Below are 141,177 nucleotides of genomic sequence, written 5' to 3'. Positions count from 1 at the left end.
AAAGTAGCCATAATTAAATCTAATTAAAAAATGTACTTAGGTACAGTAATAAAGTACTTGTACTACGTTACTTTCCACCACTGAATAACCCGACTGTTAAGGTCCTAAACTTTGCACAAAACACAAATGTTATCGGCCTCATACAAGACTGTGATGAACCTGTGGACAGTCAGAGCTGCAGGACAAATCATTGGTCACTATTTGAGACCTTCAAAGTGTCCCCCACACCAACCCCTAAACAAAAGCACCAGGGAAAGGACGTAGGGACTGACAGTGTCTCTAAAGCTAAACTGTGATTTGACAGATGAACAAGAGCAATTTACCTCTAATCTCAAATAAATGTGTAAAAAGACTGATACTAACTTGCTGATTTTTCATTATCACACATAATAAAAGTTAGTTTCATTTAGTGTTGGGACAGGAACTTTTTGGGAAATTATAATAAAATAACTTGAGAAATCTTATTCCCTGTTGCTTGGTTTTGACATTTTGTTAGTTAGAACTCTTAAAAGCAACTCAAAATTTTATTTTTCAAGTTTTGAACAGAACATCCACTGGATTTCTCTCTGTTCAGACACAGTCACAGCAGCTAATGCTAGTTAGCAGCTAGCTAGAGGCTGACTGCGGCTAACTGTAGCTAACAGCTAAATGATTCATATCGTCCACAATCAGCACACAGACAGTGAGACCAACACTGAGTGTTCTTATAAATTAAACCATAAAAATATTTTTTATGGTTTGTTAAACTGTTGGAATAAATGTATATAAAGTTATCTCATTTTCTGTATTTTCTTAAGTGGCCAGCTTAAGTTTTATATATTCTTTGTTTAATAAACAGTATGTGCATGTGTGTGTCTAACTAACATTTCTGCTTTAGGAGAAAAACAGGAGACACATCCCACGGACCTTTCGGAAACCTCTCTGAGAGGAGTTGCTAGATAAAAAACCACATCCACCTGCAGACACGACGTTGAACTTTGTTTTAATTTCAAAGTGTTATCTTGGTGCAATGCTGTGTGATCCCTCTCCCTTTAGAAAGGAATGTATCAGGAAACCTCCCTAAACTGAATAAAAAGAGGCAGCAACATAGGTGCATTTCAGAGCGAGTAGGAGATGTTACTGTCTTGCATCTATGCTTGTTCTCCTCATGAGTAAAACTGAATAACGCCTTTGTCTTTCTTTCCTTGCATGTTATTTTTAAATGTTCTAGGTGCTTAGACCTGACATAAACACAGACTAACTTGCACCGTAGCCACAGGACGTGTTAGCATCTGTTAGCTGCATCTTGTTACCATGGAAATGTCAGAGGTTAAATGTCACTGCTCTGTGATTGGCTGGAGGAGCAGCGATGATTGACAGATACACACAGATTATTCCTCCACACATGGGAGGACAGTGCAAGAAAACTCTGAGGATGGGAGGATTTGTACCAACAGTATTGGATCCACAAATGAGTATTTTAAGATTTGTACTAGTAAAACAAGTTTTGTACTTGAGAGATTGACTTTGTGTTCATTTATTAATACTGCACAAAACTATATTTACATTTGTGAATCATAAAATAAATGTAAAAATAATTAATGCACCAAATTACTTCAATAGATTTGTGCTCACATTTGTCGAACGTTCCTGAAAGTTCTCTGAATCTGCATTTCTTTGGAAATCAGCCTGCACGAGATTCACAGTAAAGTTACAGTAACTGACATCAGCCAACATCCAGTGGAGCCGTGTGTCTGGCTCATGTATTTTTTATATTTTTTATTCCACTGACCAACAACAGTCCAACACTGAGATCAGTTCAGAGAAAACATCAATGGCAGGTGTGTAGCTGCAGGTGGTTGTGGACAGAATCAGGAAGTTTTCATAAAACTTTCCACTGTTATAGTTGGGATTTGAAGCTGCTGCTCAGATCATTTGATACTGACCCACCAGCAACACATGGAAGTGAATCTCACAAACATGTAGCGTTAGTTTCTGACACGACTAAAGCTCCAAATCAGTCCAGGTTACACGAGAGCAAGTGAAGGATTCACTGATCATAGAATTATTGACTGGATCATGTTGACGAACTCGGACATATAGTCCAATAAGTTTAAGAGGATGAGGAAGGGAGTTGATGCATTCAAAAGACTCCCAGACTCTGGTGGACTGAGTCCATGTTCCTGTCCTCTCAGTCCTCTGCTAGGTCCCTGATACATACACAGTACAAAGACCCTGTCAGACAGCTAGGACCATGGATCACATGTGTTCAGCTCATCAAGATTTCACATCCAACACAGAGGATAAATGTTATCTGAGGACTGAGCAGACTTTCTGCTGAGAGTGGACAGAGGACAGGGGACTGCTGCCCATCCAACAAAGGGAGAACAGTCCAAATCCAAATCAGTGTCCAATCAGTCCAAATCCAATTCCAGATCCAGTCCAATATTAATGGACACTATCCAGGTCCAAGTCCCAACATTTTTATCCAGTTCACATCTGAAATATGAGGCAGGAGATTTAGGACTGACAAGTGTAGGCAGAGGCTCAGATAGATACAGAAATCCAGGACCAGCAATGTTAAGACAGGAGGCAAAAAGGCAAGAGGACATATTGTGAGACAGGTTATGAGACACTGATGTCCAGTTTGAACAGTTTCACAGATGATTCCTTGTTTGTCAAACAAGAATCCAAAGAGAAATCGACTACAAACAGTTTAATTGTACAACATATGACACACACTATAAATGAAGATGAGGAAAACTAAAAGGGTTAAAGACGTGACGTTGGGTTAATTGATGCATGAAGACAAACAACTGTTAGATTGTTCTGGATGAGTGACACCATCCTCCCAGAGGACACAGTCTGTGTGTATTTGTTGTTGTGGTCAGAAGCAAATTGTCCATCAAAGTCCTAAATCTGCCACAAACATCAAATGTGTTACTTTGTAGTTTCCATCTGCTGCATGTGTCAGTTCCATCCTGATGCTGCTGCTGTTGGAAGAAGATGATCAGCAAAAATGTGTGAGTTTGATGTTTCTCTTCATTCTTTGGGCAAAATACTGTTTAGTTCCTGTCCAGCAAAAAAACCCAAAAACTAAAGTTGGACTTTAACACACAGCCTGATGTGTTAGTCATCTTTAAGAGGGTGTGTTAGCAAAAACTGCACTGACATGAAGTGACTGTTTGAACTGATGGTGAACTCAGTGTTAATGTCAAGAAACCAGTTTGAGATGATCTGAGCTTTGTGACACGGTGCGTGATCCTGCTGGAAGTAGCCATCAGAAGCTGGGTCCACTGAGGTTTAAATGATGCTTGGTAGGTACAAAGGATCAAAGTGAGCCAAGAAAATTTCCCCCCATCATTAAACCACTGGCAGCCTGAACTGTTGATGCAAAGGCAACATAGATCCAAGCTTCATGTTGTTCATGCTAAATTGTGACCAACCATCTGAATGTAACAGCTGACATGTTGTGTCCACCTCAGTCAGAACTAGCAGTTAATTCAGTCACTGTTGCCTTTCTATCATCTTGAAGCAGTCCAGCCATTCAACTCTGACCTCTGACATCAACATGACCTTGTCACCCAGAGAACTGCTGCTCACTGGATACTTTCTCTTTTTCAGATGGTTCTCTGTGAACCCTAGAGATGGTTTTGTGTGAATCAACAGTTTCTGAAATACTGTGTCCAGCATCAACCACCGTGTCACATTCAAAGTCACTTCAATCACATTTCCTCCCATTTTGATGCTCACTGTGAACTTTAGTGTTAATGCAGTGAGTTGCTGGCCTGTGATTGGCTCATTAGACTTTTGCGTTGAGGAGCAGTTCAACAGCATCTAACTGCATGAGGCCTGTAAACAGACAATAAAAACTATACTAACATCAAAAACAAAGTCATATCAAATCATATGTAAAATTACTATGAGTAATACGAGTCTTTATATAATGTTTGTTAAAATGATGCTCAATCAGTTCCCCATAGTTTAAATATCATTTTAATATTAGAATAGTTGTCACGATTAAAGTCTACAACTGTCTCTTTGATTTTTCTGTCCATTTGTCCTTCAGGGTTTCAGACCTGCTTTACTTTCTGTCCACTAGTAAGTTTTACTTCAACCTGTGTTTATGTGTCTTTTCATTGCTTGTTTCTTGCTTTATGTGACACTCAACCTTTAATGTGTGATGCTCAAAGAATGTGGGATCATTTTATTTTACACAATTCTTGCGCACCACAAATTATAGAAAGAGTATTGGTCTGTCCAACCTGTGGGGGGAAGACGCATCAGCATAAATTCTCTGTACACGCTTTTAAATCTGAATTCCACAAAATAAGACAATTTATGTAAATCGACGTATAGACATCTGGATGTCACAGAACCTTTTGCAAATTAACCAGAACAAACCTGAGATTTTAGTTATTGGTTCAAAGGCTCACAAAGAGGAACTGGTACCAAACTTAAATAGTCTTGAACTGTCCTCAAGCCAACAGACCTGAAACCTTGGTGTCATCTTTGATTCAGAACTGAATTTTAAGCCTCATGTGGGTCTGTCACCAAATATGCTTTTCAATCACCTTAAAAAAAGTTCCAGACACACTAACACAGACTTCTTTGTCCAACAAACTGAACTACTGTAATCCATGAACCAGTCCCTGACTCTCACCTACAGAGTGAGAGGACGTGAGGAGGACGTGACTGATAACAGACCAAATTTACACTAAAGGCTGTGTGCAGAAATGTCCACATACTTATGGTAATGTAGTTTATCTGAGTAACAGTAGACCATCTGTGGTTTTTTGATCGGCCCAAATGTTGAGGCTGCAAACAGGAACCAATGGAGTTTCAGAAACACATTTCTCTTTGTTCACATGTTTCTTTATCTGATGTCTCCAGGTGTAAGCTGATGCAGCAGTGACCTCTAGTGGCAGATCACATGTTGGTTATTACTATGATGATCCAGTGTTTCCATGCACTGACAGTGAGGAAGCAGCTTCTTAACCTGCGTGTCCACACAGTCACGGTCCTACTTCAGTTCAACTCAACTTTATGTAGAAATTCAAAACTAAGTCATCTCAATCAGTCCATTCGACCACCTTCCCCGGTCCAGGTGGATAACAGTTTCACTGTTCTTGAGGTCCGACTTCCCCGGCGGCGGTTGACTCCCTTCCCCGTGAGATACCACACGGCTCCACCTCCCGCGGGCTCCCATGCTGCCAGGGCCTCGCCAGACCAGACGTGCCACCACCACCAACACTGTGCCTCCAGAGAGGAATCCACATGCTCCTCCTCGGCGCACCTCTCGACCGCACCGTCCTCCCGGTCCGACCATGCTAATTATTGGCGACTCCATCGTTAGAGAAGTCCGCTTAAAATCAGCTAAAACGTTTTGCTTTCCTGGAGCCACAGTCACTGACATAGTGGAGAAAATTCTAAACCTGATAGAAAAACATCCTACAGCAACAAAAGTAGTGATACACGTTGGCACAAATGACACCAAACGCCAACAGTCTGAGTTGCTGAAACGTGACTTCGTGTCATTTTTCAACTCACTGGAGAATTTCCACGACAGACGGTTCTTCATTTCCGGCCCAATTCCCACGCTGGGTCGCGGTGTTGGCTGGTTCTCCAGACTCCTCAGCCTGCACACATGGCTTCAACCACAAGTCTCCGCACACGGACTGTTTTACGTGGACAATTTCAATCTTTTCTGGGATCGTCCTCAGTACTTCAAACAAGACGGACTGCACCCGAACTTTCTGGGATCACGGATGTTGACTGAGAACATTGTCCACAGCGTCTCAGTCTCCGGAGACTGACTGACCATTGAAAACACCTGTGGCTTCGATGTGCTCACCTGTCCTGCATCCTCCGCTCCAACACCCGACAACATCCACAGGTATAAACAGCCCGAGATATTTATAGAATCTGACGTTACCAACAGACAAAATGCAGCTGTTATGGATTCTAATTTTTCACCCAGGGAATATTATTATTTTGCTGAATGTTATGATCTTAACCACACTGCTATTTGCCCCATAGAGACTATGTAAAAATTCCACTATAGCAGATGCTTAAGTGAAAAAGCTGTAAACAAATTTAAAGAAATTATTCTTTCATCATTTGCTTCACCATATGTCTCCTTAATGTTTCTCCTGCACAAATAGATTATTTACTTGACAATAGTGTTGCCCCTCTGAAAAAGAAGGCAGTAAACCATCAGAGGCGATCTCCATAGTATAGTTCACAAACACGCAACTTAAAACAGGAAACACGAAAGTTAGAAAGGAAGTGACGTTCCAGAAATTTAGAAGAATCTCATTTAGCCTGGAAAAACAGTTTAAAAATATACAAAAAAAGCTCAGTGATGCCACAACAGCATATTATTCATCATTTATAGAAGAAAACAAGAACAACCCCCGGTTTCTGTTCAGCACTGTAGCCAGGCTGACTAAGAGCCATAGTTCTGTTGAGCCTAGTTTTCCCTTGACACCATTGACCACAACATTTTATTACAAAGACTGGAACATGGATTTGGGATTAAAGGAACCACACTGCATTGGTTTAAATCATATCTTCCACAGGGCTCTGTGTTAGGACCAATACTTTTCAATCTGTAAATGTCACCTTCAGGCAAATTTATTAGGAAACATTCCATACACTTCCACTGCTTTGGAGATGATACCCAGCTCTATTTATCTTTGAAACCAGAAGATACTAACCAATTAGTCAAACTCAAAGCATGTCTAAAAGACATAAAGACCTGGATGTCCTACAATTTCCTACTTCTAAATTCAGACAAAACTGAAATTATTCTCTATGGGCCTAAAAAGATGAGAAATATGCTGTTTAACAATATAGTTACTGTAGATGGCATAAGTCTGGCCTCCAGTACTGCGGTGAGGAACCTTGGAGTTATGTTTGACCAGGATTTGTCCTTTACCTCACATATAAAACAAATCTCTAGAACAGCCTTCTTCCACCTACGGAACATTGCCAAAATTAGGAGCATCCTGTCTGAAAATGATGCTGAAAAACTGGTCCATGCATTTGTTACCTCTGGGTTGGACTACTGTAATTCCCTACTTTCAGGATGCCCCAGTAACTAAAGAGCCTGCAATTAATCCAAAATGCTGCAGCAAGAGTGCTGCCTGGAACTAGCAAGAGATCATATTTCACCTTCACTAGCTTCTCTCCATTGGCTTCCCATTAAATTTAGAATAGAATTTAAAACCCTTCTTCTTACATATAAAGCTCTGAATGGTCAGGCTCCATCATATATAGAAGATCTCATAGCACCATATCATCCCAGTAGACCACTTCGATCTCAGAATGCAGGCCTACTTGTGGTTCCCAGAATTTCCAAAGGTAGAATGGGAGGTAGAGCCTTTAGCTATCAAGCTCCTCTCCTGTGGAACCAGCTCCCAGTTCAGATTCGGGAAGCAGACACCCTCTCTACTTTTAAGTCTAGGCTTAAAACCTTCCTCTTTAATAAAGCATATAGTTAGTTATAGTTATGCTGCCATAGGCTTAGACTGCTGGGGGACCCACCCCCCCAATGCACTGAGCTCCTTTCCTCCTCTTGACCATCTCTCCTCTCCTCTCACCCCACAATTGTCACCACTGTACCACATTAACTCTGTGTGTTTTCTCCCGTAGATGTCTTTGTCCTCCTCTGTCCCCATCTCTCTGTCCCTTTCTGCAGGTGTCCCCGGCTTTGAAGCTGTGTGTCTTCTAGTGTTCAGCTACTGGTCCTACCAACCTGCCCGATGTTTTGTTGTTGTTTTTGTTGCTTTTTTCTTTTCTCTCGCCACTTTCCACTCACCCCAACCGGTCAAGGCAGATGGCCGCCCACCCTGAGCCTGGTTCTGCTGGAGGTTTCTTCCGTTAAAGGGAGTTTTTCCTCTCCACTGTTGCCTATGGCTTGCCGGACATTCACTAAAAGGTAGGCCATTGTAATCCCAAGCATGTTTTGTTTACTTGACATCAAAGATACTGGATACCAAATGCAAACTTTGCAATCAGAAAGATTCTATCTATGTGTAGAACCTGCAACTACACAGAGCAACTGGGTAGCAACAAATGGCAGATCTCCTGATGACCCACCATTTACCAGAACAGGAGTTGATTGCTTTGGTCCTTTTATTATTAAATAAGGAAGAACAACTGCATAAAGATATAGTGTTATATTAACATGTCTGGCTACCCGAGCTGTCCATATAGAGGTGGCAGCGTCATTGGTCACGGACTCGTTTATTAATGCTCTTCGATGCTTTATTACAAGAGGTCAGGTTTTGGAAATACATTCAGACAAGGGAACAAACTTTGTTGGTGCTGAGTGAGAGCTCAAAAGGACTCCAGAAGAATGGAACATGTCCAAAATAGAAAATACACTGATCCAGAGTGGCATCTAGTGAAGAATATTAATACTAATAATACACTGTACACGCTGCAGTTTAGTGAGGTGAACAGAAACTGAGAGAAATGTTCCTGTATTGTATTCTATACAACATGGTGAAGATCTGGATGGACCAGAATCACAATGGAAAGATGAAACAGAGCAGAATCATATCAGCTGCTGTTTTTATCAACACAACTGATCTGCAGAATCACTTTGGCTTCAGAAGATATGAAGGAATCAAAAAAGACAAAGTCAAATCCAGGTGGACGGTGGAGGAGTGTAGAAGGACAGAGCAGCAGCAGAGCAGCAGCAGAGCAGATCCACATCCACAGAGCAGTTCAGACTGCAGCACTGAGAGTCATCTCCACTTCTTCTGATTCCTCTGTCAGTCACTGCTGGATGAAGCTCTCCTCTCCACTCCACACAACATGCTGCTGCTGCTGCAACATCTGGATCATCAGGACAAACATGCTACTCTGAACACACAGACATCATGTCATGGCAAAAATGACCATATCTGGTCTTAGACACCTCCAGTGTAATCAGTAAAGAAGCTTCAACATCCAGGACGTCTTTTAGGGTTTTATTATCTTGCAAGAGAGAAGAACATTGACAGAGTTTCAACTATTAGAACTATGCAGTTCTAAACTTCATTCATCACACATTAGTTTTATAACTTTCTGTTACTGAGCAGAACATTCTCCACCCTCAGGCTACTGCTCCCAGCACTTTTCTCCTTTTATGGAGAAAAGGGCGCATGTGATCATGAAGTGACTCTGGGTCACTACAGTGTGGGATGATCTGCTGTTAGACAATAACTGACCTTGGAGCAGTTCTGCAAACACTTTAAGACAAAACATGGATATGAGACAAAGTTTGAACAAAATTTCAAAAGTACAGTGAGTACGAGTTGCCATTATAACTGGGTAAAATGCTCAGAGTAAAATCCAATCATTTAATCCGACTTGATTTTCCATCACAGATCATCACTTCCACCTGTAGAGAGAACGAGAGAGAAGAGAGGAGATCAGTGTTTCTAGGTCTATTTTGGGAAATAAAGAAAGTTACCTCACAGTGCAGCTCACTAGTTAATTTCTGTCTTAAAAAATTAACTAGAGCATGAATAACTGTGTTCTGAAATCATGGGACAACAATTCTTCAAGACACCACTGAGATTAAGGAATAAGAAAATAAACTTGTGGAGCAGCTTCTTCTCTCTGAGTCTAAGCAAGGACAGAGCTCAGCCAAGTGTCCCTGTCTGCAGCAAAGAGGAAGCAGACAGCTCAGGTAAAGTCAATGTTAATCCTTAACTCCATCTGACAACACTCACTCAGAGGAGTTGATTCAGTTGTGGAGGCTGTTTTGTGCTGCTGTTGAACTGTGGTGCAGACAGGAGATGTTGTTATGTAGCCAGTCCTCACTGACATACTTAATGTGGTGGACAAAATAATAGAGCAAACTGTCTCATAACATGCAGTTTTCAGCCAAATAATCAACCCTAATATCAGATTCTACTCTTGCTGCTGTGACCATTTGCTCTGCTCTTGATTTGTCACCTTCCAGCTCTGCAGATGTATCTAATCAAACAGGTTCAAGTTGTGAAAGTGAGCTACTTCTCTTAAGGCAGGAAAATCACAAAGTAGGTATTTCACTGTTATATGCTAAAAAAAAGAGTTGAATTGACTAAAGATTAAAATGTCATTGTGACTATTAAGTGACCTAAAAATCTGCTGATAATATAAAAATGAAGTTAGAAAAAAGCCAAAGTGACATTTTAACTGATATAGTGTTAAATCTACAGCAAACTAAACTATTTACTGTGTTTTCTTATTCTGTCAGTTTACATTTCCATCACAGTCAATCAGAAGGTTTGTTGGCTTGTTATGTCTGGACACTTTTGCACTTGCTAACCTTTATGTGACGTTTTGGTGTTTGTTATCACCTCTAGTTCCGCTGTCTGGTTGGAGCTTTACAGGAAATACTGGATCTTTGCTTTGACACTGACCTCACAGTTGTTAGTCGATAGTCTGGATTATTCACAAGACCAAACAGAGGCTTCACTCCTGAATCGTGCAGCTTGTTTCCTCTCAGGTCCAGGTCTCTCAGATGGGAATGGGTTGGACTTCAGAGCTGAGACCAGAGAATCACAGCTGATCTTTGACAAACTGCAGCCACTCAATCTGAATAAAGAATCAAAGATGTGGATCAAATCATTAGTAACAATCAGATATGTCCTAATCAATGGTGTTAGAGGGACTTTGTCCTTGTGTTATTGTGGATCATCAGAATGTCAGACTTCTACAGACATCATCCAAATGTCAGCACAACATTCATACACCTATTCATGTCAGCACTGATTCAGAGCATGCTGCTCACCTCACTCACCTCTGGAATTATCAGACAAACATCAAATCACATCTGACAGACTAAAAACTTCCTACAATACTTTGACTCATCAGTGAAATGGATCAAACTTTAAAAACCAGAAAAAAATAAAGTCGTTCTCGGGGACATATTAGAGAATCTTCTTATGTTTAAGATGACATGAAATGAGACTTTAATAGTCCCCAAGGGGGAAAGTCATTGATATCAAATTATTAAACATTTTAAATACAAGAATATTCAGAGAATATAAACTACAAATAGTAAAATAATAATTTGCATCTTTTTGTGAAGGTCGACTAAATGAACCAAACTGACTTCTATCACAATCTGAAATGTCAGGACAGAGACCTGGCTGGTCCCCTAAAGAAAAACCACATCACACAGTCACAAGTTGTTCATGAAACACAGAAAATCTCCAACAGTAACAGTCAGTGAACTGACCTCAGAGTCTCCAGTTTACAGTGTGGACTCTCCAGAAAACCACACAGCAGCTTCACTCCTGAATCCTGCAGGTTGTTGTTACTCAGCTCCAGGTCTCTCAGATGGGAGGGGTTGAACTTCAGAGCTAAGACCAGAGAACCACAGCTGATCTTTGACAAACTGCAGTCACTCAATCTGAATAAAGAATCAAGATGAAGGTTTTGAAACAAAGTTCCTGTTTGAAACCATCAATGTTTCATCATCTGATCAGAGCTGAGATCAGGATTTTCTTTCAGGATTCTTCAATAATATATTTCTGTCTTTCTTCTTCTTCATTTGGACAGTCCATGTTGTCTTTGTGAAGACAGAAGCAACAATCTGATCATTAGTGAAATGTTAGTGTCTAAACTCTGCTAAACACAAACTTCAACCTCTTGTCTGCTCTTAATGATCAAACCTTCAAACTAAGGTTTTTCTGTGTCTGTCTTCAAACACTGGACAGAGACAGAGATGAGGAACTTTGTCCTCACACACTGGAATGTTTGGAGGATTTCTTTCCTTTTCTCTGCACCTTCCAATCCCACTCTGCTGCTCCTCTCTACATTTATTCCACTCAAATCAAACAGGATCAACTGTCTCTGCTTCTTGACACAGTTGGCAGTTAGATGCTTCTTCATTAGCTTCAGTCAACTATTTAGTGCTGTGTGTCCTGTTCTTAACCTGCTGATTCTTCTCTCCTCCTTCTATTTGCTCCAAGCTGATTCTCTTTTGCTGCTTTATAAGTGTCTTCAATTCTAAGTCTGACAATCAAATGTCATTTTCACATTTTTACATCGGATTTTTCTACTTTACAATCAGAGTCGACACTTTCAAAACTTACTTTCAACCACTGAATAGTTTGAATGTGATTTGGCCTCAGAAACATGAACCTGTCTGTACTTTAGTGTCACCACAACTTTCACATCATATTAATCTCAGCACACAACTAAAAAATGGTGTCTGACCTCAGAGTCTCCAGTCTACAGTGTGGACTCTCCAGAAAACCACACAGCAGCTTCACTGCTGAATCCTGCAGGTTATTGTTCCAGCTCAGGTCCAGTTCTCTCAGTTGGGAGGGGTTGGACTTCAGAGCTGAGACCAGAGAATCACAGCTGATCTCTGACAATCTGCAGTTCCTCAATCTGAATAAAGAATCAAAGATGTGGATCAAATCATTAGTAACAATCAGATTTGTCCTAATCAATGGTGTTAGAGGGACTTTGTCCTTGTGTTATTGTGGATCATCAGAATGTCAGACTTCTACAGACATCATCCAAATGTCAGCACAACATTCATACACCTATTCATGTCAGCACTGATTCAGAACATGCTGCTCACCTCACTCACCTCTGGAATTATCAGACAAACATCAAATCACATCTGACAGACTAAAAACTTCCTACAATACTTTGACTCATCAGTGAAATGGGTCAAACTTTAAAGAACCAGAACTGATCCAGTAAAGAGGTCTTGCTTGGTCCTGGTCTCCGTCCTGCAAATCAGCAAAACTAAAACTCTTTTCATCCCAAATTACAGATGATTTCATGAAAAATTTGCTAAATGTTCAGCACAAATGTCAAATCATATTAATCAACATGAAAAGAAAAACCCAGAATGAACTTTTGGACTTGGGGCCATTCTGGTTTTTGTTGGACTGTTGATAAAGACTTTAGGATCAGTTTTGGTTCAATATGTGAAGATGATAGTTTGAAAATGTGTCTTTTGTCCTTGTTTGGTTTCAGTGTTTTCTGTTCATTCAGTGCAGCTACAGGCTGAATGTTAAGTCTGATTGTTTAAACCTGTTTCCTTTGTGAAGGTCGACTAAATTAACCAAACTGACTTCTATCACAATCTGAAATATCAGGACAGAGACCTGGCTGGTCCCCCTAAAGAAAAACCACATCACACAGTCACAAGTTGATCATGAAACACAGAAAATCTCCAACAGTAACAGTCAGTGAACTGACCTCAGAGCCTCCAGTCTACAGTGTGGACTCTCCAGAAAACCACACAGCAGCTTCACTGCTGAATCCTGCAGGTTGTTGTCACTCAGGTCCAGTTCTCTCAGATGGGAGGGGTTGGACTTCAGAGCTGAGACCAGAGAATCCCAGCTGATCTTTGACAAACTGCAGTTCATCAATCTGAGTAAAGAATCAAAGATGTGGATCAAATCATTAGTAACAATCAGATATGTCCTAATCAATGGTGTCATGTCAGCACTCTGTGTTTCATGTAAAAGACTTTACTGCTGAAAATGGATTCAACTTCTCAAACTTCTTTTCATTTGCTTTATACACTTTCTAGTGTCACATACAGTCTGTGAAGTTTCAGAACAAACTGTCCCATAATTCAGGTTTAATGCAGTTTCCTCCTTTCATTGTAGAGGTGGAGACATTTGAACTAACAATGCTGAAAAACAGTGGTATAGGTGGTTTGTTCCTACCCTCTCATACGACCAACAGGACGTCTGTCCACACAGAGCTGCCACATATGGAGGCAGGTATCACCTCTATTGGCACCAAGTTTCACTAATCTTTATCCCAAAGTACTAAATAAACATGACCAGGTGTTGTTACACTTTCATGGTTTTAAACGAATTTACTTGCTGACTCAGTCACAGCCTCCTGTTTTCTTGATCCATCCATCCACCTCAACCTGCTCCCAGTAAATGTTTGTGTGTCCAGGTGACTGTTCGGTTCACTACAGCTGCTACATGTCACCTCACTGTAAAACGTATATGTTGGTCATTTCTTATTTTTACAATGAGCTAACCAGTTGAAAAACACAGGAAAACATTGGTGTAGCGAATTGTGGATTCATATGTAAAATAGAAAAACACTGACCTCAGAGTCTTCAGTCTACAATGTGGACTATCCAGTCCAGCAGAGAGCAGCTTCACTCCTGAATGCTGCAGGATATTTCCACTCAGATCCAGTTCTCTCAGATGGGAGGGGTTGGACTTTAAAGCTGAAGCCAAAACTTCACAGTGAGTCTCTGAGAGTCCACAGCCAGAAAGTCTGTGATGAGAAACAATATCAAATTTGAAATGTTTTAACCTGCAACACTTGAACCCTGTCTAATCTGTGAGATTTTAGTCTGTTATTTTTCTGATATGTTGGGATATTTGAACAGATGTTCACTGTTGGGAACCTTTAACTGAATGAGGATGATGAGCTGGATGTTGGATTCATTCTACATGAGGGAGGATGTCGTCCCCTCACATCCTCTCTCAGCTTAAACAATGATTATAGATGTTGTAGAAAAGGTGAAAATGGACCCAACAGTTGTTACTGTGAAACAGCTCAGAAACTGTTGGAAAACAACACAAGAACAGCAAGAATGACATGAAAGTCATTTTCAGTTTGAAGATCTGTTAGTTCCACCAGATCCCAGATGTTAGAATCAAAGTGTGTCTGTATAGAAAAAGATTTTAGAAACATGTTGCAGACACTTTATCCACTGGAAACAAATGACCATCAGCTGTGAAAGATGTTGACTGTCAAAACCTTTTCAGCACAAGTTTTAAAGAGCAAAAGTTCTTCTGTTGGATTTGGATTAAACCTCCATCAAGCAAAGAAAGACTGAAGATGCTGATGTTCACAAAAATCTCCTGACAGAGACTCAGGGTTCACAGTGACGTGACTTGTTGTCTCTGCTCACTCTGAGTCTTCTGTGTGTGTTTGGGAAAACTGTCTCCACTGTCCTTCTTAGTTGAGGACATGTGAGACTAGAATATCTAACTGGTACTGAATTGTCTTTAGCAGGATTTGACATGTCACTGTGTGTTGACATCAGACTCTCTGGACAGAAAATAAAGAATTCAATAAGACATCTTGACATTAAACTTACTGAGCCTTTCTGCAGTTCCTCACAGCTGGGATCAGTCTCAGTCGTCCTTCCCATGATGAGTTGTACTTCTTCAGGTCCAACTCATCCAGAACCTCCTCTGGCATCTGCAGCATGTAGGCCAGAGCTGAGCAGTGGATCTCAGAGAGTTTCTCTGATCTGTTCTCTGACTTCAGGAACTCTTGGATCTCCTGATGTACTGAGTGGTCCTTCATCTCCATCAGACAGTGGAAGATGTTGATGCTTCTGTCAGGAGACATTTTATCACTGTTCTTCTCCTTCAGGTTGTTGATGACTGTCTGGATGATTTCTGGACTGTTCTCTATCTGACCCAGCAGACCTCCTAAGAGTCTCTGGTTGGACTCCAGAGAGAGGCCATGAAGGAAGCGAACAAACAGGTCCAGGTGACCATTTTTACTTTGGAGAGATTTCTCTATGACTCCACTCAGAACGTCATCCAGAGTTAGTTTTTTCTCAAGGAAACACTTCAGTACCTTTCTCTCCCTGTTGGTGTAACAGTGGAAGAAGTAAACTGCAGCCAGAAACTCCTGGATGCTCAGATGAACAAAGCAGTAGACTGTTTTCTGGAAGGTCACACTCTCTCTTTTGAAGATCTCTGTACAAACTCCTGAGTACACCAAGGCCTCTGTGACATCAAGACCACACTGCTCCAGGTCTTCTTGGTAGAACATGATGTTTCCTTTCTCCAGATGTTCAAACGCCAGCCTCCCCAGCTTCACAAGAACTTCCCTGTCAGCCTCCATCAGCTCCTGTGGACTGATCCCATGTCCCTCATCATACTTGTTCTTCTTCCTCTTGGTCTGAACCAGCAGGAAGTGTCAGTACATGTCAGTCAGGGTCTTGGGCAGCTCTCCTCTCTGCTCTGTAGTCAACATGTGCTCCAGAAGTGTAGCAGTGATCCAGCAGAAGACTGGGATTTGACACATGATGTGGAGGCTCCTGGATATCTTGATGTGGGAGATGATTCTTCTGGACAGCTCTTCATCACTGAACCTCCTCCTGAAGTACTCCTCCTTCTGGGCGTCAGTGAAGCCTCGTACTTCTGTTACCCTGTCGACACATGTAGGAGGGATCTGATTGGCTGCTGCAGGTCTGGAAGTTATCCAGACCAGAGCCGAGGGAAGCAGATTCCCCTTGATGAGGTTTGTCAGCAGCACGTCGACTGATGACTTCTGTGTGACATCAGACACAACCTCACTGTTGTTGAAATCCAGTGAACGTCTGCTTTCATCCAGGCTGTCAAAGATGAACAAAAGTTTACAGACAGCCAACTGCTCTGCTGTGACCTTCTGTAATGTTGGATGGAAAACATGGAGCAGCGTGAGAAGACTGTACTGCTCATCTTTGATCAAGTTCAGCTCCCTGAACGAAAGCAGAACCAGCACACTGACATCTTGGTTTTCCAAGCCCTCTGCCCAGTCCAGACTGAACTTCTGCACCGAGAAGGTTTTTCCAACACCAGCGACACCGTTGGTCAGAACCACTCTGATGTGTCTCTGTTGGTCAGGTAAGGCTTTAAAGATGTCGTGGACCTTGATTGGAGTGTCATGGAGGGTCTTCATCTTGGAAGCTGTCTCAAGCTGCCTCACCTCATGTTGGGTATTAACCTCTTCACTCTGTCCCTCTGTGATGTAGAGCTCAGTGTAGATCCTGTTGAGGAGGGTTCCACTTCCTGTTTCATCACTTCCTTCAGTCACACATTCACATCTCCTCCTCAGACTGATCTTATGTTCATCTAAAACCTCCTGCAGACCAACATCTGCTGACAGAAGAAGAACAAACAATGAGAGACCAAATAAAAAGACCCACTGGTTCTTTTTATGTCTCACACAAAAACAATTCAGTGCTGTAGAACATGTGATAATGATGAAAATACACAGAACAACAGTGAGAGTAAAAAAGCGAGTCTTGTTTTCAGAAATGAGGAGATCAGCAGACAGATGTTCAGTCTTACTTTGGACAGAGCTGCTCTGACTGACTGTCTGCAGTCCAGCTCTGGTTCTGGATCTTTCTCCACACTGGGGACAGGAGGAGTCTCCTGATGAACCAGACTGGTTCCAGTATGAGCTGATGCACTGTCTGCAGAACCAGTGTCCACAGCTGGTAGAGACTGGATCCTTCAGGACGTCCTGACACAAAGCACAGCAGGACAGCTGCTCCTCTATAGAAGCATGAGTCCTCTTCTCTCTGTGAAAACATTTGTTTAGAAGTAAAATAATTTGCTGGTTGCTGATGAAAAAGCTCCAGATGTGTCCAACACTGTGTAGAAGCTCAGATGGTCACAGAAACAGTAAAAGTGCAGCTACTTTTCTGTTTGAGTTCAGCATCAGTCTGGAATCCAAAGGATTTTTCTCCTGCTTCAGAAACACTAATGAACTGCTTTTCCTGTCTGACTGTCTTATAAACCTTTAGTGATCTGACTGTAGTTTGTTATTAATACAAACTCAACACTTCCTGCAGCTCCTTCACAGTAAAAGCCTTCAATTAAAGAGAGCTGATTGTGTCCTTTACTGTTTTACAGTCACTGTGAGCAGCTCAGCTTGGGTTAGTTAAGTCTGAACTGAGCTTAGAAGTGGTCTACAAACTGTGGTAGACCAGCAGTCTAAAGCTGGAATTATGCTTCTTCATTGATACAGTTAAACATCGACATGGACCAACGCTCTGATACGTTTGCACATTTGTCTTTTGTACTTGCACGTAGATGTATGTGTCCACAAGGGGACAGTATAGAGACAGTCAGCGTCTGTAAAGGTAAACACAGATTGCAACCTCCCTGCAGGTTAATAGTTCTTTGGCAGGATGCTCTGCTAAGAAAGTATGTGAAGCCTCTGCAGTTACCATGATTTTTGAATTCATTGCTCAGATGAGGATGTGATGTATTTGATAGACAAAGAGAACTACAATGTCCTTTGTTGTTATTGAATAAAACTATAAATATTTTCAGAGACAACAGGAAGTTATTTCAAAGACCAAATGGTAAATTGTTAAACTATTTTAATTTTCAATAACCAAATAGTTTGTGTCTAATGTGAAGTATAGTATAATATCAAACCCAGACTTTTATTTTCCCTTTTTTCATTTTTACGTTTTGGGAACAAAAAGACATAAATTGAAATATATATCTCAAAACACACTAAAAACAAAATGAATTTTAAAGAAATTAACAGAATTTATTAAACAACATATTTAAATCTCATATAAAATTAGTGTGAACATCTAGACATGTATGAATGATACGTTTCCTGTTTCCTGTTGTTTTTCTGGTTCTATTCCTGTTTCAATCCTGACAGTCAGTGTGTTTGACGCCCTGAACAACGTGTTGTTGACATGTGGGAGATGTGCACGTCAGGGCCTCTGTGACCTACAGTTACCCATAAATCACTACGTCGATGTTTATGTGTATCGAGGGAGATGTATAAATCGGACTTTAGACACACAGTAGGTAACAGTAGGTAACATGTTCAAGTCCAGATGGTTCCTGTTCTGTTTTCTGTCTCTGTCTATTGTCAACTATCAAATTATCAAACTATCAAAAGGAATAAATGTAAAACAAAAATTCTGAACAAGAAAATCAGATTAAATCTGTATTTGACCATTTTCTGTCTCTTTTCTGTTCACAGAGAACTTTTCCATGAGAACTGACCACAGATGTCTGTTAGGGGTCAGGCTCTAACTAACTCCTGACATGGAGGTTCTCAGGTGTTTTACTACAGAAACACCATCAGTAGTTTGTGGATATAAAACCCAGACTAAGATCCATCTTAGTCTGAACCAGTATCTGCACTAATAGTTCTGTATCCTGAATATAAATCTTTGAACAGAACATTTTGTCCTCAATGAATCATCTTCATCAGGTCAGTTTACAGTAGAAACTGTCTCTTACTTTGTGTCTGAGGGTCCAGGTTCAGGACTGAAGTCTGGAGGACAATCATTGGACCAGTCACTCTTCATAGACAGACAGCTGGACACTGGAGACTCTGCTCTCTGTCTGTGGTTCTGAGCTCTGCAAACACCAACAAGTTTTTCTTCAGATCACATCAATCACTGATAAATTCTCTGATTAAAGTCATTTCTGTTGCTCTAAACACAAACTGCTGCTGCTGCAGATCATCAGGAGGTTTCACAGTTTGGAGCAGTTCTCTTACTTTGTGTCTGAGGGTCCAGTTTCAGGACTGAGGACTGGATGATCATCTTTGGACAGGTCCCTCTTCACAGACACACATCTGGATCCTGCAGACTCTACTCTGTTCTCCTCTTCCTCCACACAAACACTCATCTTCTAAACCTCAGTCAGACTGAGAGATAAACCAGTGAGACTGAGCTGAGAAAAGGAATCAGGAGAAACACGTCTGTTCACTTCAGTCCCACCCTGAGACAGACTGAGACACCAGGAAGTAACACACACAAACACACATTAGCTCAGTGGAATAAAACCAGCCAGAGTTAGTTCAGCTTTAATCTTATTATTCACACAATCAGGATTTGCTTTTCACACATGAATCAAACTGTTGGCTTCATAAAACTGAGACAACAGGAAGTGACACACACAGTTTGATTCTCCTCCTTTTCTCTCAGTGTCTTTGTTTGGACACAAGTAGACAGTGTGTGATGTGTCCTCTACAGTCCACAGGGACAAAAGTGACTCAGAGACTTTGACAGTAAAATGAGAATAATGTTGGATTAACACTCACCCTGCCTCAGTCTTCACTTCTCCTCCTCCTGCTCTGTCCACTCTAAATGGAGTCTGAACTAACTCAACACTTTCAGTTCCAGTGGCTCCTCCCCCTCCATTAACAGGAAGTCAGGTGACTTTACCTGTTCTAGTTGTGTCCATGTGACAGGTGTGAACCCAGCTTGTGTTTACCAATTTAACAATTAATAATATTTTAGTTTTCTATAAAGTTTGTGTCACATGACCTTTTACCTGAAGTCAGGTCATCATGTGACATGTCCTGACTAATGGAGTCTTGGGGACACAGCAGACAGATGCTCTAATAGCTGGATCTCCTGGGTCTCCAGGTTCTACAGACTGTCTGATATAAGCTTGGTAACGTGGACCAACAGATATGAACCAGAAGTGATTATATGAGGCCAGTTTCAATTGATCAGTATTTGTTGCTCTGCAGTTTAAGTTGGGTTGAAACACTCATCTTCTAAACCTCAGTCAGACTGAGAGATAAACCAGTGACACTGAGCTGAGAAAAGGAATCAGGACAAACACGTCTGTTCACTTCAGTCCCACCCTGAGACAGACTGAGACACCAGGAAGTAACACACACAAACACACATTAGCTCAGTGGAATAAAACCAGCCAGAGTTAGTTCAGCTTTAATCTTATTCTTCGTGCTCCTGCTCAGCTCTCTCGTGTTATTAACGCCTCCACTGCTGCTCAGTTTTCAGTCCTTGTCAGTCAGACCTATGTCACCACCGAGTCCACGGTCAATTATACAGAGGAGCTCAGCACCTGCTTTCACTCTGCCTGCCAGACTCTATTGTATGCAGTGGCTCCACTTAAAACTAGGCAGCCTAAAGTCAAACCTGGACCTTGGCTGAATGCTGAAACTCGTGCTGTGAGGCAGAAGTGCTGCATAGCTGAACGCAAGTGCAAAAATGATAAACTACAAGTGTCCTTTCAAATTTTGAGACTGTTGACGCCTCTACCAGTCCAGAGTAAAAGATAAAACTTTTTGTGTCCAACAGCATCATTTCGAGTCCTCTTCTACTCCTCTGTCCTGTGGGATTCCACAAGGCTCTATTTTAGGCCCCATCCTATTTTCTTTGTATTTGCTGCCTCTGGGGTCCATCCTCAGAAGACATGGCATTTAATTTCACTGCTATGCTGTGTCATTCATATCACATCATCCCGGTAGACGATCTCAAGCTCAGAATGCAGTCCTACTTGTGGTTCCCAGAATTTCCAAAGGTAGTATGGGAGGCAGAGCCTATCAACCTCCTCTCCTGTGGAACCAGCCCCCAGTTCAGATTTGGGAAGCAGACACCCTCTCTACTTTTAAGTCTAGGCTTAAAACCTTCCTCTTTAATAAAGCTTATATTTAGTTATAGTCTTGCTTCTCTGTCCCTTTCTGCAGGTGTCCCCGGCTTTGAAGCTTTGTGCTTTCCAGTGTGCAGCTACTTGTCCTACCAACCTGCCTGATGTCTTGTTGTTGCTTTTTGTTGCTCTTTTCTTTTCTCTCTTCACTTTCTACTCACCTCAGCCGGTCAAGGCAGATGGCTGCTCACCCTGAGCCTGGTATTTTAAACTTATTTATTTTTTAAAGTTTTAATCTTATTATTCACACAATCAGGATTTGGTTTTCACACATGAATCAAACTGTTGGCTTCATAAAACTGAGACAACACGAAGTAACACACACAGTTTGATTCTCCTCCTTTTCTCTCAGTGTCTTTGTTTGGACACAAGTAGACAGTGTGTGATGTGTCCTCTTGTAATGTGTCTTTAAAATATTATTAATTGTTAAATTGTTTTTTCTTTGATACAAATATTTCACTGCTGTCACAGCAGACAGATGCTGGATCTCCTGTGTCTCCAGGTTCTACAGACTGTCTGATATAAGCTTAGTAACATGGATCCACAGATATGAACCATTTTAGTTTTTGTTGCTCTGCAGTGTCGTTGGGTCGACACCTAATAATCCTCAACTACTGTAATTAACACTGTGCATGCAGACAGAAAGGACAGACAAACTCAAACAAAACTCAGGATGTATTCAGGACCAGCCCAGGATCCAGGGCAGAGAGACATGCAGACTACAAACTGTCCGAGTGTAACTAAGTGATATTTCAAAGAATCTAAATACAGGTTTTAAACAGAGACTGGAACTGCTGTAAAATAACTGTTACACAGAAAAACAACTATGATCCGATGGTGTTAAAGGGTCATTTGTATTAGTAAAGTTTGTTTCACTACAGCACATTTTTCATTTTTGCTGAACTTCATGAACACAAGTCCACATGACTGAGTGATTTGGTGGCAGCATCAGAGCTGTAGGAGGAAAACAGAGATCTGCAGCAGAGTTCAGGTGCTGAGGAACAAAGTCCAGAAGACCTTTGGTTCCATGTTCTGGTTGGTCTTTTTTTTAAATTAAGATCATGGAAGGAGACACTGTGTCTGTCTCTCTAATGATTAGTTTTCTTTTTAAAAAATGTAACACAACTTTGATTAGAAATGTAGTGGAGTAAAAGTCAAAGTAGCCATAATTAAATCTACTTAAGTAAAGTACCAATACATGAAAAATGTACTTAAGTACAGTAACAAAGTACTTGTACTACGTTACTTTCCATTACTGAGAAACCCGACTGTCAAAGTCCTAAACTTTGCAAAAGACACAAATGTTATCGGCCTCATACAAGACTGTGATGAACCTGTGGACAGTCAGAGCTGCAGGACAAATCATTGGTCACTATTTGAGACCTTCAAAGTGTCCCCCACACCAACCCCTAAACAAAAGCACCAGGGAAAGGACGTAGGGACTGACAGTGTCTCTAAAGCTAAACTGTGATTTGACAGATGAACAAGAGCAATTTACCTCCAATGTCAAATAAATGTGTAAAAAGACTGATACTAATATATAACTTTGATGAAATGTTAATTTAAAAAGTTTAAAAAGTTTAATTTAGTGTCATGACAAAAAAAGTTTTGGAAATTATAATAAAATAACTTCATAACTGTGAAGTCTTATTATTTTAACATTTTTTCAGTTAGAACATTTAAAAGCAGCTCCAAAGTGTATTTTCCACGTTTTGAACAGAACATCCACTGGATTTCTCTCTGTTCAGACAGAGTCACAGCAGCTAATGCTAGTTAGCAGCTAGCTAGAGGCTGACTGTGGCTAACTGTAGCTAACAGCTAAATGATTCATATCGTCCACAATCAGCACTCAGACAGTGAGACCAACACTGAGTGTCCTCTGTCTATGGACTTGGATGTGAATATGCAGAAAACTCTGATTTCAGTAGCTGGTAGCTACATGCTGTATGCTAACTATCATGTTAATTCTTCACTTACAGCACATAAACATATATTGGCATGAAATAAATTAAACGTTAAAAATATTTTTTATGGTATTTTAAGGACAGTGCAAAAAAGCTGCAGCCGATCACTGCACCAGCACGAGATTTCCAGTAAAGTTACAGTAACTGACATCAGCCAACATCCAGTGGAGCCGTGTGTCTGGCTCATGTATTTTTTATACTTTTTATTCCACTGACCAACAACAACAGTCCAACGCTGAGATCAGTTCAGAGAAAACATCAATGGCAGGTGTGTAGCTGCAGGTGGTTGTGGACAGAATCAGGAAGTTTTCATAAAACTTTCCACTGTTATCGTTGGGATTTCAAGCTGCTGCTCAGATCATTTGATACTGACCCACCAGCAACATGTGGAAGTGAATCTCACAAACAGGTAGTGTTAGTTTTCACTGATCATAGAATTATTGACTGGATCATGTTAAAGAACTCAGAACATGTAGTCCAATAAGTTTGACGTGATTGTGAGAAAATGTCCCCACAGTTATCAGACTGTTATAACAAAGGACAGAATGGATGTGTTGTCAAAACAAAGCTGTTGGAAAGTAGAAGAGTCTGAACAGAGTCCAGAGTTGGACAGGAGCATGGAACCTCCTGGGTTTTATTCTCAAATTCTTTTTCGAGGTTGTTTTTTACAGATTGAGCAGCTTCTTCTTCGTGCTGTAAAAATCCAGGATGATGTGTGACTGGCTCTGGTTTAGCGCTTGTTTGTTCAAAACCAGGAGAAAGAGCTTCAGTGAATTTCTCTCTGTATTTGTGCAGCACAGTCACTTGGTGCCACTGACGCTGAAGAATCTCACAGAGACAATTTTAGACACTTTCTGATGCTCTGCCACATATGGAGGATGAGGAGGGGAGTTGATGCATTCAAATGACTCCCAGACTCTGGTGGACTGAGTCCATGTTCCTGTCCTCTCAGTCCTGTGCTGGGTCCCTGATCCATCCACAGTATAAAGACCCTGTCAGACAGCTAGGACCATGGATCACATGTGTTCAGCTCATCAGGATTTCACATCCAACACAGAGGACAAATGTTATCTGAGGAGTGAGCAGACTTTCTGCTGAGAGTGGACAGAGGACAGGGGACTGCTGCCCTCTGCTGGACAGTCATGGTAGCAGAAAGTGGAGTCCAGGTGAGAGGGAAGTTAAGCTAATACAGGTACTGGACAGATGGCTGGAGAAGTGTCCTGATGACCAGGAGTTCAGGTGAGTAATAAACTTTGCAGGATGCAGAGGAGCCAACACCCAAGATAATAACATCCAGATCCACAGTAAAGACGAGTCCGAACAACAAGGTCAGATATGAAGAGCAGATGAGGACATCCAATAAAGGGAGAACAGTCCAAATCCAAATCAGTGTCCAATCAGTCCAAATCCAATTCCAGATCCAGGTCCAAGTCCCAACATTTTTATCCAGTTCACATCTGAAACATGAGGCAGGAGACTTAGGACTGACAAGTGTAGGTAGAGGCTCAGATAGATACAGGAATCCAGGACCAGAAATGTTAAGACAGGTGGTAAAAAGACAAGAGGACAGATTATGAGAGAGGTTATGAGACACTCATGTCCAGTTTGAACAGTTTCACAGATTATTCCTTGGTTGTCCTTGTGTTACTTTGTAATTACCATCTGCTGCATGTGTCAGTTCCATCCATATGCTGCTGCTGTTGGAAGAAGATGATCAGCACAAATGTGTGAGTTTGATGTTTCTCTTCGTTCAAAATACTGTTTAGTTCCTGTCCAGCAAAAAAACCCCAAAAACTAAAGTTGGACTTTAAGACACAGCCTGATGGGTTAGTCATCTTTAAGAGGGTGTTTTAGCAAAAACTGCACTGACATGAAGTGACTGTTTGAACAGATGGTGACCTCAGTGTTAATGTCAAGAAACCAGTTTGAGATGATCTGAACTTTGTGACACTGTGCATTATCCTGCTGGAAGTAGCCATCAGAAGCTGGGTCCACTGAGGTCATGAAGGGATGTACGTGGTCAGCAACAAACTCAGGTCCTGTAGGCTGTGGCATTTACATGATGCTCAGTAGGTACAAAGGGCCAAAGTAGGCAAGAAAATATCCCCCCACCATTAAACCACTGGCAGCCTGAACTGTTGATGCAAAGGCAACATAGATCCAAGCTTCATGCTGTTCATGCTAAATTGTGACCAACCAACTGAATGTAACAGCTGACATGTTGTGTGTCCTCCTCAGTCAGAACTAGCAGTTAATTCAGTCACTGTTGCCTTTCTATCATCTTGAAGCAGTCCAGCCATTCACCTCTGACCTCTGACATCAACATGACCTTGTCACCCAGAGAACTGCTGCTCACTGGATACTTTCTCTTTTTCAGATGGTTCTCTGTGAACCCTAGAGATGGTTTTGTGTGAGTCAACAGTTTCTGAAATACTGTGTCCAGCATCAACCACCGTGTCACATTCAAAGTCACTTCAGTCACCTTTCCTCCCATTTTGATGCTCACTGTGAACTTTAGTGTTAATGCAGTGAGTTGCTGGTCTGTGATTGGCTCATTAGACTTTTGCGTTGAGGAGCAGTTGAACAGCATCTAACTGCATGAGGCCTGTAAACAGACATTAAAAACTATACTAATAACAAAACTGAAGTCATATCAAATCATGTGAAATTACTATGAGTAATATTTTAATATTAGAATCGTTGTCATGTTTTAAGTCTACAACTATCTCTGACTTTTCTGTCCATTTGTCCATCAAGGTTTCAGACCTGCTTTACTTTCTGTCCACTAGTAAGTTTTACTTCAACCTGTGTTTATGTGTCTTTTCATTGCTTGTTTCTTGCTTTATGTGACACTCAACCTTTAATGTGTGATGCTCAAAGAATGTGGGATCATTTTATTTTACACAATTCTTCTGCACAACAAATTATAAAAAGAGTATTGGTCTGTCCAACCTGTGGGGGGGAAGATGCATTAATATAAATCCTCCGTACACGTGTTTAAATCTGATTTCCACAAAATAAGACAATTTACATACTTAGTTTACATAATTACATAAATTCACCCCTACATTTGTGGAACTGTTGATTAGTTCCAGCACGTAGGAAGTAAGATGACAGACTTTTCACTGTCCACTAATGAGTGAGAGAAAAAAAAAAACAAAAAAAAAAAACAAACTAAAAATAAATAAATATAAAAACTGCAATCATCTGAAGTATGAGTGTATTTGAAGCACAGAAAACAACATGGTGCTAATTGACTTATTTTGCTGTTGAATTGCTAAATGTAGATTGAATTAATTTCCCTTAATTGAATGGAGCTGGTCTGTAAAACACAGATCAGCAGTTCAGACTGGACTGGTTTTGGGAATAAAGTGCTGCAGAGCAGACTGTTATATTTGTTTGAAGAGAAGATGATTAAAGAAAATATTGAAATCTTAATAAAAGAGCTTAATGGGAAAATAACCTGTAGATTAATCGAGAGGAAAAAAAAAAAAAAAAAATCTCTTTAGCTGCAACCTAAATGAGAAGTCAGGTTACAACTAAAGTGGATACAGTTTGTTAGAGTTCAATTTAGTTTATATCTTTTGTTAACAAAAAATTAGTTATTTGATCCTTCAAACTTTAAAAAGCTTTACTTTTTATATTACACATTTCAACCATTACTATTATAGTAGTGATGAGTTGTAGCATTTTAGAAAACAGTAATCTTTTCTGTTCATTTTGAGTCTGTTCACATTAATCACCTGAAAAAAGAAAAGGATCCACCCAGTCTCAAGGTTCTGGTTGTTCACTGACATTTATTGTCACTAGTTTACATAGCATACAAGCAAAGTATAGAAAAAAAAACTATGCACATTAATATTTACATATAGACACAGTTTGGCTTACGAAAGAAGGAATCAGTGGTTCGTTGTTGAAACAAAATCATACTCAACATCTGTAGAACAGACAGTGGGGAAGACTTGAACATCTGCTGGCTGCAGCAAACAGGACTGACTGTGTAAAGTAAAATAAAAATCAGCTCTGAAACTGATTATCTGTCATGTTAGTGCTGAGCAGCAGCAACATTTCCCAACATTTTCCATCTGAATTAACCGTTTTCAGATAGAAGCTGCTGTTTGAAGTTTTCCGCAAACAGATTAAAGCTGCTGTTGGGCAATGACCCAGTTTCTAGTCATGATTCTTAAACATTGTCTGGTAAAAATGTGTGTGGATTTGTGGCCATACACAAACCATCCGGGGTCGTCCAACATCTGCATAGTTTAACCGTCCTAATACATGTTAATGATGCTGCTGCTGTTCAAAAGTAAAATGTGTTATTAGAAAACCGAAAAGCTCAAACCAGGAACAAACTTCCAAACCCTCAGCTTGAGCATCAACACTCTGAAACTGGAGTTTTAAAGTTTGACGGGTTTGTTTTATCTTTACTAAACAGCACATTTTTCCATTTCTCCATCACGTGTAAACAGGAAGTCCATCTTTAAAAAGTCAGATTAAACTAATGTTAGCAGAAACAGCCTACAGACACAGAGGTAGTGTGAAAATGAAAAGGAAAAAGTAAATCTTTAATTTTAAAAGGAGCACGTTTAGCATTTGTTTTAATTTTATTTGCTAATTTTATTTGCTGAACCTGTTAATGGTTTATTTTAGCTACAGTTTTTGTCAGAGCTGCTGGGAAATACACAGCTTTTTATTGCCTGAATGCACAAACCTGCTTTGTGTCAAAGCATCTACTGGAATAAAAATAAAAATTGCCTAGTTCACTGTGATTAGTGGATCACTTGCTTCTCTTTAACATTGATGAAGAGCTGATCAGCACCATCACAGGTTTCGGATATTTGTCTCACGTGACCACAGGAGGTCTGAGAGGAAACGGACCTGCATGTTTTCTCTCCCAGACCCCAAAGACGTTTTGGCACCTCAGTCAGCTCAGCTGGTGCCGTGGCTGCTGTTCTCGAAGACGCCCTTCTTGAAGAACGATGAGAACTCACAGATGGCGTGTTTGGACAGGTGGAGACCTCCATCTGTGTCGGCTCTGAGAGGAGAGCTGGATGACGACAGCATCACCCGGAACAAGCTCCTCAGATAACGCTGTAAAAAACACAGCGGCACAAAGTGAAGTGTACGTCCAGGTTTTACAGCATCTCAGTTTGGTTTGTAAATTAAACTGTATTCAAATGTCCTGCCTCCAGGTGATTCCGGCGCTCAGCGACCATCCGCTCATCCCGGTTTCCAAACAGTTTCTTTGGAGGGAACTCGAGAGCTGCAAGCTGCAATTGCAACAAAAGGGTGTGATTCAAAGATCCAAACGTTTACTTGGAGGATAAGATGTTAGTTCATCCTCAGAAGCAGCAAGTATCAGGACAGTACATCTTGATTACTTTCTAACTCACTGTTAACACACACTTAGATTGACAGGTGTAGACATGTCTGCTGGCAGCTGTCTGAGATCTGAAGACCAGTTTCTGTGCTCCATCTGTCTGGATGTGTTCACTGATCCAGTCTCCACCCCATGTGGACACAACATCTGCAAAATCTGCATCACTCAGCACTGGCTGAAACTGGTAACTAGATAAAAACCATTACTCAGCAAACCTGAACTTTAGGGTCAATAATTCTGTCACTGAGACGGCTGCATTGCTCACTGACATGAGTTTCAATCAACATGATGTTGTACATTTTAGCAATTTAAATCAGGTAAACCTGCACTTCTCTTCATGGCAGCCTCTGGGATGTGTATGCTTGGTGGGGGTCATGTGACAGGTGAGGCAAATGTTCAACTACTGCTTTTCCAAAATCAAACTAAACACAAAAGTGACTGTGGTGCAGGAAGGTAGAGCGGTTGAAGTGTCCTTGAGCAAGACAATAAACCCCAACTCAACCCCAAGTTGCTCCCAGGGAGTGTTGGCCAGCTGCATAGCAGCTCCCCCATCGGTGTATGAATGTGTGTGTGATTGTGAATGGGTGAATAAGAAGCAGTGTAAAGCTCTTTGATTGACAATAGGTAGAAAAGCACTATACAAGTGCAGAACATTTACCATTTATACATTGACTTACTAAAAGGTTCCTACTGAAAATGTTAAATTATGGGTTTTAGATGGAAGCTAAAGTTTTAACCCAAAATAAAAAGGCATACAATAAAAAACAAACAACAACAACAACTGAGCCAATGCCTCCTTGTGACCATGTGAAAAAAAACCATGCGACTCAGTCAAACTACAGCACTAATGAGTGAGCTGAGTTAAGTCAAGGCCCTGGTGAAACTGATGCTAAGTTAAAGAAATAATCCAGTCAAGACACTACAGCTACAGGACTATTATTGAAGTCATCCATCTTTTTCCTTCAGCGTCTCCCCCACAGCAGATGATCTGTTTCCATCTCACTTATCTTCTGTGTCACCTCTGTCACACCAAATCCCATAATTATGAACCCCCTCCTCGACCTTCCTCTTCTCTTCCTGTCCGTCAACGCCATCATCAAGGTTGTTTTCCCCAGTACACCCTGCGTCCCACCTCTGCACATGCCCGGATCATCTAAGTCTCACTTTGTCTACAAGCCATGCTACCTGTCTAATACACTTCTCTTTTTTTTTGTGGGACATATATAGGATAAGAACAACCAATTGGTTGGCGATAAAGTTATAAATGAGCTTCGGCTTCACCCCTCTCCCTTTCAGTCTCATTTGACAGGACAAAAATGATCAAAGATGCAATGATATGCATGAGAAATGTTCATTTAATTATCAAAACTTGAAATAAATGAAATGTAAGAAGCAGCATGAGCCTCTCTGGAAGAAAGCGTTGGGTTATGTGACAGCCACACAAAATCAACCATGTACAAAAAACACTGGTAGCTTCCCTGGTGTATGGACAGAAATATCTTAGTCCCCAAACCAGGACTTTTTACAATCATTTTGGAGGGGACAGGAAATTGGGCTTTGTAAAACTTTAAAAAAATAAAAACGGCTACATTTGACCACAGTATAGTTCATTCTGAGGGGGACCAAGCCTGTCTGCTTTGGACACTGCAGTGTCCTTAATCTGCTGAACACCTCACACAAACATTTTCTGCTGCTGAAAAGCTTTGACATGTTCCTCAAATGAAAAACCTGTGCAAAGACAAATCACAAGGAGAAAATCTCTATACCAAGTAACAACCAGAGTTTCAGATACCAAGAAATTTTCAATGAGCTCTTTGATTTGCTTAGCAAATTGTACCTGCCACATACTGATCACACAAACTCTAGCCAAACTTTAGCCTAGTTACCTTTTCCATTTAAAAGTCAAGAGAGATTATTTTTACATGTATTATTAGGTCTCAAAGGTTTTTATTTGTCCAACAAAACCTGCAGTTCCATTCATAGAACTAGTTCAAAGTATCGTCCTCTCATTAGTCCTGCTGTCTTCTCATCTACTCACATATTATAGCTAGCTCAGTTAGTAAGGCAGTTGTCCACGGACCACAGGGTCAGTGGTTCAATCCCCGGTCAAAGGAAAGCAACATTGTAAAGAGCTTTGGATAAAAGCACTTTACAAGTGGCCATTCATCATCTTAGTTGACTGTTGTGTATTTTGCAGCTTTGAGTGGGTAAATTTCCCAACATTTTATGTGTCCAGACAGCAACACATAATCATGACATACTCTGAACCTCAATAACACACATTCCCCAGAAGAATGGAAGTGCACCAGGATGTTTTTAAACTACTAAAAACAAATGAAGTATTCAGAGTCAAAATTCTACAATCAATCTCAAGGTAAAAGTCTTGTCAGAACAAATAAACATCAGCTGGTTCAGTCCCAACTGGTGACTTATAAAAAAGTGTCTCATTACCAGAGTAACACGCAAAGATTTCACAATGGGTAAAAGCAAAGTGCTCTCAGGACCTTGGCAACCTTCTTGTTGAAAGACATACTGATGGTTGTAAGAAGGATTTTTAAACTTCTGAACGTTCCAGTGAGCACTGTTGGGGGCATAATCTGGAAATGGAAACATCAGTTCACCATAAACTGGCCACAACCAGGTGCTACTCGCAAGATTTCTGACAGAGGACTGAAAAGAATTATCAGAAGGGTTGTTCAAGAACCAGGGTCTAAATGAGGCTGGAGATTTCAGCAAGACACTGTTCCCAAACACACAGCCAAGGAACCTCAATTGGTTTGTAGAAAGAAAATAAAGCTGCTAGAGTGGCCCAGCCAATCACCTGACATGAATCCAACTAAAAATCTATGGAAACTGTTCACAGAACTTAAGATTTGAAGTGTCTTGAAAACGTCATTAGACTTTTAGGCATTTCATTTCAGAATGTCAGTTTTATTACTGCCTAGAGACACAGATGCAAATCTGAGCATTGACCCACTGACTCATGATTCAATATGTATTAGACTTAACTGAAAGTGAGATTCTAAATTCTGGGAAAGGTGACAGAAGTGTCTCACCTCAGGATATTTTAATTTGAGGCTCTTGTGCATCTCCCTGAAGCGACTGTAACGTCTGAACACAGTCCATGTTTCATCCACCACCGTGATCTGATAAAAGAGAGAAAATCATCATGTAAAAACAGGAGGGGAGACGAACAACAGCTACACATTTACTCTAAAGCATTAAGTTTAACAAGTCACTCGATTGTGATGAGTCAAACTCAGTGTAAAACAAAAAGGGGTGTAATTAGTTTGGAGTCCACTATTCTGAATAAAGTCAAACTTTAACCAACCAACAAAACTGCATCTTGATGTTTCAAGCTGCAAGCAACTAAACCTCGGCACTCGAGCACACGGAACAGTTTCAGAGGGGACAAATAAAAAGAGGTCGCTTTGGTTTTGGCAAATGTGACTAAAATTTACTCATTTATGTCTTGCTCAACATTCAATATGCCAAAATGTCAATTGCATATTTAGAATGATGCACTGATGGTACAACCCAGCAACAATTTACCATTTTGTGTTTCCAACCAATCTGACAAGTTATTTTACAAATCACATCCACACAGAAACTGAAAGTATTGAGTACAATAAAGTATATCAAGGCAATAAATGTGGTGAAACAAAGATCAAACAGGTGACAGGGTGAATAAATGTAGATTGGTTGTAAAGCACAGAAAGATGAATGAAACATGCTGAATAAACTCACCTTCACCTCAAACTCAAAGTGCTCGTCCTTCCCTTGTCCCCGGAGAAGGTAACGAGGAATGTTAATTTTAACAGGCTCCTGCAGGACATCAGAGCTGGTCCCAAGATGACGAGACGCCAATCGCTACAGAGGAAGTCAGCAGGAGAAAAAAAAGAAAAAAAAAGTGGAGAGTAAAGGTTGATGAAGGTTAAACTGTAATGTCACTTATTTAGCACTTTTCTACCCATCGGTACTAAAAGACTTTACACTGGTTGATGCCAATGATTCATATAACACAATATGACTCATACAATCTTTATTCTGTTTACACAACTAAAAGGTTTTCAGTGTGGGAAATTATAAAACATCAACATTAGCACATTTAAATAGGTATTCATCTCATTTCCATTGTTATAATTTTATATCATGACAAATCCTGAAGCTTAAACATGTCGTCAGATCCCATTTTTCCTCAAAGTGCAGCTGCAAAATTTCAAACTCTGCCATTAAGTGACGTCTTTCTCCCTTTCATGAAATAACCAATAAGAACAAAAATTAAACCAACATTCGACAGGACTAAAACAGTAAACAGGCAAAACCAAACAATGATCATAAATACATAGACTGTTTATCTGTCAGACTTTTGTCAATTCATCATCACTACATATGAACAACAGAAATGACAAGAGCTTAGTAATACAGAGGTCAACACAGCTCAGAATTACTCTGCTCAGAATCTCTGGGGCCAAATTAGACTGTGGCTTAAAATATTTTAAAATAGTTAAAATTAGTTTTAGAAGTCCATTTTATTAGTTAGTATACATTCATCATCATCTCTGGGATGGTTTAAATAATTTATCCCCGTTTCACAAAGTGAATAAAATGTTATCATTTCTTTTCAGAAGGTAAGTGAAAATGAAATTTCAGACAGAGGTAAATACAGTGCACTCGTACACGTGTCCTTAGGTCTGTGACTTAAGTACACAAATGCTTAATCAACATCACAGCTTCTGAGGTGCAGCCAAACCACAACTTCCAAGAATCGCACTGACGACTGTCGGTAGGACTTGAGGGGTCTTCAGCTGAGCCTCGCCTGAATTCCACCTTCTTCTGAGTTCGTGTTTTTTGATTTGTAAACAGGATCTCTACCAGCAGGCAGTTGCCATATTGTCTCACCAGCAGACATCTGATGTTTGAACGCTTGTGGAGTCTGAGTCCCTGAAACTGGGGCTGGACTGGGACCAGACTTGAGCCCCTTGGCACTGGATGAAAGACTCCATCCTCCAGAAGAAGAGCTATGTGAGTGTCTGTCAGAAGGAACTGGAAGAGTGTGTCCTCGTGCACATTGTTAGAGTTCTTGACCATAACACTGGTGTAGAGCAGAGGACAAACATCAGCCAGGCAAGGTTTTCCCAGACTCTCCATGTTCCCGTGAACAATATAGAGCAGGTCTGCGAGCACCCGTTTGAATCTGCAGGTGACACCAAGCCCGCTGTTGAGGACAATGTCAGGGACAGACAATGTCCAACTGAGAGAAAGGACCATGAGGTCATCAAAGAGTAATGGATGACTAGACCCTGCAGAGAACTGCACAGGATCTACAGCCTTCACTAAAGTCTTGCAGAACTCCTGGGTAAGTTCTTTGCTGTAGGTGAACACAGCCAAGACCGTGTCTTCGGTACAGCCGATTAAGCGGACATGCTGCCCTGCCAAACTAATCTGGACCTCCTTGAGTTCCAGAAGACTAACATGGTGAAAAACAGCTAAGGTGCCCTCAGAATCCATGTCAGTTGAGACTACTATTATGTCCTTTTCTGACAAAAGCAGACACCCAGGTTTTGGGGTGGGCTGCTTACGGTTAGCAGTTTTGACCCAGAAGATACTAAGGACCTTTCCAAGTTGTATATGAGGAGCCAAAGATTCCAACTGGTCAAGAATCTTCTGGGATGAAAGTGACTGTAGTTGAGACAAGGCAGAAGGTAGCTCAACCAGCTTCTGATAAAACACTTCAGAGCCTATATGTTTTATAGAAGACACAGACCCCTTGGGCCACTCTGGGCTATATTGGAGCCCAGCAGACATGCCACAATTCTGAGGAAGACCCAGGGTGCGATTCTTCGTCAGATCAAACAAAGTGACTTTGTTTTTCACAGCATTGCAGGGTTGTGACACTGGTCTAAGCGGAATTGCACGAATCAGCGGCAGATCTTTGGACATGACCGTCACATACTTTGAGAGTACAACCTTAATCTCATTCACTCGCACATTTAGAATGATGTCCCGTGTGCCCTGTAGCCTTTTACCAGCACCTCTGTACACTTCAGAGAGCTTATCAGCAAAATACCACAGACTGTAGTTTGTATTCAATGACACTTTATCACTTTCTGCTTCTCTCTCTTCTTTTATTTTACTGTTAACCGATTCCTTTGACTTGTGCTTGGAACTGCTTTGACCAGTGACACATTCCTGTGACTTTTGTGATTGATCACTGGATTGTTCTGCAACCTCTAGATGACATGTTTGAGGTTTGAGTTTTTCTATTGAGTAGGAAGTGTGTTTATTTATCACCAACTCTTTCATTCTGCCTTCAGCCTTTGTATCGTTATCATGCAGAGAGCACACAGAACTGTTTCTTCTTTCATCTGTGACATTCTCATTTTCATCATATCTGTAGGTCTTCAGGTTTGTTGAGGGAACACAAAACTCGTCTTGACTCAGGCTACAACGATCAAGTTCTCGAACAATTTGTGCCACTTTTCCACGAGGGATATTCACGTCTTCCTGCCACCCTCTGTTTGGGTCACCATGTTTGTTAGGCATTTCCTCGTTTTCTTTCACTAGTTTTTCTTCAGGTCCATCCTCTGCTTCTTCCAATATGTTGTCCTGGATTTTACCTGTAGAGTTTGCCTTGTGCTCCAGAACAGGCAGGCTAGACCACAACTCGCAGGGGCTCTGTGTGCACAAGGGGGAAGCCCATGACTACAAAACACGATGTGAAGGCTCTGAAATTACACTCCATAAGTCCATAATCCACCCAATGACAATTACATTTCCTTGATCACCAGGTGCACAGGCAATTGATTGAAAAAAGTGTGAAGAGGATTGACATGCAAATTACGATGACAGCTGTAAAACAAAATACTCAATTTGCTTTTCATAATTAAGAGACTGAGTTTCTTTCCCAAGAAAATATTTGGTTTTGTCGACACATAAATGACTAAATCTAAATTACTGAAGCAAGTAAAACTATGAATGAATCAAATTAGTGACTGGAATTACAAAATAAGTGGTCTTTAAGTGGAAACCCTGAAGATTTAAAAACAAGAAACCCATTCTCCATTTAATGTTAACAGAAGTAGATTCTGAAAATTCTATTAAAATTACACAATGAATTATTAACCATGCAATTAGCAGTAAGGGTATTTTTTTAAGAGTGAAAAGTATAGATTCACTGTCGAACTTTAAAATAACTTGTTTTTTTTTTTTTTATTTAACAGGACTGAAGATTGTTATTGATTACCAAATTACAATTCTGCCAAAATCTAATAGGATTTTGGTCTTACCTCATACTTAAGCCTTCTTGGATTTAAGTATTGTGGCTTGTCATCATCCTGAAAACAATAAAACTAAAACTTAACTGGTGACCTCAGCATCTTTAATTAAATTCTAAATTGCAATATAAACAATATTCTTTATGTGCAATTTAACAAGCAGGAACTTTCATTATCTGAAGTTAAAAACTACATTATGAAAAACCAGAAGCAATGCAAATAAATGAAAGAGGTGTAAAAGACCCCAAGTGAGCAAACTTATTGAAAGAATATGTGAAGGATTCATGCAGATTTGCAGAGCAAGGAAAGTCTCAATGATTGACAGCAGGGGGATCCTGGTCTTACCTCATCTGTTAATCTAACAGAGCTACAGTCGCTAACTTCCTCTTCCTCCTGCAGGGTTCAAAAGCTAAATATCAGTTCTACACAAAGGACGACATGTTTGTGCACAGTCTGCCACTAAATCTGGTTGAGTCCTTTATTTCTAGTTTATTTTTTGGAGAAAAATGTATAAAGTTGAAATAAAAACGCAGACTCAGATCAGCACTTTTAAACTGAACTACTGAAAGTCCAGAAGATTCATTAACCACAGCTCAGAGGAATTTGTTCTTTCACATATGACAAAGAAAAAGACCAAATGTCACAAACCTGCAGGATGGGAATCTTTATTTTCTGCAAATTAAACAATTGACTAATTAAAAACAGTTAATTCTACACAATTATTGTTTGAGTCAGTCAGCTGACAATGAGCATCACCTTAGAAATGAGTCAACACTTACCCCATGTGGTTCACAGGACACAGACTGATCCATGTTGTTGCTGCCATTCAGAAGATTCAACTTGCGCAACCTGCGCTGGACCTCCTCCTCAATGTAGGCGTTTATCCTGTTACACATGAAGAGCCAACATTAGAAACAACACATCTGATGATGATCCCTATGTTAACAGTGACTGCATTAATTAGTAAATTCAAGTGAGAGAATAAATGTGTTCAAATCATGCAACAGCAGAGAAAGTTATTTTACAAATTCTATTCAACCAATTTCCTAAAAATTTTCCTTAGTTTCCTGAAAATAGCTTTGTTGTTAATAACTTAAAAATAAAAAACAACAACCTATTCAGAAAGTGTTATTTGCCACAGTTATGAAATATCTGGTTATAATATTCCTATAATATTGGTAAATTATCAGCACTTATATAGTGCTTTTCTACCTATTGGCACTCAAAGCACTTTACACTGCTAATTCTTCTGAGACCCCCCCACACACACACACACAGATGGGGGAGCTGCTATGTATCCATTGGGTGTGTGTCATCGGGGAAGAGGTGGGCTTCACCATGGACAGGACTACGGTCACCAGTCTCTCTTAGGGCCACACAGAGACACAACCATTGGCACATTCACATCTACAGGCAATTTTAGATGCAACAGTGAACCCAACACATGTTTTGGACTGTGGGAAGAAACCCATGCTAGTAAGGAGAGAACATGCAAACTCCACACAGAAAGGCCACGGCCGACTGAGACATGGCAGCACAACCACTCCATCACAGTTTATTAATGACCATCAACTTCCTTAATTTTGAGGAAAGTTAAGAGGAAAGCTCAACTTTAGCTGCTGATGATATTTCTGCAGAAAACGGACTGTGTTCTGTCATTTTAAAAATAAATAAATAATAATAAAAAGAAAAATCCATCTCCAGGTTTCTGCAAGTTAAACTGAAGCCTCTTTCACACACACGCACTGGAATCCTTACATTCTCCAGACTTTATCTGGAGAAGGTGCATTTTAAAATGGAAAAGTACGAGTGAGATGCTCCTGACATCCTGCGAGCCTCCTAATACAAAGTCTGGATTATGCACGTGAGACATACGCTGGTCATGCTGCTCTGTCCTGAAATGTTAGGAGAATTCAAAATGAATCAATGTTGACGATTATCAGCCAATTGCCACTGCATTTTTTTTTGGGGGGGGGGGGGGGGGGCGGCACATTTCTAACACAGACTTTTCTATCCTGTTGTGCCTCTTGTTCACACCAACCCCTCTCTGAACGGAGTGTTGCTTCTCCCTAGACACACAGTTACATGTTTGAAACATAACTCTGGATTTCAAATGTGAAGGAAGCTCGACTAAAAGCCACATTTTTAAAGACAGCAGTGTTCTCTGTAGCAAACCTGTCATCTGAAAGTGGCAGCAGCGTGTTCCGACTCTGGATGTGGCCAACTGGGGAACTCATCTTCTCATCGTTACTGATGAAATGAGTCCTGTTGTTTTCTTCCCCTTCGCTGATTCTCTGCCTCAACTTCTGGATCTCGCGCTCCACTCTGGACAAAGACAACAAGCTCCATTTTCAGAGAAACACTAAGTAATGTCTGATTTCTTTTTGTCTATTAAGAGTTTCCATGCTGAGTGCAGCATCAGTACAGGAGGGAACATAATTTAAAACTGACAGCAGAAGAGACGATGCGTTAAAGACAAAGCAAAGACGTCTAACAAGCACAAACCTGCTCACATCAGGTTTATCTTCACCCAATTAAACAAAGATATCAAATCTTTAAAAAAAGGGAAAAGAATTAGTTTCTGGGTTTTATGTGAAAGTGTTTGTATATGAATTTTACAGAAAAAAGGTTTTATGTTGGTTTTTAAAAATCACATCCATCTTTTTACATCCTGATGTTCATGTACTGAATCTTAAACTAAACACATTTCCATTTCTCACAAGCTGCTTAGACAAATTAAAGTAAAATCAATCTACATCTGTTACAATATATTTTTAGTATTTTATCTCTCTTAACTCTAACCTCTGCTGGTCCAGGTTTGCCCCCGGCCTCAGGTTTCTCTGGATGGAATTCTTGTATCTCAGCTCCTCGGCGTCAGGCTCCAGGGAGGTGCTGCGTCTCAGGGCTGAGTGCCTCCGCTCCAGCCGGGCCACAGCTTGCTCCATTGCCTCCCTCTGCTGCTTTTCCTTCGACTCCAGGATCTCCTTCTCCTTCCGCCTCACCTTCTCCTCCTGCCGGGCCACATTGGCTGTGAACTCGTAGGTCTCCTGGAGCTGCTGGAGCTGCTGTGCGTTGTGCCAGTGAAGGTTTAGTTTCTCTTCTTTTTCTTCCAGCTCTTTCTCCACCTGGTACAGTGTGTTGTCCAGTCCTGGTGGGCTGTCGCAGTTCCCGTTGCTACGCTCTAGCATCTTGGCAGCTCTCTGCTTCTCCTCGGCCAGTGCAGGGAGGAGGCTGTCGGCAAGGCGAGCCAGCTGCCGCTCCTTAAACTGCAGTCGGTGCTCAGCCTGTTTAACCAGTTGCTCCTCCTGACCGACGGCAGTAGCATCTTGAGCTCCTCTCTCCCGCGTCTCCTTCAGCTGCTGTTGCCGTTCCTTGAGACTGCGTGCAAGATGCAGCAGTGTGTTGTGCTCAGCAGCCACCTCCTTCTCTAGGCGCTCCCTCTGCTGCTGGAGCCCCTCCTCGAGCTGACCCAGCTCCTTCACCTGAGTCGCCTTGAAGTCCATGTATCGAGCCTGGGCAGACGTCGCCTCCCCACTGGCATCCTCCACATCTGTCCGCTCTCCAGCCTCTTTGGCACGAAGCAGCGCTTCTCTGATCTCAGCCAGTGCTCGGCGCTCCTCCTCCAGGCGCCGACCATCCTCCCGGGCCAGCAGGGTTGTGGCTGCCTCATGTTTTTCTCTCAGTTGCTCCTCCAGCCTCTCCACCAGACTCAGCTGTTCACGCTCCTGCTCCTCCAGCCGCCGCCGCTCGGCCTCCAGACGAACCTGCTGCTCTTCACGTTCCCTCTTCAGCCTCTCAAGCTCACGATAGATCTCAGTCTGTGCTGTGGCCTCCTGCTGCTGTCGTTGCTCCTCATCCTCCTCTGCTACATGCTCGTGCAGCAGTCTCTGCCGTTGGTGGTCCACCCCCTGGATGTCTGAGCGTCTCTCCTCCTCAAATCGCTCCTTTTCTGCCAGAAAGTCCCGCAGGCGGCTCTCGATATCCTGGCTGCGGCGGCGGAGGCTCTCCTCCTGATGGAGGATTCGTTGCTGCACCTCTTCAGACTCCTTGCGCTGACTCTCCACCTCCTGCTGCAGGCGCTCCAGCTCTGCCTTCTCACTCTGCTGCTTTGCCTCCATCTCTTTGATCAGCCTCCTACAGCAACACCACACAAACATAAAATGCTACAGTTATTATAACTTTCTTTGAGGGATGTGACTGAAAGCGTGATGTTCTTAAATTACAACAAGCTCTTTAATGCTGTCAAGTCGTGATTACTCCCCGTCTGTATTCTGATGCAATAACGCTTCACAAATAAATAGGTTAGTTTTAAACATCATTGCCACCAGGTTGAGAATTAATTCTTATTGAAGTGTGTTTGTACTGCGTTTTAACAGTAGTTTATAACATTTAGAATTTGAAACCCATGTTTATTCAAATTAGGAAAATGCTTTAGCAAACAAAAAAAAAGTAATTAAAATTCTTCTGCTGAAGATTTCAGATTCGTGGATGAGCAGACAAACCATGGGAGGTTCATATTGTGCTGCACGCAAAGCTTAGGTTTCAATAGTTTTCCCCAATAATTGATTACGTTTATTTCTGTCTTGTATGTTTAATTGAGTTAAGAGAGAGACAGTAAATGTAAGGGTTCACAAACTTTTAAACACCATGTACATTTGAGCATCAGTCAGGGTTTAAATTTGTTTTGCTTAGGGAACAGCACCCATGTACTTGGGGTTGCTCACTGGTTATTTAGAGCAGTTTCCTGCTTTCTAATATTTTACATTAAACCTATTGATGCTGCATTTCAATCAACTACATCAACTCATGCAGTTGATTGAACTTCAAGTTTCAATCAATTACACCTGGACAAACAGGTGTTTGACTACATGATGCTACAAGGTGAATCCTACAGAATTCTTTGGTACCTTTTCATCTCCAGTTTTTCCAGCTCTTCTCGCTGCTGTCTCTCAAACTCCAACCTGATAAAATAGAAACGTCGATCAGTTTCGTTTTATCTCAGTAGAGGAACGCGCGCACAACACACACACACACACACACACGACTTAAATGAGAAGCTTTAGATGAAACACAAAGCAGTGTGTGGATGAGTGGGGGACACTGACACATCTACTGTCAGATGTTGGCTAGACATGGAAGCAGCCAGGTGACGTGCAAAATGCTTTAAAAAACAAAAAACACCAAGGGTTCAGACTAAACCAGTCATGACATGTATGTGTGTCAAGAATGGGACAGTTAGACAAGAAATGGACAGCCGAGTCTACCTGAGGAAAACGGGGCCTTTCTCAGTGAAGATACTGTCAACAGGACAGGGTGGATACAGTTAATTTCAGCAAATGTTAATCACAGTGTGTTCACTATACAGGAAACTGTTTATCACATTACAGAGAGGAGACAGGTTCGGTTCTGGGTAGAAAGGATAACTTTGGTTATTTTCAATCCGTTGCGATGATTTAATTCAATTACACTGCACAATTGAATTCAAACTTTCTTTAAATAAATTGATTTCACAGCAATTATATCTTAGAATGATGATAGTTGTCTTGAGGGTGAAGCTCAGCTTAGTTCTTAGTTCTCTGGAAAGAGGAGATTTGCTTTCAATATAATCAGTGATTAAGCATTTTGGTCTGAGCAGAACCAAGATCACAGGATTGTTTGATCATTATCAGCTGTACATCAGCTCCAGAATATGTGGATGCGGGTCGGTGGGGGGGGGGGGGGGAGATGCACTGCAGGGTCTGAGCTGATCATCACATGCAACGAGTGTTCCTGTAGTCACTCACCCAGGGTTGTAGAGCATCACAGTGGAGAGGTTTTCACAAGACTTGGACAGATCCGTCATAGACAGGCTGAAGGTAGAGAGCAGCCCACTCTGAGGAGAAAAAGATGTTTCTAATTTAACCATTCTTAACCTTCAGGTTCTCTACAAAACACACCTTGTGAGAACTAACTCCTGCAGGCTCACCTTTCGTTTCTCCCTCAGCTTGGCCGCCTCCTTTGGATGGTTAAAGCGAAACATGTTGGTCCTGCCGAGCAGAATAACGGCACCTGGACCACAGCATGAACAGAAATACATTTAAAATAATTAGAGAATGACTTTTTTTAGCTTCTGCAGATCAGAAAACTCTCGTATGCAAGGACAACGCTGATTATTATAAGTCATTAGTTTTCAGTCATCTTCAAAATGTACCTGTGCAAAAGGGGGATACAAAGTCTGATGGATTGACAACCAGCAATAAAGTGTTAACGTGAATTAACCCTTCTGTATTTTATTTATTTGTTTCAAGAAGGTGATATTCAGGCCAACAATGACAAGTTGGTTGTTTCCAATTTCCATTCCTCACCTTGGTTGAGCTGTGACGGTTCCATCACCTGGACTCCATTCACTGAACACTGAGCCCCACCAAGCGGCACCAGAGTCACCGTCCCATTCTGGTTCTCAAACATACAGTGTTCACTCTCCAGGTCCAAACCGTGCAGGACTGCAGGAGGAGAAAGAACACGAGAGATATATGACAAAAACATTTAAAAAGTTATTTATAGATCTACTGTCTGAAACAAGATCTGAGAAAGTGAAGTGATTGGATATAATGACATCTAGTTTAATTATTATCTTGAGAGGCTCCGTAGGTAACAGGCAAAGTTACAGTCCAGAGTAGAATAATGCTAAGTTGCCGTGGTTTGGCAGTATTAAGAGTGAAGGTGTAAAAATACAATAACTGTGTATAAGGATTCTCAAAACTAAAATAGTAACACTATCAAAAATAAAAATACAGGAACATATTTTTGGACAGTTACAAGCTCTATGATCCCCGGATAACTAGTGTTCACTTTTAACCTGAACTTCAACATTCCAGCTTCCTGTAATGCAATAAAATATCAGTGTTTCCCCTACATTGGTACAAGCATGGCAGCACCCCCCAATTACATTGATGGGATGTTTAAGTTTGAATCTGATATATCAGAATACACAGGGTCAGTTCCAGTTTGTTGGCCTCATAAATTGAAAAAGTTTTAAGTAGACAAGAGTTGAATTATTTTTAAGCAAAATCTATGAAAATAATACAGGTAAACGTTGTTTTTCATAGCTGGCAGCAATATTCTCAGCATAAACAGCTGTTAGAAGAGGACGCAGAACCTCCATTACCCTGCTGCCATCATGTCTGAAACATTTCTAGGGGAAACACTGAAAAATCAACTTTACACCAGACATTACAACTGGGATGTTTTTTTTTGTATGAAGTTTACAATCAGGGAACTATCATCCACTCTGATGTGCCATGAATGCACAGCAGCAACAAACTTTGACTCCACTTCCTGCAAAATAAAACACTGGGTTGCTCTTGCTGGTTAGTACTGATCGAGTGACTCACTGATGTCTTGCTCTGTAGATGCGTCCTCTCTCCCCACATATGTCCGTCCTTCCTGAGGGGAGGAAAATCAGAGACATTAAGAGAGAAACCTCAAAACAGGACACTTCACTTAACACATATTGAACTAGATGCATCTCTGGCTCCGTTTTTTTCTGCCCTCTGGGCTGTTACAGGGAAGTGTTTCATGGATTCTATGTGATGCAAGTCATTTTGCATGATGCATTCTTCCAATTTCCTTTTGTAAAATTCTGATGTCACACACACACACAAAAGGAAATGAAAATTAGAGAAACACTATTACTCACAGTGAAAAGTTCTACATCATAAAGTGCTGCAGGTAATTTCTGACCTTCAGGTGATAAAGGATAATGCCGGTGCTGAGGAGGTCGTCATCAATGCCAATGAGGTGGGGCAGCTCAGAGTCTAACACCACACCGATCCCCTCTTTCCTCAGAGCCAGAGTCTCCTCCTAAAAACACATTACATTTCACAAACTATCAAATTTGTGCAAAAATAATCAGCAACATCTTTTAAGGTGGCACAGTAGTGATGCAACTAACAATCTGACTAACTCGCCAACAGTCAAGGATGCATGCATTGGAAATAGGGAAGAAAACCTTTCCATAATCTCAAAGAATAAATATGGACACTGTCCCCATTTACAAATAAAGCAGCAGCTGGAAATGTGTCGGCTCGTATGTGTATAGTATCTGTGTGCAACAAATGTAAGCTGTTACCTTGAGGATGTTTTGTGTCTCATTCCACTTGTTGGTCCATTCTTTGGTCAATTCTAGGACCTTCAGAGACAAAACATCAGAATCAGAGTAAACATGATCAACATATATTAAATATAGAATTTATTTTTGAAGGATCTCCACATAAGAAGTCACCAATTTTGCCACCTTCTTACAGAGTTTCAGAAACAATGGCTAATGGAGAGTTTGTCATAAACCTACAGAATAAATTGAATGATGTTAAAACTTAAGGATTTGTTCCAACCTAATGGAAAGAAAGATTGTTATGGTGTAAAACATTGATACCATCTTCAGTGAGCAAGCTGAAATACTGGAGCCATGAATGAAACATCAAACTCACTCTGGCTTCGTTCTGATGCAGCTTCTCCTCCATACTCAGAGCAGTGGGTGAATCCAGGAGAGCGATCTGACAAACACGAGTCAGAAACATGACGTCAGAAATATAATACACTTACATAAAAAAAAGGTAAATGAAATGGGAGGCAGCAGATCAGTATTTCAATCCTCTTTATAAGCTCTGCTCATTTTATCGTTGTTTTCTTTAGATCTGCTTTATTTTGTTGACCTCATCCAGTCAAACTCTTTGTACGGTCACTGTGTACCTGGTTGCCCTGAACCAGCAGAGCCTTCAGTCGAGCGATTTCAGCGCGCAGTTCTCTGATCAGCCTGACGTTGGAGTCCTCGTTGATGGTGGGCTTATTGATGATGTTTTTGGCTCGGTTGGCGTATCGCAGAGTGCTGAGGGTCTCACCGTAGTTTACATCAGCAGGGGAAATGGCTGCATCAAGAAATGATTTTTTTTTAGAATTAAATTAAATGTATTTTATAGCTGCATCTGTGTAACTCAAGGTTTGTTTCTCTTCTCACTGGCAATCATGATGGTCTTGGAGTTGCCTCCCAGACTGTCCTTCAGTAGCCACGTTAGCACTGAGTCTCTGTAGGGAACAAACACTGACTTCTTCTTCAGGTTGGTGTTCACGCCGTCCTGGGTCATGTCCGCTGGATAAAAACAGGAAACACATCCTTCAGTCAGCACCAGAAATAGGATTGAAAGAATTCAGCTTCTCAATCACACACCTGCTAACCCACTTACATACGTCAAAGCGAGGTCCCAACACACATTCTGTGTTTCAGTTAAAGTTTGTACAATAAGTCTTTAGAAGAAGAGTGTATCTGTGTCTGACCTAGAGAAGAGATGACGTTGCCCAGGGTAACCAGTGACTTGTTGATGTTTCCTCCTTCTTTCAGCCGCACACCGGTGGCGCCAGTGGCATCGGCTCGCTCACTGCCGGCCAGATCAACCAGATGGATCTTACTGACAGTTTCACTGGGCATCTCTGCATCGAATTTGGCCTGAGAAAGAGATTTTGTGTTGTTTTTGTGGTGGTGCACAGATCAGAATGGTTTAAGAGAAATAAAGAAAAACACATTTCTATGGTGTCAATTATAAAATGTTACCCATTGTAGAGTTGTTCATTCAGGGAAACAGTAACCGGATGAAAGGACCTTGGTCACGGTGATGACAGAACATAGTCACTGACCTGTGTGAAGTTGATGGTGAAGATGGCGTGTGAGCGGCTGCTGACGTCATTCATGCCAGTGCTGGCAGTGGTGCGGTTGATATTTCCGGCCTCCATCAGCTCCTCTACGTCGCTGTAATTCTGCACCAGGTGTTTGGACAGATCTAAAGTCAGGAGGGAGAGAGTTACAGGAGGTTGACAGTTGAAGAAACCACTGAGAAAAGGTGTTTAAAAAACAAAAACAAAAAAAAAAAAAACCCATAAATTTTCAGCTTAATGAAAGTTGTGAAGAACTAGAGACTATATTGTAAAACTCATTACAGGAGAATAAAAGGGAAAACTTGAGCAGCCCCACCTTCCACGTAAGGGCCGTCCTTCGGGTGCTCTCTGACTCTCAGGTTGTAGGTCTGAGTGGACTTCCTCCTCAGCAGGTCCCTCACCCTCTCATTGTAGATCTCCAGGTAGCTGCAAAAACATGGCACTGCTCAGTATTTGAGGGTCACTAACTGTTTCTTAGTGAATTCTAACCACAAAGCCTGTAATTATCAAAGCCTTCAGGTAAAGGTGAAGCCGTCTTTCTGGCAGCGGATGTTGGAAACTTGATTCACCTGACTTCTGTTCGAAATGAAGCTTCATCCCATCGTGTGGCGTCAGAGATCCGGCTGAACAGACCTTCACAGATCCTCGGGATCAGACCTGCGTCGCCCTGAAACCACAAACTTAAAACTTTACTGGGAGCCACAAATGAAACAAACTGCATCACTGCAGTAATGTTACAGAGAGAGGGAGGAGGGGGGGGGGGGTGAAGTACACAAGAGCAAATGCTTAGTGTCTTTCAGATGTGTAGACCTCAGTTCCAGCTGCTTAAATGTGAAGATTACTGCTCCTCTGTCACATTTCAAAGCAAACTACACAAAGAATTTAAAGATTTATGACGTATTTGGACGTGTAATCTGCCACAATGCATCAATAAGCATAAAATAACCAGCTGTCACATCTTTGCAGTGAATAAACTGCTTCTGGGTTTCATCAGGGTGTGAAAGCCATGAGGCTGAATGAAGTCAGATAAAACCCTCATCCTCCAGTGAAAAGTGTTTCTCTTAAGTAAGTTTAGATTTTGTGGTTTGTGTTGAGGTTTTTATGGATCATCTCCATCTTCTCTCTCTCATATTGCATCAGCACTGCTCAGTGTGTAAAGTGCATTTACCCTCCTCTCTGCAGGTTTATTCATGTTGCAGCTGATATTCCTGCCCACTACATTAATATTGCTCCTGTGGGGCTGTCTGCCTTTCCAGATTGAACACAGAACTCAAAATTAAATTCAGAAAGATAGTTAGCTTTGAAAGTTTCAGCTCCAACTCATGTATTGTGATCTCATGATTTTTTTATTTTTATTTTGTTTTTTTAAATTGGAAATGTGGAAAGGTTGGGGTTAGAGTTATCATTTAAGGACTCGGACATGATCTCTACCATTAGACATGAAGTCTACCATTTAAAACAGAAAATATTTAAGTGAACCAATTTCCTGCAAGCACAATAACACTCCAGAACAAAGTGGTGAGGAACCCAAAAATTTGCAGTAAACAGTGCAAAAATGTATTTAGAATCCAAGGACATGGCGACTTTATGCTGGACAAAGACTTTCATTTTCAAACAACAAAGTGTATGAGTTGTGTTGGGACATGTCAAATCCAACCTAAATCCAGAGTTTAATTGACCATTTAGTTTGAATCTGTCTGGGCCTTAAGTTTACTGCTCAACTTAGGAATTAATAATAAAAAACTACATAGCATAAACTCAAACTTTTATTCTGAAAGGAAAATTTAAGACAAATGTGCTGAAAACACAATGATGAGACAATGCAAATGTTATATTAATTTAATAAAAGCTTCAGCTGACTTTTAAACATGACCTGCTTCCCTCTCTGAGAGTAAAGTCTGAATATCGTTTAAAAGTATTTTCCCTTTTATTTCGGTTCACATATGGCTGCAAGTTAGATACTTAGTTTCTTGCACTTCCCAAAATAGAAATGGACCCATGTTTGTATTTAAGTTTTATGATTTATATTCTTTATAGACTGGATAAATAAGTTTCGTTTGAAAAGTTACCTGTTGTGAGCAAAATTGACTTACAGGATTTGGAAACTAAGATATACTTAAATAAAAAGCTCAGTTTTTCAAACAGAACAGAGTCTGAATTCTTTCTGGACTTTTGAAATTAGGGCTATGAATCGTCAAAACAACCTCTTGAGGAAGGTTAAATTAATTCCTAACAAACGTTAAGTGTTTCTTGTTGTGGTCTGGTCCAGGTTTTCAGAGGTTTTGTGCATCACGGAGCTTAAACCCTGCTGTCCACACTTGAGATGGACAAACTCCATTTTCAGGGATGAATTCTCTGCTGCTGCGGAGTAAACAGGAAGATACCAACACCTGCAATGTGAGTGTTAAATACATCTGGGGGTTTGTCTCACCGGAGAGCCCATCATGGTGTAGGACTTCCCTGAGCCAGTCTGACCATAGGCGAAGACACAGGCATTGTAGCCTTCAAATGCTGCTTTCAGGACATCAGAGCCCAAATCTTTAAAAACCTGAAAAAAAAACAAACAAAAAAAACACAACAACAAAAAAAACATTAAAGTACTTTATTTTTCCACTTTGCACCAAGTTAAATTTAATCCAGGTTTCACAATCACATTTTATCCACTAGAGAAGATGAGCTATAAATCAATAGTCATTTCCCATTTTTAAAGAGAATTTTAATAAGAAATAAAGAAACCTGGATGTGACCAAGTAGCATCATTGAGGGATAAATTATATCCACAATAAGTAGATTGATTTAGTTACAAATCAAATATTTCACTGTTCGACAGATGAATAGACCAAACAGAATCAAATAAATAAAGAGAGAGACAGAGACACAGAGAGAGACAAAGAAAGAGAGACAGAGAGAATGTGAAAGACTTTTGTAAATTCACAACTTAAAACAGTTTCCTGTACTTGACATGTGCCTGAGCTCTGACGAGGAACAGGAATTTCATTATCCTCTTTTTGTTGATCCAAAACGGTTTTAACATTTAAAATAAAGAGTTACTCAACTGAAGAAATGCAGCATTAACCAGATTAAAAACCGCCGGAATTCCTAAATTTATTCACTTACACAATTAACAGCCTATAGTAAAGTCACGTGATGCCACATATGACAGATAGCATGTCATCAGTATTCTACATGTTGAAAAAAAAGGAAACATCTTTATGATAAAAGAAAATTATACATTTTGATTCTTGCATTTTTCTCCATTTGGTTTGTTCACATTGCTCCACAGTCCATCTGTTTTAAAGCTGCTGGAAGCAGCTCAGAAACTGCTTGGATACTTTTCTCCTGTATTCTGCATAACACTAAAAACCTTTAATTTAACTGTAGAAATATGCTAATCCCAACCTTCTGAGGCAACAAGGTTCTTTTAGCCTCTTTGAAACTACATTTGTTTGTGCAGCCACAAAATTAAGAACAGTGTTCCCTGTACAGCCCCCATTGTCAGTGGTTTTACGAGGAGTAACTATGACCCCCAGCTACACTGGGGGGGTCTACATCTGCACTGGAAAACTAAGACGAACCAAAAGGGAGTAGAGTGGATTAAAGTTGAGTCAGTACCATGCGGTGGATTTAAAATCAGTTACATATGTGGTGATGTCAGAGATGCTGAAAGCATTTGTTCAGTGTTCAGTTTATTATAAACTGGCTATTATTGACCATGTTACTATGTTAAATTGCCAAAAGCAGCTGTTTACCATTCTCTGACACGTCTGTCCGGCCATCAGGGGACAACTGTTGGTCCCTACGTTTGGTGGGAACAGTCCAGGCAGAAACCTACTGTGTGGACAACTTTTCCAAAATATCTGACTGCTGTGTCACAGCTTCTTTTTGAGCTGTTAAATCAAGTATTTAGCCAATGTTGCTGAGGTTTGTTGGCTTGTTCGTGAGCTCAGCCACTGCAGTTGGGAAATTTCACCTTCTTTGACTCTGTAAACTAAAGTGGTAACAGTTTGCCTTTGTTTTTTTTACAGCAGGTGTCACTCTCCTTGTTTTTAGCTTTAGAAATCACCTGTGATTTGTGACTTTCCTTTGTTTGTGCTCAACCTTTGCCAACAAGAAAAGGTTTGGCTGGATGATTGGACTCAGTTTTAGGTTGTTTCATTGCTCAGCCCTAGTTATAAGAAGTAATCTTTTTGATCAAAGTAAACTTATCACTTTAGAAAACACTTTCTAATCAAACATCAAAACAGAAAGTTATGGCAGCAGTAAGTGTGGACAAATACAACATTAATGCTCATTTTTAGAAATTGTTATTTGTCAGACATTTACTGTCGGCTACTCTCCTGAGGATACGAGTCAGATCAGCATCACTTACCACTTCCACTCTTTATTCCTGCTAAAGGTGAAGAGAACCAGTTTGTGTCATTTACCTTTTCCTGAGAGGCAAACATGGAGCTCTTACAGTCCATGGAGTCATACGAGAAGTCATACGTGAAGGTTTTGGTTCGTTCCCTCGTCGAATCGCCAACGACTCCATCAGGGACCTTAACAAAGCCAAAGAAGGTGTAAATACGAAGTTGTTCACTTTTAAAGCTTGTGTGAACAGGAACATTGTCATCTTCGAAAAAGGTACCTTCAAGTTGAGGATTGAGGTTTTTGTTCCTTCCATCCTGATGATGCATTTTGCAGTCAAGTCCTTCTCCCTGTAATTTTAGTTAAAAAAAATAAATAAAAAATAAAAAATAAAAATAAAAGGGAAAGCAAGAGACAACAGTTATGAGGCTGCAGATTATAACAACCAGCATAAGCAGCGCATCAACTATTGAGACACTGCACGGATAGACCAGGAATGAAACAGGTGGAGATTTAAGTCTTGAACTACATCTGTTTCTGTACCACGGTTAAAGATTTGGCAGTTTTATTAACAGCAGATTCATAGGAATGAATCTTAAGGCTTAAATAATTATGAGTAATTTCAAATCCACCCCCCAAAAAAAGATGCATTTGGAATCAGCAATAAGAAATAACAATTATGGATGACGGTGAACACCGAAACTGAAAACTACCCCAGGAATGAATAGAACTGTAGATGGACTGAGGCTGCCAATCACCGTGGGATCTACCTGGTTAAATAATGTGGAAATAAAAACTAATTTCTAGCAAGCTTTTTCCTTCTATTTACACAGGTGAGTCCTGCAACATGTTCCAGGTAAAGAGTAACTTTCAGAAAAAAAGTTTTTTTAAGAGACCAACAAGCAGCTAATCGTGAAACTGGCATCCAGTTTTTCAAACCTGGGTTCAAAAAGCTGAAAAACAGATGGGAAACCCACGAGTAAAGAACTATTTACATAAAAAAATTACAGAATCATTGATGGGTTTGTCTGCTTACTGAGGTTATGTACATTTTGAATGGTCTGTATCTAACAGACACACCTGGTCATTAGTAAAACTCACATGAAGGAACCCGACTTTAATCAGCAGGACATGTTTGCGTAATCTTTAATAAACATCTGTCTCCAAACCAGTTTGTTCGGTGGCTCCACATCCCATAATGTTTGAGTCAACTAACAGAAGATGCTCATGAATTGTCAGCCTCACTTTTGTTTGTAATGGGAGATGAAGGTGGGTGTTACCTTAGATCAACACAACGTTATGCAATGCTGTGTGCTTTCTGTTTATGAGCCTGTCATATGATCCGGGTAGAGAAGCTGAAGCGGGTGAAATGTTGGCACTTCATCACAAGTGATTATTAAATTAACACATTTCTGCTCCAATTTACTAGTTGAGCCATTAAAAAAAGTGACAAACACTGATCAATGGTGCACTGATAGGTGATAACTTACCAAGGTGGTCACATTGTAAGTAGACAGAATTTATGAGCAGCCTTATTGTCTGAATAGCAACCAAAATGTGTGTATATTATTAAAAATTGCTTAAAAGTTAGAGTTTATTATAACACCAGTATCAAATAATTTGTAGCAACACTCCGTACTGCGTGTGATAAGGACTGGATCAAATGATAAGTACAGCAACTATCAACCATGTTCTCTTCTGACATATTGTTTAATCTGATCAACAGGCCAAATTCCAAAGCTACCGAGTTTACTGTCATTTATGACAGAGGAAGGCAGCAAGTCTGCACTTTAGAAAATGTAGAGATGCTGAAAATCTCTCCACCCTCCCAAAAAACAAAGCAGTCAAAACAGTATGAACATAGTCCAGTACTTTGGACCGAGTATGCTTTACAGTTCTTTCCCTACATTTCACTTGTGTTCACGATAATCTTGCACAGGCTGTCTCTCTCTCTCTGTCCGTCTCTGTCTATCTGCCTGCCTCTCCCTCTCTCCCTGTGTCTCTCTGTCTGCATCTCCCTCTCTCTGTCTGCCTGCCTCTCCCTGTGTCTCTCTGTCTGCGTCTCCCTCTCTCTGTCTGCCTGCCTCTCCCTCTCTCCCTGTGTCTCTCTGTCTGCGTCTCCCTCTCTCTGTCTCCCTCCCTCTCCCTCTCTCCCTGTGTCTCTCTGTCTGCGTCTCCCTCTCTCTGTCTGCCTGCCTCTCCCTCTCTCCCTGTGTCTCTCTGTCTGCGTCTCCCTCTCTCTGTCTGCCTGCCTCTCCCTCTCTCCCTGTGTCTCTGTCTGCGTCTCCCTCTCTCTGTCTGCCTGCCTCTCCCTCTCTCCCTGTGTCTCTCTGTCTGCGTCTCCCTCTCTCTGTCTCCCTCCCTCTCCCTCTCTCAAACAGGTGACAGAATGACGTCTGTCGTTCCACACAAATCACATAGGCCGTGGGTACATTACCAAACATGCCTAAGAAGAACAGAGCTCCTGTGTATAGTCAGCGTTAATATTTCAACAAAACAAACAAAAATAAATAGACTTAAAATAAAACTGGAGACCAAATATGTGGCACGATTTTAAGCCAAATTAAAAACCAAAAGAAAAATGACTAAGACACAATTTGTAGAGGACTCATTTTTAACCCCAACACCAGATGGACACAAATAACCACATTTAAATTCAAATATCACCAAAGACACTGTTTCAAAAGCCCCAAAAAAACATCACAAATACCAACACGGGACAGCCAAAGAGACAATATGAAGCAAAATATGACCCCCCGTCCTCCTCCTCTTCCTCCCTCTTCTTCCCCAAAAATGGCCTAATAAATAAACCGCATTAAGTAATTAAACCAAAGACACAGAATGAGGCGAACAGTGGAGCCGAATGGAGACGAAGTGACTTCACAGGAAATCACTGCTTCATTTGTGGCCACAGAACCACCTGCATTCACACAATAGCGTGACCGAACCGAAGCGTCGGAACCACAGACAAACACAACGTCACGTCACTGTTGTTCCAACACTTAAAGAGTTGAAGCCATAAAAATAATGGGAATATTGTTAAGTGCGACCTTAAGTACCGGCGGCTAACGTGTGCACGAGCCAGCACGGTTCCATTACTTAGCCTCGCAGAATAATCCTACTCTGACATTAAACCTGCACCAACTCGACTGCAACTGTGAAAGAAGACTTTCGCTGTCCGTCACTCACCTTCTGTTCATGGGCCTGACACGAACAGCCACCCGAACCGATGCCATCGCACATCCCGCTGTTGTCCCTCCGCTCAGTGAGTTCGTTAGCCTCCGAGTGAGCGGAGCTGCTTTATAACCGCTAATTGGCTAAAGGGCTAACAGCTGCTAGCATGAGCCACAGCGGGACGAGGAGGGCAAAAGTCGCTAAGATAACCGTCTGACTGCAGGCCGATACGGTCAATTAAAACAAACACTGACGCAGAGACAAAGTGGACCGCTGTGGACAGATTGTTATCGTGCTCCGCGCCGCCGCCCCGGGGTGAACCGGCTCACATTCACGGTCACTGTTTAGTAGCCGTTAGCCTGTTAGCTTCACATGACAACAGAGGAGCATCAGCTGATAACGCATCACACCTGTGGGGAAACAAGCGGGAGACAAAAGTAATCAAGTACATTTACTCAAGTACTGGAGCTACTCAGCTACAATTCTGAGCTACTTTACTGTTTTCTACAGTGTTTTCTTCTCTGTTTCCCTTCTGTTTTGGTCCTTTACATTTACAGCTTCACTCTCTTTGTAGATGCACAAAACTAATAAGTGATAGAAAAGTTATTATGAATGAAGGTTTTCCTGAGATCATTTACTGATGTTAAATAAGTAACAAAAATGTGTTTGTATAGCAGCTTTCATAGAGAACAGCTCACAAAGTGCTTCACATGAAAACCATAAAATAGAACACATCAAATATTGACAACAGACAAAGATAAATTTACCACATCAGTCAAAGTAACTGATTTTCTACACGTCTGACATTCTTGTTCAATTTATGGTCAGACTTGGGAAAAGCCTGTCTATACAGGTACTGTATGTTTTAGAAGTTTTCTATAAATATCCTTGACTCTTGACTTGGAAGAGCATTAGAGGAGCCGGTCACCCTTGGTTTTAAGCCTGGTGTGAGACACAGGTTAGCAGATCTGAGTTCTCTCCAAGGAGCATGAAGCCAGTCAGACAGGTACTTTGGTGCCTGACCCTGACGGACTCTATATGTAATAACCAGAATCTTAAAGTCCGTTCTAAAACTAACAGGGAGCCAATGTATGGAAGCTAAAATGTGCGTCATGTGACAATGTTTGTGTGACTTAGTCAACAGCCTGGCAGCAGTGTTCTGCACCAGCTGGAGACGCTCTATTGATGTTTTGCTGAGACATGTGAAAAGAGAATTAATCAAGATGTGATACAAAAGCATAAATAATCATTTCAAGTTCAGAGTACAACTTTCAACTTCACCTTTTAACTTTTCTAGTTTTTAGCCAGAGACATCCCTTATCATTGAATACGCAGGCAGGTTCTACATAAAATAATGAAATAATGTACCACAGCAACATATGAGATAATATAAGAACAGAAAAACAATTCAGTCAGTGTCTCCCCAGTCAATTGTCTAGTAACAAGATCACATGAGGACAAAAGTGGTCCACAGCTGAGTCATCAACCTGAGAAGTTCACAGTTTGATAAACACAAGAGATATAAAAGAAGCTGGACTTTGTTTTCATCAGTCTCATGTCCAGAGGGGATGAGGTTAAATTCTACATGTGAAGGACAAACAGGGCTGTCCACAATGTTTAAAACCAGTAATATGTAACAAAAGTAATTTAAACTTGTAAACTTGATTTCAGCTATTACATTCAGATGATAGGGTCACAGTTCATCAACAACAAGAAATCAAGGATCTATAATACAATATTTACCTATGAAATGTAGTAAAGTCAACGTATGAAGCCGTGGAAAAAAGAAATTCTCAAAAAACATAAGACATTTTCAAAAACCCCAAAAATATTTAGTTAGTTTCCACTGCTTCCAAAATGGGTTAAACCTTTGAAATAAATAAAGAGATTTTGATCCTTGTGCTGGAACTTAAGGCCAAAATATTATTAATACTGTTTTCACTTACACTGAAGAATAGAAATCTATGTCAAGCAGCCTTATGGACCGGCAGCAGTGCAGAGCCTGTAGTTCTCCTCCTGAACTCCAGGGGGCGGTGAAGGATAAAACAGCAGGTGTCACCGGCGCCAGCAGCAGAAAGTGTTTCCTGTTTTACATGAGCGGTGTGTTTGGAGAGGGGGTGAGTTTTAGATCCATGTAATGTTTCCTTTGATAATCATCTAGATGTAGATTTACTGAATAGACAGACAATTGAATATTAAACATAAAATATGTTGCTTTAAGTTGCAGACCACCGCTGTAGGAGGCTAACTGCCGCTAAGCTAACGTAATGAATGAACGTAGCTGACGTTGAGACAACGCATGCTAACGTTAGCTTGAGCTGAGCAACTCGCCTAAAATGTGCGAGTTTAAAATCTACACAGCCGTCAGGTTTGAGTTATTTCTCCAACTAGCAGCTCGTTGATTAGTGGCGTTTATGTAGAAGTTGTGGCATTCAGCATACAGCGAGAGAACGTGAAATATATCTCATCATATTACGAGTATAAAAATAAAATGGAAACAATTCCCGAGATCACACTGGGAACATTAAAGTTAAATCCGGGAGAACTTGGGAATAAAGTCAGGATGTTGTGAGACTTGTTGTAGAGTTGCTTCATCACAACCAAAAAGGCTTAAAATCATCAACTCCGTGACTAATCCACAAATCGAGACAAAATGGAGCGGTTGAAATGATCAAAGCCATATATCCAAAAAACAAAGAAACTGAATAAATGCAGAGAAGATGTTTGAAAACCAGTAACAGCAGTGTTGATGTGCAGCATTATTGTGTGCACAAATTGTAATAACAAATTTAAACAGATGAATAAAGTGAACTTGATCTTTTATTGTTTCTTCAGACTCCACCATGGATATCCGACCAAACCACACAATTTACATCAACAACATAAATGATAAAATAAAGAAAGAAGGTGAGTATATTTATCTGCTCTCCATAGATTGGGTTATGGCTGTAAGAATTAATTGATTAGTAATCCAGTAATGGATAAAAATAGTTCTCATGTGCATCACATACTTATCCCAGTAGTGAACAGGTGGTTTTGCAGTTGGGTGTTGTGTTGATCTGTCTGCTTCTCGTCTTCATCCTGCAGAGGTGAAGCGCTCGCTGTATGCGCTCTTCTCTCAGTTTGGTCAGGTCATCGACATTGTAGCCATGAAGACCATGAAGATGAGGGGACAGGCCTTCGTCGTCTTCAAAGAGCTCGCTGCCGCCACCAACGCCCTCAGGCAACTGCAGGGCTTCCCCTTCTACAACAAGCCCATGGTAGGCTGAGAATAATGACCTCCCTCTGGTCTTTGTCAGCTGGAATTTGCCACATTTTTAATGTTTTGGCTGCTTTGTAGGAAGCTTCGCGTTTACTGACCTGTTTTTTTGCAGAGGATACAATACGCAAAGACAGACTCCGAGGTCATCACCAAGATGAAGGGCATTCATGGTGACAAGGAGAAGAAGAAGGACAAGAAAAAGAAACCTCAGGAGCTGGCAGCTAACCTTGCAAAGAAACCAGCAGCGGTGAGTTAAAGTCTTTCTGCAGCATTAACTTAGGTTGAAAACCTGAACATAAAAGAGAGGGTGACTAGTCTTTTGGTATTTTGAAACCTTCTAAAGAGAGAGAGTTCTAGTAAAATTATAAAAATTACATCGGTGCAAAAGTTTGCAGCCCTCTTGATAAGCACGACTCCACCACCCCCTTTACCTCATTAAAGTTTCTGAGAAATTTTAGCCTTGTAAAAGTAGAATTCATGGCAGAGCTGCTGTGTTGCATTGCATTAGACTGCACAGGTCATCATAATATTATGCCTGAGTGCTGTATTTACTGTAAGCCTGAAAGCTTATGTGTATCTGTGGTGAAAGCTTCTATTGAAGTAGCCTATAATATTGAGGTAGGACTGTTTGTACTTTTTAGTTATTTGTCTCACTAAATTTATCTGACAGCTTTGTTCACTTTTTAATATAAGAAATTTAAGCCACTTTAGGCCACCACTTTAAAATAATAATAATAATAATAATTCAGCTGCAGAAACTGGCTTTTAAGCCTTGTGTATTTTACACTGGCTAAATGTAGGAAGTTTCAAGTACTGCATCTAGACATTTCTTCAAATTATTGTTATACATGTAAATGAATAACACAAATAAGAAATATAGAAAAAATAAATAAATAAGAAATATACACAAATAAGAAATACAAATAAGAACTAAACACATTGTTTGACCACTTTATGGTGCAAAAAAAGAACATGCTTTGTTCTCAGTGTAATTATGTTTGTACCTTTCGCAATAACCTTTCCATATTTGAAATGAATGTAATTCATAACTTGTTTCTTACGTCTTCGAGTTGCTTCTTAATCCCTGTTGTTTTTATCTTCACTCGAGTGTGTCTTGTCTGCAGCTGCTCAAACGTTACCGTCATGCCCCACAGATCAAACCTGCAACGTGTCCCACTTCGTGTCTTATCAAAGTGCTGTTCTGGGCTTGACCTCCGCTTCTGCCATTTATGAAACACTTTGATGCGTATCTGTGACATACTCACCCAGTGCTGTCTGGAACCTAACAAGACTGAATCTGCTTTAAGATACTTCAGTTCGGTTTTAATAGTTGTTGCAATTATCTTACTGCTTAAACTAAATGTGTAACTGCAATTCTTGGTCCTCCAAACTCCCCAGCTATACACACACATATGTGTGTGTGTGTGTGTGTATATATGTGTGTATATATATATATATATATATATATATATATATATATATATATATATGTATATATATATATATATATGTATATATATATATATATATATATATATGTGTGTATATATATATATATATATATATATATATGTGTGTATATATATATATATATATGTGTGTATATATATATATATATATGTGTGTATATATATATATATGTGTGTATATATATATATATGTGTGTATATATATATATATGTGTGTATATATATATATATGTGTGTATATATATATATATGTGTGTATATATATATATATGTGTGTATATATATATATATATATATATATATATATATATATATATATATATATATATATATATATTTTTAATATATGACTGAGTTTCCTTCCCTGCACCTGTATCCGTTAACCTTGAGTCAGTGCTGTAAAGCTGCTCAGAGGTTTCCTTTATAAATCCTGATCAGATATTTTGCTCAACAGCAAAGCAGTCGTCTTTTGCCGTTCTTCTTCTCAAAGATGGTGTATGTTTCCAAAAAAAATATCTCAGTCTAACCAGTGTGAACCTGGCCGCATTTAAAATAATAGTTTCCACTTTAGGATTAAAAAACACATAATTTATGGAGCGAGTTTCCTTTTTGGAGAAGACCTACATGCTATATTCAGAGGGAGAAAAAAACTTTTGTATTAATGGGAAAAGCCTGAAACCTTACAGTCACACTACACACAGTCATTGTGTAGCATCTGTGTCATTAAAGTCAGATTTATAAAACTCCACAAGTTTGGATCACTGAACTTTACACTGTAATTTACCTGCGAGATCGATGGCTGCAATAAAAAGTAGGAAATACAAGAAGTAAATAAACCCACTTTATTTCTTATTTGTGTTGGTCTATAAGCGAGATGTTTCAGAGGAGGGAGGCAGTGAGCCACAGCTGCAATCAGCTCGCCTCACAGTGGAAACTCAACATCTCCCTCATCAGCACATACACCCACTGTGCACCTCTAACACAGTTTCCTGCAGGAAATTGGTTGTTGTGAGATGCAGAGCTGTGGCCTGAAACTTTCACGTGAGCGGAGCCATCAACAAGCACTTATTTGTGTTAAATTAAAGTTACCTATATAAACAAAGTTAATTACATCAGCCCAGTTACTGATGACACTCTGGAAGCTTCGGCTTCGTTTACATGAAGCCTGTGATCATTGTTGATCGTTACCAATAAAACGTAATTACTCAGTTATCAATTGGTTTCTAAAACAGTGACAGGTCAGAGACATAAAATGTTACCTTTTATTATGTCATCAATCCAAAACAGCAGCATATTCTTGCGTTTGAAATGGTTGTAGAATGGCTTGAGCCATTGTTATCAGAATGCTCACTGATCAAATCAGTCTCAGATTTCTCTAATATGCTTTTATCTAAAATGAAGGAGGGATGTGCTTTAATTAAATGAGTGTGCAGAACCACAGGACTGGTGTTATTCTGTGGGTTAGTGTTATTCTGGGGGTTAGTCTTGTTCCCTGTTGTTAACCCTCTGTTCTGGGACAGCGTGTTGTTCTAAAAGCATATTGTTCCGTTAGAATATAAGCCAACGCTGTTGGTGTTGTTGATGTGTTTCTCGTTAGAGATGATGAGGTGCGTGGCCTGATGAATGTCTTGCTTTGAAGCATCATGTTCAAACACTTATAAAGAGCTAATACGGAAGTTCGGATTTTATTTCAGGAATAAGTCTTATATTTCTTTGGAAGCAGGAAGAGACCAGCTGCTGCCACATTCTTACCTGTTCTCCATTACATTGACTTGTTCTACGTGACTGCACTGGCACAATGTTCTCCAATGTTCTGCTCCTGTCTGTCGCTGTCCATCAAGATTTGTTACCAACTTAAGACCATGAACTCATCATTGTACTTTGTGCTCAGAATTTACCATCCTCATTCTTTCTGCACAGTCTTTGCTTTAATTTTGTTACCTCAATTTCAAAACCGTTGGGACGCTGTGTAAAATGTAACCAGGTTAAAAAATACTAGTGCAAATAGTTCAACAACAAAAACATAATTTGCTATGTCCAGAAATTAAAGTTAATATTCTACTAAAAACAAGATCCAGAAACACTGCTGCTTTTTTTTTTTTTTTTTTTTTTTTTAGCTTGAGCTGAAATGTACTAAAATGAAAAACTGTTGTGGTCTGATGAGCCAAAATCTGAAATTCTCTTTGACAATCATGTTATCGGTGCACAGGTTTAAAACCAGATCTGAATGGTTTGACCAGATTTTGAACAACATAAACTCACTGGTTACTTCATAAGTTACACCTGTACCATCCAAATTAATCCATTACAGCACCTCTTTCTCACTTTTTACTTTGAGACTGTCAGTGATCATTTTATTATGTGTTAATGAGCTCGTAGTGGCCGGTGGAGTCGTACTGAGGTGTATTATAAGAAGAGGTGGTTCTAATGTTTTGGCTCTGTCATTCATTCTAAATAGGGTGTGTTTTAAATTGGGGTTTCATGTTGAATGTTGAACTGTCTGAAGTCTTTGCAGAAAATGTATTTTTTTCCCCACATGTTCACTATTATCTGTGTTTGTTGTTTCAGGGATCAGCGCTACCTGTGCACACACCTGTCGTACAGGTAAGGCAGCAGAGACCTGTATTTGTCTGGGGAGGAGATGTTTTTAATGATCTGCTGTATGAAGCTTTTGCTTCCACTGCTGGTTTCACATTCAGTGGATCCTGCCATTAGGAGTAGTACTGACCAGTCTCTATTGTTTTGTCAGGTTCCAGACAACCCACCCAACCACATCCTGTTCCTCAGTAACCTTCCTGAAGAGACCAATGAGATGATGCTGTCCATGCTGTTCAACCAGTGAGTGCAGAGCATCAGTCCTGTCTGATCCATGTTCATACTGACAGATGCTGTGTAAATGTGACTGTGTGTCTGTCCTGTGCAGGTTTCCCGGGTTCAAAGAGGTGCGGCTGGTCCCGGGGAAACACGATATTGCCTTTGTGGAGTTTGAAAACGAAACACAGGCCGGCGTTGCTAAAGATGCCCTGCAGGGATTCAGAATTACAGCCACCTGTGCCATGAAGGTCACCTTCGCCAAGAAGTAGGTCCCTGGGCTGATACTGACAGGACACAGAGACTCTTGAGTGGGATGTTTCTGGATTTCCATCGTGTGCCCAGAGTCTTGAGATTTTGTGAATCCTTTTTGTTTTTTTTGTTGTTTTTGTTTTTTTCTCTCTACAATTTGTTGGGTTGTTTCATTTGTTTTGTTTTTTAATACTGTGTTGCCATTTATGAGGTTTGAGAGAAAACTCTTATCTTTGGCCTAAATCTTATTTTGTAAAATAAAGGCTTTTTAAATATGGGCTGCCTGAGGTATTAGTTTGTCTCTGGAATTTTCAGGAACATGTGGGGTCAATGTATTTTTCCTCAAAAACCTTTACAGGTGAAAATCTCTGCACTGCTGCCTGTGTTGTTGTGTGATTCTGTGAGTTCACAGGAGGCTTTAACAGCACTGTGGCTTTTGGTGAAATGTACCTACAATCATAAAGTAACTTGAGTAAAATCAAAGTGTGTGAAAAAGAATCATTGCTTTTGAGCAAACAGTCTAAAATCATATTACAAACAACAAATTGTCACATTTTAGAAGTGTTTTTTTTTGTCCTCTTGCAGCTGTGTCTGAGCCAACCAGTGAATCAGTTCATTCAGAGCCGTGATTATTTGTGCCAGATGTAGTAAAATTCCTTCCATCCAGACTCGTTAACAAAGTCGGTCTCATCGACCCTTTGACCACAGCTCATCCTTGAGACCACATGCAAGTCAAGTTTAAGAAAGCTCCCACAGGGGAATTGGAGAGCGAATGAGACAGATGGACAACCCGAACACGTCCCTCTGTCCACAGCTGTCACCAGCACAAAGTTTTGAAGATTTAAATGATGAAAAAATGACAAAGTTCAAACTGCATTTTCAGATCACTTTCAGCTATTTTCAGGCACTGATTAGTGTAATTTTATCAGTTTGCTGTGATTTGCTCTGCAGGAAGTCGTCGCCCTGTTTCATCGCATCAACTGAGCACCACCAGACGAGCCGGCAGACAGATATTGATCACAACAAGTCTAGACATTATTGCCTCAGCTTTTTAGGAGCTGTTAATTATCCAGCCCATGATAGAAGAGAACGAGAAATTGTCCAAGTGATTGAAGAAGTGCTGTACTTTGATATGAAGTGATGGTATCGACTGGCATTGATGAATAAATGATCTTATTAGACTGCAGATGTCCTGTTCCCTGCACGATCCAGGCAGACGGCCTGTACCACAGACCTCCATATGCAGGTAATCATCTTTCACAATGACCGAAAAACAATCTCGAGATGTTGTCTCCAGCTGAGGAGACATGAGACAGGCTGCTGACATATATGAAGGGACAAGAAGGACAATTCGATTAAACATTACAGGTACATAGAACAATAGTAAAAACTTAAAATCGAAGAACAGATGCTAAAATCTAAATTGAAACATCCAAAAACAAACTAACCTAAGACTGATTAAACAAACTGTACATAAACCAGCTGATGTAACTCATCCAGCTTGTTTTTGTCTTTATGTCTTCACCAATCTTAATCTTCTGTCTTTACATCTGCAGATTGATGTGGTCTCAGCTTCAGGAGCCGTTTTTAGTTTAACACTCTGCCTGTAGCGAGTAAACGCTGAGACCTTCTCATGTCATCTCTCCTCATGTGTCCCGTCTGCTTTACACTTTGACCAATTCAATAAAGGTAAAAATGACCCGGAATAATTAAGATTTAGTTCCTGGATGCTGTGTCCATTTTACCCAGCGGTATCGAAAATAGTTTGTGGTTGTTTTGTGTCTGTTCATGGGCACTTTGTCTTTGTTTACAGTCCTACCCTTGGCATTTCCTCCCCCCCCTGCCTGTCCTGGACCCCATCAGTACTTTCAGCCTGAGTACAACCTCCCAGATGTAAAAGTCTCCAAAGTCTCACAAATGGGGGAACAAAGTTTGTCACTTGAGTCTGACTTTATCAGTTAAAGTTGTCCCAAACTGTATGATAGAGGCGAAAGCACACAGACTCTTCTCTGATTGTCGTCTTCCGTCTGACTCCAGCCACAGATTAAGGCAGACGTTGTCCCCAAGACCTCGTCCCGTCTGATGTGTGTCGTCGTCTGCTCTGTATCACTGCAGACCTGTAAATGATTGATGTGGTCTCAGTGTTTTTGTGCTGACAAGTCCATCACAGCACAGACCCAGAGAAGAAATAATGGGTTGTACATTTGTCTGATATCAACAGTTTTTGTGATCTTTGACCTCTCTTGGCTCTGAATCAGCTGTTCTTTGTGCAGTGGCTGTTTTGGCTTGTGACCCTTTGTGTCACATACAGGAAGCAGCGGCTGTGTATCATTCAGTGTTTAGTGTCTGAGGAGGTTAAACTGTCATAAGAACGCTTTTTATTTTTTAACAAACAACTGAAGAGACACTGGAAGCAAAGTGTTATTAGAGATTTGGCAGATTATTGCGACATTAGTGCCAGAAAGGGAAGAAAGTCTTTTTTAGTGCACAGGAAGAGTCAGAGTTCTGACTACAGCAGTTTTTAAACTTTGACAGTGAAGCTGCTGAGTGTGCAGTCTGTCCAACATCATGGGACCACTGGGCTGAAGGGCCTTGCTTGGCCTGTGTAGGTGGTACGAGTGGTAATGGGACCACCAGACGGGGACTGTGCTGGGTGGGCGACCCCTCAGCAGAGTGTTTCAGTAGTCGAGACCAGATATGACCAGTTCCGTCACTGATGAGCTCCATGCTGATGCTGTGTTGTACTGAAGACTGTCTTGTAGTTGTCTCTCTCTGATGCAAGGGGAGATGTCAGAAAGACAAATCATGAGACAGTGGAGACATCCAGTGGAAAAGACACTGGTTTACAGTGCTGAAGTATTTGCCAGCAGCAAGGATTCTGCAGTCATTGGTTCTGTGGTTTTCTGTCTGGTATTTTTTAGTTTTCCCTATTTCTCCCCGTTCTTCAGGCTCCTCTTGGACATCTGTGGTGGTCTTGAGGTGCAGAAAAAAAAACCCATCAAACCCCTATTGTTTGTGCAGTGAACCAGGTGAGTTTGAATCTGTCAGAGTCTGAGGTTTCAGGTAGTTGCTTCACAACCTGAAACCATCAGTGTCCAGTTTTAAAAAAGCAGAGCCAAGCCCAGAGTCCGGTCCTGATCTTCATGGTGCAGATTTTAATCAGTACATCCTGTCTCATTAGAGGTGATAACGTTCAATTTGTGTCCATCTGCCTGAGACGTGTGGGATCATTTCAGAGAATGGAGCTGGGTTGTGGCAGACTGGCAGCTCCAACGCAGACTCCCCTCACAGACCCCCCTCTGACCACCATCTGACCACAGGACAGTCATTATCACACAGGCTCTGTAGAACTACGTCCTGCAGGACTGGGACCACAGTAAGAAGAGCTGCCACGGAAAGGTTTTAGACAAAACCCCACACAAGCTAATGACCCGGAGACAGATGGAGACAGTGGGACGAGGTGGTGAGTCCACTAGTAAACATAACACCTGTAACATGTTACAGTACCATCACGTAGAAATACTCTGTACCAATCAGACCAAGTCCAAGTCCTTTACCTGAGTAAAAGTATAAAAACAAATATTTACTCAGTACAAGGTGAATGTAAAGTAGCGATACAGTACTTTTTGACGTACTTGTACTTTCAGTTGACTGTTGAGTTTGTGTACATCTTCCACCTGTGGTAAAGAACCAGAAGGTTCGTTATGTCAGAGTGTGTGTGAGTGTTGAATGGGGTGAACGCGCGGCGCGCCCTCGTCGCTCCGTGGCGCACAGCGCGGGAACACGCAGCTTCAGCTCCGTCGCTCTTCTCTTCAGTTTGCTGCTTCGTCCCTGAGCTGAGAGACTTCAATGACGTCCTGCAGCAGCTTTAATCAGCAGGAGCTTCACGGACCGACCTGCAGGTGGGATTTCGGCTTTTAGTCCTTAAACTTAGTGACGGGATGTTCGAACGGCAGTTTTACTGTCGTTTGCTTAGATCCGCTTAAATCCGCACAGTCTCAGCGTGTCAGCATAAAACACACATTCAGAGCACATACTTTTACTTCAAGTACTTCCTTTTGGAGTTTTACTGCAGAGGTTTTGTGTCACAGAGGTGCACTGAGCAGTTTCCACAAACACACACACACACAGTGATGAGTAGGAAAAACTTCTTTAGTGGAACAATCAGTCAGTTATGATGAAAAGTGCTCAGACAGACACGGTGCGTGTTTTCTAAAGCTGCGGACACAGTTTTGCTCTGTGACATGAGACCACATCAGACATTTGGACCTCGGTGCTGTTCAGTATTTACAGAAATACTCAGTTTCATTTTTGTTAAGGCTTCGTTAGTAGAGAAGTTTGAAAAAGAAAAAAGGAAAACGAGTAAAAAGCGGAACGTGGCTGCGCAGAGCTTCAGTTTGACCGTGAAGTGTTGGAGATTCATCCCGCTGGAACTGAGAGGGACACTGGACACAGACCTAAACGAAGACCCTGAGACATGCTTCCTCCATCTGCCGCAGCCAAACACGATGAAGAAAACAGTCTAATGTGACGCAGTGTCAGAAAAGAGGATTTTTCCTTTTTAAATGAAGTCAGGTTACAGGACTTTCCAACTTTGAACAAAGTCGGTCTGTCTGTTCAGGTCTCGTGTTACAGGTCTGGACCAGTCACCACAGACTCTGAGACTGAGTCTGTTTACTGGTTCTAAAGACCAGGTCCACTGCAGTATTCTGATTCTTATTGTTCTGTTTGCTCCACATGGTAACGTTCTCTCTGACCCTGCAGGAGCCACAGTCCGACTATGCCGACCTGATCCAACATGAGTGACCCGACCAACAGCAGCTCGGTTCTAACAGACCACATCCTGGACTATGATGACGAGATCCCGAACACCACGCAGGACCAGGCCTTCTTCGTGGCCACCATCGTCATCGGCGTGGTCCTGGTGGTCATCATGCTGGTGTGTGGAGTGGGAAACTGCCTGTTTATCGCCAGCCTGGCTCGATGCAAGCAGCTCAGGAACCTGACCAACCTGCTGATCGCCAACCTGGCCGTGTCCGACGTGCTGGTGGCGGTGGTGTGCTGCCCCTTCCTGCTGGACTACTACGTGGTGAAGCGGCTGTCGTGGGACCACGGCCTGGTGCTCTGCGCCTCCACCAACTACCTACGAACCGTGTCCCTCTACGTGTCCACCAACGCTCTGCTGGCCATTGCTGTGGACAGGTGGGTTCACCTGCACACTCATCATGGTATAGTCTCTGGGTATAGCTCTTCCACCAAGGGAGGTTTTGGTTTCCTGATGGCTGCCTGATGCCAAAGCCCATTTAAAAAAAACTAAAACAAATCCACCTGTTTGTACAAAGTTAATACATTTTCCATTAGCGTCCTCGTCTCTTACTTCAGGCAAGAACCTGTGGTCACTAATAAGATTTAGGGGCTTTTCAAAGCTTTGCTGATTGACGGATGTTTGCCTGCAGCAGCGTTTTTGTTGTTTCTGGTCACAATCCCGTTATTCTGGTTCATTCTGCCTCTGCCCAGAGTCGCGCTCTCTGAAAGTTTCCATGAAAGACATTTTGTGCATGAAACTGCCCCAAAACTAACAAATGCTTCCATTTAACAGTCGGTGTTCAAGCCGCGCTTAGATGTGGTGACTGTTCACTGAACCCCTGCGTCCTCCTGCTTTACACTGTGCATGCAGCTCACGAGCACAGGCCAAAGTTTTGGTTTGTTCTGCACAGTTAAACCCTCGACTTGTTGGATCAAATGTGCAGACACGGGTGGAAACTCGGAGCAGTGCACTCTGCAGACCTGCCTCTGAGGAAGGACTGTGTGGAACCTAATCAGTGGGTGATTGTTATGTGCTGGATGATCTTTTAAACCACACATGGAGCCGCTTGTTAAAAAACCTTAAAGTCAAACTGGGTTCTTTCTTTTAATGCTCTCTGATACATTTCTGTCGGTTTCAGGTATCAGCAACAGACCTGCTGCCTGATTAAAAAGGAGAACTCAAAAAAATATGCTCTTCACTTACAAAAGGAGCTAAAATTACACTCACTGGTTTTGTTGGGCAGATTTAAAGCTTTTAATCTCCGTGCATCATCTGTCAGTGTCAGGACTTTGCTAGGTTCTTAACATAAATGGGTCTTTGGTTGAATTATAGTCGACTTTAAGGTTGAACAGTTCCTTCTGTAGTTCTGTAGTTTACTCACACTTTATTACTGTATTTTACCTGCTTGGCCAGGAGGTAAAATAAAGGTTTTCACCTCTTCAGTGAAATCTGACCCACATTTTTACCTTACTAACCTCAACCTTTTCACAGAACTGGTCCAGGTAACATGTAGTCACATACGCTGCAGTCTGGGATTGTGGTGAACAGAAGCTTTGCAGTCTAGCTGCTGTGGTTGGATCTTCTCCGTTCGTTTCTCCCTTCTGACAAGCAGCATAGGCATCAAATTACTGTGGTTCGAGGCTGCACTTTGATATGAATCCTGCCGTGACCCTATGTGCCAAGCGGCTAATATTTAACATATTAACATGCTGATATGCTGACAATGAGCATGTTAACGTGCTGAGAACAGCTCAGAACAGGGTGATTTACACTGTCCTGCTCTAAAAGCTGCTTCTGGGCTTCCTGAATCACATCCATCACCGGCTGCACTTTGCGTTTTTGGAGCACTTTCATTTATCATGACTGTTCTCGGCCTTGTAGAAACACACAAAGACTGATGATCTCTGTAAATATGAGGATGGGAGTGTTGACAGCCAAATGTCTGTGCTGTGTCTCGGATCGTGTCCTGCTCAGCTCTGCATCGAGACTCTTGTGGACCTGTTAAGAAGAAAATCCATCAAATGTGACGAACACGACTTATTACGGTTGTTAGGATTGTTTCCAAGAGCAGGAACATTTATTCTGACTCCTCTGTAATGAAAAACGCCTCTAAATGAAATCCATCTCCTGCGCTGTTGTTTACCTCTGAAAGGGATCTGCCACATGAATTATAGCCCCTGAGCAGAGGTAGAAGAAATACTTAAAAGTAAATAAAGCAAAAGTAGCCGTATGATTCAAAATATTGCTTTTAAATCCTATTTATACTTTTTTTTTTTTTTTTTTTAAACTCAAGTAAAGAACACGAACCTCGAAATAGTACTTAGTGTCAAGGATGTGGACTGGTCTGGACCCCTAATGCAGGGGCAGAGGGCGGGTTGGAACTCGGGTCAAGCAGCAGAACAGTTGGACAGTTGCAGGCAGGACTGGCAGGACTGGAAGCAAAGAACCCAAAACTATGTCTCGACCAAAGTGGGAGTTAAGAACCAAATTAAGCTCAGGCAAAGGATCAAAGGAAAAGGGAAGTAAAGAGTCAGAAAACTCATTAAACATGAAGCCAGGATCAGGATCAGGACGTCCTCTCTTCCTGGCTAAAGAGGTGAGAGCTAGATACTTCAATAGACAACTGGACAGCAGCTAAGTATTTACACTTGCAGGTAACATGGAGACAGCTGACTGACTTCACCTCACCTGTACAGGCTACCAGAAACAGCTGAATGCAGTCCAGGTCCAGGATTGTGACACTTAAACGACCCCCCCATCCAAACGTTTTTGAAAAGTGTTGGTGCCATTAAAATTGACGCACATTAAAATAAAATAATGATCTTGTACAGTTCGTACAGAGCTCCACCTTTTTAAGAATCAATGTTGTAGAAATAATAAATAAGATGAGTAAGATATTTTCTTGACCGCAGGTTTTTATCATTCACTTCCATCGGTTTGTTCCAGAGATTCTTCCTTTTATCGCAGGGACCCTGGGAGACCAACTCAGTAACACATTCGGTTACTAATAGTTTCTGGAGATGCCAGATCTCTAGATGAGATCTGTTTCCTTCCTGGGGGGGATTCTTCATCAGACTGTTTGGATATTTATAGATATATATTATCTTTATGTGAACACCAGTCCCCGTCTTCTTTTAGCCATATTCATGATATAATATTGAATATATTAAGGTTCTTCATGTGTCTGCGTGATTCACGAACATGTTGCTGTTGATCTGATGCTTCTGCCTCACACTCATTATTAATTTCAGCCTGTGGTTACAACCACACACCATCAGTGTGTAGTTGGTCGTACAGGTTATGACATAGTTCACCCTGTGATTATGAAGACTGAGCCTTTGGTTGATGCTCCTTTAATACCCAGTTATGATTCCATTACTGTCACCTGTTACACGTTAGCCTGCTAATTTGTTAAATTGAACATAGCTCAAATTTGCCAGAGGAAATTAGTTTTCTTAAGTTTAGAATCGTTGTCAGTTCCCCAAATCAGCGTAAAATGGCTAAACCGACACGTTTGATCCTAGTGACAAAAGTTTCCCCCTTGATAACCATTGAAAATTCCATTTTGATCCCACATTTATTTGAACATAAACTAATGCATTAATTTATCATAACTGGCCTTTTACTACATGTCCAGCAGATGGTGCTTCTTTTTCCTATTCAAAACATGCAGCAAGATTTCCCACAGTTTTCTGTAAGGGTGCATTGCTAATGAAATGTGTGAAGTGTGTGTCATTATTACGCGTGTGTGTGTCCAAATTCATGTGTTTTCTCTTACAAGGTTAAATGTGTTACAGCATGAAACTCGAGTTTGTTTGCAGTGAAACAATATAAATATTTTCTTTGTAATTTTGTCAGATAAAATTTGTAATTAGTATTAAAAAAATCACATATTTACTGAATCTAAAAAAAGCCCAGGGTTTGTATTTGGCCTGTGCCTGAAAACTGCCCTGTGTTTGAGGTCACTTAACTAATTTCCGCACTTTGTCTGTTCTATTTCTGCCACAACTTGAAATCGCTGATGTTTGAGTCAAACCTGATTTACTGCACAACTGTGAGTTAATTATCTGAAATGTTTGTAGGCACATATGAGATTCTCATGTTGGTGTGAATGAATCACTGTAATACATCCTGGATGGACCATGTTGGAAACCACTGCCTCAGACCTTTACTGCTGCCATGAATGGATGACTGAACTTGTGTGTCTGTGTCTGCAGGTACGTGGTGATCCTCTACCCTCTGAAGCCTCGTATGAAGCACCAGACAGCGTACTGTGTGATTCTGATGGTTTGGATCATTCCCATCTTAATCTCCATCCCATCTGCCTACATGGCCTCTGAGACCACCTACCCACATGTTGAAGGTCACCCCGACAAGACCTTCTGCGCTCAGATCTGGCCCGTGGATCAGCAGGTCTACTACCGCTCCTACTTTCTTCTCATTTTTGCCCTGCAGTTCCTAGGTCCCGTGACCGTCATGGCCTTCTGCTACATCAAGATCTCCATGGAGCTGTGGTTTAAGGATGTTCCTGGTTTTCAGACAGAGCAGATCCAGCAGAGGTTGAAGAAACGTCAGAGGAGTGTGGTGGTGCTGATTCTGGTGCTGGTTGCCTACATCCTGTGTTGGGCACCGTACTACATGTACACCCTACTGCGAGATTTTCACCCCACCCTCATCTCCAGGGGAAGAAACTCCCTAGTGGCTTTCTACATCATCGAGTGCATCGCCATGAGCAACGCGGTCATCAACACGCTCTGCTTCATAAGCGTCCGGAACAGCACCAAATACCTAAAGAAGGTAGGCAAGTTCCCGCTGAGGCTGGTGAGCTTTGTGGCCGTAAAGACGGTGGAGGAGGGCGAGGCACGGACATCGTCTCTGCAAGTGACAGAGGACGTGGTGGGAGCTCGCTCAGGTAGAAGCCAAACATCAGAGGAGTGAGCTGTAGCTTTGTCTCCAACAGCCACATGAGCAGACAGTCACCATCTGAGCCTCAGTGTGTCGAATATGAACGTTCCAAAAGACGTCTCAATCTTTTTCATATTGTTAAACTTTGTATGTATAATATGAAATGCATTTCCATGTTTAATTTTTGAAAGGTTATGTAAACAATGAATAGGCAGCTTCACCCTTAGCTCCAACCTTATTGAATGAAAAAAAAACAAAAGCCTGATCATCCTGACCCTTAGAATGTTATCAGCACCATCACTATGGACCAGTAGGTCCCTGCTCCACATGCTAGCAGGCTCAGTAGGTCCTTATCATGCATAATTATGCTCCACAGAGTTGATACATAAACATTGAGGAACAATTTCAAATAGGGCACAAACGCTCGTTTGTCAACTTGCAGTCATAATAACTGGCTGGTAGGTGACCTACTGAATCATAACTGTGCTCGTGATAACAGCTGATACGTCACAATTCAATAGCTTGATGACACTGGAGCTCTTTTAACTGCTACTGTTGTACAAATGTTATACTTAAAGAAGGTCAGAGAGTGTCTAGTGTGCAGAGTAATTCATGTTAAAACTCTGTTTTTCTGTAAATTATTTCCACCGATCCAAACCTGCACAGCTGGATACCTGGCAGGTTTGGAGAAAAGCGTTGTCACAGAGTATATAACATCTTAATTGAGGCACCAGTGTCCAGAGCTGAAGTCAACTTCAGCTGATGGTTTGGCCAGAAAACCAAGGAACGTCCAGCTGCTGGTTTCTTATTGGAACTGGACACATCCAGGGTTCCCTTGCTGAGATGTAACTGAAGTAGAAGTTTCTCCATTTTTTTTGCAAGAACTTGACCAGAGGACCAACAGCCAACAGAGACCTTCAGGGACTAAACTTGTATTTAAAACAGATGAACTAGGTACCAAGTCCCCAGTCTGGGACAAGTACCTGCTGAACAAACTTGGTGCCACTTACCTCAGTGTCAGTAACAGTTCTCTTCTTCTTTTAATAAGGCTGTATTGATCTCATAGGGAGGTGGAAGTACAGCGACTTGTCCAACAGGTTGTCAGGGGCAGCCAGGGATTAACCCACAAACCCTGCAGTTGGTGGACGTCCCACTCTAACCCCTCGACTCCTCAAAGATTCTGAAACACTTCTGGAGAATGTGGGAAATTGTGTGGATGGAAATTAAATTCTCCTGGTTGAATCATTAACACAAATATGTGGACACTAAGTGGAGGGACAGTAACATTTCCTCCCCAACTATTGTCTTCTTTATAGTTCTTCAGGTTGATTCTGGATGGAATCGACAGAGCCGAGTTTTCTGTGACTGTTCAGATACAACAAACACAAGTTAGTGCAGCTTTCAGCAGAACTAGTTGTCGTTTTAAACACCATTTTGGCATTTTCTCTTTCCTATGGTTCTAGTTTAGAGATGACACCTAAAGGCATCGAACGTCCATCTGTCCTCTGTACATTAAAGTACAGATTCAGAAAGCAGAGAGAGCTACTCTGCTACTATCTCAAAGAAGTTTCTGGTTCACGTCCCCTTGTTACTACTACAAAGGTTGTAGTCTTGGCCAATCAGCTGAGAATTAATACATGATGAAGTCTTAATACCGACGTCATCATCTTGGAGGACTTTTTATATATTTGGAAATGGGAAATTCAGGGTGACCTTTGCTTGTCGGCGACTCAAAAGCCTGATTTATTTATTTTATTGTATTGTATTTTTTTGTGGTGGTTGAAAACCAAAACGTGCTCCTCAGGATTTTCTTTCCAGTTTGTAAGATGCTCTTCAACTACATATTAGAAGATCTGTGATCCCTGGTTCAGTAGGAGAGTGTGGTCAGCTGTGATACAGACCAGTAAAGGCCTGGCTGACGTCCTGGAGAGTTGGAAATTACATGTGAACAAGAAGTATTTAATATATTCATGATGTTTAGTTGTAATCACTCAGCTGTGAATTAGGAAGTGGAAAAAGCTACGGGGGGGTGGGGGGTCACTAAAGGTCAACAGTGAGGATTAAACTGTTTCCCACCTGGTAAGAAAAGAGATTAAAGTTTGTTTTGAGGAGAGAAAGTCCAACCCACATAATGTGGCCAAACGTATGTGGACAGGCAGCATGTCTGGGTTAACCTGCCACAGAAAATTATGAAGTATAAAGTACTTCACTTTTTTTCATGATACTGAGCAACTGATCTCTGGAACTCAGAGTAAGAGGAGGAAGCAGGCGACGATTTCAGACGCTGCTTCTGTTTTTTTTGTTCTCTAACATGTTTTGAGAAGACTGTTAAGACATTTCAGTTAAACTTTTCTAATTCAGACCAGCTGCTGTCATTTAGCAAGGTAGGAATTTACCAGCTCTGGGTAAAGTACTACGTCTTTTTCTTAAGTATCAGTACTAGTGTGAAAATACTGTGTTAATGCTAAAATTCCTGCATTCAAAATGTTACTTTGGTAAAAGTACGAAAGTATTAGTTAAAAAAATACCAAAGGTAAAGGTTTTTTTTCACCACAGGTATTGATCATTTTACTTTTAAAATCAATAAAACAAAACACAGATAATCATCAGACTTTTATTACATTAAGTACTTCACATTGTAAATTAGACTTAAATCCTCAAAACTGTGTATGCAGTAACTGAAAAGAGAGTACTTTTACTTTTTGACTGAATACTTGTCCTACTTTTATTAACGTAACAGTTTGAATACATTCTTGTATCTATATTTCTAAGAAGTGGTATTAGTACTTTTAATGTGTCAGATGTTGGAGAATCACAGGGATTAAATGGTGAATGTGTTAAATATTTAATCCTATTTTCTATTTTATGAGCGTTTTGTGCATTTTGTGGAACATTTTCCATAATCCTGATGATAAAATCTTAACCTGAACAGTAACTTGTGTCTAATTTAAGTTGTCAGAAAAATATAGCGGATGAAAAAAGTGAAATCTGGTTCTTTGAGCTCCAGTGTAAAACAGTGATTCTCAGCAACAGAAAGCGTCAAATGTTTTCAAAGTGTAAAACATGAGATCTTACAGGATATAGTCAGTGTGCAGGTGCAGCTTTTGCAACATCAAATCTATAAAGAAATTACAAAGCAGAATGGAAAGTGAAAGTACCTTAAAGCTGCACCACCTTTGTGTGGGAGCAGATGATTCACCTTTGCTGTGCAGCAGCAGGTGAAGTGAGTGTAGTTGTGCTCGCGTTCAGAAGCGTCAGCAGCTGTTTCCTGCTTGTGGTCCTCAGTGCAAACAAAGCGTCGGCTGCTGAATCACGGCACACCACAAACCCACAGCCCTGCCTGGGGGTGGGGGGTAGTTGTTTATTGTATGATACTTAATACTCAATGATGCCACAAGAATGCAGAATGTTTGTGTATATTTGAAGAGTGAGTAGGTTTTATAACCCTGGGTTTGTCGGCCACAGTGGTTTAAAAACTGAGTGTCAGCTGTAATTTCAGGCTTTGGGCAACAATATTGGATGAACTATGTATGAACTGAAACCATTTTTATGGATACACCACCAATTTGAGTCACTCAAAATAACAACAGCATAAATTTCATTGTCAGCTTAAATATGTGTCTGCAAATTGTTTTGCAGTGAGTGACAAAATGAGGAAGATGATGTCAGGCCTCTAGTCAGTGAAGTGCGGCTCAGCCATTTTAAATCCCCCCAAACCCTTTAATGAAGCTGAGGGTCTACACCTGACGCACATGGTGGCGGACAGAACCGCACAGACCTGACTGTGTATCTTGTGTGTTTTTCTGTTTTATATTGGTGCAACACTGTAACTGTGTTGGGAAACATGCTACATTAAAGTTTATGCTTCACAACATTTTACAGGTTCGTGTGCTTTTTATTTAACTTCAGGCTGCAGGTTTCCTGCTTAGTAGGTGACTAGAACAGATTTTAGGCAAAAAGAAGGCAGCTCATTCAGACAATCATGATTTTTTTATCAGGTATATTTGATCATTGAAAAAAGAAAAAACAGATAAAAGAATCAGCACTAAAAGCTGCTGAACGACAGATTTACAGAGTGAATCCCAAACATACAAACCTGAACAGAAACAGAAAAACATCCTCCCACAGTTCTCACATCTCTGATCCCTGCAACTCTCCACGTCTCCCAGTTTAGAAACGAACACTCAGTGGTTTGTCTCAGTGTCACAAACCACACGTGTTTGTTTGTTCTGCAGAAATGTGAAGCTGCACGAGGCACAAACAAATTTCTCTAAGTCGGTGGTTTGGTTTGTTGACACCTGCAGCTGTTTGCAGCTGGAAACACACGTTTAAAACTAAAGACAAGAAATCATCAGAGATGGTGAACGAATAAGAGACCACACAGCTGACTGCGAGCTGCTGCTTCACTTCCTGTGAGGAGGCCTTTGTAAAATCACGGCAGCTCAGACCAAGTCTGTGCATGAAAACTGGTGTTTATCAAAGTGCCTCGGCTTCACACACAGGAAGTGAGGACAATTCTCAGGATGAACGTCCACCTGCTCTTTCAAAAACTCCAAAGGACCAAATATGGATAAACCCAGGTTTTCCTCAGAGGACAAGCTTAATGTCTGTTCCTAGTTTTCAGCAGTGCCCACTTCTGTGTGTGAAGTGGAAGCTGAGCTTAGGTATCGTGTAGGCGTCACAAAGTGGGCTGTGGTTACAGCTGCACTGAGCTCAGAACACTTTGTTTCTGCCAACAAATCCCATAAAAAGACTGAATGTGTATCATGGGTAAAACCAGGAGCACTCATGTTTAAAAGCTAATTAAAAGTCATGGCTGCACATGGTCCTTCATCATGAAATGTGTCACTAGCATTATTTTAAAAATCAGCTCCAGGAGCTGAGGACCAGCACATTTGGCAGAAATCATCTCACAGACTGTAAGAATGAAGCGACGGCTGTTCTGAGCTCTTATTTTGAAACTATCTCAGTCATTGTTTTCACGTGGAAGGAACGTGACACGGTGGAACAGCGGACGTCTGCGGCTCAGAGGAAAACGCTTAATCAGGTTTGAGCCTTTTCATACAAACCAAGTCAACAAGTGTTTGTCATTAGTGTAGCAGTGAAGCCTGAGTTCGCTTTTCTTCGTGTCCGTGGTTTGAGCTACGTTACGTTCTGATTCTAATCGGCTCCCGTCTTTGAGCACGAGCTCTTTTTAAATGGCTCGTGCTTCCTTCTGCTGTGACGAGATTCGTTTCTAATATTTACTCTGTAAAGAGCTTTGTGAGCTTCAGATGTCACTAATAAGTGCTTCAAACACACCCGTGGCACAAGTGTCCTGATCATCTGGACTCAGGCGTCTGTGAGGCAAAGCTCAGGTACTGATGTGCACTCAGGTCCAAAAACGCTTAGAAACCTGGTCAATCTGATCATCTTCAGGTGATTCTGTCTGAACCAAGAGGAAGCTGCGTCTACTTCTTCCTCTTCAGAAACACCTTTGCTTCCGTCTGCAGTCTCCTGACGTCCTCCTTACCGCTGTCGTCCGAGTCAGGAGGGACGTAGTCTGAGTCGTCGGCCACGTCCTCGCTGTCGTCGTTAATAAAGCTGTCGTCGTATTCCTCTTCATCTTCGTCGTCATCATCAGGCTTTCTGGGGGCGGAGCGTGTGGCGCGAGCTGCAGGGACATTAACAGAGTGAACATGTTAGAGGACAGGGTGATCCAGGACACGGGAGGACATTTCCTGTCATCACACTCATGTTTGCAGTTCAGGTGCAGTGATGCTCTTCAGCCTGTCAACAAATCTCAAGTTTCAGAAACAGGTGCAGTGTTTAGAAAAAACGTGAGTGAATACAAACAGTTAACAAACGAGAGACCGGCTCACATTGAGTAGTGAAGCTGCTGAGACCTGCAGAGTCGCCACTGGCTAAAAACCAGGAGCTGATTCTACCATCAGTGTCTGAACCCAAAGGTCCCCTCTGGTTACAGCTCACTGCAGCTTTATTTGTGCAGAAAGAGACACTAAAAAAAACATCGATCAGCAGCGAAACTGATTCTCTTCTTCTTCAAGAGCCACAGCGAGTCCAGCTACATGTGATTAGCACCTCAGAGGCTAGAAAGTAACTGCAGAAACGAGGGGGGGGGGGGGGCAACAACAACTCACCTGGTTTCTTGGTGTGTCTGAACTCTTTCCTGTGCAGAGGGTTTTTCCTGTGAAGGAAAACAAAGTCACGTTTCTCAGCTGTTTCAGTAAATAAGTCCCTTTGTGATGCAGGAACATCTGTCTGAGGGTCCAGAGGACCAATACTGTGCCCTGCATCAAATCACATTAAAGGGTCAGTGAAGGGCTCGACCTGATTTCTCATGGAAATCTGCCCGTGAGGCTTTAGGCCAGTGCTTGTTTTAAGAGAGAAGGTGAAATGATTGAAACATGATTAAACCAACGTTTCTAACACACATTTTGTGTCGTCATGTGCCTCTTTATTAAGCTCTGCCCACCTGCACATATAAGACTAACTTCACTCTATACAGTTTTTAGTAGATTAAAGTATCCTGAACAGAAAAGCTTCAAATATTGTAATAATTGATTCCACAGTCTGCTTAAAGTGGACTGCAGCTGCAGTGACGTGTGCTGGAGTGTGTTTCTGAGGCAGGATGTGCAGAGATGGCATCAGGAGCTCAGTCTTTTTAAAGAAGCCGTAACGTGTGCACACTGTTCAGGTTTTACTCATCACACCCTCCATTCACCTCCATGATAATGGCTGTGCTGTGATGTCTGACCTGTAGCACTCTGTGCCGTAGGGGCACTCTGGTCGATCTGCCTCCTCCTCCTCCTCCTCCTCCTCGTAGTCGGTATCACTGGGGTGACTGCACTCCTGGAAATGGATCGGGTTCTTCCTGGAAACAGCAGGTTTTAGAGACGATGACAGGTTTTCAGTCTGCTAGAGAGGAAACATGTCAAACACTGTGCACACAATCCGTCTCTGGAGGATGTTTCCCCTGCTGCTGCTGCTGCTTGTGTACATCTAATCTAAAGCAGCGATGGCCACGCACCATTTAATCCACAGGGCCTGGCTCACCTCTGAGAGCTATTTTAGTCCTGGAACCAAGACTGCAATTTTCAGCAGCAGTGCGGCAAAAGGCCAGTCAGACAGGTTTATCTAAAAACCCAATGATTGATGATCCACAGGGACTGAGTTTAGACTGAAACAAACTGTGGTGTTGTTGTTGCTGCTACACGTAAGAGGACAAAATCCAGCTGTCCAAACCAGCAGATTTGACCCTGAGTCAAGTTTTTTTCTGATGAGCTGCTTGTGTCCAGCGCTTCAAGTGTCTGGATCAAACATTTGTTTGTATGCAGATGATTTTAACACCTGCCTAGTCCAAATTAGATCGTACACACAACAGACACAATCAAGAACCCAGAGAGGAAAATGAAGGAGTGCGGCACAGCAGCTGTGACATCATGAATTATTCAGATCTTGTGATGTGGTGCTTGGACTTCACAGCTGCCTCATTAACATAAATGGTTTCCTGCGCAGTAAACAGGTGAGCTGGTATACACAGATTTACACTTACTACAGTGGCATCATCGTGAGCCACATGGGTCCAGAGCTGTGCTGGGATCTTTTAAGACCCTGCACCTGTCAAACGTCCAAGTCCAAACACCACGTTTTGAGCATTGAGTTGATTTCAGTTCTGCCTGCTGTTTTAATTGAATGACAGTCAGAACTAGCTGACAGAGTTTAGTGCTACTGCAGAGTTTCAGTACATGTTTAGCTGTATTGTAAAATAATGCTGAATGTAAACCTGAGAAGGATCATCCACAAACTGTCCCAGGTTAACAGATGAAAGTACCTGTAGCAGTCCTTCCCGTAGGGACACGGCGTGCGGAGTCGGGGCTTGGACACAGTGGAAGCAGAGCTGCCGTTTGATCCAACAGACTCTGTAGGTTTAGGTTTAGTCGTTGTCCGTCCATGTTTTGGATTCTTGTTTTCTGTCTCAGGTTCGGTGACGTCAAATATTTGTGTCGGGGTGTTTCCTTTTCCCTCCTCCTCCTCCTCCACGGTGAAGGTGTCAGACTCCTCGCTGACCTCAGATCTGCTGGGTCCGCGCCGATTCCTGACTGCGACCTGCTCCGAAGGGATGTCCTGACAGAGAGGAGACATTGAAAAATTGGAATCTAATTACTTTTGATATTGACTACTTTTTACCGGGATAATGGGGGTAAATTTAAGTCAAAATAGAGCAACCACCAACAACTGTACTCAACTGCTTTAGACTGAGCTGGTTCTTCATCGCTCATCTTCCTCCTCTTCTTCCTTGGCCTCACCTCCTCCTCCTCCTCCTCTTCCTCCTCCCTGAGCTCTGAGCCCTGATTGGCTGCTGCTTGTTTGCTACTGGTTGGTGCAGGTGCTGTAGTTTTCTTCTCAGCTTAAACACAAAAATAACATTTACACAAGATTTACAGAGACTGATACAATGTGGACATGTAAAATTTATAAAACCCAAATCTAAATCAGTTGATCTTTCCGTTTTTAAAGTATGAAAACAGTTTCAGACAGTTTCTCTCATAAACTTTTCTTACCTGGATTCTTTTAAGTGACATTCACCATGTTATTACAACACTGAACAACATTTTCACATATGATCTGCTTGTTTATGAATAAACTAATATTCTTGGTGAATAAGCTGAAATATTAGGATCTATGTATAAAAATAGCCATAACTCCCAGTATTTTTTTAAACCTCTTGTATTACAGCCGACACCCTATGATCAAAACTGCCAACATCAGTCACCATGGAAAGACTGTGCAGTGACTGAAAGCAGACTGATGTTCTCCATTTCTGCTTCCCTCTCTTTCAAATAAACATGAACAGAAAGTGTCACAAGTTCCTCTTAAGGAAACTGGACCTTTTCCATCAGTCCACTCTGCACAGTTCGGCTCGGCGGACACATGGAGCAATGAAGCAGGAGGAGCTGGGGATCGAACCCTCGACTCTAAGGTTGCTAAGTGACCTGTCTAAACACTGTTTTAGAGCTGCATAGCTGACAGCTATGTATTTTGGAAAAAAAAAAGCATTGTTAAATTATTCTATATGCTTTTACACTTCACTGTACAGAGACCTGATGGTAAATCATTATTATTATTATTGTTATTATTGTGTATGTTTAAGGTCAAGTTTTCATCCCCTTACATGCACAGTGTCAGTGTCAGGGGATGCAAACCTGTGCACCCAACTACACATGATAAAAATAAACAACCCAGAGCAATGTTCTAACAGTTACGGTGCCTTAGCAAAGCCAGATTTCACTTTAAGGTTCAGGTTCATTAAATGGGATCAACAGGAAGGAAACACGCCCGTGAATCTCAGAATGGTTAATGGAGGATGTGGTGGAATAATGGGAATGAGTGCAAAGCTCTTGCTGTGTTTCCAATCTTTCACTGAAGCTTCAATCTGAAAAGGTGGTAGTGTTTGTGGATTATGAGGAGGGTCCAGTCTCCTTTTATGATGTAAATGGAACCTACATCTTTCTCTCTGGATTTCTTTCTTCCTCTGGTTTTCACTTCCTCACAACCTTATTGTCTGTGTAGTGGTGTTTTAATGGAGAAACAACCTGAACTGTCTGGAGTGTTTTCACTAATAATTTATTTATGAACTGTACACATGTACTTTTTATGAGGTAAGACTGAACAGTGTACATCTGTTTATTTCAAAACGAAATCATGTTGATTGATTTAACTTGTAAGACTTTATCACATGTGAGGTAAAAACACACTTTAAACACACTCAAAATGTTTTGATTATACACTTTTCAGTTGGGGGCAAGACTCCAACAGCACCAGGAGAAGAATGGGCTCTGGGAGCAGCACCGGGGTCGGGTCTGGCTTAGAGGGGAGGATTGGGACTGTGGCTCCAGCACCAGCTGACGGACTGACTGGGAAAACTGTTTCCACCCCAGCCGGGTTTTAAACCTGAGCTGGTCACGTAAGAGCCAGAGCAGCTTGTAAAAGTCCCAGCTGCCTGCATCCTGATAATGATGACACCTGCTGAAGCCTGAGCCCAAAAATATGATCACTGTTTTCTCTACATGAGGAGGAGCCTCTGTCCTGTGAGGGCGTGAGTGTAGTCAGCTAATTTGAAGGGTTTTTACTCAAAGTGATATTTGCTTCTCCTCATGATGAGGTAAACCTGCAGTCTGCGTAAATCAAAATAAGAGAACTTGTCAGTTGACTCAAAAACAAATTTTCCATATTAGAAGCTAAAGTGCATTTTCAACTACTTGACAGTTTCATAGCAGGAAGCGTCGTAGAGCTAAAGTGAGTTTGTTCATACGTAAAATAATCTGTGTCAGACAAATCCCTTCACATGCACTGTGTTTAATGTAAAGGCTGTGTGACAACATACAACTCTCTGGTTTCTCATGTTTCTCAGAGTCAAAGTCTAAACAATCTTTATCCAGCTTCTGTGTATTCGGTACAGAGGTAGACGCCCAACCACATGGTGGTAACATTACAAAACCTGTGGTTGAGCTACTGCTGGAATTTTCACCACAAAGCAACAAGTAAAATGTCTTGCTGCCAGTCATGTTATTTGGTTTCAAAGCTGGACAATGCTGCACGCAGCATAGTGCACCTCTGCACACCCAGTGTGCACACACACTGTACAAGGTGTTGTTGGTCGGACACTGTAGAGCAGTTGTTAGCAGGACACAGGAGGCGCTGCAGAAGAAGAAAGCAGCGGAAGCTGAACATGAGCTGGGTGCGACAGGGCTTTTATCTTCTTTAGGAACATGTTTAATATCTTTTTACTTTAGCTTAATACAACAATGTTCAACCTGCACTGGGTCCAAAGAGCAGCAGCAGTTCTGTAAACGTGGAGTTCTACAGTTTTCAACAGCAGTGACATTTACAGAGGAATTTGCTCTAAGTGAACACAATCCAGCTCCTATTTTATTATTTTTGGTTTTCAGAGACGGAAGATGGGACTTTACCTTTCAGGGTGGACGAAGGCCTCGTTGGAGCTGTTGCTGCTGCTGCAGCCGCCATCATCCACGCAGGTAAAACTCTCTTTCTGTTTACAGGTGGTGTCACATCACTGTCTCTCTGCATAGAAGGAAAACAAACATCTTTATGATTTGCTGCTATGTGTAGCAACAAAAGTCCTGCTATTTCCTGCATTTGAGGGGAAATGGCTGATTTTTCCCACTTAATGTGTCTGAGGGTTTGTTCAGATTGTCTTAAAATGTAAAATGTTAAAATAACTTTATAATTAGTACATCTCTTTCCCACCACACTGGTCCTTGACAACTTATAACTTATATCAACTTAACTTAATTATTATTATGATGATGATGATGATGATGATGATGAGAGACAAAAGCTAAAACTGCAACCAGTCCAAAAAAATGTTAATTTTGAAAATGAAAAGCTACTATATTAATAAATTCAGTTTAAATTTCCAGCTCACAGGTTTAGAACTGCAGAGCTTCTCTGCTGATGAATACTGAACTGTGAGTAAACAAACCTGATTGACACCTGGATGCTGGGCTTCCTCCTCCATCAGCAGAGACGCTGATGCTAGTGCTTTGTGACATGAAGACGGCTCACGGTTCTGCCTAAAAACAGGAGCAGCTTCCATGGGTGGTTTGGGAGAAACTGGTTTGTCCTCTTCTTCCTCAAACATCTGACAGCTTCTACAGGGTGAATGTAAAACTAATCTAATTAAGAAATAGTAGAAAATGGTAGAGAATATTTTGGGTTGGTCTTTATTGTGTTTAAAATTAAATTCAACTGAAGCTGCTGTTCAGATGCAAATTGGAAGTGAACAATGAACAACATTTGCTCAAGTGTCCTCTTGTGGGTTTGATCTAATTCTTTTGATCTAGCATCAGGTCAGTGGAGGAGATGGAGACTAGGAGAAAAAACATAAGTGGAGCCCAAAGACCTCATAAATCAGCATGTTGGCTTTTAATTGAGTCAACAGATTCCACTCAAACCCCACACAGACCTGTGTGCAGATAAAAGATGGGACTAATTACACAGGCAGAAGGGGAGAGCAGCGTCTTCCACCTGACAGGGGGCAGGCTGAAGTAAATGGGATTCATGTCTTGATCATTACAGACAGTATTAACATTGGAAGGAGCGTGTAAGTACCTGGGAGTGCAGTCATCTCCACCCACGGCCACCACCTTGTAGATGAACTGACCCGGCAGCAGCGAGAACAAGTCACCATCATGAAGCAGGAACCAGGAGTCTTTCTTCAGAGGTCGAGGCTCGTCACTCAGGGACGACTGAATAAAGCACGGGTTCAGGTGGGTCTAAGGAAAGCGCCAAACATGGACGTCGGAAACTACCACCAAAATCTTTACTTTCCTTCCAGCATATTCCTGACAACACTCGGAACGGAGCGAGAAAAGACAGTGAAATGCTTTTACTCCACTCTACAGACTGCACTAATAAAACAGTGTGTGGTGGCCTAAAGGTAATTCTCTCATGACTCCACATGATTTCAAAGAGGTCTTCTCACTGTAGAAGCTCCAAAACCACCTCAGCAACTCCAACCATCCAATATCTATGCAGGATTCACATTCACAGGCCTGCAGCAGATGAGAGGCTCAGGGTATTTCTACATATGTGCTGGCTGCTCTGTAGCTCTGGGTTTTACATAGTGAGATAAAGAGTAAAAATCTGATTCCACCACACAAACCTTCTTTCTTGTTTCTTTATGAAGTCAAAAGTCAAACTTACAGGTTTAAGGTGTAGTTGTCCGTTCAGATTGTCCAGCAGCCCGTGATGGCGGGACACTCTCTTATCACTGACCTGAGAGAATGTAAAGACAAAGAAGACAAAACAAATGAGGTTAAGAAACTAATTTTTTTTTATTTCTCAAATCAAAGGTCAGAGTCTTACTGGCAAGATGTGGACATAATAATGAGCTTTCCTACAGTGACACCATCAGGACAAAATTTTCACTGTCATAACCTTTGATCCACAGAGAAGAAATCCCACTGAGTTTGGTGAAAGAATAGACGACGTTTAATTCACTAGGTTTCCTTCCACTTGGTGCTGCAATATGTATGAATGTAAAAGCTACAGCATTTTCCCATGGTTTGCTGGACCTTCTACCATAATTAACATAAAAATGCAAATAAATAAATTGTTTAATTAATAAAAGCTGAAAAACATCTGCACATGGTGCCAGGCGAAGCAAGTCTTGTTTCTCTCAGGCAAAACATTTATTTAAAAAGATTTGTAATGAAACCAATAAAAAATGTTTTCAATTGGAAACTACAGTTTTTATTTATAAGTAATAGCAACTCGTTCATTTTAAATAGGGTGGCCAAAACATTAGAACCTCTTCTTATCATGCACTCTACCCACTTTGACGTCAGAAACAAACACGTAGCAGAATTATCACCTTTCTGACAGTTTCAATCTAAAAACTGAAAACTTACAACCTTGTAAAAGTAGAATTCATGGCAGAGCTGCTGTATTGGATTGGATTAAATTGGACAGGTGGTTATAATGTTATGCCTGATTGGTGCAGTAAATAACAATAATAAACAAAAACGTGCAGTATTTCGCTCTGAGTTGTAGAGGAGTAAAAGTAACATGGAAAATAAATACTAAAGTAAACTACAGTACTCGCGTAAATCAACTTAGTTCCTTTCCACCTGTGCCTGTGAATACTACCATCAAATTGGATCAAAGTGAAGCCACATCAGGGCAATAAATGAAAGACTCACTCCCAGAAAGGGACCTCTGCCCAGCACCGTCTCCCCCGGCGGCAGGTGGATGGGGTCCCCGCCATCCACCGGGACGAGATCAAAGCCGGACATGTTCCGAGGCGGGACTGGACGCAGCTTCTAGTGCGAAACACACAGCACGAAACTCCGAGAGCCACAAAGGGCGCGATAGGCCATTAACTGTCACATTTAAACAGATTCTGTGCCTCTGTTCGACAACGTACTGCTCGGCGAAAGTCAAAGAGAGACTGGCGGTGGTTAGTTAGTGAACTCTAACCGCCTGCTGTGGAGAAAACCTGGATTATTATCAGGGACTGCGCTAACTGTGCCGAGCACAACTTCTCCTGTTCAGCGAACAATTCAAAACTTCCGGGATGCAATAGAACATGCGCAGTAGATTTGATTCGCATTAAACGAATTCGATCCTCGCTTCACTTCTTTTGTCATTCCTGAATTTGAAGCATAATTTATATTAGTGAAATATTTGTGCTCATACAATATCCATTACGATAGTTTGCGAGTCAATTTGAGTTCTATAGTGCTTGAGGGAGGTTTATCAAAATGTATTTCTGATTTGGTGCACTTCCGCTACTGTCGCTGCTCTCCGAGTCCCCTTGTTATGGATTGTTTACTTAGGTATTGTCATCATTACAGTTTTGTAATAGAGTTTCTAATACAAAGGTGCAATTTGATAAAGCAGCAACGCTTGGCGTCTGTGTGACAGGTGACTTTAAATGTCTCAACGGCTGTTTACACACACGACGTCACCGTGTTTTTGGACGGTGTGCGCATGCGTATGCCGATTCATTTAAACATAACATATATATATACACTACACACTACTATCACACTACACAACAAACTGGATACTTTACTATACTAAAATACTTCAGTAAAAATATGAAAAAGGAAGAATAAAAGAAAAGACCGCAACTGTCCGCGCCTGCGCATAGTGTGATGTATATGTATATATATATATATATTTATATATATGTTATTTGTTTCAATGAATCGGCGTACGCATGCGCACACAAAAAACCCGGTGACGTCGTATGTGTGTAAACAGCCGTTGAGACATTTAAAGTCACCTGTCAGACAGACACCAAGCGACTTCACTGCAGGTAAAAACGGCCTATTTAAATAACTGATTATAATATTCTACATAAACACAACGGCACAGATTTCTTCTCGGTCTTCTCCGTCTACAAAAACATTTTGGGCCTGAAAACTGCGACTGAGAAGGCCGAAGGGATTCTCGTCGCTGTTAGCGAGCTCACCGTGTCCTGTTAGCTGCGGGCTGGAGATCAGATTGGTGTCGCTGAGTGGGAATCGATCTGCGGTTGTAAAATCTGCTTTAGTTATGACAACATTCACACTTTATGCTGAAATCTAAGCTTCGGTTAACTCATAAACACAGGAACACGTTGCCTATGCAAGGACAGAAAATTATGAGCAAATGGTAATAAAATCACCACAAGGAGACACAAAACGTGATCACAATGAAACAAAAAAACCCTACAAACGACAACAAGATGATATTAAATGATGACAGAATTAACCTAAAGAGACAGAAAATGACGACGAGATGATACCTTCTATTAAACCCTGAGCCAGTCTAACTGTGCGCCTGAAAGGCTTCAGATGTTATGACTGATGTCAGCTTTGGGAAAAAAAATGTCCCTAAAAGCCCACGTTTCTGTCTTCTAGAATGAAAACACAGCCATATTCTGCAGTTTGTGTGATATTAGATCTCATATAATGATGTATTTGACCTCCTCTGAGACTCTTTCATACTGTTTTCCAAGGCTGTTTCAAACTGTTGGACTTTGACCTATTATGCTGCATGACCCTACCGGGACCTTGCCTGTGTTTTTGCTTTGTAAAAGAGGACCCCCCTGATGCCCACCAGTGACCCTCCCTGTCAGAACTTTGCTGAAGCTCTGCCAACAGAGATGAGCGTGAAGATCTTTGGTGAGCTGGACACAGAGAGTCTATGCAGCGCCTCGCAGACCTGCAAACTGTGGCATCACATTATTGAGGACAGCGAGCAGCTATGGAGGAGACAGTGTCAGCTCGTCCGAGCTGCGTGTCAGAGGGAGGTGGACAGTGACCGTAGAAATGGGATATCCTGGAAGGTCAGTCAAAGCTTCTGTGAGAAAACCAACGCAAACACTGAAGGAAGAGAAAGCTAATGTTAAAATGTCTCATATTTAAAGAGTTAGTGCTGGTTTGTTTGGACGTGGGGTTTATACAGGTGTTTTTTCCAACAAAATTTGTATTGCATCTAAAAATACAGTATTTCTGAATTAAGGAAATAGTTGATCTTTAACATTTTCAGCTTTACATTAACTGTATATGATGACCAGCAAAAATCCCCAATAGAACGAGTTCATAGTGATATGTTATTTGTTTTCTACTGACAGTAATTATTCCTAACAGATGTTGGTGCTTAAACTTTGTCTTCTTCTCCTGTGGCTCATCAGTTCCCAGGAGAAGCTCACCTGTTATTTCTTTATTAATTCACACTAAGTGTCACAAAAGCATCACACAGTGGGAAAAAGAATAACCTCACACTTGTTTTTCAAAGGATGTGTTACACTGACTTGACAGGACTTGCACCAACGTGTGTTTTTATCAGGGAAAGATGCTTGTGTGACCGTCATATGTCAGACCAGGTTGTACCAACATCTGCTGTTAGGAAATGGAATGTGTTGGTGGGAAGTAACTATATCCCGGCTTCATCATTCAGGGTCGGCTGGTAAAAACGAAACATGGGAAGGAACATGTTTTTTGTGAGGAACTGCAGTTTCTCCAGTCAGGAGCCACTGGCCCCCTTAGGCCTCTTTGTCCCTCTAAGGACACATTCAGTAGTGCACACAACCATGCATGTTTGTTGTCTAGCAAAGAATGTCCTTTCTAAAGTTAGATGTACAAATATGACATTATTACAAGACTTGGGACCTGCTCCTGTTTCCTCTGCTGCAGGTGACATTAGTGAGGAACTACACTCGAAGCTGCCTGAAGAGAGACTGGCTGAGAGGACGATACAGCTATTTGAGATCAGCGGACGAGCTGAGCGGCAGAAAGATGACACCACTGGATGCTGAGACATGGGGAGAGATCCTGCAGGCCGAGCTGGACAGATGATCCGCTAAACTTGGGGTTTTGTTTAAAGGAATTCTGACTGATTTGTAATATATTTTATATTGTTTTATGAGAATAGAACACAAAAACTGTAAATACTTTAAAAATTTTTTTGAAAAAAAGGATCATGGAGACATGGAAATTAAACAGTATTGGCTGAAATGAGTCATTACTTAGTATTAAACTGTTTCAGTGCTGTGATGAAAATATGGCTGAGATTTATTACATTTACATTTAGACATTTAACAAACGCTTTTACCTAAAGAGACTTACAAGTGAGGTAAAAGGCAGCAAAAATCTAAAAAGAAAGAAAGTTGTTTTTTTTTAAGTTAGACTTGATTTGTGCTGAAGAGTTCTGTTTTCAGCAGTTTTTTGAATATTGGGAGTGAGTTTGCTGAGCGTGCAGAGTTTGGTAGCTCGTTCCACCATCGTGGGATCATTGCACTGAAGAGTTTTGCTTGGTGTCTTCTGTGCGGTGCTGGGACCACCAGACGTTGTTCGTTGGCAGACCGCAGTGGACGGGATGGATTGTAGACCTGAATGAAGGAGTTGAGGTAAGCAGGAGCTGCTGAGGTGATCACTCTGTAGACAAGAGACAGAGCTTTGAACCTGATGCAAGCAGCTACAGGAAACCAGTGTAGAGATCTAACGAGTGGTGTGACATGAGTCCTGATTAAAAATGAGGCGTGCTGCCGCATTTCGGAACATCTGCAAGGGTTTGATTGTGGATACCAGTAACAAAGCGTTGCAGTAATCAAGGTGAGATACGACCAGCGCCTGTACAATGAGTTGGGTTGTATATTTCGTGAGGTAGGGTCTGGTCTTCCTGATGTTGTAGAGAGCAAATCTGCTGCCCTAGAGACTGAGGAGATGTTATCCTTAAAGCTCAGCTGGTCGTCGATGATAACACCCAGGTTTCTGGCTGACTTAGTGGGGACAATCACTATAGATCCAATGTTGATGCTGATGTTGTGTTGAAGGTCTGGCTGGGAAGACAAGAACTTCGGTCTTGGAGAAGTTGAGCTGAAGATGTCTCTCTCATCCAGGCAGAGATGTCTGAGAGACAGGCTGTGATGGAAAATCAAGTCTGATTAAATGATTGCATTTTACTAAGTTATAATGGCAACTTGTACTCACTGTACTTTTGAAATGTTGTTCAAACTTTGTCTCATATCCATGTTTTGTCTTGAAGTGTTTGCAGAACTGCTCCAAGGTCAGTTATTGTCTAACAGCAGACTTTTCCCTGTAGTGACCCAGAGTCACTTCGTGCTCACAGCTGCTTATCAAAGTGCTGAAAAGGGAAAAGGTTTCCATAAAAGGAGAAAAGGGCTGGGAGCAGTAGCCTGAGGGTGGAGAATGTTCTGCTAAGCAACAGAAAGTTATAAAACTAATGTGTGATGTATGAAGTTTAGAACTGCATAGGATGGAGAACTGAAACTCTGTCGATATACTTCTCTCTTGCAAGATAATAAAACTTTAAAAGACGTCCTGGATGTTGAAGCTTCTTCACTGATTACACTGGAGGTGTCTAAGACCAGATATTGTAATTTTTGCCATGACGCAGGCAGAAATGAGTGATGAGACAGACTTGAAGACAGACTGGTTGACATTGTGGAAGTTTTTCTTAGAAAGAAAGTTGAAAAGAGAGTTGAGCAATAAATCATCTCTGTGACTTGCATTGTGACATGCAGTTTTTGTTGACAGAATAACTTTAACACGTAGTTAATGTGGAGTTTTAGAAGCTCAGAGTCTCTCAACATCACAAGTTCTACAAACATACACACCAGTAAGGCTGAACATATGTAGAACTAGAGCAGAGAGATGCTTTTGTAGATGCAGATTTGATCCTGCGACAGCTGTGTTTGGAGACATAATGTTTCCATGTTGTCTGTCTGTGCGACTTCTACTTGTAAATTTGATAATCACTAAGGCATATAAATATATCCACTGTTCTGCTGGCATGAAGACAAAAACGTGTGGTTATCTAAGATGAGGAGAACTTCTCACATAAAAAGTGGAACTATCAAATGTTTGTCTAATAAATTACTTAAACCGCATGACTGCAGCAGTACTCTGACAATAATTCTTCTATAGAAACAAATATGTAGCCCAGAAAGAAAGTCAACATAAGGAATAATGACCCACTCACAGGATAAGGGGAAGGACAAAACAAAAAGCTGTTTGGGGCTGCAACTAACAATTCATTTCCCTATTAATTAATCTAATGATCACTTCCTCAATTATTTAATTAGTTTTGTTAATAAGAGGTTATTACTAAAAACAGCCCATGTCTAATATCATTTGGCCCATATCAATAGCTTGCTGTGTTCTGCTATTTGAGCCAATACCTAATGATATTCAGTTTACTGTGAGATCCGTAAATTCAGCGGTAAATCATCATTTTGATGCTTTTAAATAATTAATTAATTATCAAATTGTCACTGCAGTTCAGCAGATTAAATCATGGTAAATTCGTTTTTCTAACGCAAATATCTTATTATAAATGACTGTCTTTGGGTTTGTGACTGCAGGATGAACAGAACTTGGCATTTGAAGTCGTGACCACGTTGCTACAGATCACAACTGTTTGCGGTTAATTCGTTAAGTGAAAACAATGTGGTAATTCAAGATTTTATTTTGAAGGACGTAACCGGAAGCGTCGTTTCGTCCAGCCTGACCCTGGTTCCCTCCTCAGCATCACCGCATCCTCCTCTCTCCCCTTCCCTCATTACGGGACCGAAGACTGACCCTGTGATTATGGACGGCGTCCCCGAGCTCATCAACATCTCCATCTCCCTGCGGATCCAGCCCAACGAAGGACCCGTGTTCTTCAAGGTGGACGGGACCCGGTTCGGGCAGAGCAGGACCATTAAATTGCTCACAGGCTCCAAATACAAGATCGAGGTGGTGGTAAAGCCTGGAAACGTCGAGGCCACGTAAGGAGCGTTGGACCAACAGTCCTGTTTTTCCTTTATTATCGGGTCAAATGTTCGGTTTATGTGCAGCGCACAGCACAAAGGTTCCTTTACTTAATCGGCGAAAAGGCTACGATAAGGTTTCAATAAAGAGAAGAAAACGCGGCCTCCTGCACCATCACCTGATATCCGCCTGAATAAATCATGTGCGGATCATGCGTGATGGTTTTTCTCGTTTGTCTGAAGGTCAACGTGCCAAAATCAGCTGCTGTTGGTGGTCTAAGGGGCTCAGGTGGAGCAGGGCGGCTCCCAAGGGACATCATCAGTCCTTTAGATACAGTATGTTTAGTTTCCGGTGTCAATGCAAAAGTAAAAGGCAAAATACATAAGTTTAGTGTTAATGTAATTGAAATGTGTGAAATAATGATGAAATACCATCAAATAGAGGGTCTAGGATGGTCCTGCTACTTCTCGTTGTCTGGTCCAATGTGTGACCTGTTCTATCCTTATATCACTTGGCTTATTTATACCAGAGCAGGTGGATGAGATTAGTTTTATTAGAAAACAATAGAAATGTCCATCAGAATTTGCCAACAAGCACCAACAAACGTCCTGATTCAAATGAGTTTAAAATAACAGAAGTAACTGTGAAGAAAAGCAGCAAAAGCTCGTATTTGAGAAGCCTGAACTAAGACATATATGGAATTTTTGATCCGAGTACATACTTTGATTATTTACTACTATAATAGTAGAAATACTCTGATAGTAGTAAAAGTACTGCAATCAAAATGTCAAAGTAAAAGTACTTCTTATGCTAAATGTCTCCTTTCACATCAGTTATAATGAATTAGTTGCACTGCAGCGACGCATGTGATCCGAGTCAATGTAATGTCAACGTAGTCTAACAGTGTCCTCATCACTTTGTCTTCCTCACAGCAACATGAACATCGGAGGCATCATCTTCCCTCTGGAGCAGCAGTCCAGGGATGAGGAGTCAGTAGTTTATCACGGCCAGTACGACACGGAGGGAGTCCCACACACCAAGAGCGGAGACCGGCAGCCCGTCCAAGTCAGTATAGAGGTGAGACAGTGGAAACCAATAGAAGTGTGTTAACACATTTGTCCTGTGCTGACAAGGTGATGATGAAGATCCGGTGGATCCAAGTTTTATTAAATGCTCCTTAGCAACAGACAGAAATGTCAATTGGAGACAAAAATCATAGTGATTGCGATAACCAGCTGTCCTCTGTCTCTCTTTCTGTCCAGTTTAACAAGGCAGGGACGTTTGAGACGGTCTGGCAGGCAAAGTACTACAACTACTACAAGAGGGAGCACTGTCAGTTTGGCAACAAATTCAGCAACATCGAGTACGAATGCAAGCCTAACGAGACCCGGACCCTGATGTGGATCAACAAGGAGGTGTTCAACTGAGTCACCCAAACACTGTCCACGCAGCGAAGCAGAGAACACCCGGACTACCAGGACCAACCTTTGAACATCAGCACCACAAAAAAAGGACAGGCTTTTCCAACAGGCGTGGATCAAATCAGTGAGGGTGTGTATCATTAAAACATGGAGAGAACACAGCTGTTTGTTATGCTGGTCTTTTGGGGGGAGGGGGGCTTTAGAGATGCACTCAGCAATGTTGCTCTTTGGCAGCTTCATGAACCATCAACAGGGACTTTTATGAGAAGTGAAACGCCTCAGATGGATAGAACAGGACCCTGTTTCTTTGCCTGATCAAACGTCTTGATTTCAGTGCTTGTCCATGACCTGGTTGCTAAGAGTTTAAGTTTGCAGAGTGCAGCTTTAAAGCAGGGGTGGGGGGCATAGTTAAAGGAACAGTGTATTATTTTGTGGATTGACACAGTTAGATGAGACAGATGTGAATTGTATCTGTGATTTTATCAGAGATTTGTTTAGCTTCTTTAGCACTGAGACTAGAACTGGGGGAAACACAGGCTCTGTACATTACACCAAGAGAGGACACTATACATCATACATATATACATACCAGACCCATTTGAGTTGAACTAAATAACTCCAGGAATTCAGAACAATAACTGTTCCATCATTTGTCTCCACACTGAAACAGAGCTGTAATGGTGGATGACTTGGCTCCTGATGGCTCCTGGTTCCTGGAGTGAAAGGTTCCATTACTAGTAGACACCTGTAAACACCTGTGTTTGATCTTAGATAGAAAGTCCAAAGTACAGCCCTGTGAACATAAACCTTTTGGGGACAAATAACTACATTTCCCAAAGGGCATTCAGCAACATCCTATCACCGAACATACAACCCCACTCCACACAGGTGGTGGAGGAGCATAGTTTTATATAATTTTACATTTGCATTTAGTCATTTGGCTGATGTTTTACTCAAAGTGACTCACAGGTGAGGCAGCAAAAAATCTATGTCAAAGAGAAGAGACCAATGGGAGCAAAGTGGGTTAGAGGGACTGTAGGTCTGATGAGGGAGTTCAGGTAGGAAGGAGCTGTCGAGTTGCCTGCTCTGTAGGTGAGAGTCAAACCTGATGAGCTTCGAACCTGATGAAGCCAGTGCAAAGTTAAGAAGAGCATTTGTCCTTTTTGGCTGATTACAAATGAGTTGTGCTGCTGCATTTTAGATCATCTGAAGGGGTTTGACTGTGCATGTTAGTAGTCCCGACAACAGGACATAGCAGTAATGGAGATATGATATGACCAGCACCTACACAGTAAGTTGGGTCGCATATCAAGAACAGCAGAGTCTAATCCTTCTGATGTTGTAGAGGACAAGTCTGCCTCTGTGAGACAGAGGAGATGTGGTCAGTAAAGCTCACTTGGTCACCAATGATGTCCCCCAGGTTTCTGGCAGACCTACTGGTGACAATCACTGAAGAGCCACGGTTGTGTTCAAGGTCTGTCTGAGAAGAATAGACCTTCAGTCTCAGAGAGGCTGAGTTAAGATGTCTCTCTCTCTTGTCCAAACAGAGATGTCAGAGACAGACAGAAATGTGTCATGAGGCCCTTTGGCTGCAAGATTAGGCAGGAAATCACAGACCTGAGACCAGCAGCTCCCTCTACTGGAAATAATGACCTTCCTCTGTGCTTGTGCACTTTTAGTGCAGCAGACCTGCTACATTGACATTCCTCATGCAAACCTACGTATTTACACGAGGTCTTGTTCATCACCTCTTATCCTGCAGCACTTGAAGCCTTCAAAGTGGTACCTGTCATGTACACTGAGCTGAAACCCGCGTTAAAATCCACTGAGCCTCACACATAAACAATTTATGCACTAATCAGGGCTTTATCAATAGTATAGCAAATTGAGAACACATTTATTAAACAGGCTTATATAGACAATAAATAAAACATACTGATGCATTTAAAAACAGCATCGATGCCCCTAAATCCTCATCAATGTATGTCATAAATTAGTCTTTGTGCTAAGCTAAATACTAGAGCTGATGTTCATATCAGTCTTCTCATCTCCCTCTGGAGAAATCCTCAAGCCAGATGCAACATCCCTCAATAACCACATTAATGGCAGCAGGCAGAGGGACAGAAAGTCCAGGATGGAAGACACCTGTGGATAAAGATGTGGTTAATGTGGTTTTCTTATTTATTGCCTGTGTGGACGTGTGTGTGTGTGAGAGAGAAGTATGAGTGTGTATACATGTACTGTAATAGATTGAATTTATTAATGTGTTAAGTGTTGTGTTATTTAATAGAAATATCCACTAAAACACTGAACGCTGTCTATGAAAAAGACTTCGGCTGCTTTAGTCCTCATGAAATACTTTGTTTTATGTTTTGCTGCTCAGATATTTCCAGCAGCAAAACATTCTGAGTTTAAAGATATAAATCTGGCAAAGGTTGGTTGGGCTCTAAACATGGGATTCAATGACAGTACAATACAGAAGATCATCCGACTTTATTGATTTAAGCCTTTATGCACATCTGTCTCACCTGAAAAGGCGACTTCTTTTTATCCAGACACGGTGCTGATTTGCCCTTTTTTTTCTTTAAATGCATGGCTTTGTTCATTTTGCCAAATATGATCTGTTTTTGAAAGGTATCTCAATGGCTAAACCTTGCTGTTTTGTTACATACTGAAGTGACGAGACTAAAGTGTCCTTGTGAATAAACCAGTACTGAGCCAACAGTGACAACTGCAGTTATTCGGAAATTTGTTACATTTCAGTTACACCGACTGATGTTACATAAGTAAAAATTACAAAATGACAACAGCAACTACGTTTAAAATAAAACAAAGTAAACCTTTGTTCACAACGCAGTGGGGAAATGTCCATGTTACAGCAGCAACATGTCCACTGCTTCCTGTCTCTTCCCAGTGTGGGGACTGTATGTGGGAGGAGCGTGGGGCCTTTGACCTGTCTCATAATAAGTCTGGTTCTCAGGATCCGTCCCTGATCCTACTGAACATATTTGAATGCAGTGTTTACTGTAGTAGTAGTTAGTATTAACTGTGTAGCTGTATAATGGGAAGATGAGCAATAATAAGATAAATGACAAAGATCAGCATTATGTCATAATTATTTTAGCCCTGTTATCATCCACTATAAATGTTTTTTTTTTTCGGGCAGTAACTTCATGGTTTAGGTACATTTTCAGCAAAATGCCAACATTTTACCAGCAGCCTCTCAGCTGAGAAAATGGTCATTTCACCGTTATTATGAAACATGCTGGTTCCTGTTCCTGACAGACCAGCACCGGTTCACACCCCGTCCTCCTTTGTGCCCCTCCGCCGCCGTCAGTCTCTCCTCCGCTCACGGGAACAGGGAAGTCAGGCAACCGGTGCTCGGCGTCTTCTTACCGTTAAAACTCAAAAGCCGTGTCGCCCCGCTAACTGAGCTTTAATTCGCTCCCCCAGCAGCTGTACACTAACCGGTGAAAAATGGTGAGAATTATCTGCTGTTATATGTTTTAAATAAATGTTGGAGCCAGTTTTGTGATCACAGCTCGTGCTGCACTGTTAGCTTCAGAACTAGCACTGCGGCTGCTAGCGTTAGCCAGCGTTAGCGCTGCAATCAAAGCGTTCAGCGTAATCGATGCTAAATCGTTTTATTCATGCTTATTCTAACTGTCGCACTCTCAAGAATCCTCGTGTAACGTAACAAAATAATGGCTACGTGTTAGCTACTGCCGCAGTAGAGAAATACTACGGTTGTGCTAGCAGACTAGCTGCTAGCGGGACGGAAGTGGAGTAACATTTCCACCAAAATAAAAGCTAACGCTTTATTTTTGGCTCAGGCAAAAACATCAACTACAACTTTAATAAGCTTTCGTCATTATTATTATTATTATTATTATTATTATTATTATTAAGTTAACAATTGGTGGATTCCACATTAGAAAGAACAAAAAGGATAGTTTCTCCTGATGTGAGCACAACCTGTTTCTATTATAATTCATTTAATATTTCATTGATTTGTTAATATGATGACTGCACTTTAGCGTATTGTGGTAGGCATTTTTAATACTTTTCCGATTAGTGAGTCAACATGATTCTGTCTGCTGTGGTCTGTTTTCCTGGCTGCACACACACATACTGTACATACTGCGCAGTATAGCAGTGATGATGAGAGCACTCACAGAGTGGCTTCAACAGATCACAAGGATTTTTCAGTTTCAACATTTTATACTTTGTAATATTTAGACTCCAAAATGGGTTTCCAATGATTTGCAGATTGGTGCATTTGGTTTTCAAACCATGCACCTTTTTGGAAACAAGGCTCTATTACAAACATTTCCCGTTTTGTTTTAATCAAATGCTTGAATGTAGAACACTCTATTCTCTGTTCTTTAGGGAAATGAAGCCAGTTACCCCCTGGAAATGTGCTCGCACTGTAAGTATCAATGTTACTTCACATGGTATTAGACGAACAGTTTGTTTGATAGTGAATAGGCTGTGATACCTGCCACACTATACACACACAGAGCACTGAGGTTTACATCCTGCACTACTGGAAGATTGATTTATACTAGGAGAAAGTAGTCATGGAGAGTAGGTGTTGATGCTGCATTCATGTCAAGTTAGGAATAGATTCTGGACTTTTAATTGAAGTCACTGGGTACTGTGGTTTCCTCACATGGTCTAAAGACGAGCAGGTAGGTTAGGTGACTCTAAATGTGAGTCTGGATGGTTGTATGTCTCTGTTATGTCCTTTCTAGCCAAACTCGACATGACTCTAATTGGCTTTTTGGTTTTCCATCAGGCTGAAGTTATGCGTAGTACTTGTGACGCGGTATTCTTTTGGTCTCACCTACTGTATGTTGAGGTCTGAAGCGAGCTAAAGTGAAAAAGCTGCAGCATCTACATCATAAAATAAGAACAGACTTCCTCATAATCTACAAACATCCCCAGCTTCTCAGGTTGAGACCTGAGACAGCACAGCACTCATTTCCGTTAATTGAGTCCGGAACCCTCCTGAGGGCTCTCAACCTTCTGACACCTCCTAAAATCAATTTAGTCCTTCCTTTAACCTAACCCTCAAAGTAAAATATGCCTGAAAGGAAACTCTGCTTTCCTAAGACATCAGCATACTATGTAAATCTGACTGGATTGTCGCTGAGATTATTCCTCACATCACTGTGATGTACTTGTTTTCCATCATCACAGCGGAGAGAGTTTGGGTTTTGCTGGACCTTCTCCAGCTCAGCCTCAAACAGTTTCTACATGTCTTTTACTGAGCGTTTCCTCCAGCTGAGTCATAGCTTTCACCCTGTGAGAGGATGTGTAGGCAGCACGTTTATCGTGCTGCCTACACATCCTGCCTTCCAGGTTCTCCACAGGGTCCATCAACTGATGTCTTTTCAGACCTGAAGCTGGCAGATGAGGCTCCAGGTGAATCTCACAGAAGGAGACCAGACACACCAGGCAGGACTTCAGGGCCTTCAGTTTGGTTCCAGGGCAGACGTCACAGGGAACTTCTCCTGGTTTGACAACTTGTTGCTCTGAGCTGCTGCTTCTTTTCAGTTGAGCTTCATGTCTGAACTGAGAACAGTGACATAGAGGAAAGTGTTGATTTCCTCTTCTCCAGCCAGTAAATTTATTTACCTACCATTAGTGCATTTGCATTTTCTTTATTGTTTTGTAAATTAGGCTACAATCTTTGCTATGTTTGGATGGAAAACAGTTGTTTATAAATCTTCCTACAAAAAGTATTTCAAGAATTCCTTATTTTCCATATTAATTGTGCTTTATTTTCCTTTACACTATACATGCCATCATTTCCTCTCACTCATTAGCCTGTGTCAGACATGAACTCTAGAGAATGTCAGGATGATCCTAAAATTATCAGGAGTTTCCCTTTAAGACATGTAACCGAAGTGGGGAGATAGTCCGTGTGACTCACTTGTGAAGAAATACTCTGTGCACTTTGAGCAGGGTGCAGAACATGATGCAAAAACCAAACTGTGGAAGTGACAGCGTTCTGCTTTGGAATCTGGTCGTATACCACAGAATCTCGTGCTGTTCCTTGTATTTGTTTGATGATTTCCACGTCTGCCCTGACCAACAGAAGTTCACGAATTTCATTATCCTTTCACTTCGACAGTGTTGGTGTGTTCGTGTGAATCAACGTGTTCTTCACTTTCGGGTGTTTGTATTTGCCCGGTTTCATGGCAGTCGTAGGAAATGGCCATCATCGACACGCCCACTCACTCATGGTGAATTCTCTGCAGTATTACCTCCTCTATTCACAAATGAGCTCAGTTGAAGATAATCTGGACTTATCACTAGGGAACTGGCTGGTTAAAATCCGAGTGATGTCAGGGCCAACAGACTTGGGCGTTTGGGTTCACAAATACACCCAGTGAAAGTCTGGAAAATGTCAATTGATGATCAGTGATGACTTTCACAGTCAGTGTATTGTGTATCTCTGCAGGTACTATGCAGTCCACACATTACATGTTATTTAATTTGGTGGATTGTTTGAAAAATATGGAAAGTCACAACCTCCTGCCTTAATTCGACATTGTAGATTATTTCCTTGAAGTACCAGGTTACAAACACGGTAACGGCCCCTACATCCACAGTGGACTCGTGGTCAGTAACAAAGTGATTAATGCTGAAAGAGGTGTCACGTGACCTGGTGTGGGGGCTTAGAGTAAGCGAACCAGGAGCTCCAGTAACCCAGGGTTCACTATAATTGGTGCAGTGTAGAACCAGCAGCTCTGGACCATCATGGCCAGTATGAACAAGAAAGCAGGTGAGTTTGGTTTTGCGTCAAAGGGTGATTGTTTCCACAGGCAGCATATGAATAAAAATAACAGACAGGTAGATAACAGGTGCTTTAATAAGTGTATAAAAGTTTACAGGTACAACTGTTGCCCCAGCTCAGCCGATCGTCCAAGTAATCTGTACTGAAGTCTTTGTTATGGTCTGTCTGTAAGTAGCTCTTTGTCTCCATGTTTCATTTCAGTCGATGCTGATGAGATTAAGAGGCTCGGAAAGCGATTTAGGAAGCTCGACCTAGATAACTCCGGATCCCTAAGTGTGGAGGAGTTTATGTCTTTACCGGAGCTCCAGCAGAATCCCCTCGTGCAGCGAGTTATTGACATATTTGACACCGACGGCAATGGAGAAGTCGATTTTCAAGGTAAACTAATCATTAAAAGAGCAGTAATCAAAGTTTTGCTGTTGACATCAGCCCTAAAGTTCCTTGTTCCTAACAGAAGGTGCTATATTCTAAACTGTGTAACTGAACCAGATGTAAATACCTGTAAATAAAAGCTGAAATGTGGGTCATTGTCTCATATTTATCTTTTGATGTCAAACCCAAATGTTTTCATTCTACAGCAAAAATAAAGGAATTGGCCTCACTGTTCCCATACTTTTGAAAAGGAATCTATTTACATATTTGCAGTTAATTGTTTTTTCTTTGTGCAGAGTTCATTGAAGGAGTTTCTCAGTTCAGTGTCAAAGGAGACAAAGAGCAGAAGTTGCGCTGTAAGTTTTTTCTGTTCACCTCCATCTTTAGTTCTCTTTTATTGTTATCATTAGATTTACAAGCAAGACAAAATCTCATGGCCCTTTTTGATGATAAAAGCTCACAAATACAAGGACTTTTCAACAATTGAGGAAAACATGGACATTTAATATGCACAGGATTATTGAAGATGCTTTACATGACAACATTTCTGTCTTTAACAGCTTTTAGCTACAATGCAGCTTTTTTCCACATGGGGGCAGCACAGTCTGACATCATTGTGTTGACACAATACATATATGTAAACAACTTTTATAGTATAAGGCTGGTGACAAAATCATTTTTTAACAAGTCTAAATCTGTTTATACATTAACAACATTGTCAGTATTTTTTAAATAATGAAACTTTCTAGATTCATAGATTACAGCAAGCAGACAAGAAAAAATGCAGAATTTTACTGTCAGTTTTCTTTAAATTGCAGCACAGCACATTTTGCAAATGTATCATATGATGTTTTACTCAGAAGATCCATTTTTAACAATGAAATGCTGCATTTGTTGAGTTTTGAACTTTGTATTGACTGTGGATTGATGGAAACAACCTTAGAAAAACTGAAATCTTTCCTCTCCGATGTGTCTTTGGCCTCAGTTGCCTTCAGGATCTACGACATGGACAAAGACGGATTCATATCTAACGGGGAACTCTTCCAGGTCCTCAAGATGATGGTCGGCAACAACCTGAAGGACACCCAGCTTCAGCAGATCGTTGACAAAACCATCATCAACGCAGACAAAGATGGCGACGGCAGGATATCCTTTGAAGAGTTCTGTGCCGTGAGTAGTGATGACAGAGCTTCGTCAAAGGGGTCACAACTCCAGCAACATTTGTAGAAGGAAGAACAACTTGATTGTGACTCCAAAATAAAGGCCACAATCTGAAACCCACTGGTCTTATAGTACCTTGTTTTTTTTATATTGCTGGAGTTTTGGCCTCTTGTTACTAAACAATAGATGAAATGTAGATGATGCAGTGTCAGTGACTGCCTTCCCAAATAAGTGTTTTGTATACAAGTTAAACTTTGCTTCTTAAGCAGGTGTGAATGTGGGCAGTCATCAGATAGGTTGGTCTGCTGGGTTTGTAGCAGGATTTTTTATTTTTTATTATACATAATATTTTTTTATTGTGATTATTTATTATCATGCATCTGACCTACAGTCAGAGCATGACACAGTGGGACAAACACTCCACCACCACCAACCCATTGAAGATGGATAAACTAAAGGTTTTTTACAAGCTAATAACAAGGGAAGCTAAAGAGGTTTCTGTTAGAAAGCTCTGTGCTGGACCCCCAGTTCTGGAGCATGTTCCAGATAAACAACAGAGCGGGGAAGTTTTTGAAGGTTGAAGCAACACAGATTCTGAACCAGATATTTATTTGAACAGTAAACAGCTGTTTTCCAGATTGTTCAAATTCACATTTTCCTCGTGATTTGAATATTATAAATATCAAACCTTTTGGTTTCTGGTATTGGGTGTATTTATGTGTAACTGCTTCTAAGGAACAATTTCCGGGATGTTGAAATGAACAGAACCTTTACAGCAGCAACAAACCTTTAACCGTAAACCAATTAAATGTGACATCACTTCCTTTTGTCTCCTACAGGTTGTTGGTGGATTAGACATTCACAAGAAGATGGTGGTGGACGTCTGATGCTTTGACTTCCTCCATCGGCTGGTGAAAGTTCTGTTTTTCATAGAAAGTATTTTCTCTGTTAAGTATTTTCTCTGCCCCACCCCCTCCCCGTCCTCACCTCTGCTGCCTCCTGAGGCCTTCTGCAGCCTTCACCGTGTATTGCACAGTGACTCAGTGGTGCACTTTCACTGGTGATGATGACTTTGTAACACAGAGCTGGAGTATGTGTGTGCAGTGTATGTGTTACTGGTTTTTCAAGGTATGTGGGTGTTTTTTTTTTTTTTTTTATATATATTTATTTTTATGTCATGTCTTTTTTTTTTTTTTTTTTTTGAGAGTCAAAAAGTCTTAAGGAAAGTAAAGTCCAGTGGACAAGTAGTTAATGGTGATATTACTTGAGTTCACAACACAAATGTTACATGATGTGCCAACACAGGAATGCCTCATTCTTTAATCAGTGTATGAATCAGCGCATTCCATTTTACTGGATTACTGCATCACTTGGACATTGACAGCTTAATTCTGCCATCATGTTTAGCACCGAGCACCAAAAGACAGTCCAAGTTTATGTGAACCTTATTTACAAATGGTAATTATCATTACTCTGTTATGGCATGAATGTGACCTTCTGTCGGGGATGAAGCTGCTGCTTTTTAACAACGCTGACACCTGGTGATAGAGAGAGAACTGCGCAGATAGCAGCGTTTTCCCCAGTGAGTTTTTCCTGCAGTGGTGCTGTTGAGTGCGTGATCATGAGCTTGTTGCACTGGAATAGCTTAACTTTACTATCATAGGGCTGCTGTAGTTACATGGCATCGTGAATATTAATAAACAGTGTTAACTTTCAGCAGCAGTGCTCATAATTCTGACTACGTGTAGGAACCACTGCTTAGACAATAGTAGCATCACATGCTTGTGTACTTGTGTTTTTGTGGTTAATACCTTAAGTAAAAAAAGTTAACTTTGATATAAAAACAACTGTTTTATCTTTTCTGTAAATTTAAAAAGATTATGACACAATTAAATGCTGAGCAGCGGGATGATGTTGCATGAAGCTATAAACAATATTCAGGAATCCTTTCATTTGGTAAAACATTGGTTATTTTAAAAAATGCAGTAGAATTGGACATTACAGATACTTGTAAAATGCTTTTATTCAAACATCAGTAACTGTAGAAATTTAAATCTGTTTGCTGCTCAACCTAAAGACTAAATCAACAACAGAATATGAACCTCAAACTGCACAACGGTATATTTACTTATGTTCTTCAGACATTTACAGCTGAATTTAGAGACTTGTGATTAATTATGACTTCTGCTAGTCGGGTTCTATGTTAGTAAAATCCTGGCTTTCTTTGAGCTCTGTCACTTATTGAAAGATTTAATAAGGGATTCAGTCACATCTGTTTAAGGTAAAATATTCTTTGACACTTTGACACTAGACTAGCAACAAAAAATGTGTAATATTTCCAAGGAGCTGATCTAAAACACCAAATACAGTGCTCCAGGCTAAATGTTCCACAGTCTATGAAACAAATGCCAAATGTCTAAATCTCCAAGTAAGAACTTTTTGTTTAATGTTAAGTTGAGAAGGACGAGGGTTTGGCCTCACATCACTGCCTGTGTTACACCGAACAGCGGCTTGTCAGACTTTGTGACCTGAAGCAGAGCAACAACAGGTTCCCCTCTATGTAATGATAAGAGAGCAGTGCGGCAGAACGTCAGGGCTTTGTTGGGCTGATATTCATTGGATGATAAAGTGGATTAAAAATGATTTTCACTCTGTAGCTGCAACACAGCCCCTTAGTGAGGGTTAGTGGACGTCACAGAGCAGAGAGACAATAAGTTGTACGAAACGCTTCAGCCCATCACGATATTCATGGTTTGGAATTTAAGTTGTCACATCTTGCAGTAGCACAGTTGGAAACTGGTTTTTGCCCCTTAATTATAATTAAAACAACAATTTGTGTTATTATCTTAGAATAAGGTGAATTCTTAAATATCAAGTCCTACATTTCACAAAACTGTTTAAATTTATGTTGGTGACTGGAAATAAACTGCACGTAATGAATTATTTACTCCGAATCACGTAATTCAGAAGCATGTGGTTTCGCTGAGCAGTTTTGGACCTGGTTTCAGATTTGATCAAATGGGGTCAAATGACCTGCGTAGTTGGAGTTCAGGTATGTTTGTGTGACGTGGAGGTGGTCTTTTCTCTTCCTCGTGTCTTAAGTTATTGCATGCAGATTGTGTCTTATTAAAGCTTTTATAACATTTTTCAAGTTTCCCAGGCTGATCCCAGAGTAGTTTATGAAATGAGTGGTTTTCTCTTTTCTTTTCTGTGCATGCAACATGACAACATAGTGATTGTATAGGTGGTTATGGTTGACCACTCGCACTGAAAATACACAGTTTTTACTACGGTGGAATAGTTAACGAGCTGATCCTGAGGATCAGTATCAGGGCCGATCCAGACATATTTTAAAGGATCACTATAGGCTGGAATAAAGCTGAACAAAATCTGCTTCTTTCTTTAATGAATTTTGGGTTTTGTCTCAGCCTGCTGGTGTTGCAGACTCTCCTTCATAGTCAGGCGCTAAGTGAATGTGATTAATAATATGGGCAAACTAGAGTTTTACTGTGTGCTAGTGTGAACTGGCATTTGTACCATTGCACTTACTGGGTATAATGACAAACATTGGTAAGTGGCTGGTTGTTTCAGCTGTAACTAATGAACATCAAACCCTTCAGTAAATTACTGGTTAAACACTTTTGTGTTGCCAGTGTTTGTTTGTGGGCAAAGGTTGACTGTAAAATAAGGTGTGTCACTCTTCAACACCACTTCACAATCTTTGTGATACTGTAGGTCCAGAAAAAACAATGGGGTGATGCATCTTCACTATAGAGCATCCTGTCATGTCAATTTCCCAACCAGCATTCATACTGTTTTCATTCATATTGGCAGATAATCAGTATTGGAGGAATCTTGATTGGGATCAGGGGCCAAAAACTTGATTGGCACATCACTAATTTGCAGTATTTATGAAGGTGCACAATGACATAAAAATGAGTTTACAGTTTAGTTAGAAGTTATCGACTATTTTAAAATAACTTTAAGATTTTGTTATTAGCAGATGTTATTGTTAATGTTAATTGTATATTTCATGAGTTATATTCTTAAAATTTATCTGGGATTTTTATTAAGTTTGCATTTTAGAGTGAAATTCAGTGACACTGTGTATTGTTTACATATAAATAAAGGTGATGAGTATGACAAACATTTTAAGCACATGGATGTTTTCAATAATATTTAAACATGGAACTGAATAAAATGTAATCTTTGGGGTCAAATTTTAGTTTTTGTCTTCTTTAGCTTAATTGTTTGTATTAACACACATTTGTGATAAACATTTGGTGTCAAACTCATATTTAATTTCAGAGACAGACTAAACCCTAGAAAATTCAACACTTTATTGTAGTGACACATATTGAGACAAGCAAATTATAATTATTTTGTAAAAATCAAATATGCATCTTCACTTTCAAAGTCTGACCTCCAAAGCCCGTGTTGGTAGAAGTGAGTCATGGTGATTTGTAAAGAAGGAAAATAAAGGCCTCTCTTCTTGTGGCTCACATCAAAGTTCATGAATCTGCCATCAGGAGAACACGGAACGATAATGGTCAACGTGACAGGAGGAAAGGTGGAAGCCACTATTCCCCCAAAACAACTGCCTGACGTCAATCTGAGGACGTGTGGATCAGTCTATCAGTCTGTGTTTGAATTCTCCAGGAAGTGGACGATGCAGTTTGTGATGTACTGTTTTATGTTTTGGTACCTATTTAGCTTAAGGACTTAGATTTATGTTTTATATCATATTTATGCAGAAATTGAGAACAATTTCAAACAATTATGTGCCACTGTATGTTAGAATGACATACAGTGGCATAAAATTTTGCTGTCTTGCAGCATGATACTCCAGTTGTTTAAATTCTTTTTTCTCTTATTAATCTACACTCACTAAAAACTGATTTATTTAGCATATCAGCCACAGCAAGAGAGGCCTTAGTTTCCTACTTTACAAATCACCATGACTCACTTGTATCAACACGGATTTTAGGGATCAGACTTTGAAAGTGAAGGCGCATATTTTGATTTTCACAAAATAATTATGAATAAGAATATTTAAACCCTTGGCAACAGCACTTATTTGTTTAGCTCAGCTGCCTCCCATTTCTCTTGATTGTTCCTGCACTTTGACTGGAGTCCACTTGTGGTACATTAAATTGATCGGACATGACTTGAAAAGACACCTATCTCTCTATAGAAGGCCTCAGAGGTCACAATATAGACTGTATCAGAGCCAAAACCATGAGGGAGAAAGAACTGCATGCAGAGCTCAGAAACAGGATTATTGCCAGGCACAGATCTGGGGAACCTACAAAACATTTCCACTGCACTGCAGGTTCCCAAACGCACCTCCTGTGTGCAGAATAGGACAAAGTTCCAGAAGGACAACGAGTGCTGAGTGGTTAGACGGAATCATTTCCTTAGTTCAAACACATGAAAGCCTGTTTGGAGTTTGCAAAAAAAAAACATCAGGAGGACTCTCAGACTGTGAGGAAGAAGACTCGGGTTTGTTGGAACCAAGGCTTGTTTTTCAGTAGCAGGGACTGGGAGACTGGTCAGACTTGAGGGAAAGCTGAATGGACTAAAGTTTAAAGATGTCCTCAAGGAAAACCTGTTCCACAGTGCTCACGACCTCAGACTGGGCTGATGGTTCACCATCCAACATGACACCAATCCTAAGCACACAGCCAAGACAACACAGGATTGACTTAGGCACAACTCAATGTCCTAGAGTGGCCCAGACAAGTCCTGACTTGAACCCTATTGAACATCTCAGGGGAGATGTGAGAAAGTCTGTCCACTGATTGTCCCCATCCAACCGGACTAAGCTTGAGAAGATTTGCAAAGAAGAACGGTAAAAGAATTCTTTAATCCACGTTTGTAAAGCTTGTAACATCATACCCCAAAAGACTCAGGGCTGTAATAGCTGCTAAAGATATTTCAACACAGTTGAAGTCTTAAATTCTGTAACACTAGAACATAACAAAATGAATAATTTCCAAATGCATTGTTAGGGGTTAAATATAACGGACATGACGAGGGCCAACTACAAAACATGATTGTAGCTTAGTTTTACAAAATGTCAATTAATCACCTTTTCAATTTTAAAATAATTGTTAAATGGGTAAATATTGTATAATATCTTAAATTTGACATGATTCAGATTTGAACCACTTTGCACACAAGTTATTACACTGCAACTATGAACCCCCAAAGATTTTGTTCTTTTCTTCTTTATAAGGGGCAATTTTATTAACTTATGACTTCAAAGTTCTTCATATCATGTCTGTTATTTCTAATCCCTCCAAGGGGTAAGTGAAAATGTTTTAAATTATTCAACCCGATTCTCTTTGTATTTAGGTTTATGATTGATAGTAATATTAGCTTTGTTCCAAATAATCTCTCTGTGTGGTGAAAAGTTGTGAACATCAGAGTTTCCAGGATAAAACAAAAGCTGGTGACTGAAAGTTTTGTTGACAGTATAGAGATTATAGTTACATCCCATTAGGAGCCATATTCCCTGGTGAGCTCTTAGCATCGATTGCATCATGTGTTTGTGTGTGGAAGCTGCATTAATCAGTTTTTTTTAACACCTTTGATTGCACTGATCCACAGGAGGCTGAGATGACCATACTTGACACTCATGCAAGCAGGTGTGACAAATGTCTTAGTCTGAGGAGTGTACAGGAGGGGTGTGTGCGAACCAACACTGATCTGTTGGGAGATGAATGAGTGCATCACAACAGTCACAATGACAATATCTCTTTGCTTTGTTTCTTTACTCTTCAGTAAAGAGAACTTTTCTAGATAAGTGTATATTATTACATTTCTTTATTGACCCCCCAAAACAGTCACATCAGTTAAGTCCTCATATAACTGGAGACACATCTGGGTCATCCAGATGGTTCAAGTTCTAACTTTGTGGACCATAAACAACAGTGTTTAATGCATTGTCCCATGGATCCTATTGAATTGTACTTGTGATTGGTTGATGATTTTAAAAAAAAGAAGCTTAGCCCTTTAAACAAGCATTTAAACTCAATTTGTTTGTTTACTGGACACTTATTTTAAGATGTTTTAACATCAATTTAGGAGAATGAGCACTTACATTTCTGGAACTGATCAGTAGAATGTACACCCTTTACTGGATGGAAACTGGATGGAGACAGGTAGGAGGGTACTCGGTGTGTCATCTGGAAAGAGGAAAGTAGACAAGGAGACTTGGTGGTGGAACGAGGAAGTTCAGGAGTGTATACAGAGAAAGAGGTTAGCTAAGAAGAAGTGGGACACTGAGAGGACTGAAGAGAGTAGACAGGAGTACAGGGAGATACAGCGTAAGGTGAAGATAGAGGTGGCAAAGGTCAAACAAAGAGCATATGAGGACTTGTATGTTAGGTTGGACACTAAAGAGGGAGAGGTGGATTTGTACAGGTTGGCCAGACAAAGAGATAGAGATGGGAAGGATGTGCAGCAGGTTAGTGTGATTAAAGATAAGGATGGAAATGTATTGACAGGTGCCAGGAGTGTGATGGGAAGATGGAAGGAGAACTTTGAAGAGTTGATGAACAAGGAAAATGAAAGGGAACGAAGAGTAGAAGAGGTGACTGGTGTGGAGCAGGAAGTAGCAAAGATTAGTAAGAGTGAAGTGAGGAGGACATTGAAGAGGATGAAGAGTGGAAAGGCAGTTGTTCCTGATGACATACCTGTGGAGGTATGGAAGTGTCTAGGAGAGGTGGCAGTAGAGTTTCTGACTAGTTTGTTTAACAAGATCTTGCAGAGTGAGAGGATGCTGAGGACTGGAGGAAAAGTGTACTGTTTCCCATTTTAAGAACAAGGGAGATGTGCAGAGCTTTGGCAACTACAGATTGCATTGTGTCTTCGTAGATTTAGAGAAAGCGTATGACAGGGTGCCGAGAGAGGAGCTGTGGTATTGTATGAGGACGTCTGGAGCGGCAGAGAAGTATGTTAGAGTGGTGCAGGACATGTATGAGAGCTGTAAGACAGTGGTGAGGTGCTGTAGGTGTCACAGAGGAGTTCAAGGTGGAGGTGGGTCTGCATCAAGGATCAGCTCTGAGCCCCTTCTTGTTTGCTCTGGTGATGGACAGACTTACAGATGAGGTTAGACAAGAATCTCCATGGACTAATAGGAAGGAAGACGAAAGAGGAGATTTATGGATGTAGTGAAGAAGGACATGAAGTTAGTTGGTGTGAGAGAAGAGGATGCAGAGGACAGAGTTAGCACGAGCATGAGACACAGCCACCACAAACACTCTCACATAGAGGATGATGATGGCAGAGATGGGAATGATGAAGCCTAACACAAGGTCAACAGGTCCAACTATGTGAACCACACATTCTCCATAACAGGAGTTGTACCTGCCTGGTTGTTATATAACACGAAGGCCGTCCACCCTGAGCCTGGTTCTGCTGGTTCTTTCTTCCTGCTTTGGACTTACCAGTGTGGATCTTTCTGCAAAGAGGAAGATGAGTAAAAATCACCTGGTTTAAGGTAAGACAGCTCAGTCTGACTGTGATTTTATGCTTATGACTGTTTGTCAGGCTACTGATCAGTTGCCATTAGTGTAAAATTGAATACCTGTCAAATCATGATGGTGTTGAGTCTGGGGTAGTTTAATTGCCTACATTTAGAATACATTAATTGATCAACAGAAAAAATTTTAATGATTTGCTTTTGTGTGTTTTTGTTATATCCAAAAAATACTAAAACAGTAACAAAAAATGTGCACAACCATGAGCTGAGTCCAGCATGAAGTTTCACACAAACCTCACATTATAATGTAGAAATGCCATTTTTTTCTGAATCTTTTGTACATGCGTTTTATTCAGCATTGCTTTGTTCTTTATGGTCCTAGTAGTGATATGATTCTCAGTTGAAGCTTATAAACCAGAATAAATTTTCTAGCAAAATGTGATATTATTGCCTGTGCAGAGGCGGCGATAACAAGATCAAAGACACAGATTCAGAGTTTCAAAAAGTAATAAAACTGCACATAAGTTTATCAAGAGCTGGCCACTTAATGCATCCCACAGAAAGACGCCATCCACCGTCGGTTCCATACCAAACAACTTCCCCTTTTTCTACCGCACCTGCTCAGACTGGTTGTTTGTAGCGTTAATTTAAGATTTGATGACAAAAGAAACGTAACGTGCTGTTGTAGATGTGTTTACCCTCTGCACATTGATCGGAAAAAGGTGACAACACAGCACCGCTGTCTCTGCCAAAGATTGTACGAGGTAAGAGGTCTTACTCTGAACAGTTAGAATGGACTGAGTGTCTCTGTGGTCCTCAAACACTGAGCAGAATATTGCTCTATTGGCCTCAGATGTCCGTCTTCTTTTTGGGTTCCATGGAGGAGGGGATGCCTTCTGCCCTATGGTTCAGAGCCCAGAGAACTCCTAGTTTGTGTTGCAGTGGTTGTTGGGAGTCAAACTACGTACTTATCAGGGTTTTGTATGTGGACGCAAAAGTAGCACAGAGAAAGGGATTTAAAACTTTATTTAAACAAAGGGAAGATCAGGTGACTATGACTTAAAACAACGACTAGAGAGAGTAGGTAGAAAATACAGAACACGCAAACAAAGGATTAAACTTAACTTACTGCAGATGGCAGGATAACAGAACTAAAAATCATTCAAACTAGGAGGACAAGACCACTCAAAAGGACATTTGCAGACTAGAAATAAACCATATAAAAAGGGAACACAAATCAGGAGGGACCTAAAAACTAGACAGAGTAAAAAAAACAGGGGAAGCTGAGTGGGGACCAGGGTCCAACTACAAAGGAACAATATAGCCGAGGGTTGACAAAAATACAGAGCCTGAACCAAACCAAACTAAGAAGTAGACATAGATAAAGGACGGGGATAATTGAAATGGCTAAACAGCTACAGAACCTGTGAAAAACGGAGCAAACGTAAGGAGACAAAACGATAACCAAACCTTAGACCAAGATGTGGGTAACAGAAATGCACCAGAGCAGAGGCAAGAGTCCAAAAAAACCACGAGACAGGGGAAACTCAAAGACAGGGTGAGGCACAGATTGCAGAGATGTGCAAAGGCAACGATCCAACAGCAAATCGAGGGGAGAGCTGGGTTTAAAACGGCAGGGGAACAGGTGAAAGCAATTGTGAGCGGTGATGACTGGTAAGCTGGAGATGAAACCTGGGGACAGGAAGTGGAGAAAAGGAGGAATGAAATAAAAGTCCGGGGCAGGAAGTGGACAAGAGTGTCAGATGATGACAATACTGGTATCAAACGTGCGAATAGGCTACTATTGGTAAAAGAAGGAGAGAAGGAAGGTGTGTTGGTAGGTAGAGAGAGAAGAGGAAAGTTAAGACCTTGTTCCCTTCACCTACATCTCCATTGAAATCTGCACCAATCACCATTCTCTCACCTCTGGAGATGCTCTGCATCACTTCATCTAACTCACTCCAGAATTTTTCCTTCTCTTCTAACTCACATCCTACCTGTGGGGCATAACCACTAACAACATTGAACATCACGTCTTCAATTTCCAGCTTCAGACTTATCAACCTGTCTGATACTCTTTTCACCTCTAGAACATTCCTCACAAACTCCTCTTTCAGTATAACTCCTACTCCATTTCTCTTCCTATCTGACCCATGGTAGAACAACTTGAACCCTGGTCCTAAGCTTCTAGCCTTGCTACCTTTCCACCTGGTTTCCTGGACACACAGTATGTCCACCTTCCTTCTCTGCATCATGTCGATCAACTCTCTATCCTTCCCTGTCATAGTCCCAACATTCAAAGTCCCTACTGTCAGTCCTACATTCTTAGCTGTCTCTTCTCTCTCTGTCTACAAACACACCTTCCTCCTCTCCTTCTTTGAACAGCAGTAGTCTAATTTCCACCGGTACCCTGCAGGTCAACAGCACCAGTGGCGGTCGTATTTAACCTGGGCCCTGACCGATCCGGTATGGAAGTCGTGATTTGCATTTTTGACAAAATTACGACATTACGGATGCCCTTCCGGACGCAACCCTCAGCATTTATCCACACTTGGGACTGGCACAAGAAGAAACTGGATTGGCTCCCTTGTGGTTCCTATACTACCTTTGTAGTATTAATGTTTTGCCTTGGTGACGCTCTCCTGGATTTGCACCACTTCCTCTTAGAACTTCTTAGCAAGGTACATTAATCATGGATCTTGTCAGAGGAGTCTCGGTCCCCTGGAAGACATGGGGCAGAGACTAAACAGACAGAGTTAAAGAAGAAGGTGTTCGTGGTTTGTCTAACTGAGTGAGAGGAGTGTCTTCTTCAGGGAAGTGGGAAAGCAGCATGTCAAGCTCATCACAGAACTTTCCCAGGTGGTCTGGTGGTTGATTGATAACAATTACACGGACAGTATTTGGTGCAGTAATCCTGATGGCAAGATGTTCTAATGTTGACAGACATTGAAGGCTGCCATAGAGGGAAACTTCCAGCTGTCAGTGATGGGAATTCCAGCCCCACCTCCACATCCTGATGGACGAGGAGTGTGAGAAAAGGCAAAATGGTGGAGAGTGCCGCTGGGGTGATCCAGGTTTCTGCAGGTACCAGTAATGGAACAGGTGACTGTGTGGCAAAAACTGGAATGAAGTCAGCTTGTTTACTGCAGACTGGCAGTTCCACAGAGTCAGTGAAAAAGAGCTGGACAAAGTGGTCTGGGTGAGGGTGAGCAGGTGGGAATGTGTAATCTTCTGTGAGGAACATGTCCTGCATTTGTTTTCGGATCCCTGCAGACCAGGGATCCGAAAACAAAGTCAATATGCTACTTTTATGGAAATAGAATGTTTGGACCAAATTTCTGAATAATTTCTTGGTTTTAAATACGAGTTCTGTTACAATAACTTCACATCAGGGGCTACATGGTTTAATCCAGAGGTTATTTCAAGATCAGACCTTCAGCAGTGGGTGGTGAAAACTAAGTGAAAGTGAGATTTGTGCCTAATGGACACTTGAGTATTTGTCTAATTGCTCACACACAGTTAGTTTAGGCAAACTTCCTTTTGTGTCTTGGAAACGTTCATCTGTGTTAAGGAGCAAACTTTTACTATCAAAGCCAATTAACAGATGTCAGAGTGTACTTTAACATTAGCTCCCTCCCCCCTCAGAAACCCCCATACAAAACACACGAAGAGGAGGAGAGAGAGACAACATAACAATAATAACACAAGGAATGACTCAGGTCATTAACAGTGCAAAGAGACACAAGGAGACAGATCAGCTGTGCAGAAAAGTGACCCAAAAACAAATGATGTCTCCCATTTTAAAATGTATTAATTAATTTAAAATTTAAAAAGAAAAATAAACAAACCTTTATGTGGTCGTTAGTATTATATAGCCCTAAAATACTAATTTGTCTCAAGTGGTCTGACAGTCTGTGGGACAGCAACAGTCTTAGTCCTAACATGTTTTTACTGGTGCTTTAATTTGCTGTTTATACACTTGTTCATATAGTGGATACACAGCCTGTTTATACATGTGAGTTTTTGTACATGATCTGATTATACACAGCTCAACTAACATATCTAATTCTATTAGTTCTAGTGAAAACAGCAACATTTTGGTCAAAATATGATGAATATTTTCTAATAATATTGTAAAAGTTGAGTGGGGCTTGTGGCTCGTGTATTGCATGCAGTACAATATTTAAACTTCACTGTATTTGGTGATTTTTTTACCTGAAAAGAAATGAAACGAGATATCTACATTATCTTTGAGTAAGTTTTAATCACTACCAGTTACCCAAATCATTTTCAGCATGGGGTGTGAATGCATAACGTAGTAGACGAATCATAGCACCGGAATAATCTGACTAAAGTGCAGTGTAGCGTCGGGCACAGGTGGACTTAGTTGACAAGGTCACATGGTCAGTGGTTTTATTCCTGGTCCCTCCTGGCTATGTGTTAAGGTGTCCTTGGGTAAGACACTGATGCACACGTTGCTCCAGGTGGGTCAGGTGAGCACTTGTGTCTTAATGTTACGGATGATGAAGAAAGTGATAACAAACAAAATATCATTTCACATATTAACATTAAAATGTAACAACCTTCAGCAACATGCTCTTTAACAGAAGAGCTCATGTGTCTCTTTTCAGTCTCTACAGCACATTGATCCCACAGGAGTTAGGATGCAGTATCTCTAGTGTAACAATGAGCTTAACAGATTTTCTAAACCAGGGGTAGAAGAAGGCGTAGATCACAGGGTTTAGACAGGAGTTAAAAAGTATTACGAAAACGATGAAGGCATTAATTGAAGACTGTATCAGAAGGTCAGAGAGAGAGACACAATAATATGGACAGAAACAAATAAGAAACACAGCAACAACAACACCCAGAGTCCTCGCTGCTTTCAGCTCTGATTTCTTCACAGTTACAGTCACTGAACACTGCAGTGTAACAGCTGTGATGTGTGAGCGCATGGCACGAGCCTGAGACACAGCCACCACAAACACTCTCACATACAGGATGATGATGGCAGAGATGGGAATGATGAAGGTTAACACAAGGTCAACAAGTAAAGGTGTGTTCACCACACATTCTCCATAGCAGGAGTTGTACCTGCCTGGTTGTTTCAGGTTGTCATATAACAACATGAAACTGTAGAAAACACAGTAAACCCAACACAGGAGAACAGAGACTTGAACTCTTCTGACAGTGACTTTGCTGGAATAGTGCAGAGGGTCACAGATAGCCACATAACGATCAGCTGATATCAGAACCATGTTTGCTACTGAGGTGCAAACAGTGATACAGAGTAGAAAATAGTATAGGACACACACCAGGTCACCCAGCATCCAGCAGCTTTCTATTAAGAGGATTTGAAAAGGCATCACAAGGAGGCCCACAAGGAAATCTGAGACAGCCAGAGAGAGGAGGAGGAGGTTGGTGGTGGTGCGAAGCTGCCTGCAGTGAGAAAATATCATACGAACAAATATGAACACACACAGCATTATCACCAATAGTAAGTCTTGACAATTCGAAACACAGTGTTTTTAAATAAAAGTTCAGAGATCACTCAGTGATATAAACAACATATGATCAAAGCTAAGACATGAATCTCTGCCTGAAGTGGGAGATGGAGATGATGACCAGCAGGTTGAGAAGCACAGTGAGCACAGAGATAAAGGACAGTACAGTGTAAATGAGCATTGTGCCAGAGTAAGGTGGTGACAGTTTCTTGCAGGAGGTGTTGAGATGTGGAAAGCAGAGTTCAGCTTCCTCCATCATCAGACAGGAGGAGATGAGAAGCTGCTAAACACTTGCAGCTTTCTGAGCAGTGTTCTGTGTAATATATCTGATGTATCTTTCATTCGTCTGTCTCCTCCCTTCTGTATTTCAGTGTCTCTCTTGGACACTGATCTTCTTCCTCCCTCCTGCTTTGCCATAGTCCCTTCTCTGCAGTTTCATCATTCTGAAATTCTTTTTCTCTGGTGTAACAAGTTGCTTAGTTGTTAGTTAGCTTAGTTGAAGTTGTTAAAATGTAACCTATCAATCAATCTGACTTGAACCAACTCAAATGCAATACATAAAGTGCTTGTTTTGACCTATTAAGTCTTACATGGAAGTGCTGCTTCATATCTATCTGATCTTTCTAAACATTATAATCTGTACTGGTCGTTTGTCCACTGACCTAAAAGTTAATCAGCTGGCTGCCTGGTCTTTCCTTCTTCCTGTGGCTAGTCCTGGGTCAAGACTCCTTTTTGCAAAGCTCATCTGTAACTAAAGCCACTTTATGTTGTGCTTCCAGTGATTAATGATAACTTACATCAGACACTTATTTCTTTTATCACTGTTGTAACCTGAGGCTCTGGTGTTTCTTAGCAGACCCACCATTGTCAGTGTCTTGCCCAAGGACACTTCGACGTGTAGCCACGAGGGACTGGGAGCTGAACCACTGACCCCGTGGGCAACTACCCTGGCAACTGAGCTACAGCTGCCCCCTTGGTGGCCTCACTCACTACTTTACTTTACGTACTCAGGACGACCTGCTCAGTGAAGAGTTAGTCGTGTTTCACGTTCATTCCGTTTGTCAATGATTGATCAAAGAAACTTACAAGTGAGGTGCAAGGCAACAAAAATCAAGGTCAAGGAGAAAACATTTAATCAAAGTGCTATGAGAAGTGTTTCGGTTTCATTAGATGAAAGTCAAAGAACAGGTAAGATTTTCTGAAAATGTTTAGTTTATGGGAAGTTGCAGAGGAATTCTGTTTTTAGCAGGTAGTGAGGCTGCCGAGCTTTGGCCCAGAGTTTGGTGGCTTGTTCCACTATTGTAGGACCACTGAGCTGAGCTTTGCCTGGGATGTTTTGTGTCACAATTCATTCATTGCCAGAGCGTGATGGGGAGGAGGGATTTTAGACCTGAATGAGGGAGATGACGTAGACAGGTCTTGTTGAGTTGACCCCTCTCTATACAGGAGTCAAAGCTTTGAACCTGATGCTGGCAGCTACAGGAAGCCAGTGCAGAGATCTGGAGAGTGGTTGAAATTCTTATGTAAGAAGCAGGGTTTTAAATTCTGTTCTACATTTAATGGGAAGCCAATGGAGAGAAGCTAGTGAAGGTGAAATATGATCTCTCTTGCTAGTTCCAGTCAGCACTCTTGCTGCAGCATTTTGGATTAATTGCAGGCTCTTTAGTTACTGGGGCATCCTGAAAGTAGGGAATTACAGTAGTCCAACCTAGAAGTAACAAATGCATGGACCAGTTTTTCGGCATCACTTTGAGACAGTATGCTCCTAATTTTGGCAATGTTCCGTAGGTGGAAGAAGGCTGTTCTAGAGATTTGTTTTATATGTGAGTTAAAGGACAGATCCTGGTCAAACATAACTCCAAGGTTCCTTGCAGTAGTACTGGAGGCCAGACTTATGCCATCTAGAGTAACAATATGGTTGGACATCATATCTATGAGATTTTTGGGCACAAATACTTTTGTCTGAGTTTAGAAGTAATAAATTGCGGGACATCCAGGCCTTTATGTCTTGTAGGCTTGAAGCTGGATTAACTGATTTTTTGGCTTCGTTAAAATCCAGGCAGCTTAAAGTTAAAGCTGAGCTGGGGCTGAATCATCCAACTCACACTGTCAGACGGCTGAAAAGTGCTGAAAAGCTGAACGAAAGTGGAAGAAGGACAAGCTGCAGGTCTCATTCCAAATTTTAAAGGACTGCTGGCGTCATTATCAGGCTGTTGTAAAAGAGGCAAAAAGGGAAAACTTTTCAAATATCATCCTGTCAAACTGTCACAAGCCTCGTGTTGTGTTTAACACCATAGATGTTGTTCTTAATGCCCCAAGGACTGTTAGTGAGGAACCTTCCCTGGAAGCATGTGAGAACTTTCTGAAGTTTTTTGTAAATAAGGTGAATAATGTGAGGCTCTCATATCACCACCTGCTTCTGACCCTGTGTCTGTGTTGTGCCCTGTAACTTGTCACCAGTTTGAGCCTGTGACTTTCTCTTTTTTATATGAGACTGTTAGACGTCTGAAGCCCTCAGGTTTTGTCACAACTTGGCTGGATTACTGTAATTATCTGTATTTTGGTGTCTCTCACTTGTCCCTGTCCCTGGTACAAAATGCAGCTGCAAATTTGTTAACTGGAACATGGAAGAGAGAGCACATCACCCCAGTTTTAGCATCGCTGCACTGGCTGCCCGTCCATCTTAGAATTCATTTTAATTCTTTTATTTGTTTGTAAGTCCTTAAAAGGTCTTTCTCTGCCCTCCTTCTCTGAGTTGCTATATGTGCACCCCCCCTCCAGGTCGCTCAGGTCAGCTGACCAGCTGCTCCTGGACGTGCCGAGGACACGTCGAAAGCTCAGGAGAGACAGAGCGTTTGCTGTTGCAGAATGCACTGCCTTTGCAAGTTAGACTCCTCACTGTCTATTTTTAAATCATTACTTTTAGACAGAATGACAGACGTAAATCTATGGACATAATTATGTAGTTTATTTTACCATCAAATAAAAGGGATTTGAGAGGAAAACTTTAGTAATGCAATGGAAAAACTGTTTTAAGATTAAAACATAATAAATAGGGTCCAAAACTAAAAACTGAAATAAAAATGTTTTCCGTAAAAAATAAAAAAAATAATTCAAGACATTTTTTGTTTGTTTGCAGTTTCCCACTTTTGCCCTCTCTCCTCCAAGCTCCTCTCTACCGGTTCAGTTGTAGGTTACTGATCAGTGGTCACTAGGCTAAAAATGAGGTCCTGTCTGATGTCACGGCTTGGTAACTGTCAGTCTGATACCTGACAGCAGCTGTGGAGGAATCGATACATTCTGTTGCGTATGGGTATTTTACAATTGCATGAAGGAAGTTTTTCTTGTTCATTTTTATTAAATCCTCAAAGATACTGAAACAATAACTAAAATGTAGAAAAGCATTTGCTTTAAAGTGATATTGGAACAATTTTATTACATTTGAGGGTTTGCGTAGCCTATAGTGTAGCACCTGTGTAGATTCATTGCACAACCATAAAAATAACTCAAAATAACTGTAGACAATATGACACAAATGTGGAACAAAAATAAATAAATTGTTAAAGGTAACAACAAAAGAAGTGATGTTCTTTGTGGTGTTAATGACAAAAATGATAAGAAAATCATAGTAAAACGTGTATAATATCAGACAAAGAGAGACTCTTTTACACTGAGTCCCTGAAAGCTACATGTGATGAAGAACCAATAGAGAGAAGAACATTATAGTGGATGCACACAACAGAAAGGTCCTATGTTTGTCCATACTGATGGTTTAAACTTCGCTAAAATATATAAAAACACATTCGTAGTAGTAAGAGTATTTCTCTATAGTACACTGACCCCACTGGAGTTAGGCTGCAGTATTTCAAATGTAAGTATGAGATGAAGCGATTTTCTAAACCAGGGGTAAAAAAACACATAAATCACAGGGTTTAGACAGGAGTTTAAAAATATCAAAAAACCAATAAAGATGTTAGCAGCATATCCCATCATGATGTCAGAGCTGGAGAGAGAGACACAATAATATGGACAATAACACATGAGAAACACAGCAACAACAACACCCAGAGTCCTCGCTGCTTTCAGCTCTGATTTCTTCACAGTTACAGTCACTGAACTCTGCAGTGTAACAGCTGTGATGTGTGAGCGCATGGCACGAGCCTGAGACACAGCCACCACAAACACTCTCACATAGAGGATGATGATGGCAGAGATGGGAATGATGAAGCTAATCACGAGGTCAACAGCTCCAACTATGTTCACCACACATTCTCCATAGCAGGAGTTGTACCTGCCTGGTTGTTTCAGGTTGTCATAGAACATAAAAACACTGTAGAAAACACAGTAAACCCAACACAGGAGAACAGAGACTTGAACTCTTCTGACAGTGACTTTGTTGGAATAGTGCAGAGGGTCACAGATAGCCACATAACGATCAGCTGATATCAGAACCATGTTTGCTACTGAGGCACAGACGATGATAAAGAGTATAAAATAATACAGAACACACACCAGGTCACCCAGCATCCAGCAGGGCTCAACGAGGTGGATTTGAAAAGGCATCGCAAGGAGGCCCACAAGGAAATCTGAGACAGCCAGAGAGAGGAGGAGGAGGTTGGTGGGAGTGTGAAGCTGCCTGCAGTGAGAAAACATAACCACTGTGAATATCATAAACAGACTAAGGATTATTACCAAGAGGAGTAATTGTCACCTAAAAACACAAATGGTTGTTGAAACAGGATTTTTCAAATTTAAATGCATCACACAATGTAAACACTGCTTCTACTGAACAGAATTCTCATCAAAGCAGCAGAATGTAAAGTTCAGAGATCACTCAGTGATATAAACAACATATTATCAAAGCTAAGACATGAATCTCTGCCTGAAGTGGGAGATGGAGATGATGACCAGCAGGTTGAGAAGCACAGTGAACAGAGAGATGAAGGACAGCAGAGTGTAAATGAGCATTGCCTCAAAGTGAGGGTGTGTGTGTTTCTTGCAGGAGGTGTTGAGATGTGGAAAGCAGAGTTTGGTTTCCTGCAGAATCTCCATCACCAGAGACAATGAGAGAAGCTGCTGAATACACACAGTTTCTGAGCAAAGCTGTGTCATACAGCTCATTAATCTGTTTCTTCACTCCCCTCCTCCCTCCTCCCTCCTCCCTCCTCCCTCCTCCCTCCACCTCTTCCTGTCTTCTAGTCTTTCTCATGGACAGGGTTCTAACACGCTCATTCTTTGGACGAGGTGACCATCTTAATAGCCTAAACAAGACACTGCTGACTGCTCGGTTCTATGTTTAATGGAGACCTGGCTGAATGTGAAGATACCTGAAGTGACACTACAGCAGAGCAGCTTCACCATATGCGGGTCGTATGGCAGAGTCGCTTAAGAACCCAGGTGGCAGCATTTTCTTCTATTTAAATCAGAGGTGGTTCATGTCACAATCACACTCTTCCAGTTGGAGTGAAAAATGGTAGATCAGTTACATATTTGACATTTCTAACACTGAAAACTGTATGTGCCACAGTTTGGCCACTAAAGTTTTTTATTTCCGCCTCCGTCATAGTGCGACTTGTTTTGCAGGTGTTTCTGTTGACAGTTTATAGGCTTTTGTGAACCTTGCATGTGTCACCCTATCAACATATCAACAAGAGGACTCACTTTCTCCATTTAGTACTGTACCACAACATGTACTTATAGGGAGACATTCTTTTCTGAGCATAAGGAAAAAACGGAGAGTATCATGTAGCTTACATAATAACTCACTGATTGATCAACTGGTGGCTCTAGTTCTGTTTCTTTAGAGAATTCAGGGTTCCTGTCAGAATCCTGCCACTTGGCTTCATTTTGACATGTTTTATTAGCTTCACTTCCTGCCACCTACTTTTATTTTGTAGGCACTTGCCCCCACTTCCTTACAGGTTTTTGCAGCTTTGGAGACGAGGCTCACGGAATTGAAAGCATGGCTCTACACCATAGAAAGTAATCCAGCTAATCACGTAGCTGGTGGGGGCCAACCTAGCATAGTCCCTGTTAGCTGTCCCCCAGCAGTTCCCGAACAGCCAGAAAGCCAGTCTGGCTGGGTGACGGTTCATAAGAGACTTAACGCTAAACAGACACCAGAGGTTTCAAATCAATAAGATTATTATTCACACAAGGTTAAAAAGATGGCGGCACCCTGCTCAGCTGCAGCCACAGTGGCTCCCGATAATACTGTACAGCTTATGGCTAAAAACCTGTTTAACGCCAAGACTAAGGCTGCTGAACTGTACAACTGACAGACAATGAAAGGACTATGCAGTCACTACAGTTCAGGAACCGTTGACTTAAACACACTGGATAGCCCACAGAGCCTCCGACTGCTACACCAGCTACACCCAACACATACAACTCACCTCATACAACTAGTCTCGTGCCACTTTTTCACTGTAAAATGTGTCCTTCTGCCTGCCCAGAGACTTCACGCACAAAAGAAGTCCTGAAGGTTCTCTATTGCTTCATCACTGACTTGCTAAATTCTCACCCAGAGGGGGCTTTTATTGAGGCTGGTGATTCAAATCAGACCACTATTAAAACTGTTCTAATTCATTTCCATCAGTATGTAGACTTTGGAACCATATGACAGAGTTTACTGGACCTAGCATACACAAACATCAAGAAAGCAGCAACCAGCTCCACCTCGGTTCTTTACATCATCTCTCTGTGCTGCTTAAACCCCTGCTGATCAGACAAAACCCATCTTGAAACAGGTGAGAATCTGGCCTGCAAGAACTATGGAAGCACTCCAGAGACATGTTTAGGACGGCTGCAACGCTGGATCATCACATGCATGTGGAGGAGTATGCTGAGTGCGTGGATGATGTCATCAAACACACAGTCAAATGTACAGAAAGCAGTTGGCCCTGACAACATTCCAGGTCGGGTACTAAGGGACTGTGCTGACCAAATTGGCTGGTGTTCTCACTGACATGTTTAACACCTCACTGGACCAGGCTTGACCCCCGTGACAAAACAACCCACAATATCAAGAATAAACAATCACACCTCCTAAATGCCCCGAAGTAGGCAGCAAATATGAAAACTTAAACAAGTAAGCGACCACATAATCCAATAACTGGTGCGGAAACAATATGACCCAGTAAAATTCTCAGGTTTACACAAACAGGCAGAAGGTAAAGAGACATGCTGCCAATGTGCAACCATTTACCACCATGATCTGTCTGCAAGAAGCTGTTGAGGAGCTGTGATTGAGGCGTCTTCTTCTTTTCCTTTCGTCCGTTTCCTTTCAGGGGTCAACACAGCGAATCATGTGCCTCCATCTAACTCTGTCCTCTGCATCCTTTTCTCTCACACCAACTAACTTCATGTCCTCTCTCACTACATCCAGAAATCTCCTCTTTGTTCTTCCTCTAGACCTCCTGCCTGGCAGCTCCAACCTCAGCATCCTTCTACTGATATATTCACAGTTTCTTCTCTGAACATGTCCAAACCACTTCAATCTGGCCTCTCTGACTTTATCTCCAACACATCTAACATGAGCTGTCCCTCTGATGTCCTCATTCCTGATCCTGTCCATCCTCGTCACTCCCAAAGAGAACCTCAACATCTTAAGCTCTGCTACCTCCAGCTCTGCCTCCTGTCTTTTCTTCAGTGCCACTGTCTCTAAGCCGAACAACATTGCTGGTCTCACCACCGTCTTGAACACCTTTCCTTTCATTCTCGCTGATGCTCTTTTATCACACAACACACCTGACACTTTTCTCCACCCGTTCCAACCTGCCTGCACTCGCCTCTTCACCTCTTTTCCACACTCACCATTGCTCTGAACCATTGACCCTAAGTACTTAAAGTCCTGCACCTTCTTCACCTCTGCTTCCTGTAACCTCACCATTCCACCTGGGTCCCTCTCATTGACACACATGTATTCTGTCTTGCTGCGGCTAAGCTTCATTCCTCTGTTTTCCAGAGCAGACCTCCACTTCTCTAGATTTTCCTCCACCTGCTCCCTGCTCTCACTACAAATCACAATGTCATCTGCAAACATCATAGTCCATGGAGATTCCTGTCTAACTTCATCTGTCATGCCATCATCTATCTGACTCTTTCTAGGCATGAAACAATGTTGCTGCTCACAAATGTTCACCTCTGCCCTTAGCCGAGCTTCCACTACTCTTTCCCACAACTTTATTGTTTGGCTCATCAGCTTTATTCATCTGTAGTTGGCACAGATCTTCAAGATCTTGTTAAAGAAACTAGTCAGTCCCACTTCTTAGCTAACCTCTTTCCCTGTATACAGTCCTGAACTTCCTGGTTCCACCACCAAGTCTCCTTGTCCACTTTCCTCCTTCCAGATGACACACGAGTACCCTCCTACCTGTCTCCCTGATCACATTAGCTGTAGTGGTCCAGTCATCTGGAAGCACTTCCTGACCATCTAGAGTCTGTCTCAGCTTCTCCCTGAAAACTTCACAACTATCTTCCTTTTTCAATTCCCACCACTTCTTCCTCTGCTCTGCCTTTGTCCTCTTCATTTTCCTCACCACCAGAGTCATTTTACACACCAATACTTTTGCGTTGGCGACTGTTGTATAGATAAGATCATGGTTGATATCTAATGGGCATTTTTAGTTGCAGCGCTACAGAATCTCTTTTCTTTAAGCTATTCAAGTTAATTTACACATTCTGTAGATCGTTTTGAGGATTTTATAAAATCACAAACTGACAAATACTTGTTCATAAACTCCATTCTTTAGGTTTCTAGGGAGTATTATGTTTTGTTGTACTAACTTTCAAAAGTGTGCATTGTGTACTATGTGTAGTTCGTATTTAGAATTGAAACACAAAGTTCTACTCTGAAAATTATTTCAAAGTTAGAATAGAATTCTTGTAAGTGTCTGAAAGACGTGTTTATTGAAATGTTTTATTATTCGTATAGTTGTGTTGTAAGTTCAGAATTATTTGATTTCATACAATTGTTAAAAATTTATTTAAAACTGGGGCTGGATGTGAGATGCTAAACTACCATTTGTTTGAAAGTTTTATGGACTTTTAAAAGCTTTTATTTTGATGGTGATGTGACTAGACGCGTTGAGGGGCAATACGGTGGCATTATGGGATTATGCTAGAAAGGGGGGGAGAATAACAGCATGGGTGTGTGATTCTGTTTAATGTGAAAACATTTTTATAATGTACCTTTGTCTCATGTTAAATCCTGACCTACAACCCTGAATAAGTCTGAACTTTGCCTCATCAGCTTTGGAAGATTCCTTAATTAAGATCAGCACGTCCTGCTACATCGGGCTTTATTTACCACAGGATTTGAATGTCACACCTGAAGCTGTCTGTTGTTACATAGTCAGGCACACAGTGCATTATTGTGAATATTGTTGAATTTCTGAGCCTCCGGGATCTGTTCTCTTGCTTTACTCCGACCTTGACTGATCTTTGATCACAACAGCTTTGCTTACAAAGTGAAAGCAGCTTTAATCATGACGCTATGAAAATTATATATAATCACAACTCTGTATGTGTGGCTCAAAATAGTTTTTATGTAATATGCAAACACATTTTTTGTCATTTTCATTTCTCACATTAGATAAAATGAAACAAGAGACATTGCAAAGTCTGAAAGTTTCGTGAGTTTTAATTATCCTAATGTTATCTACAGCATATGCGATAACCCAGATCATTTTCCACAATAATTTAAACCATAATAAAGTGATCGTGTGAATATGTAGCCACTTATCTCTGCTGGCAAATATAACTCAAAATAACTGTAGACATTACTGTTTATGCACAAAACAGCAAATTAGAATAATATTTCATTGTTTCTTCAGTCTGATGGTTTTAACTTCACTAAAAGTATATGAAAAGATATTTTTCCTTTCACAGAAAAGGTCATGTGCCTCTTTTCAGCTTATCCACAGTTTGTCTTTACAGTACATTGACCCCACTGGAGTTAGGCTGCAGTATGTCAAATGTAAGTATGAGATGAACAGATTTTCTAAACCAGGGGTAAAAAAAGGCATAAATCACAGGGTTTAGACAGGAGTTAGAAAATATAAGAAAACCAATAAATATGTTAGCTGCAGATCCTATTATGATGTCAGAGCTGGAGAGAGAGACACAATAATATGGACAGTAACAAATAAGAAAGACGACAACAACAACACCCAGAGTCCTCGCTGCTTTCAGCTCTGATTTCTTCACAGTTACAGTCACTGAACTCTGCAGTGTAACAGCTGTGATGTGTGAGCGCATGGCACGAGCCTGAGACACAGCCACCACAAACACTCTCACATACAGGATGATGATGGCAGAGATGGGAATGATGAAGCTCATCACGAGGTCAACAGCTCCAACTATATTAACCACACATTCTCCATAGCAGGAGTTGTACCTGCCGGGTTGTTTCAGGTTGTCATAGAACAGGAAAACACTGTAGAAACCACAGTAAATCCAACACAGGAGAACAGAGACTTGAACTCTTTTGACAGTGATTTTGCTGGAATAGTGCAGAGGGTCACAGATAGCCACATAACGATCAGCTGATATCAGGACCGTGTTTACTATTGAGGCACCGGCGATGATACAGAGTAAAAAATAATGCAGAACACACACCAGGTCACCCAGCATCCAGCAGGGCTCTACGAGGTGGATTTGAAAAGGCATCGCAAGGAGGCCCACAAGGAAATCTGAGACAGCCAGAGAGAGGAGGAGGAGGTTGGTGGGAGTGTGAAGCTGCCTGCAGTGAGAAAACATAACCACTGTGAATATTTTAAACAGAATGACAGAAACATGTCATTGCCACTTAAAAACAGAAAATGCCCTTAAAAATACAGCATTTCTAAATCGTAAACGCATCAATTGTAAACACTGCTTCAAAACAGAATTCACGTCAAAGCAGCAGAATGTAAAGTTCAGAGATCACTCAGTGATATAAACAATTATCAAAGCTAAGACATGAATCTCTGCTTGAAGTGGGAGATGGAGATGATGACCAGCAGGTTGAGAAGCACAGTGAACAGAGAGATGAAGGACAGCAGAGTGTATGTGAGCAATGGCTCAAAGTGAGGGTGAGTGTTTTTCTTGCAGGAGGTGTTGAGATGTGGAAAGCAGAGTTCAGCTTCCTCCAGAATCTCCATCACCAGAGAGAAAGTGAGAGGAGCTGCTGAATACACTCAGCTGTCTGAGCAAAGCTGTGTCATACAGCTCATTTATCTGTTTCTTCAACCCCCCGGTCTTCTGTCTTTCTTGGACACATTTCGAACTCCTCCCTCATGATAAACATTTTCGGGATTTAATGAACTCATTCTAATCTCTTTAACATCTAATCTCTTTAACGCTTGGATTTGATAATCCTTGATAGAAGTAATTGCCAAAATAGGTTTTTATAACAATAATATAATGAATTATATTATTTAATATAATTGAAACAGACCTGAAGTGCTTCTCTACTAATGGTCATTTGATAAAAGAGATCTTTACTTTAGATGTTTAAAATCTTTAAGCCAGCAAACAAAATATTGGCCTAGGTTCCTCTTGTCCAGATGCTGGACAATGTAGTCCAAAGTTTACTGCACTGGACAAGTCTCTCAAAGGGCTTTTTGGCCACAGGGGTCAGAGTGACTGGCCTAAGGTAAAGGATTTAAAAATTGCAAGGGAATGATCTCTGTATATTCCTAATCCTGGACAATCCCCCAGAATTGTTGCCCTTCTCGGTTTGGTGGATGTCAGAGAGGGGTGTGTTTCGAAGCCCAGTAGCTGTAGTTAGAAAAAAAGAAGCAGAAAACTTTAGCGTGTATTCAGCTTGGCTGCAGGATTTATTCTGTTTCCGTAACCAAAGAAATATGTTAAACACCCTTGGTTCCAGAGTTAATCATAAGTTCAGTGTAACACCAGGTATGTGCTCATTTTTCTTTTTGTCCTTTAGGCTTATCCTTTGAGTTCAGGGTCGCCACAGCAGATCATTGTCCGCATGTTGATTTGGCACAGTTTTTACGCTGGATGCCAGGGTGGTTCGATCCCCGATCCTAGCTATATGTCGAAGTGTCTCTGGGCAAGACACTGAACCCCTAACAGCCCTTTCCCCTCCCCAGCTGTGCAGTCCCGGTCCAAGCCCGGTAGAAATTGGGGAGGGTTGTGTCAGGAAGAGCATCATGTGTAAAACCTGTGCCAAATCAAAATGCGAATAATGATCTGCTGTGATGACCCTGAACTCATGGGATAAGCCTAAAGGATAATTAAAAAATAAATAAATTGTGTCAAGAATTCTATCCATGCATTTGGAGGACTTTTTATCTTTTTATTATCTGTCAACTTTTTCTGCTTCAAGCTGTGACCAGTGTGCAGCAGCTCTTTGGAGCTGGAGCCGGCTAATTGGTTTACATTCAGGTGGGGCTGATCAGGCTGCAGCGGACTCGCACCATGAATTTTAATTTTGTTTAAACTTTAAATATCCCGAATGATGAGTAAAACAGCCAGAGATCACCAAGATGGTGGAAATTATCTTTCCAGAGTGAAGTCTAATGTGTTTCACAGAAACACGTCTACAGGACAGTATGTCCGAAACATCAGTACTGACAGCGTCGGCACAGTGTGGGTGGATCCGAGGAGAGAGGAAAGTGGAAAGACGTGTCATACTGGTCATGTTACTGAGAAAGAAAGAGTCTGTTGCCCAGACATCGAACTGTTGGCAGTGGGCCTCCGTCCTTGCTATATGAACTGACAGGCTGCATTACAGATAACATCAATTTCCGCTGTTTCCCAATCAATAAGCCAGGGGTCACCAAGGACATTAATCCTTACTGGTGTGAGGGTTAGGGTTAAGGATAGGATTAAACCCAACCCGCACCAGTGCGGGCGTCAACTCCTAAGGGTTAAAATAATCCTGAATGAGAAAAAGGCAGCATCCAGGTCAGGTGACAGGGAAGCAGTGAGGGACGTCCAGAGACAGCTCCCGGTGTAGATCAAAGAGGGGAAGGAGGCTTACTGGAGGAAACTGTAACAGAATTTGTGAATAAGTCGTCTTCTTCTTTTCCTTTCGTCTGTTTCCTTACAGGTGTCACCACAGCGAATCATGTGCCTCCATCTAACCCTGTCCTCTGCATCCTCTTCACTCACACCAACTAACTTCATGTCCTCCCTCACTACATCCATAAATCTCCTCTTTGGTCTTCCTCTAGACCTCCTGCCTGGCAGCTCCAACCTCAGCATCCTTCTACTGATATATTCACAATGTCTTCTCTGAACATGTCCAAACCACCTCAATCTGGCCTTTCTGACTTTATCTCCAAACATCTAACATGATCTGTCCCTCTGATGTACTCATTCCTGATCCTGTCCATCCTCGTCACTCCCAAAGAGAACCTCAACATCTTAAGCTCTGCAACCTCCAGCTCTGCCTCCTGTCTTTTCTTCAGTGCCACTGTCTCTAAGCGGAACAACATCGCTGGTCTCATCACCGTCTTGAACACCTTTCCTTTCATTCTCACTGATACTCTTTTATCAATTCAATTCAACTTTATTTATATAGCAGCAATTCACAACAATGTCATCTCAAGGCACTTTGCAGAATAAAGTCAAGATTATAAAGATGTATGGAGAGAACTCAACAATTCCCCCTGGAGCAAGACATAAGCAACAGTGGAGAGGAAAAACTCCCTGTAACGGAAGAAACTACCTGCAGAACCAGGCTCAGGGTGGACGGCCATCTGCCTCGAACAGTTGGGGTGAGTGGAAAGTGGAGAGAGAAAAGAGCAACAAAAAGCAACGACAAAACATCGGGCAGGTTGGTAGGACCAGTAGCTGCACGCTGGAAGACACATAGCTTCAAAGCAGGGGACACCTGCAGAAAGGGACAGAGAGGGGGACCAAGAAGGACAAAGACAACTACAGGAGAAAACATACAGAGTTAATGACATACAGTGGTGACAATTGTGGGGTGAGAAGAGAGATGGTCAAGAGGAGGAAAGGAGCTCAGTGCATCGGGGGGTGGGTCCCCCAGCAGTCTAAGCCTATAGCAGCATAACTATAACTAACTATATGCTTTATTAAAGAGGAAGGTTTTAAGCCTAGACTTAAAAGTAGAGAGGGTGTCTGCTTCCTGAATCTGAACTGGGAGCTGGTTCCACAGGAGAGGAGCTTGATAGCTAAAGGCTCTACCTCCCATTCTACTTTTGGAAATTCTGGGAACCACAAGTAGCTCTGCATTCTGAGAGCGAAGTGGTCTACTGGGATGATATGGTGCTATGAGATCTTCTATATATGATGGAGCCTGACCATTCAGAGCTTTATATGTAAGAAGCAGGGTTTTAAATTCTATTCTAGATTTAATGGGAAGCCAATGGAGAGAAGCTAGTGAAGGTGAAATATGATCTCTCTTGCTAGTTCCAGTCAGCACTCTTGCAGCAGCATTTTGGATTAATTGCAGGCTCTTTAGTTACTGGGACATCCTGAAAGTAGGGAATTACAGTAGTCCAACCTAGAGGTAACAAATGCATGGACCAGTTTTTCGGCATCACTTTGAGACAGGATGCATCCTAATTTTGGCAATGTTCCGTAGGTGGAAGAAGGCTGTTCTAGAGATTTGTTTTATATGTGAGGTAAAGGACAAATCCTGATCAAAAATAAATCCAAGGTTCCTTGCAGTAGTACTGGAGGCCAGACTTATGTCATCTAGAGTAACAATATGGTTGGACATTGTGTCTCTGAGATTTTGGGGCCTGAATACTATGACTTCAGTTACGTCTGAGTTTAGAAGTAAAAAATTGTGGGACATCCAGGCCTTTATGTCTTGTAGGCTTGATGCTTGATTAACTGATTATTTTCATCTGGTTCCATAGATAAATATAGCTGGGTATCATCAGCATAGCAGTGGAAATTTATGGAGTGTTTTCTAATTATGTTGCCTAAAGGAGACATATATAAAGTAAAAAGTATTGGTCCTAACACAGAGCCTTGTGTCATTTGAAGACTGGGTTTGCCTATGTACCATCATTGCCTGCAAAGGCCCCTGATTCCTCAAACAACATCTGTTTTACTTCCTTCTGTTGGTTATCTGTTAGCTGATTAATATCCACAGGTGAGTGCCACAAATTTGGAGAGGGCAGGCTCTGGTCATTGCACAGAGATGGTACTGAGTCAACAGTGTCTACATGGATTCTCTCATCATTGCTTGATCTGTCTGTGTCAATGATCTTTTCAACTGGTTCCATACTGCCTAAGACTGTTAAGCCAGGCAAAGTTACAAGGTGCCTAGAGTGACTGGACAACGGCACTTTAACAAAGCGCTTCCCAGCCCGCTGAATCTCCCAGAGTCCTGCACCAATGCTCAGGGACTCCAGCTTTACACGGTCAAACCTATTTCTACTGGTACCCTACACATGACGTGAGCTACATGACACAGGGAAATTGTGATCCCTTTAAAGCCAACCTTTATCTTGCTTTGGAGGTTTTTGGGGTTGGATGACACTTCTGCAGCTTTTGCATTAGCACTATCTATCTCCATAGCACCGGGGAGAAGATTGGACAACATCGATATGAGCTTAGGTTGGCTCTCATTACTCTTAATAAGCAGCTCACCAGGATAGATAAATCTGGATCATAATTACCTTCAAGGTTTACCTCAACCTCAACCGATCCATCATACGGTACCTTATCCCCTGTGAATGCAGATACATTCAGGTCATCATCCTTAAGCTCGCTGAGGGGTTGGACAGCTTGGTCAGGCAGGTACTTGCTCTTCCACGTTCGGTCAAGTAGGCTTACATTTGCCCCCCGTGTCGAGAAGAACAGTGACAGCATAGCCAGGTTGTCCCTTTGCTTTGACTGGGGCATGTTTCCTGACAGCCTGTTCTTTTTCTCTTAGCCAGCAGCATGATGCCCTTCTTCTCCACACGCAAAGCAGTGATTGCAACCTAGTTTGCTCTGTGCGGTGGATTGCGGGCAGCCAGCGGCTTTTCATTACTTTCTTTTTGGTTTAGGTTTATCAGGGTTATAGTAGTTGGTGCAAGCAAAGTGATGCTCAGGTGTCTTCCTTTCACTTTCCTCTGTTGTAGTTCTTATAACTTATCGCAGCTAAGCCTAATCAGACACTTAGCCTAGTCAGCCAAAAGAGGTTTGAGCTCTCGTGGGACATCTTCATTCCCCTCTCCAATGCCCTAACAGATTGTGTTTGAAAATATACACTGGTTTGTGGATGCATCATATTTGACCACTGAATCAGTCAGTTTGGTGGTGAACTTTATCTTTTGCTTAGGTTCAATCATCCAGTACAAGAATTGTTTTCATGTCTCATGTTCATGCTGTTTGGTACACATCAAGTCTTGAAAGAGCTCTGTGCCACTTGTTTCACCCAGGTGGGATTGGAGGAAGCTTTTGAGTTCTGTCACTGTCAAAGTGACAGAAGTATTGATGTGTGGTATACTCATGTGCGAAGTTTAGATTGTGGTCACCAGAAGTTGACTGTGTGCCTGCAGTAGGATGTTATATGTCTTTGGCCTGGAGATCAGTGGATATCTTGCTTTTTTCTTTTTCTGGTTTAACTCCTCATAACAAGCAAGCAGTGTCTGCATATCAACATCGTCTGTCCCACATTTAGGAGCAGTCTGCTCTGAAGACATACAGGTTGCTTCAGGTGAGCTAACCTCAACCTCACACACAGTAGCGGTTTGTGATGACCCCATTGATGATGTGTTCCAGTCTTTGTAGTATTGGCATCCCTTCATCGTCATGTTCTAATTATACTGAACAGTTCAGGTCAGCTAAGACATACTCAACATTCTTCTGTTCATCATCTTTACTTAATATGGTTGTGTCAAGTCCTTCAACTAATCTAATACTGGTGGCAACCTCAAAGGCCTCACTGGCAGTAAGTTGATAAAGTTTCTTTTAAGAGTCCAGACAAGTCCTTTCCTCTCTTTAACAGACATCCTGGTTGTTGGAGGCACCTGGATTTACAGTCTTGCACTCTGTGGGCTTGTTTCCCTCCTTAAGCTGGTCACTTTGCCTCTGTAGTCACAAGCTGGCATTCAGTTACTCTGGTCCTGAAGTTCACTTATCACTGGATCAGTAGTTTTCATTTCATTGATGGCAACCCTGATCCCAGACGAGCCTCCAAATATCTGTTGCAGGTCCTGGGTGAAAGACCAGCGGCAAGAGATAAAGGTCTTGTTTAACAGAAGAAATGACAAGAGAAACACTTGTATGAGCGGACGCTCTCAGCAGAATCTACTTCCACCCAGTATTTGAATAAACTTTACCACAACTGATTCAGGTTCTCTCAAGTTCCACCACACTTGAGCTGTTGGATGAATCATAACCTCACTGTGACTAAACTCATCAACAAACATACAAAACACAAGTAAAACGCAGAGCAGTAACGTCTTACTGTTTCACAAGGGAGAGTGGTAAACCTGTGACTACTCACGCCAGTACGTAGACATTAGCATGCTTGCCCTCGGCTCACTCTATGAGCTACAAAACTGTGGCCTACATCTTTAACCCAATTAGAAATGGTTTTTAAGACGTTTGGTGGAGTTGCACATCAAACTAACCTGTTTAACACGAGAAATGGCCAGAGAAACACTTGTCAGCATGGTCGCTCTCAGCAGAATGACGAGAAGCTGGCTGTCTCTGCATGAAGGCAATGCCTCAGTAACAAGCGTTCCTTTACTGCCCCCTACTCTCCTGGTCATGATCCCATCTCAGACTGCTTACCATGCGGAAAGCTATACTAATCCAAATGTTTCTAGTACATTTACATAAGTACCCAGCAGATACAGAGACCAAACTGTGGCTTCATTCTGAGTGGGTCACACTAATGTCAGCAAACTTAGGTAAACGTAAGGCTAAGTGAGTCTGAACATTGTCTGCTAACATTTTTCATATTTTTGACATTACCCCATACTGATGGCAATCATCAAACAAGTCCTAAGTACTGCCATTCTTCCCAGTAGCTCACTCTTCTACTATTGTGAAAGCCACAATATTGCCAGTATCCACCTACTCATCAACTACATCAGTCAGTTTAGATTAAATCTTGTTTGTGATGCCAATTTTAGAGGCTACACTGTGCAACCTAAGCTTGTTCATGAGACTAGAAGTCATGCTGCTTCATGCTGCTTTGCCCTGTCTCTCTTCTGCACTCTGCCACACTGCACAAACTCTCAGCTATTAGTCATTATCCATTTGCAATCAATAAGAAGGTGCAGAACTTACTAGTAAAGCAGAAACACTTAAAATTCTCTGATTGATTAGATGGTGAGTCTCACTCAAAAACCTTTAGGAGTGAACATCTGTGCAATATAACAAGTGCTGTTCAGTGGGTCTGACTTCATAGGTCAGGTGTCGGCAGCATATCTTCAAGTTTTGGAACATATTTCTACTAAATAAAGTCTATATATGTTGTGGCCATAACTGATTCAGCTGTCAGTGCAACAGCGAAAACAAACTAAAAGCAACCTGTTACATGAGAGGAGAATTTCTGCAGATGAGGAGGATGGCACATATCATGAGGGAGGAGGAAGATCAGTGTCCAAAACTGAGACCAGAAGGAAAGAAAGATAGGAGATGAGGGAGGAGGGGGAATGAAGACAGATAAATTAGCTGTATGACACAACTCTGCACAGTGTCTCTTCTCTTTTTTCTCAAGATGGAGGAAGCTGAACTCTGCTTTCCACATCTCAACACATCCTGCAAGAAACACACACACCCTCACTTTGAGGCAATGCTCATTTACACTTTGCTGTCCTTCGTCTCTCTGTTCACTGTGGTTCTCAACCTGCTGGTCATCATCTCCATCTCCCACTTCAGGCAGAGATTCATGTCTTAGCTTTGATAATATGTTGTTTATATCACTGAGTGATCTCTGAACTTTACAATCTGTGGTTTGATGTGAATTCTGTTCAGTGCTTTTCAGTCATATTTGCTGCTTAAACTGTCATAATAACAGTTTCTATTGGTAATAATGATGTAGGTCTTTCTAATATTCACAGTGATGATATTCTTTCACTGCAGGCAGCTTCACACCACCACCAACCTCCTCCTTCTCTCTCTGGCTGTCTCAGATTTCCTTGTGGGCCTCCTTGTGATGCCATGTCAGATTCTCTTAACAGAGCCCTGCTGGATGCTGGGTGACCTGGTGTGTGTTCTGTATTATTTCTTAACCTTCATCATTTTCTGTACCTCAGTAGTAAACATGGTTCTGATATCAGCTGATCGTTATGTGGCTATCTGTGACCCTCTGCACTATTCCAGCAAAGTCACTGTCAGAAGAGTTCAAGTCTCTGTTCTCCTGTGTTGGGTTTACTGTGTTTTAAACAGCTTCGTGTTGTTATGTGACAACCTGAAACAACCAGGAAGGTACAACTCCTGCTATGGAGAATGTGTGGTTAACATAGTTGGACCTGTTGACCTTGTGATAAACTTCATCATTCCCATCTCTGCCATCATCATCCTGTATGTGAGAGTGTTTGTGGTGGCTGTGTCTCAGGCTCGTGCCATGCGCTCACACATCACAGCTGTTACACTGCAGAGTTCAGTGACTGTAACTGTGAAGAAATCAGAGCTGAAAGCAGCGAGGACTCTTGGTGTTGTTGTTGCTGTGTTTCTCATGTGTTATTGTCCATTTTATTGTGTCTCTCTTGCTGGCTATGACCTTGTGATAGGGTCCTTATCTAATATCTTTATTGTTTTTTTGATACTTTTTAACTCCTGTCTAAACCCTTTGATCTACGCCTTCTTCTACCCCTGGTTTAGAAAATCTGTTAAGTTCATTGTTACACTAGAGATAATGCAGCCTAACTCCTGTGGGATCAATGTGCTGTAGAGACAAAGTGAGGAAAAAAACAAACTATTATATCTGTAAAATAGGAAATGTGTTTTCATGGAGGCCACTGATGCTGAGTCACTGAAGTGAGAAGAAATTCTTATTCCCATCCTACATTTTTTAAAGTTTTGAACATACATCTTCGATGTTTTTTAGTTTTCTTTCATTTAACTTCCTTCATTCAGATTTTTTAAATGTATTATCTAGTATGTCCAATTCACTGGTCAAAGTCGTTCTACAGATTACTCTACATTTGTGTCACAGATTACTGAAATTATTTTTGCTTTTTTTATTGCCACCAGAGATGATAAACTGGTCTACACATTTACACAATCTCTTGGTTTTGGTTACTGTACATGCTGAAAAAGATTTGTTTAACCTCCTCTGACTCTGAGGTAACAGTTAAATAAAAATAAAAATAGTTTGAACATCTAACAGTGTATTTAGTTTCATTTTCCAAGATGAGAAATGGAAAAAAACAAATTGACATAATTTACTGCTTACACAGTTTGAACTACAATGTCCCTTTTATACAGTAATACAAGATATTTTAATATCAAAGCAGATAAATCATTACTTTTTCCTCAAAATAGATTTGTTGCATTCTTATAATATGATGATCCGATCTGTAAAGCTCTAAGTAAACATAGAGAACAGAGATCACAGAGGCATAAAACAAAAGTCCATAATAGTTTACAATAAAGGACTGTGTACGAGACCAAAGCAGCCCCAACACCCTGAGAAAGGCAAGATAGCTACATATTTGTGTCTAAGTCTGATGTACTGAAGAAGAGTAGAGTGAGTGGTACTCAGGCTTACACAGATCTGTCAATGTTAGAAAAAAGCACTATATAAATGGCCACTTACCATTTACCAAATCACAAACAAGAGCAGTTATAGTACCTGGAGGAAATTAAATCCCAAAGTTAAAGAAGATTAAAAGCTTTTCCCTTGTAACATATTTTCTGATAGAAAAACAAAAGTTAAACAATATCAAATAACTGCAAACAATAACCACTGGCTTTCGGTTTGTTTGCCTTCAGGGGACACAGGAGAACACTTTCCCCTTGTTGATTTGGCATGAATGTTTACCCCGGATGCCCTGTCATAGCCATTTTTATCCAGGCTCAGGACTGGTACCAAGGTGGGCCTTGGTGGATGGGCAGGGCCACACCTGGTGGGGTGGGATTCAAACCTGTGGCCTTCTGCCTCCCAACCAAAAAATTAATAAAAAATAATTAATCCCTTAGATGCTGATGTCTTTCATTCCACTTAACTCACAATAATATACAGTGAAACACATCTACTTCAGCTTTACCATAGTGGGAACCATTTAAACTACCAGATAAGACAGCTGGGCCATAGTGGTAGCAGAGGCAGGGGTTGGTATATAGTCCTTCGTGCATTCTCTCCTGTTTCTCTTTGCATAATGTGATGATGCCCATTGTAGAGCTACTTGGGAGAACAGCTATAACAGTTATAAGGACAGCTAGCTGACCCAATGGTAGCTGACCAGGAGGCTGGGTGGCTGCTAACAGACATGTCTCTCTTATTTAACTTCTTGCTAAGACCCTTGAACAACCATTCTTCAATCAACTCTTAGATTTTCTTTCTCCAAGCAACCTCCTTGATGTCAACTAGTCTTGCTTCAAGTGTGGTCACTTGACAGAAATGGAGCTCCTACAGGCTGCAATAGCTGTGGGTCAGTCTTGTGTTGTAATCCTAAATAATCTATCTGCAGCCTTTTAAACGATTTGCCACCAGATCCTCTTGTCCACGCACTCCAACTTAGACATCTCTGGAACAGCTCTCACCTGGTTTCAGTCTTACTGATCAGGAAAAACCTTCAAGGTATCCTAGCAGGGCCATGTTTCTAAGTTGACAGCCTCTCTACTGGTGTGCTGCAGGGTTGAGTTCTTGGTCTTTTCCATCTGTACTACATCCCTGGGTTCTATCATACACTCACATGGCTTTTTTTCCACTCACAACTTTATTTATATAGCGCCAATTCACAACAAAGTTATCCCCCCCAGCAGTCTAAGCCTATAGCAGCATAACTATAACTAACTACAAGCTTTATCAAAGCGGAAGGTTTTAAGCCTAGACTTAAAAGTAGAGAGGGTGTCTGCTTCCTGAATCTGAACTTGGAGCTGGTTCCAAAGGAGAGAAGCTTGATAGCTAAAGGCTCTGCCTCCCATTATACTTTTGGAAATTCTGGGAACCACAAGTAAGCCTGCATTCTGAGATCGAAGTGGACTACTGGGATGATATGGTTCTTTGAGGTCTATATATGATGGAGCCTGACCATTCAGAGCTTTATATGTAAGAATCAGGGTTTTAAATTCTATTGTAGGTTTTATGGGAAGACAATGGAGAGAAGCTAGTGAAGGTGAAATATGATCTCTCTTGCTAGTTCCAGTCAGCACTCTTGCAGCAGCATTTTGGATTAATTACAGGTTCTTTAGGGAGTTACTGGGGCATCCTGAAAGTAGGGAATTACAGTAGTCCAACCTAGAGGTAACAAATGCATGGACCAGTTTTTCGGCATCACTTTGAGACAGGATGCTCCTAATTTTGGCAATGTTCTGTAGGTGGAAGAAGGCTGTTCTAGAGATTTGTTTTATATGTGAGGTAAAGGACAAATCCTGGTCAAAAATAACTCCACGGTTCCTTGCAGTAGTACTGGAGGCCAGACTTATGTCATCTAGAGTAACAATATGGTTGGACATCATGTGTCATGTCATGAGATTTTTGGGCTAAATACTATGGCTTCCATTTTGTGTGAGTTCATAAGTAAGAAACTCTGCTACATCCAGGGCTTCATTTCTTGAAGCTTGATTAACTAATTTTTTTCATCTGATCCCATAGATAGATATAGCTGGGTATCATCAGCATAGCAATGGTAATTTATGGAGTGTTTTCTAATATGTGTGTAAAGGAGATCTGGCAGGAGGCTGGCGACGACGGCTGACTCGAAGACAGGAACGCGGCGAACAGGAACTGGACGAGCAGGAACAGGAAATGGGCAAGCAGGAGCCTGGTTGTCGGGAAACTTAGGGTCAAAATCGTGAACAGGTGAGGAGTCCTGGGCTAGTGAAGGCTCTGCCCATCCATACTTGGCCATGAAGGGCCCTAAGGAGGCCAGTACTTGGGGTATCCCCTCCCGGTCCAAAAGCCAAGACCTGGGCTGAATAATGTCCTCCATCCGTCGAGCTGTGACACAGCAGGACTCAGGATCTCTGGAGGTTTCCATTTGGTTTTGAAGGGTGGCTAGTAACTGACAAATGACTGGATATTGTTCTAGCTGCTCTTGTTCCAAGACTATATTGGCTGGTGAGTCTTTTGTAGGTGTGGTATTGGAGAGATGTGCATGGCTGGAAGTCAGAGGTCTGGGGAAGCCGGTGCGGCGGGATCTTCGACATCTTTTTGGTTGACTCCTAAGTCCAGTGGTGTCCGCCATCTGTGACTCAGAAACAGGAACTTCCGGTTCAGGGGTAGGTAACGTGGGGGCTGTGGTTTGATGCATGGTCAAATCAGGAATAGGTGGGCGGCTGGCTGACTTGGAGACAAGGGATTGTGGTTAAGTCCAAAACTGACACAGGAACAAAAAGAACATCAGCCAACCCAGAAACAGGTTCAGGAACAGGTGGGATGGCAGCCGACTCAAAAATTGGGTCAGGAACTGGAAGTGGTGTGTATGATGGTGTGACCGAGATGAGTGATTTGGTTTGAGTTTTAACTGTTTTTCTTGCGTCTGAGGCCTTTTGAAAAAATAGCGGTCAGTTTGCCGCTCTGAAAATGATAATAATAAAAATGACAAGAAAACATAAACTCCCTCCTATAAAGGAGGACGAAACTGGCAAAATCCCAGAGGAATGACTACAAACTAGAAACAAGGAATTAACACAGACATGAACACAAAGAAATTTAATGAGGGCAGAAAACGACAAACTAGGAGGCAGAATGAAAGATAAACATGGGTTAAATGAGTGGAAACCTAAAAACCCGGGACGGCAAATCTAAAAAAGACACCAGAAAACAAAAAAACTGGGAAGAACTAAACATGAACGTAACATCTAAACCAGACTTACTCACACTAGAAAACAAATAATACCCATAAGTTAAAAGGCGACTACACAGGAAGCGACTGAGACACGGAAACCAATCCTCAAACCAAAGATAGAGGTAACAGAGTCCATATGAACAGGGTCAGGAGCCCAGAACCATGAGTCAAGTGATCCCGGAAGGCGACGTGTTGCAATGAAGACAGGTACAAACAAAGACAATGATCCGACCAAGAACAGGGGGAGAGCTGGGTTTAAAAAGGCAGGGGAACAGGTGAAAACAAATGACTGATGATAAGTGGTAAAGCTGTAGAAATAAACTAGGGACAGGAAGTGGAGAAAAAGGGGAACAAAATAAAAGTCAAGGGCAGGAAGTGAATGTGAGGATCAGATCATGACAGACCCCTCTCAAAGCCAGACTGGTTGACATTGAGGAAGTTGTTCTTGGAAAGAAAGTCTTAGAGTTGATTGAAGACTGCTCATTCAATTGCCTTGGCTAGAAATGGAAGAACGGAGACAGGTCAGTAATTCTCCACAAGGGAGGGATCAAGAGAAGGCTTCTTGAGCAGTGGGGTAATCTGGGCCTGCTTGAAGGAGGTCGGAAAACTGCCTGTTGGGAGAGATGTGTTGATGATTTCTGAAATAGCTGGCATTAGTGCGTGTGCAACTGCTTAAAGGAGAGTGGAAGGGATCGGATCCGGAGAGCAGGTGGTCGGATGTTAGAGAGGAGGAGGGTGGATACGCCGTCCTTAGTCAGAGTTGAAAATGAGAGCGATGCAGTGTTGGAAGAAGTTAGCAGGATGTCATCATCTGGAGGAGAGAACTGTGAGCTGATGGCTGCCACCTTGTTAGTAAAAAAGTCGCTAAAGTCATGAGCAGTAAGAAAGTGGGGAGTGGATGTGCATCCAACACATCCATCTTCGCCATCATCTGAATGATAGCAACTTCTCCAAGACTGAAGTCCTTGTCTCCCCAGCCAGACGTTGAATTTAACACAACATCAGCATTAACATTGGATCTACAGAGATTGTGCCCACAAACTCGGCCAGAAATCTGGAGGTCACCATTGACCACCAGCTAAGCTTTAAGTCTGTAGGGCAGCAGATTTGCCCTATACAACATCAGGAAGATCAGAGCCTACCTCACGGAATATACAACCCAACTCATGTACAGTGCTGGTCATACCTCATCTTGATTACTGCAACACTCTGTTAATGGGGTCACTGGTATCCACAATAAAACACAATTGTTGCTGCCTTGTAACTTACTAATAAGTGGCTTTGGTTAAAAGCATCTGCTAAATGACTAAATGTAAATAAGGAGCTGTATTTGGTTCATCTTATTCACCGATGGCTGCACATTAGTGAGGAAAATGCAGTGTTAGCTTTTACCTTTCCGCCCTTCCCTCAGCTTTCTTTACGCCGCCTGTGGGCCATTTCTGCCAAATGGCCAGAGTTCATAGCCTCCGGTTTTTTGGAGATCTCAGGGTTGAGTTAATGAGTCATACATCAGAAACCCAGCAGGGGTGTAAAAGTAAAGCTGTGCTGAACGAACAGACCCAAAATAAGCTGAAAGAAAACTGCAAAATTCCAAAAACTGCAGAGATGCTGGTTATCTTTACGTTTGCACAACCATTGTGATAGAATTAAATAGAGCAAAAGGATCTTGCAAGATTGGGAAAAACACAAGTCAAGATGTGATTTCTTTGGTCCTACCCTTTATGGAACTGTGGTTCTAACAACCTTTACCCAAATCCCACAGCTTTGGCTTTATTAAAGGTTAGTATGGGTTGGGGGCAGTTTGGATTCTGTAGCAGCCAGGCTTGTTTTGTTTAGCTAGAGAGCCCACACAGGCCAGGGGGTGCTCCTTGAGGAGGTAACAACTGAGAACTCCATAGTTCTGCTGGAGGACTTCAACACCCATGTGGGCAATGATTGAGAAACTTGGAGGGGAGTGAATCGGAATAATGGCCTGCTTGATCTGAAACTGAGTGATTCTTTTTTTTATGCATTTCTGGGCTTGTGGTGTTGTAGTGATATTGGTTGGTTCACATGTGTAGCTGATACCAGATCACTTTAGGCCTAGGGTTAATGACTGACGTTGTGGTTGTATAATTAGATCTCAGGTTATATGTCTTGAAAGGCGGTGGGAAAGACTGCCGAACAGACCTAATAAACCCCAAATGTATAGTGTAGCTACACTGAGCCACGATCAGAAGGTTTTTTCTTTCATGGCAGAAACATGAGGGTGCGCAGTTGGACACCAGTGGTAAATGACGCTGCCAGGCTCAAGATAAAGTGCTTTCAACCATGGCTGGTGCAGGCGGTCTCCGGAAGTAGCTGATGGATACTGGCAGCCCAGAAGGGCTTTTACACAGATGGTTGTCAATTCAAAAACTTGGGTTTGGGAAGAATTCAAAGAGGCTAGGGAGAATGACTTTCAGTTCACCTCAAGGAAGGTCTGGCAAACCCAGCAGGGGAGGAGAACTACTGATCTGGAAAGAGGATAGTGTGGGATGGTTGAGGGAACACTTTGACGACCTCCTAAACCCAAACAACATGTCTTCTGAGGAGGAGGCAGAAAGAATTGGGAGAAGCTTTATACAAATCACTGGTGGAAGTCTCTGAGACAGTTAAAAAGCTCCTCATAGGCAAGGCACTAGGTGTGGATGAAATTTGCCCTAAGACGCTAAAGGCTCTGGACACTGTACATTGGTCGTCTTGGATAACATGTAGTATGGAGAAAGGGTAAAGAACCTGTGAACTGGCAAACTGTGTTGGTGGTCCCCATTTTTGAAAAAGGGGACTGTAGGTTGTGCTCCAGTTTTCCAGAGGAATTAATCATGATAACCTAATAAAAGTAAATACTACTCCTCTTGCAGGACAAAACCCCAAAACAATAAAATGTGGATTATTAAATATCAGATCTCTCTCTTCTAAACCTCTGTTAGTAAATGACTTAATAAATGATCATCAATTCAATTTATTTTGTCTCACAGAAACTTGGTTGCAGCAGGAAGAATCTACTGTCCTTTCGGCTTATCCCATGAGTTCAGTGTCGCCACAGTGGATCATTGTCCGCATGTTGATTTGGCACAGTTTTTACGCCGGATGCCCTTCCTGACGCAACCCTCCCCAATTTCTACCGGGCTTGGACCAGCACTACACCACACTACACACTACACAGCTGGGAGGGGAATGGGCTCTTAGGGGTTCAGTGTCTTGCCCAGGGACACTTCGACATATAGAACCACTCACCCTGTGGTCTTTACC

At 41.4% G+C, this 141,177-nt stretch overlaps 11 protein-coding genes, 1 long non-coding RNA gene and 1 pseudogene across 32 annotated transcripts; 7 read left to right on the top strand and 6 right to left on the bottom strand.

Annotated features, from left to right (window-relative positions):
- Positions 1-8,946: 8,946 nt before the first annotated feature.
- Positions 8,947-20,048, bottom strand: LOC137123509 (protein NLRC3-like; annotated as a pseudogene).
- Positions 20,049-26,872: 6,824 nt separating this feature from the next.
- kif16ba (kinesin family member 16Ba) lies at positions 26,873-53,122 on the bottom strand. 16 transcript variants are annotated; one of them, XM_067497563.1, is made up of 29 exons: positions 52,982-53,122; positions 50,073-50,142; positions 49,870-49,983; positions 47,877-47,993; positions 46,015-46,112; positions 45,762-45,871; positions 45,428-45,570; positions 45,071-45,239; positions 44,754-44,885; positions 44,489-44,664; positions 44,227-44,292; positions 43,869-43,928; positions 43,481-43,600; positions 43,132-43,183; positions 42,103-42,240; positions 41,724-41,806; positions 41,542-41,630; positions 41,023-41,055; positions 40,666-40,719; positions 38,555-39,892; positions 37,934-38,083; positions 36,538-36,643; positions 36,407-36,430; positions 36,104-36,151; positions 35,771-35,818; positions 32,229-32,351; positions 31,538-31,627; positions 28,288-28,371; positions 26,873-28,192 (listed from the first exon to the last, which is right to left on the bottom strand). In XM_067497563.1, the coding sequence occupies exons 1-29, from the start codon at positions 53,026-53,028 to the stop codon at positions 28,031-28,033; spliced, it is 4,044 nt and encodes a 1,347-aa protein (XP_067353664.1). In that variant the 5' UTR covers positions 53,029-53,122; the 3' UTR covers positions 26,873-28,030. The 16 variants fall into 16 exon arrangements, with proteins under 16 accessions (XP_067353664.1, XP_067353665.1, XP_067353667.1 ...); XM_067497564.1 differs by having other exon boundaries at positions 32,235-32,351; XM_067497566.1 differs by lacking the exon at positions 35,771-35,818.
- A 141-nt stretch (positions 53,123-53,263) lies between these two features.
- On the top strand, positions 53,264-61,038 carry snrpb2 (small nuclear ribonucleoprotein polypeptide B2). 2 transcript variants are annotated; one of them, XM_067497574.1, is made up of 7 exons: positions 53,264-53,403; positions 55,802-55,873; positions 56,054-56,226; positions 56,341-56,475; positions 60,266-60,301; positions 60,447-60,535; positions 60,621-61,038. In XM_067497574.1, the coding sequence occupies exons 2-7, from the start codon at positions 55,810-55,812 to the stop codon at positions 60,778-60,780; spliced, it is 657 nt and encodes a 218-aa protein (XP_067353675.1). In that variant the 5' UTR covers positions 53,264-53,403; positions 55,802-55,809; the 3' UTR covers positions 60,781-61,038. The 2 variants fall into 2 exon arrangements, with proteins under 2 accessions (XP_067353675.1, XP_067353674.1); XM_067497573.1 differs by lacking the exon at positions 53,264-53,403 and adding an exon at positions 54,971-55,083.
- A 3,305-nt stretch (positions 61,039-64,343) lies between these two features.
- On the top strand, positions 64,344-74,346 carry prokr1a (prokineticin receptor 1a). Its single transcript, XM_067499780.1, has 3 exons — positions 64,344-64,662; positions 65,525-65,962; positions 69,785-74,346. The coding sequence occupies exons 2-3, from the start codon at positions 65,559-65,561 to the stop codon at positions 70,503-70,505; spliced, it is 1,125 nt and encodes a 374-aa protein (XP_067355881.1). The 5' UTR covers positions 64,344-64,662; positions 65,525-65,558; the 3' UTR covers positions 70,506-74,346.
- A 97-nt stretch (positions 74,347-74,443) lies between these two features.
- Positions 74,444-84,338, bottom strand: aplf (aprataxin and PNKP like factor). Of its 3 annotated transcripts, none has more exons than XM_067499777.1 (10): positions 84,200-84,338; positions 83,202-83,273; positions 82,608-82,771; positions 81,979-82,171; positions 81,446-81,557; positions 78,722-78,882; positions 78,307-78,599; positions 77,230-77,346; positions 76,613-76,659; positions 74,444-76,125 (listed from the first exon to the last, which is right to left on the bottom strand). In XM_067499777.1, exons 1-10 carry the CDS (start codon positions 84,290-84,292, stop codon positions 75,923-75,925), a joined length of 1,455 nt encoding a protein of 484 aa, XP_067355878.1. In that variant the 5' UTR covers positions 84,293-84,338; the 3' UTR covers positions 74,444-75,922. The 3 variants fall into 3 exon arrangements, with proteins under 3 accessions (XP_067355878.1, XP_067355879.1, XP_067355880.1); XM_067499778.1 differs by having other exon boundaries at positions 81,979-82,147; XM_067499779.1 differs by having other exon boundaries at positions 82,608-82,744.
- Positions 79,805-82,698, top strand: LOC137124692 (uncharacterized). 3 transcript variants are annotated; one of them, XR_010914021.1, is made up of 4 exons: positions 79,805-80,571; positions 81,425-81,511; positions 81,917-82,154; positions 82,340-82,543. It is a non-coding gene; the product is annotated as an uncharacterized lncRNA (long non-coding RNA). The 3 variants fall into 3 exon arrangements; XR_010914020.1 differs by lacking the exons at positions 79,805-80,571; positions 82,340-82,543 and adding an exon at positions 82,575-82,698 and having other exon boundaries at positions 80,998-81,511; XR_010914019.1 differs by lacking the exon at positions 79,805-80,571 and having other exon boundaries at positions 80,998-81,511.
- A 988-nt stretch (positions 84,339-85,326) lies between the features above and the next one.
- LOC137124691 (F-box only protein 48) lies at positions 85,327-88,828 on the top strand. The gene is given in 3 exon segments (XM_067499784.1): positions 85,327-86,090; positions 86,093-86,334; positions 87,185-88,828. Coding segments are annotated over 3 exon segments (459 nt in total). The 5' UTR covers positions 85,327-86,035; the 3' UTR covers positions 87,347-88,828.
- cnrip1a (cannabinoid receptor interacting protein 1a) lies at positions 87,768-94,405 on the top strand. The gene is made up of 4 exons (XM_067499783.1): positions 87,768-87,897; positions 89,987-90,279; positions 91,195-91,339; positions 91,525-94,405. Exons 2-4 carry the CDS (start codon positions 90,101-90,103, stop codon positions 91,687-91,689), a joined length of 489 nt encoding a protein of 162 aa, XP_067355884.1. The 5' UTR covers positions 87,768-87,897; positions 89,987-90,100; the 3' UTR covers positions 91,690-94,405.
- A 595-nt stretch (positions 94,406-95,000) lies between these two features.
- Positions 95,001-104,241, top strand: ppp3r1b (protein phosphatase 3 (formerly 2B), regulatory s1ubunit B, alpha isoform, b). Its single transcript, XM_067499782.1, has 6 exons — positions 95,001-95,163; positions 96,073-96,112; positions 98,690-98,866; positions 99,157-99,216; positions 99,846-100,030; positions 100,861-104,241. Exons 1-6 carry the CDS (start codon positions 95,161-95,163, stop codon positions 100,906-100,908), a joined length of 513 nt encoding a protein of 170 aa, XP_067355883.1. The 5' UTR covers positions 95,001-95,160; the 3' UTR covers positions 100,909-104,241.
- An 8,902-nt stretch (positions 104,242-113,143) lies between these two features.
- On the bottom strand, positions 113,144-114,269 carry LOC137124315 (trace amine-associated receptor 13c-like). Its single transcript, XM_067499172.1, has 2 exons — positions 114,109-114,269; positions 113,144-113,948 (listed from the first exon to the last, which is right to left on the bottom strand). Exons 1-2 carry the CDS (start codon positions 114,267-114,269, stop codon positions 113,144-113,146), a joined length of 966 nt encoding a protein of 321 aa, XP_067355273.1.
- Positions 114,270-117,838: 3,569 nt separating this feature from the next.
- On the bottom strand, positions 117,839-122,565 carry LOC137124564 (trace amine-associated receptor 13c-like). The gene is made up of 3 exons (XM_067499636.1): positions 122,380-122,565; positions 118,896-119,089; positions 117,839-118,649 (listed from the first exon to the last, which is right to left on the bottom strand). The coding sequence occupies exons 1-3, from the start codon at positions 122,563-122,565 to the stop codon at positions 117,839-117,841; spliced, it is 1,191 nt and encodes a 396-aa protein (XP_067355737.1).
- A 1,381-nt stretch (positions 122,566-123,946) lies between these two features.
- On the bottom strand, positions 123,947-125,157 carry LOC137124561 (trace amine-associated receptor 13c-like). Its single transcript, XM_067499633.1, has 2 exons — positions 124,988-125,157; positions 123,947-124,757 (listed from the first exon to the last, which is right to left on the bottom strand). The coding sequence occupies exons 1-2, from the start codon at positions 125,155-125,157 to the stop codon at positions 123,947-123,949; spliced, it is 981 nt and encodes a 326-aa protein (XP_067355734.1).
- Positions 125,158-132,665: 7,508 nt separating this feature from the next.
- LOC137124558 (trace amine-associated receptor 13c-like) lies at positions 132,666-133,841 on the top strand. Its single transcript, XM_067499630.1, has 2 exons — positions 132,666-132,826; positions 133,031-133,841. The coding sequence occupies exons 1-2, from the start codon at positions 132,666-132,668 to the stop codon at positions 133,839-133,841; spliced, it is 972 nt and encodes a 323-aa protein (XP_067355731.1).
- Positions 133,842-141,177: the final 7,336 nt, after the last annotated feature.

The sequence above is a fragment of the Channa argus genome, chromosome 3 (genome assembly GCF_033026475.1).
Source record: "Channa argus isolate prfri chromosome 3, Channa argus male v1.0, whole genome shotgun sequence".
In the NCBI taxonomy this organism is placed as follows: Eukaryota; Metazoa; Chordata; class Actinopteri; order Anabantiformes; family Channidae; genus Channa; species Channa argus.
This window is presented reverse-complemented; position numbering and strand designations above follow the sequence as displayed.

Coding starts and splice junctions, on each gene's coding strand:
- kif16ba (XM_067497555.1), bottom strand. CDS start 53,028: ATGGCATCGGTTCGGGTGGCTGTTCGTGTCAGGCCCATGAACAGAAG. Junction 41,807..42,102: donor ACCGTCACAGCTCAACCAAG/GTGAGGAATGGA, acceptor GCTGTGGTCCAG/GTGCCGTTATTCTGCTCGGC. Junction 40,720..41,022: donor AAAGGCCCCGTTTTCCTCAG/GTAGACTCGGCT, acceptor CTATTTTATCAG/GTTGGAGTTTGAGAGACAGC.
- snrpb2 (XM_067497574.1), top strand. CDS start 55,810: ATGGATATCCGACCAAACCACACAATTTACATCAACAACATAAATGAT. Junction 56,476..60,265: donor TTGCAAAGAAACCAGCAGCG/GTGAGTTAAAGT, acceptor TTGTTGTTTCAG/GGATCAGCGCTACCTGTGCA. Junction 60,536..60,620: donor CTGTCCATGCTGTTCAACCA/GTGAGTGCAGAG, acceptor TGTCCTGTGCAG/GTTTCCCGGGTTCAAAGAGG.
- prokr1a (XM_067499780.1), top strand. CDS start 65,559: ATGAGTGACCCGACCAACAGCAGCTCGGTTCTAACAGACCACATCCTG. Junction 65,963..69,784: donor CTGGCCATTGCTGTGGACAG/GTGGGTTCACCT, acceptor CTGTGTCTGCAG/GTACGTGGTGATCCTCTACC.
- aplf (XM_067499777.1), bottom strand. CDS start 84,292: ATGTCCGGCTTTGATCTCGTCCCGGTGGATGGCGGGGACCCCATCCAC. Junction 82,172..82,607: donor GGAGATGACTGCACTCCCAG/GTACTTACACGC, acceptor TTTCTTAATTAG/ATTAGTTTTACATTCACCCT. Junction 78,600..78,721: donor AACCAGCTCAGTCTAAAGCA/GTTGAGTACAGT, acceptor CCTCTCTGTCAG/GACATCCCTTCGGAGCAGGT.
- cnrip1a (XM_067499783.1), top strand. CDS start 90,101: ATGGACGGCGTCCCCGAGCTCATCAACATCTCCATCTCCCTGCGGATC. Junction 90,280..91,194: donor CCTGGAAACGTCGAGGCCAC/GTAAGGAGCGTT, acceptor TCTTCCTCACAG/CAACATGAACATCGGAGGCA. Junction 91,340..91,524: donor CCGTCCAAGTCAGTATAGAG/GTGAGACAGTGG, acceptor CTTTCTGTCCAG/TTTAACAAGGCAGGGACGTT.
- ppp3r1b (XM_067499782.1), top strand. Junction 96,113..98,689: donor CCTGGAAATGTGCTCGCACT/GTAAGTATCAAT, acceptor GTTTCATTTCAG/TCGATGCTGATGAGATTAAG. Junction 100,031..100,860: donor CCTTTGAAGAGTTCTGTGCC/GTGAGTAGTGAT, acceptor TGTCTCCTACAG/GTTGTTGGTGGATTAGACAT.
- LOC137124315 (XM_067499172.1), bottom strand. CDS start 114,269: ATGGAGGAAGCTGAACTCTGCTTTCCACATCTCAACACCTCCTGCAAG. Junction 113,949..114,108: donor ATCTCCATCTCCCACTTCAG/GCAGAGATTCAT, acceptor TTCTCACTGCAG/GCAGCTTCGCACCACCACCA.
- LOC137124564 (XM_067499636.1), bottom strand. CDS start 122,565: ATGACTCTGGTGGTGAGGAAAATGAAGAGGACAAAGGCAGAGCAGAGG. Junction 119,090..122,379: donor TCAGGGAGACAGGTAGGAGG/GTACTCGTGTGT, acceptor GTGTGTATTCAG/CAGCTTCTCTCATTGTCTCT. Junction 118,650..118,895: donor ATCTCCATCTCCCACTTCAG/GCAGAGATTCAT, acceptor TTCTCACTGCAG/GCAGCTTCACACTCCCACCA.
- LOC137124561 (XM_067499633.1), bottom strand. CDS start 125,157: ATGGAGATTCTGGAGGAAGCTGAACTCTGCTTTCCACATCTCAACACC. Junction 124,758..124,987: donor ATCTCCATCTCCCACTTCAA/GCAGAGATTCAT, acceptor TTCTCACTGCAG/GCAGCTTCACACTCCCACCA.
- LOC137124558 (XM_067499630.1), top strand. CDS start 132,666: ATGGAGGAAGCTGAACTCTGCTTTCCACATCTCAACACATCCTGCAAG. Junction 132,827..133,030: donor ATCTCCATCTCCCACTTCAG/GCAGAGATTCAT, acceptor CTTTCACTGCAG/GCAGCTTCACACCACCACCA.